The 144,179-nt window shown below is 27.6% G+C and overlaps 32 protein-coding genes across 32 annotated transcripts; 14 read left to right on the top strand and 18 right to left on the bottom strand.

The window, feature by feature from the left end:
* Positions 1–7,135: 7,135 nt before the first annotated feature.
* On the top strand, positions 7,136–7,463 carry OCT59_008291 (uncharacterized protein; the record flags this gene model as incomplete). Its single annotated transcript, XM_066142346.1, has 2 exons — positions 7,136–7,167; positions 7,277–7,463. 2 exons carry the CDS (start codon positions 7,136–7,138, stop codon positions 7,461–7,463), a joined length of 219 nt encoding a protein of 72 aa, XP_065999236.1.
* Positions 7,464–8,706: 1,243 nt separating this feature from the next.
* On the bottom strand, positions 8,707–10,416 carry OCT59_008290 (uncharacterized protein; the record flags this gene model as incomplete). Its single annotated transcript, XM_025329358.1, has 1 exon — positions 8,707–10,416. One exon carries the CDS (start codon positions 10,414–10,416, stop codon positions 8,707–8,709), a length of 1,710 nt encoding a protein of 569 aa, XP_025171758.1.
* A 12,710-nt stretch (positions 10,417–23,126) lies between these two features.
* On the bottom strand, positions 23,127–24,993 carry OCT59_008289 (uncharacterized protein; the record flags this gene model as incomplete). Its single annotated transcript, XM_025320251.2, has 6 exons — positions 23,127–23,231; positions 23,317–23,406; positions 23,479–24,193; positions 24,291–24,404; positions 24,502–24,699; positions 24,782–24,993. The coding sequence occupies 6 exons, from the start codon at positions 24,991–24,993 to the stop codon at positions 23,127–23,129; spliced, it is 1,434 nt and encodes a 477-aa protein (XP_025171761.1).
* A 2,591-nt stretch (positions 24,994–27,584) lies between these two features.
* Positions 27,585–31,711, bottom strand: OCT59_008288 (uncharacterized protein; the record flags this gene model as incomplete). The annotated part of the gene is made up of 13 exons (XM_066142345.1): positions 27,585–27,803; positions 27,941–28,132; positions 28,219–28,400; positions 28,487–28,853; positions 28,953–29,245; positions 29,322–29,498; positions 29,586–30,202; positions 30,274–30,344; positions 30,416–30,588; positions 30,654–30,978; positions 31,049–31,231; positions 31,303–31,536; positions 31,612–31,711. The coding sequence occupies 13 exons, from the start codon at positions 31,709–31,711 to the stop codon at positions 27,589–27,591; spliced, it is 3,129 nt and encodes a 1,042-aa protein (XP_065999235.1). The 3' UTR covers positions 27,585–27,588.
* A 2,193-nt stretch (positions 31,712–33,904) lies between these two features.
* On the top strand, positions 33,905–34,984 carry OCT59_008287 (uncharacterized protein; the record flags this gene model as incomplete). Its single annotated transcript, XM_066142344.1, has 6 exons — positions 33,905–33,993; positions 34,076–34,173; positions 34,339–34,365; positions 34,451–34,654; positions 34,727–34,736; positions 34,816–34,984. The coding sequence occupies 6 exons, from the start codon at positions 33,905–33,907 to the stop codon at positions 34,982–34,984; spliced, it is 597 nt and encodes a 198-aa protein (XP_065999234.1).
* Positions 34,985–36,619: 1,635 nt separating this feature from the next.
* Positions 36,620–37,333, top strand: OCT59_008286 (uncharacterized protein; the record flags this gene model as incomplete). Its single annotated transcript, XM_025320254.2, has 3 exons — positions 36,620–37,019; positions 37,101–37,228; positions 37,301–37,333. 3 exons carry the CDS (start codon positions 36,620–36,622, stop codon positions 37,331–37,333), a joined length of 561 nt encoding a protein of 186 aa, XP_025171764.1.
* Positions 37,334–40,327: 2,994 nt separating this feature from the next.
* On the top strand, positions 40,328–41,887 carry OCT59_008285 (uncharacterized protein). Its single transcript, XM_025320256.2, has 2 exons — positions 40,328–40,432; positions 40,539–41,887. The coding sequence occupies exon 2, from the start codon at positions 40,640–40,642 to the stop codon at positions 41,807–41,809; it is 1,170 nt and encodes a 389-aa protein (XP_025171766.2). The 5' UTR covers positions 40,328–40,432; positions 40,539–40,639; the 3' UTR covers positions 41,810–41,887.
* A 2,652-nt stretch (positions 41,888–44,539) lies between these two features.
* On the bottom strand, positions 44,540–45,949 carry OCT59_008284 (uncharacterized protein; the record flags this gene model as incomplete). The annotated part of the gene is made up of 3 exons (XM_025327350.2): positions 44,540–44,700; positions 44,983–45,267; positions 45,913–45,949. 3 exons carry the CDS (start codon positions 45,947–45,949, stop codon positions 44,540–44,542), a joined length of 483 nt encoding a protein of 160 aa, XP_025171768.2.
* Positions 45,950–59,002: 13,053 nt separating this feature from the next.
* Positions 59,003–62,649, top strand: OCT59_008283 (uncharacterized protein; the record flags this gene model as incomplete). The annotated part of the gene is made up of 10 exons (XM_066142343.1): positions 59,003–59,074; positions 59,151–59,314; positions 59,380–59,448; positions 59,525–59,692; positions 59,764–61,549; positions 61,628–61,700; positions 61,765–61,964; positions 62,037–62,105; positions 62,173–62,453; positions 62,544–62,649. 10 exons carry the CDS (start codon positions 59,003–59,005, stop codon positions 62,647–62,649), a joined length of 2,988 nt encoding a protein of 995 aa, XP_065999233.1.
* A 4,128-nt stretch (positions 62,650–66,777) lies between these two features.
* On the bottom strand, positions 66,778–67,108 carry OCT59_008282 (uncharacterized protein; the record flags this gene model as incomplete). Its single annotated transcript, XM_066142342.1, has 2 exons — positions 66,778–66,970; positions 67,026–67,108. 2 exons carry the CDS (start codon positions 67,106–67,108, stop codon positions 66,778–66,780), a joined length of 276 nt encoding a protein of 91 aa, XP_065999232.1.
* Positions 67,109–67,775: 667 nt separating this feature from the next.
* OCT59_008281 (uncharacterized protein) lies at positions 67,776–68,978 on the bottom strand (the record flags this gene model as incomplete). Its single annotated transcript, XM_025330645.2, has 1 exon — positions 67,776–68,978. The coding sequence occupies one exon, from the start codon at positions 68,976–68,978 to the stop codon at positions 67,776–67,778; it is 1,203 nt and encodes a 400-aa protein (XP_025171771.1).
* A 1,014-nt stretch (positions 68,979–69,992) lies between these two features.
* OCT59_008280 (uncharacterized protein) lies at positions 69,993–71,635 on the bottom strand. Its single transcript, XM_025311415.2, has one exon. It carries the CDS (start codon positions 71,585–71,587, stop codon positions 70,229–70,231), a length of 1,359 nt encoding a protein of 452 aa, XP_025171772.1. The 5' UTR covers positions 71,588–71,635; the 3' UTR covers positions 69,993–70,228.
* Positions 71,636–74,337: 2,702 nt separating this feature from the next.
* Positions 74,338–76,221, top strand: OCT59_008279 (uncharacterized protein; the record flags this gene model as incomplete). The annotated part of the gene is made up of 8 exons (XM_066142341.1): positions 74,338–74,485; positions 74,569–74,754; positions 74,885–74,934; positions 75,037–75,153; positions 75,219–75,269; positions 75,569–75,620; positions 75,694–75,740; positions 75,934–76,221. The coding sequence occupies 8 exons, from the start codon at positions 74,338–74,340 to the stop codon at positions 76,219–76,221; spliced, it is 939 nt and encodes a 312-aa protein (XP_065999231.1).
* A 4,067-nt stretch (positions 76,222–80,288) lies between these two features.
* OCT59_008278 (uncharacterized protein) lies at positions 80,289–80,947 on the bottom strand (the record flags this gene model as incomplete). Its single annotated transcript, XM_025320258.2, has 4 exons — positions 80,289–80,406; positions 80,472–80,590; positions 80,656–80,795; positions 80,869–80,947. The coding sequence occupies 4 exons, from the start codon at positions 80,945–80,947 to the stop codon at positions 80,289–80,291; spliced, it is 456 nt and encodes a 151-aa protein (XP_025171775.1).
* Positions 80,948–83,488: 2,541 nt separating this feature from the next.
* Positions 83,489–83,779, top strand: OCT59_008277 (uncharacterized protein; the record flags this gene model as incomplete). Its single annotated transcript, XM_025327353.2, has 1 exon — positions 83,489–83,779. The coding sequence occupies one exon, from the start codon at positions 83,489–83,491 to the stop codon at positions 83,777–83,779; it is 291 nt and encodes a 96-aa protein (XP_025171776.2).
* Positions 83,780–90,539: 6,760 nt separating this feature from the next.
* Positions 90,540–91,969, bottom strand: OCT59_008276 (uncharacterized protein; the record flags this gene model as incomplete). The annotated part of the gene is made up of 1 exon (XM_066142340.1): positions 90,540–91,969. Exon 1 carries the CDS (start codon positions 91,908–91,910, stop codon positions 90,540–90,542), a length of 1,371 nt encoding a protein of 456 aa, XP_065999230.1. The 5' UTR covers positions 91,911–91,969.
* Positions 91,970–94,587: 2,618 nt separating this feature from the next.
* On the top strand, positions 94,588–95,613 carry OCT59_008275 (uncharacterized protein; the record flags this gene model as incomplete). The annotated part of the gene is made up of 4 exons (XM_066142339.1): positions 94,588–94,625; positions 94,891–95,125; positions 95,486–95,535; positions 95,598–95,613. The coding sequence occupies 4 exons, from the start codon at positions 94,588–94,590 to the stop codon at positions 95,611–95,613; spliced, it is 339 nt and encodes a 112-aa protein (XP_065999229.1).
* Positions 95,614–98,998: 3,385 nt separating this feature from the next.
* OCT59_008274 (uncharacterized protein) lies at positions 98,999–99,763 on the bottom strand (the record flags this gene model as incomplete). Its single annotated transcript, XM_066142338.1, has 3 exons — positions 98,999–99,002; positions 99,154–99,249; positions 99,489–99,763. 3 exons carry the CDS (start codon positions 99,761–99,763, stop codon positions 98,999–99,001), a joined length of 375 nt encoding a protein of 124 aa, XP_065999228.1.
* A 1,006-nt stretch (positions 99,764–100,769) lies between these two features.
* On the top strand, positions 100,770–102,921 carry OCT59_008273 (uncharacterized protein; the record flags this gene model as incomplete). The annotated part of the gene is made up of 4 exons (XM_025311416.2): positions 100,770–100,883; positions 100,960–101,333; positions 101,433–101,628; positions 101,715–102,921. 4 exons carry the CDS (start codon positions 100,770–100,772, stop codon positions 102,711–102,713), a joined length of 1,683 nt encoding a protein of 560 aa, XP_025171779.1. The 3' UTR covers positions 102,714–102,921.
* On the bottom strand, positions 102,879–104,819 carry OCT59_008272 (uncharacterized protein). Its single transcript, XM_025311417.2, has 2 exons — positions 103,442–104,819; positions 102,879–103,350 (listed from the first exon to the last, which is right to left on the bottom strand). The coding sequence occupies exons 1-2, from the start codon at positions 104,686–104,688 to the stop codon at positions 103,185–103,187; spliced, it is 1,413 nt and encodes a 470-aa protein (XP_025171780.2). The 5' UTR covers positions 104,689–104,819; the 3' UTR covers positions 102,879–103,184.
* Positions 104,820–106,827: 2,008 nt separating this feature from the next.
* On the bottom strand, positions 106,828–107,680 carry OCT59_008271 (uncharacterized protein; the record flags this gene model as incomplete). Its single annotated transcript, XM_025320260.2, has 4 exons — positions 106,828–107,254; positions 107,319–107,346; positions 107,417–107,483; positions 107,570–107,680. The coding sequence occupies 4 exons, from the start codon at positions 107,678–107,680 to the stop codon at positions 106,828–106,830; spliced, it is 633 nt and encodes a 210-aa protein (XP_025171781.1).
* A 1,166-nt stretch (positions 107,681–108,846) lies between these two features.
* OCT59_008270 (uncharacterized protein) lies at positions 108,847–110,694 on the top strand. Its single transcript, XM_066142337.1, has 3 exons — positions 108,847–108,969; positions 109,064–109,105; positions 109,506–110,694. Exon 3 carries the CDS (start codon positions 109,542–109,544, stop codon positions 110,436–110,438), a length of 897 nt encoding a protein of 298 aa, XP_065999227.1. The 5' UTR covers positions 108,847–108,969; positions 109,064–109,105; positions 109,506–109,541; the 3' UTR covers positions 110,439–110,694.
* OCT59_008269 (uncharacterized protein) lies at positions 110,434–111,719 on the bottom strand. Its single transcript, XM_066142336.1, has 3 exons — positions 111,485–111,719; positions 111,028–111,354; positions 110,434–110,938 (listed from the first exon to the last, which is right to left on the bottom strand). The coding sequence occupies exons 1-3, from the start codon at positions 111,606–111,608 to the stop codon at positions 110,739–110,741; spliced, it is 651 nt and encodes a 216-aa protein (XP_065999226.1). The 5' UTR covers positions 111,609–111,719; the 3' UTR covers positions 110,434–110,738.
* A 1,407-nt stretch (positions 111,720–113,126) lies between these two features.
* OCT59_008268 (uncharacterized protein) lies at positions 113,127–116,542 on the bottom strand (the record flags this gene model as incomplete). The annotated part of the gene is made up of 2 exons (XM_025320261.2): positions 113,127–115,872; positions 115,970–116,542. 2 exons carry the CDS (start codon positions 116,540–116,542, stop codon positions 114,721–114,723), a joined length of 1,725 nt encoding a protein of 574 aa, XP_025171784.1. The 3' UTR covers positions 113,127–114,720.
* A 2,808-nt stretch (positions 116,543–119,350) lies between these two features.
* Positions 119,351–120,719, bottom strand: OCT59_008267 (uncharacterized protein). Its single transcript, XM_025320262.2, has one exon. It carries the CDS (start codon positions 120,512–120,514, stop codon positions 119,666–119,668), a length of 849 nt encoding a protein of 282 aa, XP_025171785.1. The 5' UTR covers positions 120,515–120,719; the 3' UTR covers positions 119,351–119,665.
* Positions 120,720–123,296: 2,577 nt separating this feature from the next.
* OCT59_008266 (uncharacterized protein) lies at positions 123,297–127,670 on the bottom strand. The gene is made up of 10 exons (XM_025311419.2): positions 126,937–127,670; positions 126,726–126,863; positions 126,266–126,519; positions 125,980–126,182; positions 125,814–125,886; positions 125,537–125,735; positions 125,257–125,451; positions 124,811–125,185; positions 124,556–124,714; positions 123,297–124,475 (listed from the first exon to the last, which is right to left on the bottom strand). Exons 1-10 carry the CDS (start codon positions 127,030–127,032, stop codon positions 123,831–123,833), a joined length of 2,337 nt encoding a protein of 778 aa, XP_025171786.2. The 5' UTR covers positions 127,033–127,670; the 3' UTR covers positions 123,297–123,830.
* A 1,059-nt stretch (positions 127,671–128,729) lies between these two features.
* On the top strand, positions 128,730–130,454 carry OCT59_008265 (uncharacterized protein). The gene is made up of 2 exons (XM_025331193.2): positions 128,730–128,886; positions 128,966–130,454. The coding sequence occupies exons 1-2, from the start codon at positions 128,840–128,842 to the stop codon at positions 130,248–130,250; spliced, it is 1,332 nt and encodes a 443-aa protein (XP_025171787.1). The 5' UTR covers positions 128,730–128,839; the 3' UTR covers positions 130,251–130,454.
* A 54-nt stretch (positions 130,455–130,508) lies between these two features.
* Positions 130,509–132,018, bottom strand: OCT59_008264 (uncharacterized protein; the record flags this gene model as incomplete). The annotated part of the gene is made up of 8 exons (XM_066142335.1): positions 131,884–132,018; positions 131,663–131,815; positions 131,514–131,587; positions 131,184–131,428; positions 130,857–131,104; positions 130,739–130,770; positions 130,623–130,636; positions 130,509–130,538 (listed from the first exon to the last, which is right to left on the bottom strand). The coding sequence occupies exons 1-8, from the start codon at positions 132,003–132,005 to the stop codon at positions 130,509–130,511; spliced, it is 918 nt and encodes a 305-aa protein (XP_065999225.1). The 5' UTR covers positions 132,006–132,018.
* Positions 132,019–132,188: 170 nt separating this feature from the next.
* Positions 132,189–133,756, top strand: OCT59_008263 (mitochondrial 54S ribosomal protein uL1m; the record flags this gene model as incomplete). The annotated part of the gene is made up of 8 exons (XM_025327354.2): positions 132,189–132,299; positions 132,389–132,496; positions 132,560–132,700; positions 132,824–132,892; positions 132,958–133,174; positions 133,237–133,275; positions 133,343–133,408; positions 133,475–133,756. The coding sequence occupies 8 exons, from the start codon at positions 132,189–132,191 to the stop codon at positions 133,576–133,578; spliced, it is 855 nt and encodes a 284-aa protein (XP_025171789.1). The 3' UTR covers positions 133,579–133,756.
* On the bottom strand, positions 133,256–135,208 carry OCT59_008262 (uncharacterized protein). Its single transcript, XM_025323599.2, has 2 exons — positions 135,009–135,208; positions 133,256–134,932 (listed from the first exon to the last, which is right to left on the bottom strand). Exons 1-2 carry the CDS (start codon positions 135,196–135,198, stop codon positions 133,818–133,820), a joined length of 1,305 nt encoding a protein of 434 aa, XP_025171790.1. The 5' UTR covers positions 135,199–135,208; the 3' UTR covers positions 133,256–133,817.
* Positions 135,209–135,365: 157 nt separating this feature from the next.
* Positions 135,366–137,541, top strand: OCT59_008261 (Actin-2). Its single transcript, XM_025320264.2, has 9 exons — positions 135,366–135,549; positions 135,623–135,687; positions 135,767–135,965; positions 136,037–136,161; positions 136,257–136,379; positions 136,461–136,650; positions 136,724–136,898; positions 136,969–137,108; positions 137,181–137,541. The coding sequence occupies exons 1-9, from the start codon at positions 135,502–135,504 to the stop codon at positions 137,241–137,243; spliced, it is 1,128 nt and encodes a 375-aa protein (XP_025171791.1). The 5' UTR covers positions 135,366–135,501; the 3' UTR covers positions 137,244–137,541.
* A 142-nt stretch (positions 137,542–137,683) lies between these two features.
* OCT59_008260 (uncharacterized protein) lies at positions 137,684–139,393 on the top strand. Its single transcript, XM_025320265.2, has 3 exons — positions 137,684–138,672; positions 138,754–138,839; positions 138,915–139,393. The coding sequence occupies exons 1-3, from the start codon at positions 137,725–137,727 to the stop codon at positions 139,063–139,065; spliced, it is 1,185 nt and encodes a 394-aa protein (XP_025171792.1). The 5' UTR covers positions 137,684–137,724; the 3' UTR covers positions 139,066–139,393.
* Positions 139,394–144,179: the final 4,786 nt, after the last annotated feature.

The following is a 144,179-nucleotide window of genomic DNA, read 5'->3' as shown; positions in this document are numbered from 1 at the left end:
TGGGTATGTGTTACTTCTTTATTTCTGTCATTTGATCTTTTTTGATCTTTTTCTTTTCTTTTTAACTCCTCAACCTTTTTTCTCTCTGTCCCCTCAAACTGCATGTGCTCAGCATAACTAGCATCAACCTTCCTTCCAAAAATTAATCACGGCGCCAAAGTTCACAAAGGGCTTCTCCTGAATAGCGAAAATTTTGAATGGCTAATTCTGCATCTATTACTTTGCCTTGTGAATCCAAATGTGTGCCAAAATGATCAATTGGCAACGTAATACCAGCAAGTTTACCGGACAATGTTGCCATGCCTCTTTCAACTGGATTGTATTTTGATTGATCTGGAGCATGGGTTCGTATACTTAAAAAATCTAAATCAAATTTCTTAAAAAGTTGACAATAGATTTTTATATTTTTTAAGTGTCTAGGGTTCTCATCTGGCCCTCCATCTACTAATAAAATCCATATTGGCCGTATTGTTTCATCGGTTTTTAGCACATAATCATATTGAGAATTTGATAAAAGGCTTTCCAGATCTTGCATATGTGACTATGTGTAAATGATGATGTACCAAGAGACTATTGGGGACGTACAAAAATTGCCAATCTTCCTGTTTGTAATTCATCATTGGATTCACTTGGGGTTATCATTAAATACACTGATGGGATTAATTTTGTCTGAATCCCATAGGAAAATCATGGTCTGCTATGGTTGTAGGTTCGTTAACAGATTGTAATGTGCGGAATGTGCGACCTACTGCAGGCACCCAAGTCCTATCTTTGCATTGTCATCTTGGGAGATAATAACTGACACATTTGCAAAAGTGCTAGCAAATTGCTTCGCACATTTTACTGATGCAAGGCAATAATGGCTATCAAGATGTTCACGCATTTCAGTACGCGAAACTCCAGCAACTGCAACCCATGCTGAATGATGATGTGCCTTTGCTGCAAGTGAATTTGATTGATGAGGTAAAAAGTAACTTTTTAATGTAGTTCTTGCCATGTAAATTTCATATCTTTCTCCAAGATTTTTACGCAGATTTTCTATTGTTCGGACTTTGATAGCCTCTTTTCGTCATTTTGCATCAGCTGATCCAAATTCAACACAGTCATGTATACAAAATATATAATAATAGAATTAAATAATATTATTAAATAATTTTTTAAATAAAAATATTTAGTTAGTTTAAATTATATATAAATATTATATAAATATGCTATAATAAAATTAAATAAATAACCTTACAAGCTACATTATTAAATAATTTTTTAAATAAAAATTTAGTTAGTAAAAATATATAATAATAGAATTAAATAAATAACCTTACTAGCTACATTATTAAATAATTTTTTAAATAAAAATTTAGTTAGTAAAAATATATAATAATAGAATTAAATAAATAACCTTACTAGCTACATTATTAAATAATTTTTTAATAAAAATTTAGTTAGTAAAAATATATAATAATAGAATTAAATAAATAACCTTACCAACTACATTATTAAATAATTTTTAAATAAAAATTTAGTTAGTTTAAATTGTATATAAATATTATAAAAATATATAATAATAGAATTAAATAAATAACTTACAACTATATTATTAATAAATAGTTAGTTTAAATTATATATAAATATTATACAATTATTTAATAATAAATTAAATAAATAACTTACTCCCTATATTATTAATAAATAATTAGTTTAAATTATATATAAATAATAAATTAGAAATTAATATATTATAGAAATATGCAATAATAGAATATTACCAGCTACATTATTAAATAATTTTTTAAATAGTTAGTTTAAATTATATATAAATATGTAACAATAAAATTAAATAAATAACTTACTTCCTATATTATTAAATAATTTATTAAATAAAGAAATTAGTTAGTTTAAATTATTATATAGATATGTAATAATAATAAAATTAAATAAATAATTTATAACTTGCCAGCTAAATAAATTACCAAATAATTTTTAAATAAGGAATTTAATTAGTTTAAATAATTTATAAATATTGTATAAATATGTAATAATAGAAATATAATAAAATTAAATAAATAACTTACTTTTTACTATATTGATTTATTTGATTTTTAAATAATTTTTAAAAAAGAGAATTTAGTTATGTATAAATATTATATAATTATAATAATAAATTAAATAAATAACATACAAACTATATTGTTAAATAATTTTTTAGTAAAGAATTTAATTAGTTTAAATTAATATATATATATTATTAAACATGTAATAAATAAATGATTTATAACCTATCAGCTAAATAGATTGCCAAATAATTTAGAATTTAGTTAGTTTAAATTATATAAGGTTACGACGATAATTTCCGTTTTTTCCTCATTAATTTTTATAATAAATATTATATAAATACGTAATATAGAATTAAATAAATAATATAACTTACGAGCTATTTTATTAAATAATTTTAAAATAAAGAATTTAGTTAGCTTAAATTTTATATAAATATTATATAAATAAAATAATAATAGACTTACTCCCTATAATATTTTAAATAAAGAATTTGGTTAGTTTAAATTATATATTATATAAGCATTTAATAATAGAATTAAATAAATAACTTACTTTCTATATTATTAAATAATAATTTTTTAAATAAAAGAATTTGGTTAATTTAAATTATATATAAATATTATATAAATATGTAATAATAAGAATTAAATAAATAACTTACTTCCTATATTTAAATAATTTTTAAATAAAGTTTAAAATTTACGTAAATATTATATAATATATAATATAATAGGATTAAATTAAATAACTTACGAACTATATTATTAAACAATCTTTTAAGTAAGAAATTATCTTAGATATAAAAATTCATAGGCATCATAGCCCTGCAATGGATGTAATCCTAAGTACATACGTAATACATGAATTATATAAGTTTACATATTTAACACAAATTTATGTAAATTTACATCCTATTGCAGGTTTATACTTAAAACAATTCCCTTGATGTATTATATAATATGCAATAATAAAATCAAATAAATAACTTACTTTCTATAATTTTTTAAGTAATAAATTTAGTTAGTTTAAATTATATGCAAATATATATAAATACATAATAATAGAATTAAATAAATAACTTACTTTCTATATTATTAAATAATTTTGCTTTTTAAATAAAGAATTTAATTAGTTTAAATTATATAAATACAGACATAATAATAAAATAACTTATAACTTACCAACTAAAAGAAATTGCCAAATAATTTTTAAATAAATAAATTATGTATAAAATATTATATTAATGTGTAATAGTAATAAATTAAATAGATAACTTACAAGCTATATTATTAAATAATTTTAGTATGTAAATATTATATAAATATATAATAATGGAATTAAATTAATAACTTACTCTCTAAATTTTTTAAATAAAGAATTTAATTAATTTAGTTAAATTAAATTATATATATAAATGAATTTTTTCATCACTCATAGCGATGCACTGCCTTCAGACAAAATTACATAATACACGTGGCATTTAAAGAGAAGTGTGAAAAATAGTTTTTACAGCAAAAAATTTCTGTTCCCAGAATACATGAAAAATGAAAAAGAGAGAGCAGGGTGTGACATGTGTGACATGTGTGACATGCAATGACATCGCACATGTGATGAATAAATTATACATAATAGAATTAAATAAACTACTTACGAACTACATTATTAAATAATTTTTTTAAACAAAGAATTTAGTTAGTTTAAATTAAATGTAAATAATACCTAAATACATAAAAATAGAATTAAATAAATTACTTACAAGCTATATTATTAAATGATTTTTTAAATAAAGAATTTAATTAGTTTAAATTATATAAATAATAGAAATCTTAATAACAAATAACTTACACCCTGTAGTATTATTAATCATTAATTAGTTAGATATAAATATAATACAAAAGTATATACTATAATTAAATATATATGTCACTTACAATCTAATCATTTAAATAAAGAATGTATAATTAGTTGAGTTATATAAAATATAAAACATTAAAATATTTAGTTATATGCATGGAATATAACAAAAATAAGTAATTCCATTATTATTTAATTATAAGGTAACTATTACTTACGAGCTAAATAATCTAATATAATTAATAAATAAGAACATAGTTTTAATTAATGTGAATATTACATTATTATATAAAATGCTATAAATTATTTACAAATAATTGTTATTTTATAGTTAAATTAAATTTAATAAATTAACTTATATATTTTATTTACCTTCAGATTCCTTGAAACTTATTGCAATTTGATTAAAATTTTAGAATAATTCTAATTTGTATTAAATATTCATGAACTCTTTACCTTTATCATTATTGTAAGCCATTACTATCAAAGTTCTCCCTAACTGAAAAAAAAAGATGAATTTTTCTTTAAATTAAACGTCTTTATTAATTTTTTTTTTTTTACATTAGTTTGAGGTAACAATATTTATGCAAAAAAAAATATGTTGATCAATCACCGCATGAATGACAAATTTGCACGTCCGAATGCATTTCAGCTGATCAAGCTGCACAGATGATTTGGCAGACTTTAGATAACATTTTTTATAAAAAAAGAACAGAAATGTTCAGAACCTATTAAAAAAAGTGGTCTTTAATGTTTCTCTTTTTTTTTATAGGTTCAAGTGTATTCAGCTTGGGAACTAACTTTGAAATGAAATAGTAGGTTTTGCAACATTTTATTAAGTTCAATTTTTTTTTTGTTTTTTTTTAATAGAAACGTCTTCTAATGTTTCTTTAAAAATTTTAGGTTCTGTTTCCAATGTTTGACTTGGAATTTGGTAAGTTTCACAACATTTTCCTTGCAAAACTTAAATTTATTTTTTTTATCAAATTTTTTAGATACCAGTTCTGGTGTTCAAATTGGGATTTGGTAAGTTTCACACATTTTCATTGCAAAATTTAAATTTACTGATTTATTTAAGGAAATGTTTGTTAACTTTTCCTTTATTCTTTTTTTGTTTGAAGGTCCAGTTCAAAGTTATAGGCAAAGAAGTATCAGGCTGAGTCAATTTCACAATCAAGAAAGCCATTGATGTTTAATAGCCATAACTGAGAGTAAGAAAAGAACTTGGAGATTAATAAAATTAAATTGTATTTGGATGCGTGGGAATTTAGTGGGAAAAAAATTTTTCTTTTGCTTATTTTAACGAGATGCTTATTAACATTTCATTTTTTTTCTTTTTAGACAGATCTATAATATTGATGAAGTCTATATGAGGATTAAAAGTACCTTTCTAAGGCGGAATTGGATTATGTTACGACAATGTTTAGGAATATTGGATAGTACCAACCCAAGAAGGTCATTATTCAGAGTTTGACAAACTCTCCAAAGGTGAAAGTCCTGAAGAAGAAGGCGAGTTCAGGAATTTGGTTAAGTTTCACAACAAATTTACAATTTTTATTTTTTTACATTAGGGAAACATTTTCTAATGGTTTCCTTTTCTTTTATTTGTAGGATTCGGGATTTGAGTCTTTGGAGATTTAGATTTTTAAAAGATGGTAAGTTTTATAAAACTTATGTCTTTTTTATTTCTTTTACTTTTTAATATTAGGGACGTTGCTAATATCCCTTTCTTTGTTTTATAGGCGTATAGAAATGGTAGGCTGGGCGAGACTACCATATATTTTTTTTTATTAGAAACGCTAGGGAACATTAGTTATAAGGGATCAAATAGGATTTTGATAGGAACCAATTTTTTTAAAATTTATTGATTTTAACAAAATGTTTATTAATGTTCAATATTTTCTTTTTTTTAGATGGGTAAGATTTCATTAGGGATGATTGATATTGATGAAAAAGTTAAGGATTTTTAAAACGGTAAGTTTCATTGTGAGACTTGCCATTTTTATTTTTTTATTTTGCTTTTTTTTCAGAAAAAAATTATGGATATTTATTTCTTTATTAATAACGTTTACTAATTTTTTTAATTTTATTTATTAGTAGGCTCTTTGAATCTATTATTTACATGTCAATATTTACAATTAAAACAGAACTTTTTATTTTTTATTATTCTAGAAAATATTTAATTCATGAAAAAGATAAATAAATAACATAAATAGTTAATAAAATTATTTTAATAATTAATAAGAAAAGATAAATATATAAATTCATTAATAAATAAATATCCCTAGAGTTTTTGGGATTATATCGTGAAAACAAAACTCTATTATATAAATATAGTGAACCTTTGTATAAAACATATAAGGTAGTTATTTACTTACCTATTACGTTTCTGTTATAAACATCGCTTGGTTATATATCCGTTGTATCAGAACGCACAATAAGCTATGTTTAATTCTGATTTAGTAAACAAGAATTATTATAGTTTTGGTTCACAGCCTGTTTCTGATTTAATTTTTATTGTTTCAAATATAATGAAACTATTTACAGTCTAACCTCGATATACCGATAGTTTATATACCGATAATTGACATATACCGATGAATTTCCTTTGTCCCGTTTCGCAACTAATAAAAAACCTCATTATACCGATATTTTGGTTACACTGATACTTAATTTTGCCCAGCACCGTAAATTTGGCTGAGTTAACGATCATATGAGTTTTGAAATTATTATTGGTTGGCCAAAATGTTAACCATAATGCTGGCAAGAACTAGATTTTGGGCGCATTATAATTCTGCTGACAAATTACATGTACCGATATTTTGATATACCGATATTTTTTTCCAAAAAAGCTGCATCGGTATGACTGTAGTCATAATATTATTTTCTATAGTAAAGTGTAACGTGATTTTCTGTGAATGACGTAATAAGCTAGTTATATTTATCATGCTTTTAAATAATAGTGAACTTAGAGGCACCACAGTTAGAGATATTATTTTCATTTCACTCTAAAGTATAGTACATGCGAGAAATTATATTTGCACACAATTAAGCCTGGATCATTGGAATCTAACCTTTCTTTATTTCTCCAGTCATCATTCAGTGTCATCTTTTCAGAGAACCTATTCTCAAATTTTTTTGATCAGTGTTAGAAACTATTTTCTCTTAATTCGAAATTCGTTTTGGATTTGTAGGGCTATGCATCGCAAAAATAATGATTTATATCATGTCACAATTTCTTGAAAGCAGATTTAGAAGGTAATTTCCGTAATAGTGAATTATGGTTAGACACTGAAAGAAAACTAAAAATAACTATAACTAATAATAGACTGATAATAAAATGGCAGAACATAATCTAACATAATAGCAAAAAATGTGATACCGGTGGTATCAAAGAAGAAAGAGAAGAAGAAACTGTTATAATTGGTGATGTTGTAAACCAAATCAAACCATGTACCAATTGTACCATCGGGCATCGGCCTGAATTAGGAGAACATCGTTGGTACAGTCTTAAGGCATTATTAGATTGGGCCGATGATTTAGGCCGATGGTAAGGTTTGGGACATGGTTAAGTTTGATCTACAACAGTAATATCATGACAATATATAATTTCTCTTATTTTATCATTCATTTAGTTTTAATATTTGCTACTATATAGTTTTCTCTTCAGAAATATTATTATTATTCTTTTATTGTTAGTATTCTTATTTTTTTTTTTAGTAATTATAATAAATTTGCTGATTTAATTAATATTATTTAAATGTTTATTTTTTTGTCAAAAGTTTTATCTTTTATCTTAATTATAGTTAATGTTCGTAGTTTTTCTGTATATTCTAATTTTAAATAATAAATATTTTAACATTACATATCTCTTTATCATATAAATCCTATTTGTTATACCTTTCAGTAAGAAATTTCATTCCTTAACAAGAGAATCAGACAATGAAAGAAATACTGAAGAAGAGGAAAAAAAATACTGATGATGTGCGTTCGTCAGATAAGTAAGTTCTTCCTTGGTATTATTAAACAGAATTTATAAAGTAAGAGTCAGGATGGATATCTCGAGCAAGAATACAGTTATATCGAAACAGATCATATGTTGGGTGTTACAAAATAATGTAAATAATGTACTAGTAGCGTACTCATATAGTCATATGTTTATTTTTTTTTCTTCGTGGTTTCACCAATACCACCGATACTACTATTACCTTTAACCAGTTCAACAAGGGCTTGAAGAATATTAATAAAATTGTACCAACAGGGGAAATATACCTACTCAATCTGCAACAAAAACTTAGGCTCAGACAAGACATTATCTAGACATATCACCGAACAACATACAAATATTCGTTATCGTTATAACCAATTCAAATGAATGCAAATGGTTGGATAACTTAAACTCGCATAAAGTGCGAAAACATAACAATAGTTAGTCGTACAAAATTTTTTAGCAAAAAAATTGTGAACTATTTTATAACATTATTATGTTTACGAAGTGCAATATATGATACTAATAGTACCCAGTGTTCATGCTCAAGACGGCATTTACAAAAAATAGTACGATATCCAAAGTACGCTTTACATAGAAGCTATCGTATGCTTTGTACAGAAACTTTGGAACAAAAGTTCTCTAGATACTGTATAAACTAGTATCATACCAGCAAATATTTAATAGACAACAAATGTTACTTCTATCAGATAACAGATTTAGTATTGTATGAAATAATAGACACAACCGAATAAAGTTAGCAAGTTTTTCGCAATAATTAAAATTAATTTAAGAATAATAATACTTTATTATTGAATTTCTTTTTTTAATTTTTGTGGCACTATATGCCCATCTTCCACTTTAATATCAAATTCAACCTTTTGAAGGATTTTTTCTTGCATTGTCAAACTCTTTAAACAAGCATCATCTACATAATGTTCACCAATTAAGGTTTGATAAAGTAGTCTCTGTGGTATACAGATGAATTCAGCAAGTGTCCAGTTGATGTGTATATTATTTGACCAATTTTTTAAAGAATAAAGACATATACATGAGTAGATTAATGGTGGAAATATGATAACAATAGCATAGAGTAAGACAGCTGAAAGTGGAACAACAGTTTGTTCTATATCCACTTCAAGCACATAATTATATCCTCTTCCATTTTCTTCATTTTCTTGTACTGCGCCGGTAAATGAAGCAATAGTTGCTAAAGCCCATTGTTGTGCAAATGCATTAACAAATAATGTACTATTTCCTTTGTACACTATATTTGCAATATCATGACATGCTCGCTGATTCATACGAGTTGATGCACCTGCAAGGGCTAGAAGCTGTGCGTTGGTTAAAGTTCCAAATGTGGTTGCTTTTATTGTTCCAAGAGTGATCACATATTCAATTAATGAAGCATGTATTTGGCAATGCATTAGGATTGAAAGGTCACCATGCATTTCTCTTACAAATTCAGAATCATAATCTTCAAATCCCCCTCTGGGATATCGTGCAGAAATAATCGCATGTATTGGATTATGTGATATATAAATACTTGGTGCTTGTTTAAAAATCAGTGTTGTAAGGTTCACATACGCATCATTTATACCATGTTCTTGTGTGTTCCCTGAAGCAGACCATAATGTCTCAGGGCAGGTGTATCTTGTCAGGGGACCAGAATATTTTTCTAAATTGCATATCTTACTGATAGGTTCACAAGAGGGTTGTAAGAAAATACCTGACCCAGAGTATGAATAGGCTTGTACTGGGGGCGATGATTGTAAAAGGTAAACTCCACCATCAGCGCGCCAAACTTGTAAGGTCTTGCTTGTGTTTTGGTAAGTCTCCAATGCTCTGGCAAGATCATTTATCCCACCATTGGAAGCTGATTCCCATTGTCCACATGTACTAAAGACAGGGAAATCTTCAGTACAGTTGGTTGCCAAGTTTATTGCCCTCGCGCTTGAAATTATTTGGCCAGGTAATTGTTGGACATTTCCAGTGGCAGTGATATGGACGTATAAATCAACTGCTGATGTTATATATTGCCACACCAATACTGAGACAATAACTATAGTGAGTTTATAAATTCGACCAGAGTTAAAACAAGAAGTTAAGGTACTCCATAATCCACGAGTCATGGATGCATCCATTAATTTAATGATTGTTGCACCTGACACCTTTAGAACTGGTATTTGAATGAAGGAGAGTATTCCCGCTAAAATAGCTGGCAACATGAACCCTACAACAACAGACATTATCCTTGTGATTACTGTTACTATAGATAAAAAGATACCAACACGCAAGTTCCATATGACATTGAAGTTTATCATATGACTTAGTGTGCCCACAAAAATAGCTAACATCACTATCAAAATGGAAGCAATCCAACCAAGAATGATACCTTGAAATATTGGCGAACGAAGATATGTGTCTACTATGGGTTTGGGTACTATGTCGAGATCATTTTTTCCGTCCTTGTGGAAAAGGGATGGACTTTCTAACGAATAGTTATTATGCGATTCCATAACTCCTTTAAGATGAAACTTGAAAATATTAATTAACGAAGTTAATGTGTTCGAAGTCCGAACAACATTCTTAGGAGGTGTAGTGGGTATTTAAAAATTTTTCGTTCATAAATCGTCATACGTTTTACATATGCGTAAATAATCTATAATTGGGATTACAAAAAGACGGAATTTACCGATTCCATTGTTACAGTTCTTAATTTAAATAAAAACTTTATGTATATAATTTTTTTTGCGTTACATGATCAACTATCAACTTATGCCAATTATGCCAATTAGCGTGCCGAAAAGTCTGTGTAATATATCTTACCTTAATTGCAGTTACCGTATTAATTAATTTGACGATCATATGGCTAACCATGAAATTTAATCTATGGTTAGTTTTGATGTCATATAACTTTTCTTGCATTCTTATAACATTAAGCTTACGCTTATTTTTAAGTTTCGAATATTCTTTAAGCTTCAAAGTTCAAGCTTCGTGCACTGGATCCGCAGTAAGCTTCTCTATGATGATAGGGTAATATATATTAAGAAAAAAACGATATCTGATATGGTGAAAATTATGAACATGATACGAAACATAAATAATTTTTATGACTACAGTAACTACAGTAATCAGTGTTGTCAAATGACATTGAAATGACATCAAATGATATTAAATGACATTGATTTTACTATGAAAGAGTATGAGAAATGACAAATGTCATTTGAAAAATGGGCAAATGACATGGCAATTTAACAACACTGCAGTACCGTTTACTATGAAAATTATAAAACAATAAAAAATAATGATTGTTATAAAATGCCAATAATATTGTAATATTGTGTAATAATTACCGTTTTATTTTATTTTATTTTGTTTTGTTTTATTTATTTTTTTTTTAAAAAAAAGAAATAATATCATAGGATTTTGATTTTTTTCTTTAAAAGACATCTGAATTAATCAATTATTTTGAAAATAATACAATCTTTAATAATCTTTAGATAATTGTCCGAAGCGTAGCGAAGGACTCTACAGTACATTCCATATCATGCAAGGTTTGTCATTTAGATATAAACAGCCTACTGCGTTACACTATAATTGCACTCTCCATAATTGCACCCATTATGTATACCCTCTCTAAATGCACCCTCTAGTTCGGTCCCAAGCTTATATGATCTCTAATTATTTTACCTCTATAAATGCACACCTCTCTAAATGCACTATTTTGAAAATTATGCATATGGTCCCAAGGGGTGGGCAATTATGGAGGTCTGACTGTACTATGTTACTATTTTAAGATGTTACGTATTTTCAGTAATACCTGGCTATACTGATTTTCGCCCCAGGTTCGATGTGAAATTAGCTCGGATTCAATGTAATGACGGCAGAAGACATGGGTCGATGATTACTAATGATTACAAATCAAAAAATTCCAGGTGTTGATCAATCGGACCCGGCTCACCAGATGGGAGGGGGCGAAAATTAATTAATACTTAGGGTAGATAATACATTTCTTTCGTGTGATACTGTACACCAACGCTTCGGACGCTCCAACGGTTAGTATTTTAAAATTTTTTTCCTAAAATAATGAATCTGGAGCTTTTTACCATTATTTACCTTTATGTAAAGCAAAGATTTGAATATCTCAGGATATAGTAATCATCATCATGTGATTACACGAGCTAAATATTAAATTTTTTTAATAATATAAATAATAATATATAAAAAAGGTTTATCGCACCTGTGATGTGTCGCCGAATCTACGATCAACCAAAAATATGCATAGTTGATGAGGCCTCATGACAATTTTAAGGAAATCTAGGAAATCTTTGTTAATGTCACGTGATCAAAGTATTCGACATAATTACTATACAAATTACCAAAAAAGGGGGGTGTGACATAATTTTACATTTTCGTCTTCAGATAGTCCTGGGAAATCCTTAGATTCTATTGTACTGGCAAATTTCTTAGTAACAATCAATAGATTTGGACAATCCGCAGGAATCCAAACTTTTCCTAAAAGGGAATTACATCCTTTAGGAAAACAAACCCTAAGGGGATCCTTTGGACAATTATATTTTTTCGCATCTATCTCATGCAAAATGTCCTTCCACAAAAATCACCTTTTTGAATAATGTCCACATTCGTATTATTCCCCCTCTTGAACCCCCGAAATATTATTATGTTTCTTTACAAATTGTGGGTCACAATGCATGACCTTCAGTTGTGACTTAGTGATGCAGTTGGAAAGTTGAAACTGTGCCGATGAATTGGCCGGCATATAGCGGATTGTGGTCACAGTTCGGCAAAACCCGTGTGAAACCCAATGTGCCGTTAATGTTATTAATGCTGTAACTTTTACTGTGGCCAATGATGCCGTAGAGTATAAATAGTTTAAATAGATAGCATAAAATAGTTTAATAATATATATAGCTTAACAGTATAAATTATAAATCTTAAATCTCTCCAAATTTGTTATCAAAATTTAAAGTTTTCATACTGATTTTAAATTAATTAGAATGATATAAAAATATGATATTTACACCCTGTATTTCATATTTTATAATATATGTTTTTAAGACAAATTTAAAATTTAATAAATATTACATATCCGATATACAAAAGTTATGGTGCCTATTTACGGTCGGTACATATACCAGTTACGGCACATATACCAATTACGACGCATTTACCAGTTGAGACAGCAATAATTTTATCAAAAGAGGCGCTGTTATGAGAAAAGAAGATTAATAATGAACCTACAAGTGATACCGTATATCGCGGGCCATAGTACCCGGGTATGATACAAATTTCGGGGGTTGACCTTGTACTACCACGTCTATAACTCAAATTTTTATTATAACAGCATTATTTCAAAGCTTGTATAATAATCAGAAAATTATTTACATATAATTTCTGGGCAAGATTTGATTCTCTAAATAATAAAATCGATAGAAAAAGTAATTTTTCACGTAAAAAAAGGGAAATACTATGGGGGTACAATGGCCCGCGATATACGGTACTTTTTTTCCAAAAAATCCTTCAGTTCCAAAATAGATTCCAGATTTTACGAATTCATAAACTTTCAATTTATTTATCGTACGCGTTAAAATACTTTTTATTGTAGAACTTACGTTAAAAATCATTAATGAAGAATAGTTATACTGTTATTTTGCATATATTTAATATTATTCAAATGATCACAACATCTGATTTGGAAGAAAATGCTGAAAATGCTAAATATAAATATATTACAAAACAAATAACTGTTAAAACTATATCGTAATTCGCAAAATATGAACTTAACGTTTGCAGATGCAAATATTCAATCAATATATGAATAATAAAAATTATTTTTTTATATTTTTTTTTTAATTTATTATTTTTTTCTTTTTTTAAGATTCAATAACCTATGGGTAAATCTGACAACTTGTAGTTATCTTTGCGATGTTATTGTAGATAAAAAAAATAGAACGTGTTATGGACTTAAAATATGTGAATTTGCAAGTCCAGAACTAAGCACAAGTCTGTAGATCCTGATTCTGATTTATGTTTAAAAGTTAATGAAAAGTTATCAAATAATATAGAAAATAATACTTTTGCGTAAATATATTTCATTATTAATCAACTACAATACGTAATTTGCATCAGGCTAAATTTTTTTATTTAATATACATTTATCAGCAATCAAAACTGAATGTCACTATAAGGAGAATGACATAAAATGCCTGTATTAAAATATTAAAACGTCATAAAAATTATCATAATTTGTATATTTCCTGCTTACTAAAACTTGATTTAAAATAAATAGTAGTTTCACAGTATTAAATAATAGCTCAAAAAAAAAAAAAGTTTTCTTGTAAGTTTAGCAGAACAAAATGCAATAATGAGAGAATATACGACGCTAAATGACAAATTTGAACAAAGATTGAAAGATGAAAACAGATATCAGGACAAGAGAGAAGTTGGAGACAAGAGGCTGATCTTTGATTCACCAAAGAAAAGCAAATCAAGTGAATCGGAATCGGAAGAAGAGGCAGAAGAAATCAAGCCTTACGTTATCAAATCAGAAAAGGAAGAGAGCTCGACGAAGGCCAAAAAGAAAATGACGCAAAAGAAGAAAAAGAAAAGGAATTATAGAAAATAAGTAACATATAATATATCCAATCGAAATCACATGAACTTACTTTCACGTATAAAATTTTTCCCGATACCAAAATTTTAGATAGATTATTTGTTTTATTAGAATTAAATTTTTTTTTTCTTTTATGTCAAATTTTTCGCAGGATTAGAAACATAATTTGGGATATAGTAGAGATTAGATTAAACTTAGTTTTACTAGACCCAGAGAGTTGGTGTAGTCATAATCTTAGATTAACATTATCCATCATGAATTTGACTAATTTAGTGTATTTGGATAGATGATAATAGGTGGTAGGGACATCATGGTCCTCCAATAATGCACGGACAATAATGTCCTCCATGGTGAGGACCACCATAGTCCTCCAATAATGTGCGGCGAGTACTCTGTTATAGGGTTAACACGTGATTTGCACGGTCGGCTCTAAGTATCATTTGTTGTGGATTATGTAACTTATTTCTAATACATCCAAATAAAGATGCGTTACAGTTTTAAAAAAAAAAAAAAGTTTTCTCGTAAGTTTAAAAGCTTATTCTTAAATTATTTAATTAAATTTATTATTAATTCTTTATATAATTTTATTATTTAATAGCTAGCATATCCTCTCCATATAGGAAGTGTTATTAAGCGAGAATCAATTATTCAAAATCTTGTTTTTCCATTTGATTTAGAAGAATGTCCATACATGATTATTATATTCCAAGGTATTCATTCTCATTTACTGCTACCGCTGAGTGTCGGTTTCTATTCGTACTCGTTTGCAAGAATTAATTCATCAAACAGACGCTGATCCTGTAGATAATATGCCAACTTGCAAAATAACAGGCTGTCAGTGTTGGTCACTGGTCATTTTGCCTGGCTTGGCCGTTACCTGTTTGCCAAAAAATCTTTGACCGTGACCAACACTAATAACAGGTAATTATTGCAATATATTAATATATTTTTAATTTACAACAATTAAAGAATTTTTAACTTCATCTCAGGGAAACTTAATTAGGGCTTATTTCGGAATTGAATATCTTGCCAATGCAATTTCTGTTTTATGTAGGTAAATTTCCACCCACAAGGACTTGGACTTTTAGGAGCTGTATACAATTATTCACACAATATTGACAATTTTTGTGAATATGTAAAGCGTTAGGTATATAACTAATTACAGTATAATTTATATTCTTTAAATTAAGTTAATTATTATTATATATACTAATATCTTTTTATTAAAATTTTTAAAGGTTAATCATAATTGTCCGGAGCGTAGCGAAGGACTATTTATTGTACGGAAACTAGATAAATTTGTAGTACCAGTTTAACCCATGTATTTTTCCTTCCCTCCGCTTACATCACTATAATTTAGCCCCTGCTTATTTCCTTTTATGTTTTGTATCACATTTTTTGTAACCATTTTATATATATAATATTATATATGTAAATTATTGTTACTATTAAGCGTATTAAGCAACGGACCCTCAACGGTTTCCGTTTTCCTAGTGATATTTCATACAATACTAGTACACTTTTCAAATAGATCTTTCTTTAAGCGCGTGGCAGATGAAATTAATGAATTAGAGGTTAATTATTACAAATTTACAATATTCAACCTAATTATCTGAGTATGTTAATTTGATTTTTTTATTATTATAAAGTTTATATTAAATATTTTAGTTCTTGTGTATTTATCAATTTTAATTATGCGTAAGCACAATGTCTTGACAATACAAAGGATTGGGAAGAAACATTTTGGTTTCATATTTTTAAATCTTGCAAAGTGAATTTATAAAAGGTAAGAAAAAGACTAACTTTATAATAATATAAATTAAATAAATTTTCATTTTTATATGTTTAATAAATTTATTGTATAGAAAAATTAAAAGAAAAACATTCCGTCAGTGATATATATGCTGTTAAAAAATAATGTGCATGCACTTTTTATAGCTTGAATCAGAAGAATAAAAGGTTAATCAATTATTTAATAATATTCAAACGTGTTGCTAATTAATAAACTTCTTTAATTACTTAATAAAAAGTTTATTATCACTTAAACAATTTTTTTTTTTTATTGGGGGTTCATTTATCAAATTCAGTGTTGGGCATTTGTTTAATTGAACATTTTGGACATCCAATTGGACATATATATATCCAATTATTCAATTATTTTTATATTATTGGATTTGGACAATATGGACATTATCCAATTGGTTTGGACATGTGTCTTGGATATCCAATGTTCAATTAAATCAATTGAACATTGTCTAAATCCAACACAGAATTATCATCAACAGTGTGCTTTACCGGTTCTTTAAAAACTGAGAAAGAAAAAAAGAAATTCCGAATAAATTTGAGTCCCGTTCGAAAAAAAAATGTAAATGATGAGCCGATTGTTGTGCCCGGTTTATTGCATAAATCCATGTCAAAAATTGACGACATTTGGTTAACATTAGAAGCCACCCATGTCTTAAGAAACCATCATGTAAAAAAATAACAGCCATTTTACAGTATGTATATACTATTATGGCCATCCTTCAAAATATAATTAGTTGTGCTATATATAATATGTACAATAAATTAAATATACAAAAATATATTTTTTAAAAATTTAATTTTTTTTTTATTATACCTATATATTATAATTTATGTTTGTTTTATGAAAAAATCCTGAAACTCAAAATCCAAAATCCAAAATCCTGACAAAACTGATTTTAATCCTAATCAAGACTAACTAAAAACTAACAAAAATTCTTGCTAAAATTTCCGATATTTTCAGGGTTTTGACACATCAGGATTTTGACTCGTCAGATTTTGTACTTATTGGGATTTTGAGTTTTAGGATTTGGGACGGCATTCATTATAAGCGACTATATTTGGAATTTCGGATCTACTATACATTACATTTTTCTGTAAGATATCATTATTGATACTTTTTTGTACACTGAAAGTATATACATAATGGTTTTGATATTAGCAATTTAATATATTTTAAATTTTTTCGTTTAAATGAGTATTTTTTTGATTTAAATGACAAATGATAAAAAGTAAATGAATCACTTTTGTATATTGGTTTTTTTTTTGTCATATAACAATATATCAAAAAAAAAGTGTTGTTTTATTAAAAAAAAGTCACAAAATTATGATTTTATTACAATTTATTAAAGAAAAGCGTAATTTTGTTAGTATTAATCTATTTATAGTTACTATATATGCGGCTTAAATTATTCAATCAAAATTGGGTTCACATGTTAGCACGTAAATGATGATCATCTTCCAAACTGTTGTTCGTTCAATTTTACTAATTGATATTGACATATTGAAATTGAATTTGAATTTGAATTTAATTTAATTGAAATTTTATTAAAAAACGACCCTTGTTTTGCTTACATGTTGCTAACCAAATTAAGGCCTATTTCCTTCCTTTTTTAGAATATAACATAATATCACCAATCACAAAGAACCAACATTTAAGATAAATATTGATAATCAATATAATCTAGGAATTGTATAACGTGTGATATGGGCTGCGTTCATTCTGTTTCATATTTTTATTTATTGAAAATAATAATTCGAGTAATTTTTAAGAATGCCGATTATTTCTATTATTACCGAAAAATTAAAAAAAGTTTCATTCATTGTATATCATTATTCCCTAAATACCGTATAATTTGGTTAGATTGATGTACCTGAAATCAGGTTTAAACTTATCACAGCTGATTGGAAAGTCCTTACTAATACTAATAAGTAATAGTAATTTTTTTTTTTTATCTAGGTTGAAATTTTTGGCATCTTCAATTGGTCAATCAATTATCATCGTTTTCAGAAATATGTGTAATCCGAGCCACCCACTAAAAAAAAACCGAATTTCGATTTTTCCCGTAGAAAAAGGTCCATATGTAATTAAAGAAATTGAAGTAAAAAATCTAAATAATTAAGTGAGTTTCCTATTTTAAAAAAATCTAATTTTACATAAACGTTTTAAGCTTTACTTATAAGGAAACTATTCACTTAAAAGTATTTTTTTCTACATACTACTAATTCAGAAATAATCGCAAATATTTGAAAATCTGATTTTTTATTGAGGTGGCTTGGATCCACACATATTTCTGAAAAAGGCGATAAATCATGCGATGATTTAACTTTTAGCTAATTGTTTTCGACGTTTTTGGTCGGAAAAAAATTTGATCAGCATAATATTTACAAAATTCATATATAAAAGTAAATTCATTTACAGTGTTTTTTTTAAAAAAAAAAATGCCCAAATCTAACAACCCTCTTCTTAATCATTCATTTTAATTAAAATTAATTTTATGAACTATGTCTACAAAGTTACGAAGCATTAATTTGTATAAATTTGTATTATAATTAATATAATTTATATAATTGATAATTTTGTTATATTTATTATTTATTTATTTATTTATATAAAGAAGTACAACCTTGTCGTCTTTTTTTTTTAAATGTAAATTAAATTTTTTTTATTTTTTTCCCAGAAAAAATATATATAAAAAACCAATGCAATTTATTTTAAATTTTATAATTTTTATTATTTTATATATATATACATCCAATACATATATACAATATTGTTATATAAAAAACTATTTCTCGTCTTTTCGTCTTTTCAAATTTTCAAATACAATTCATATAAAAAGTATAATTTATAGAGGTAAGTTCCAATTTTACTTTATTATATCTTTTTAAATTTTTTTTTTCGTTTCATTTATTCACTTAAGGAATTTTTAAACAAATATATATATATATACAAGCCATATTACTGTATTATCTAGCCTACCATGTTTATTCATTCTTCAGGTACATTATGGGATCTTTATGTATATATAATCGCAGAAGTGGATTTTTATGTTTATTTAATCAAAGAATTTACGGCTTTAATTATTATTATATCTATTTATGCTACAAGTTGGTATATTCAAGAATATGGTGTAACAGGTTTATCAACTTTCATAGAACATTTATGAGAAAGATGAGGAACGAAAAGATGATGAAAAGAAGGATGGAAGTTGAAAGGGGAATGAAAATAATGATGGAGGATGAAAGAATGAATGAAAATAACGGTAAAGAACCAAAGGATAATAAAAAGAATGATGAAGGATTACATTGAAAAAAAAAGAAAATATATATATTTATATAGTGTTCAAACCTGAATTATTAAATTTTTTTTTTCATGAAATGTATTTTTTTTTACGAGATAATTTATTTTTATTTTTTATGTGAATAGAGTTATTACATATACAACTTATATGATAAATTTCTAAATAAGGAATAAAAATTAATATTTATTTTCAGATATGTTTTGACGATAACAGACAATAGTTCATTACTTATATATTTTTACACTAGTATATCTTAAATTTATATTTAATTTATTATAGAGGACGCAAATTAGGTAAAGATTTAATGCAATTCGTGTTCATTCAAAAATACAACATTTACCTACTCGGGCGGGAACAGAAATCCTATTGCCCATAATATTCTGTTTAATAACCGTCAATATAACTTTGCTGTAGTTTATATTAGGGATATTTCGAACGATTAAGAATATTTCCATCATTTTTATTTTTATTATTTACGTTTATTGAATTAATATCACTGGGGAGTGATGATCATGATGATCACCGGTGACTGAAATTATGATGATCGACTAGCATTAAAAAATATAGTGCCAGTAAAATTTGATAATTCTGGCCAACGGTGATGATCACACCCGGTGATTTGATGTAAAAATCACGTTTTTTATAATTCAAGTATTTTATTTATTTATACAGCTAATGCACAAGTGAAATGTGTCTACTAATAAGAAAAGTCTAAAAAAAATTGAGTTGCTAATAAAAAATTAATTATAACTTTATTACTAAAGTTTTAAATTTTCATTATTATTGCGTAGAACTTTGACGCTATTGTATTAAGGATTTTGATACGTAATTATATTTATATACTAGAATCAGGAAAGTAAAAATTACTTGTTACGCTTTTTATTTATTTCTTTAAATCTCCCGTCATGATCAGGTTATTGATGCAACCATAATGAATGACATGTTTTATATGACAGAAATACGGTTAATTTTGGAAACTCTGGAAATTTCATCAGATAATTTGAGCATACAGTAATTATGAAAAGTTGGCAACAACTAAAGTCAGATAAAGATACACATGTTTAAGCATATGGCATCTACTTTACCAGAAAAATTATTACATGAAATATCATCTATGCCCATTCTATGCGTGCAACTTTATTATTAATCATAGTAATTGTAACAGTTACTAATAGTTTTATCTGCTATGTTGTAAGAGCTAGTATCAAAATTTATTTAACTATCTGGTCAATAAACATGAATTCAATAGTTTTTTCAATTACAGATTTTGAAATAACAGAAGAAATAATATTTCAAAAAATAATGAAAGTTGCCAAAAAAAATTGTTATTATTATGATAATTATCTCTTATAAAGAAAGTGTCAGTATATTATATTAACAGTTTAAAATCTCTATTTGTAACCTTTCATTCAAAATATATATCTTTAATACTGTTAACAAAGAAGCTGATTATTACTTGAACAATGAAATCACTACTAAGAATGATGCCTAAAGTTATTAGTCCGGAGCGAAGCGAAGGACTATATACTATTCGTGTCGGCTTCACAAATGTCCCGTTGTCAACCCGCTCACTGTATGAGTCGATGGCCATCCATTCGTATTGATTCTTTCGGTTACATGTGATAAAAATAGAACAAAAATTGTTTATTTGATATTTTTTTTAATATATGATCGGTCTTTTTTCTTTTTTTTTTGCAAATAAAAAAATTTTTTTAGCTTTAAATTTAATATAAAAATCATTTATCATATGAAAACCGGTATGAGGACTGGTCTATATTTTTTTTATTCGAATTACCTGTGTTTAATTAAGGTTAACAATTTCGCTTTTCGCTCCGGATTCCCAACGGTTACCGTTCCCTAGTGTAATAATTATTACATTGAAATATTTATAATATTATGTGATCACTTTTTACCTCCATGACGACCCTATCACGTAACGTAATATATTGTACACAAACTACATATTTTAAATATAACAATTCAAATAAATATGCTTGTAAAGCCTAATATGATGCAAGTTCTAACTATTGATAAGTTGTAACTTTATTCAAATAAGGCAATATAATTTTATCTTTCTGATAACAGTATACATATTAAAAAATCAAGCATGTGAGAAAACTTTATTTGAAACTCTATTGTCAAATAATAGGTACTGGGATCAGAGTGCTCTTGCTTTAAAATTTTAACTACCTCAAAGAGCAAATTTTCGAAAATTTTTATAATCAAAATGTCTGTAAAGAAACGTTTATTTAAAATGTTTTTCGTGATTCTTTTTTATTTTATAAATTATTTTTTAGTAAAATAAGCTGAATAAATTATTTTAATAGGATCGCGTAATCACTTTATTGAGAAATTATTTCGTTGATATAACAATACCCACCCGGTCTATAAGATATGACCGATGAAATATAATATTTAATAAAAAATCGTAATAAAAAGAAAATTTTTATCTGTACTAAATAAAAAGCCTTTTAAAATCTGATGTTTCACCTTTATACTACTAAGTTTGTATTAAATACATTTTTATTTTCAAACAAAGTAAAATACAATAAAAATAGAATAGACTAATATTGATTTCAAATATTGGATGTCTATAAAAAATAACGATCATATATATATATATAATATATATATTAAAATACCAGAATATTCCTTAGTTGACTGAACAATAATGCGATTTTAAAAAACATAGTAACCTTCAGAGTAACACTAATTCCAAGCACTCAATATATAGATCTTTTACTTTGTCATCATAATTTAATACTGCATAAAAATAATTTTTTTTTTTTGAATTAATAAAATATATTTTTCCATGAATATACCAATTACCAAACAATAGATTCTTTTTTTCTTTCAATTCTTAAATATAATGTGATTTTTCATAATGGGCGTCCTTAACGTACAGTGGGGTGTATGATATTAACGTACAAACTGGCCCGAATTTAGGAGTTATGCATTTGCAGTTTTGCACGTGATAACGTTGGCATTAATGATTAACCGGACGTACAAATTTGAAAATTTGAAATATTGAATGTAATGATCAATTTAATTGCATCTAAGAATTTTTTTTTTAACCAAATTGTATGCCGGATGACGTTTATTCATCGCGAATTTTAAAGCGAACCAGAATAGTGTGGGCCAGAAACAAATAATCCCGATCAGAATTACAGATCACATGACATAAAAGCTAATTTTTTTAGTGGCTTTTCACAAGGATAAAGAAAAATTTTTGTACAGGCTAATTTAATCATTTTACAAAAACGTGACAGTAACAATTATTTTTAAATCGCTTTTTAGAAGTATGTCAAACATATATTAAGAATATTTATATATATTTATATATATATATAAAATAATAGTTATACAACATTTTAATGTATTAATTTTTTACACATTAAATACATAAATTAAATATGTCTATATTAATAATAAAGTTATGCTTTTTAAAAATATTTTATTTTACAGATTTTAAATTAAAAATTATCTACATTCTACGATTTAAAAAGGTAGAATTACGTACAAGTCGATACTCTCTTAAATCCTTTGTTTGATCAGTCATTGGAGATCCCCATCCAGGTAATCTAACCACCTAAAAAAAAAAATTAAAATTATTTAGATTAAACATAATTAACATAATTATAAATGAAAAAAACTTTAACATTATTATATCTTACCATAGCTGTTATATTATCATCAGATCCAAGTTCTTCAGCTAGATCAACTAGTTTTGATGCTCCTAAAGTTGGATCATTATAATTTTTTATCTAAAAAAAAAATAGTAGATAAGAATTATTAATAAAAATATATTTATATTAATATTATTTTAATTTACTCACACAATCAACGATTTCTTGATTACTTAATACGGAAGTAACGCCATCAGAAACCAAAACCATGAAAGCAAAATCTTTTCCCCTTAATTTAAGAGTAGAAATTTCAGGTTCAGCAGAAACGCCAAATCTTTTTAATTTAAAATCACCGAAAGATCTTGAATTAGCTAATCTACCTAAATACATTTCAGAACCAAAAGAATCTGTTATAATAAAACCACCAGATTTTCTTAATCTATCTGTTTCTACGATAGAACTTGGATGATGATCATAAGTTAATGGTACAGAATTTCCTTTTTCTACTTCACAAAGTAAAATTTTCGTATCACCAACATGTGCTATTGAAATTTCAAGACTATTACTTGTCCAAAATGGAAGTTTGTCTAAAGATTTTATTAATGCTACTGATGCAGTTGATCCCACCGATTTATCTTCCATTAATTCACTATCAGTTTTTAAAAATGCTAACAATAATCTTTGTTCCATTGTAAGTGTTTTCGGTGGTGGTGATGGTGATGCTAATGCGGTAGGTGATAATGAGGGTAATAATGCTTGAGTTGAAGGTTGTTGTAACGTGGAAGGTGATAAAAGTTGTGATGTCGGTGTAGAAGAAAATTTTCTTAAACTTGATTTTTGATTACTTGGTCTCTTTTTAGATATATCTGCTACTTCAGGACTTAATAACGATTCCAATGATGCTGGTTTGTATCTTACAAAATATCTATCGTTATAAAGAAAATTTTTTTTTAAATATGTTTTTATCTCAAATATTTTCTTTTTTTTAAAAAAAAGAATTTTTTTCCTTTTTTCAATCTTACCCTCCAACACTTCTTAATGATGTGATAATATTATCTGCATCAGATGCTTTGACATCTTCAATATTTTTATGTAGAGTAGCAGTTAAATAATCAGCGCAATGAGGGCCTCCATGACTATTAAGATACGATTCCCGAAGAAAGTAGAAATCAATTGATATATTTTTTTCTTTTAAATAAAAGATTATAATTTTTTAAAAAAAAATTGACTTACCCATCAAATACAGCAAAATAACATGATTGATTTGATTGAGCTTCTTCTCCATTAATTTTTGGATTTTCTATATTTTTAACATCTAAAATTGGTTGATTAACAATAATATCATCTTTTAGATTTTTTCTATCATCAGAAAGTTTTAAAACCATAGCTTGATATCTATCTTCATTTAATTCTCTAATCCCTCTCGTTGACCTTTTTTTTTTTAAAAAAAAAGAAATTATTACAGTTCTCGAAAGAATAATTTTTTTTTTATTCATAAATATATCATACATACCTTATTCCCACTAAATGCCTTGATTTAGATAAATGTAAACGATAATTTTCTCCATGATGAGATTTTACTAAATAATATTCTTGTGATCGTAATATTGAAGAATGATTAAAATTTCTCATTATTTGTAATAATGATGAAGAATGTCTAGAATTAAATTTTTTTGTTATAAATGTAAATGGTATAATTATATTAAAATTTGCCATGATATTCATATCTTCTTTTTTAAAAAAAAATAAAAAAAAAAATATGAAAAGAATGAAGAGAAAAAAATAATATTAAAATTTTATATTTATATGGAATAAAAAATAGGATTGTTTCCTTCATTTTTACGTAATGACGATGACTTAAACAATTTAGGTAGCTTATGTAATATTGACATACAAAGAAATTAAAAACATTATACCTAAAAAGTTCATCAAAATAGAATAATTGAAAAATGGATGCATAATATAAAATGGTTACTATTTTAATCAAATCAAGTTTAAATAAAGTTCATTATGTCTCTACTAGTAACTTTTCTGTAACCGTACTTGAATAATATTGCGTAATTTCTTTGTAACTTATTCTAATTGTAAAATTTCCATATTTGATTATTCATACATGAAATAAGGGGAATTACAAATTATAAAAAAATAAAAAAAAAAATATTGTTCTTTGTTATATCGATTTTTTTTTTTAAGTCGTTATTGAAATAACGTAAGCTTTATGATAAGAAAATCAAAGAAACCTGAAAGGAAAAAAATCGGATATAATTGGATCCGGGGAATCGGGTACACAAATTCTATTGATCATATGAATTTAAAAAATTAACATATGTAGAATGTGATTTAATCGGGGTTTGATTCTCGATTACTCAAACTTAATCTTCTAATTTTTTTATGATTTGAAGTAAAAAAAGGAATAAACTCTGATCCTAATATCAGTTATACTTGTAGTTCATGAATATTGACAGTTATCTGATATATCACAAAATACAAAATGTGTGCTAAAAATAATATTCATTTGTCGACTGGTATCATACGATGTACAAAATATCAGATCATCAGGACAAATAAACCGGACATCAACCGGATGTGTATCAACTTATTGTTTTATGATTTTTTACTGCGGACGCGTATTTTAGTATAGCGTTAATTTCTATTCACTAAAATTGAATAATGGTTTATTATGACTTATATATTAATATAATTAAAAAATGCAGTTATGAAAAAAAATATCCTAAATTCTGCATCATGTTTTTTCTATTTTCTAAATAAAAAAAAAGGTACAGACATTATAGACTCATCCTTTCTTTGTAAAACAGTAAAAGTGTTTGCTTTTGCTATAACATCATGTATTATTTGGACTGCGAGAACGTCATCATTAATCCCACATATCATGTCTGAATCATTTGAAAATTTTTCAAAAAAGCATGTTTATCTGCAAAGCATCCGATTTTTTAAATTCGAACCAGTATTCTTTTAGGGATTATCATATTTAAATGATAATTTAAGCGAAGAATTTGATCATCTCTACACATATACTGTATCTAATTCTAAATGTTTCATTGGATTCTAGTAAATGTACATTCGGCTGATCAGAAAAGCCTCCCACACTAATGATAATAAGTAACCCATCAGTTATATAATGAACTCATCAACTGAGCTTAAATATTAATTGGCTTGATTTTTCCAATCAGCCGATATGATAGGAACAAATTTGATTATCGGGCCGATATATTCGAACAGAAAAAATAAAACTGAATCAGAGTTATCAGATGTTAGTCAATGAAGTGTTATTAAATTACTATTGGATACGTACATAATTTTAATATGTATTAATTTCTTCTTTACAATTGGACAGAAAATCCAAATCCAGTTCATGATAGGAAAAAAATTTTTTTTTTTATCAATTACGTGGTGTTAGTTTAATTATTATTAATTTTGAGAACGTACGCTTTTTACAACTACTGAATATGTTATTAAATTTTTCCACCAATAAAAGATTAGACTTTATGTAATCCTTAGCTCATTATGTCCTTACGTTAGTTTTGGTGCTGGTCTTCAAGAATGTCCTTGAACATGAGTGCATGCCTTCCCTTGAATACTATTTGATTCTAATTTGGGGATATATGTCATACAATCAAGACTAATGTATACCCAGTATGTGACCATGTATTAGATGTTCCCCCCGCGCACGTTGTAGTATTAAAGTTAATGATAATAAAAATGATAAAATAGATTGTAACTCATCAATCAATCTCCAAGTTCATCTGCAAGTCATTTCGTTTTAAAAAAAATTTATATAGTAATGAATGGTTTAATACGGGTCTTCAAAGATAAATTCAATAACACAGTTTACGATTGTTAAATTTTTTTAATAAATCAATGAATGAAATCTCACCGGTTGTTTTCAAATTTTTTTAATAAATAATCACGTGTAAAGAAAGAATTGGACATGATTTTTTAATCAATCCATTTTACTACTAATTTTTTAATTCAATCGAAAATTTATTTTTTCGGAAAAATTTAGAATAAATAAATCAAGTGCAACGTAAACGTAAATAAATTATTTAAATTAGATCAAAAACTTTTATTTAAATTAAAGATCTTTATTATTACAATTCATTATGATTACTTTAGCTAATATCTTCGAAGTATCCAACGATGATTTTATGCTGTATTCATTCGATCATTACAGGAATACTTAATAGATCAACTTTCTTATTTATTTTTTTTTTGACAATTCCTGATTTCAACAATACTAAATTAAATGCCTCTTATCCTGTTTCTTAAAATCATTATACAATCCCGAGAAACATTACTTGATTAATCCACTTTCCCAAATAATTCTCCTTGAGAAGTAATATCCAAATCACTAATTCCTATTCGAGCATGATACCTAGTTAATTCATCTTTGTCTATTTCTTCTATATATTGTAAAGTACGATAAGTCCTTTGCAATAAGTCTGATGGAATTAAATATATACTTTGTGAATGTGAAGCTAAACCACGAAATAAAGATATTAGTAGTACAATTGATGCTGTAACAAAAACAGAATAAAATATACAAAGATCATATCCATGAAAATATCGATTTAGTGTCATAGGAAAGAAATTTGAGGTTAAAGCTGCTTGATATAAAAAATTGAATGAACCAAATAAAACATTTGAACCGCACCTCTTCTAACTTCAACTTCCTTTTGAACATCCAAAATATTTAAAACCCAATCCACAACATCTCTAAAAAATGTGGTTAGAGCTAACGGAGAAGTTTCACAAGCGCATCCAATTATACTCAAAGCAGATACACGTAGATTTACATTTTGATCTTTGTTGAGAACATGCAAGAGTGGCGGAAGAATGGTTGTAACTACAATTCATAAATAAAAAAATTTTTAATATATAATTTTTTTTTAAAATTTTTTTTTTTTTTTTTTCTAATTTATTTCAACATACTATATTTTCCAAGCGCTTCTCCGCATCTTTGAATAGTTTGCAATATTGCTTCACCAATACGTAGTCGATTATCAATCTTTTGATTATTGTTTGAGTAAATTGTCATTAGTTTTCGCATGATTTTTTCTCCATGAATATCCGTTAATGAAGATAATCCTTTGACGGCATTCAAATAAATAAAACTATTAAGATTATTATAATAAGAGTTGCAATATTAATAATGATCTACATAAAATAAATAAATAAATAAATAAATAAATAAAAGTACCTTTCTTCATCTTGAATCATTTGTATGAAGATATCCAATACCCTATTCAAATTAACATCTTCATTCATTAATGGATCTTTTTCAAGCACCATTTCTTTAAGTATTACAATCCCACGAGCTTTTATAGGTAATATCTCATCTTGTAATGCATCCATAGCTTCTTGATATTTTTTTAGTGATTCTTGTCGTTGTATAGATTCTTCCGAATTAAGTAATGATGATCTAGATGCACTGCGTGCTGAAATTGTCAGACGAAGATTACGTGCTAATGATTGAATTGATGATGAAGAATGATTTTGGAGAGGTTCCAGATTATCAAATACAAGGTTCAAAATATGCAAATCCTGAATTGAAAGATTTTTATGTTCTAAAAAAAATCATTTAATTTTGAATAATTAATAGGATCTTGAATAATTAATTAGATTGCAAATAATTCCAACATTTGATTAACTTAAAAGATCACTACCTTGCAACAACGATGATAAAAGCATCAAAGCTAAAGATAATAACTCTTCATCATCATCGTCACTCTCAACAGAGACTTCACCATCAACATCTTCATCATTTACAATGTTACCTAATTCACCTAATATACCAGAATTATTTATACCTTTTTTTTCTTTCTCCGTATTGGCACCTTTTTGATGATAACTTTCCAATACATTATTAACAAATGAAATCATTTGCCCAGGTTTCTGTAAAATAGATGAACCAAGACCATCAATCATTGCTAAAACAAGATGAAGCAATGTAAAGATACTATAATAAATAATGATACAGTAAATATCTGAATAATTTGATGATAAAATAACAAAATGATAACTTGTACACATACCGTCTTGAATCTATTTTATGTGAATAATTTTGTTGTTGAGCTAATGAAGAAGTATATTCCGAGAGTAAATACATAAAAAAATCTCCAGATAATTCTTTATTCGCGATTGCTTTCAGGAAATCTATAAAAACATCAACGTCAATTGAGGTGGTCATATCGGATAAATCTAACGAATTTCTACAATATAAAGAAATAAGAAATATCAGCCTATTATTTGAAATAACCTCAACTTATTTATCTCGAATTAACTTATTTAAGACTTACAATCGTAATCTCATTACCACCCCGCCAGAAGATCCAGGAGCAAAATACACTTCCCCAATTTCTCCTATAGTAGGAGCTTTCCATTTTTTATTCTTCCTAAATACAATTTGTTTCAATGCTGTAATACCTTCACTCACTGATACAATTTTAAAATATGATAATAAAATATCAAAAATAGTATCTTTCAAATGAGATTTTGAAGAACAAGTAAAATCATATAAATGATATAAAGGAGCTATCGCATCCTCTAAAAAAATTTGTATCAAGTCAGGAACTGGTTCACTGCCAACTAGAATTCGATGTATTACAGTTATGGTGGTTTGTAATGTTTGTTCATTCATTATCAATGGATCAAGCTCAGATGACGTGACGGTAGAACTGTTTCCGATAATTTTATTATACTCTTCTGAAGTGATACCCCACCATTTCCATAATGAATCAAAAATCTTGGTTATTATGAATTTTTTACTTAATTCTGGGTATTTATTGGTCATTCTTATGATAGTAAAGGAAGCAACACTAGCAATTGCTGGTGTTGCTGATTTAGAACTTCCTGAAGGGTTTAAAATTGATTGAACTAAAGAAAGTAATTGCGGACATACTACTGAAAAATATTGCTAATAAAGAAGAAAGAACGATCTGTTAAATATAAATTATACGTAAAGTTATTTGAGATTTTAAGACTCACTTCTACAGATTTTACTTGACTTGGAACAGACAGTATTAATTTGGAGATTGTTTCCAATTTAGCTAAGTTAACTATAAACAAAAAAAAAAATGATTTAATAATTTCGAAATAAATAATTGATTTAAAGAGATTTGACAATAACCTTCGTTTTCACCTCCAATCATAAATTCCATCACATCTCTTATTCCACTTGGACGTAACAAAATCTGCGATAAAAATCTTCCACAGACACTTTTAAACCATTTGGGTGATGGATGAAGTGGAGAGGATCCCAATAGTACAGTCAAAGCTTCCAGAGATTGGAATGAATCAGCACTAAAACAATTTAATACAGAAGGTTAAATTATAATTATTTATCCTATGATAAAGAATAAGCTTACCTTTGGAAAACTTTGCGAAACATCCCCACACTTTCTTTATGTATCCTCTCTAGTTCATTGTTGTCATCATTATGAGGAGTAACCGCCACGGTTTGCTTTATTGGTAAAGGGCCATAAGCCAACTGTAATAATGCCCCGTAAATATCTGCGAGGTATTTTGAGAATAAAATAGATGATACGGAAGTATATATCCTTGATTTACTTGAATTAGAAAGCATAATATTTGTTAAGGATCTCATAAACTTATATAATTGACTGTACAGTGAATACGATGATGCCATGTTATTAGATTTATTTTCTTCAGTAGTTAAATCTTGCAAAAGTTCTGAAAAATTTAAATTTAGCAAATAAGTATCATCTATAAATTCATAAACATACACTACTAAAGTCAATACCATTCTGAATATAACTCGATTTAGTCCTTCTCGAGAGTGGAACACCAACACCCGGTAATAGACACGGATAAACACCCCAAGTTATAACTATCTCCAACATTGTATGAACAAGTCTTAGATCTCTAATACCTAAGAATTCAGGGTCAGTCTCTAACGGTTTGGTACTTTCGATTTGTCTATGTTCTACGAAAATTAACAAAATAATTAATATAAAGAAGCCAAAAAAATAAATAAATCAATTTAACCTATAATACCTTCAATATCATTAATATCCATAAGAGTATATTGTAAGGATTCTAAAGTTTCCAGACATTTTGCTACAAAATTCCCTCTTATATTATTTTCGTCATGAAAACAAACTTCTGGTTTGTGAATTTGTGTTTCCAATGGATTTTCCGCTGCAATTTCAGAACCATTTTCTTGGGTTTCACATATACAAGATTCAAATTGACTCAATCTAATACTTAGTTTCTCATGAATTGAAGAGTCTATAATAAATATAAGTAAAAGAAAAGTTCTTTTTTTTATTTTGGAAAAGCAAAAAAACCTAAATTATTGAATACCTTTGCTCTCTTCCTGCGTGGTTCCTACTAAAATATGAGCTCTATGTAATAAGTCAAGAAGTTTATTATCAAGAGTTTTCAAATCGTTCTTCATTGCCATTATTACAATTAGAAAGATTTCTAAGCCGATCAGATGTAAATTAACCAGAAAATTTTCGGTAACGTGACTTTTATACTAATGTGTCACATGGTTGATTTATGTAGCGATCTTAGTTAAAAATCATGTGACTGCATGAAATGTACCATCTTAATCCTAGTATGAGAATGTGTTTGTTTCCGATGAATGAAAATACCACTGGTAATTTAAATGTATTATCGAAATATGTAATTTGCGAATGGTTCTTGCAGATCTTTTTATATGCAATATCATCTATTATTTATTATACTTGAGAAAAAGATTCGTCCAATATGTGTAATGCCTAATTATAAGCGATTTCTACTATTATAATATGTGCGCACTAAAAAAATTGTTAATAATAAATATATGCTATATAGGGGGCTAGTGTAATTTTGATTTAAAAGTCATTATAAAAATTTTTGTATAAATTTATTTGTCATACGATACAGCTGTTTAACATTAGTTTTATGTAACAATTCATAAGTTTAACCATTAATAGCACTAAATTGGCGAATTGATGGTATTAAATGGTAACACCGACTGTGTAATTTAGGTAAATTTAAGTTTTATGGAGAGAATTTTGACATTAGTTTAATAAATAATCACTCCATGTAATAATTAATTTCTGTTAAAAAAAAAAATAAAAAATTAATATTATTTTTATTGAAATATTTGTAATTAACTTGACTTGCCTCAAATTCAAGATGATCAGATTCAGTATATTTGTGTCAGTGGCTCCATATACATATCAATCCATAAAAAATAAAGGTTGCATAGATTCTTATTAAGTTTTTTATCCAATATTAGTTCATCCAAGACAAGCAGCATAATTTTCATTAAATAACGATATTCAGATGTGGTTAATCGATTAAGTCTTTCAAATCCATTTTTAAAAATTTTAAAGTTTGGATAACGAGGAATTTGTGAAAGACGCTTTTCAAGGATTTTTATTGGACCGCTTCCATATTTTAAATCTAATAATTCAATCGTGGATCGTAATTGGTATTGAAAATTTGATCAATTTCCAAATGATAAAGACCAAGATCTGCATGATGCATGCGATCTGTGGCACACGTATAAATGTCAAAAAATCTGTTGTAAAAATAAATAAATACATGCATAAATTTTATTATCCAAAGTTTAAACCAAAGTTAATTTCAAAATTGAGTTACTCACGGTTGTTTCCATAAAGCACTTCTTATATTATATACTGAGATTTGCTTACCATTACCATGGCGCAAAGCATCTTTAGTATCATTTTCATTACGAATTTTAATGTTTTCTTCGTTAATATACATCATTCATTGCATTATGGTCTACGAGGCAAAAATGACATGGATGTAAAGAATTTGATGTCCCATAGACATTACACATTGTACAAGCTTCAGGTCAATCTGAAATTATAAGTGCTAGTAATGGATAAAACCATCTGATACTATCATTGACATACAGATGAATACCAGTATTGCTTATAATTTTCAAAGGTTTTAATAAAGTTGCAAGAGCATGATGAAAAAGTTTGCGTATTGCTATACGAAACTTGGTTGATTGTTTTTCAGATACATTGTAAGATTCAAGATTTGGTATATAACCAAGTAAAATTTTAGCATCAATTTTGTTGTGACGTGCTAAGGGAATATTTCCAAGAGTCATGAAAATTGGATGCCGTGATGTTTTTCTCAAATGGTCACAAAGAGTAGAATTAATACAGTAATCCATCTTAAAAGGTATGAAACATAATTAATAATATAATTAATTAAATTAATTAAATTATATTCTAAAGATATAGTAATCCATCTTTAAAGGTATTAAACATAATTACTTAAATTATATTGTAAAGAAACTAGAAACTAAGGAAATATTATAAAGGTGATGAAGAAAGTTTATGTTCGCCGCCTAATAAGAACCTAAGCTCAGAGAAAAAACACCTGATTATTTTGATCAGCACCCGCATGTGACATTGTGAGATTTTCTATTGAAAATTTTTTTTCAGATCCTTGAACATCGCTGACTCACAGCTCGTAATAATTATTCAACAACCATTTATGAAAATATATATAATATATATATACATGACATATAAACAAAATATCAAGCTACTCTTCGCGATCTCGAATACTTTCGCCGTTCAGGGTACAAACTAGATTCGAGGAAAATTCCCTACCTAATAGATATATGGCCGAAATTACGTTATTTTGCTACGTTCTAGGCACACCTGTTTATAGTGCAATTCCGGTTGACATCGGCAATATAATGGTCTTGATGTCAGCCTTAAAAAGTTAAATTTTGGGCATATTAAAAAACTGATAGGCCCAACAACAACAAAGCCAATGAACTGAAACTAAGGAAGTTTGTAACTCCTCTTGATGAAGATAATCAGGCATTGAAGGAACTTAACAAGAAACTTTATGAAAACATTGAACTTAGTGATGAGTTGAAATCAAGTACAAAGTTTTTAAAGGAATTTCCAGTCGGATATGAGTTTCTGGATGAAATCATCCACATAGTCGTGCAACCTCCTCTAGTGTCTCCCAACGTTTTACCTCTCGAACAAGAACGCGTTATCTCATCGTATTTGATCTGACGTCATTTTTTCTCTCGCGTTAAAGCAGGTCCTTCGCGAGGCATTACGCAAGGTACTGTATTTCTCGTTAAATAACTTCGAGTATCTATTGGAACGATGTCAAAAAACTTTCTAACAAAGCTTTATTCCATCAAAAGTATTTGAAAACAAAGATGAAGTATTAACAAATGCGGAGTCTCACTGGACAAAATTGAAGGACAAACTGATCAAAAAAATCGAACTGGAAGAATTTAGAGTTTCAAACCACATATATAAAGATAGTATTAATGCATCTGGAATTCCTGTGATTAATAAAAGACCTTCTTTCATTTTGCATTCATTACCGGACTCTGACAATGAAAGTTACATCCATGAAGATATGATTTCTACACTACTTAAAAAGGTTATGGAACAAAATTAGCTCTTTTTAATAGGCACTTCCGGGTAAGAATAAGAATCATTGTGGCTTAATGGGCGAAGGCAAATGAATGACTTCCTTCTTTTTCCCTTTTTTTTGTTCTAGATCTGGAAAAACCCGTTCCTTATATGAATTACTTTGTAGAGCATATGGAATTTACTTCTCGTTGAACACCGAAAATAATTTGGGCTCTCGGGACATGGATACAGCTATTGCCGATTTGAGCTTTAACTTAGTTCTAGCAAAAGCAAATCTCAAGAAAATAATAATATAGCACTTAGATACACTCGTGCCATGCTTCTTGGCCGATTATTCATTTTAACCAAGCTTTTAGAGTTCCATAGACACAATAACTTTACAAATTTTACATCAAAGCAATGGCTTCTAATGCAACTCTTACCATCGCAAATTAATGATGGTAACGACTTCTGGGTTTCCATTGCAAATGTTTTTCGCAGATCCATTATGTCATAATGAACTTGTCACTATATTTATCAAGAAATTTGCAAGTTTTGTCCCTGAACAAGAGCAATTACCAATTGCAATTGATGAATCATAATCGGCCATCAGGAAGTACGAGAAAATGTTTCCCCCATCAAATCCTGATGATGAGTTACGATCATTCTTTGTTTTCTTGCTTCGGACAGTACTCCAATCACCACAAAGAAGTTATGTCTTATACTATCCGGAACGGGAATGAGTTTTGACGACATTAAAAATTATACCTCCTCTTCTATTGCTAAACGTAATGGTCCCACATTTAAGGATTTTTTCAGCATACACGATGGGTTTTACGAAATTTTTGTGATGAGCGAGTATATTAAGCGTTTTTTACCACTAGATGATGAATCAATGGAAAGCACCTTCAATATTTTTCGGGGTCGCCGACGATTTGTAGTTCAGTTTGGAATCTTTATTAGATAATTCCTCAATGTCCCGCGAAGTGAATAAAAGTGTGGAGGTGTGGCAATGTAATGCGAAGAATTTCATAATTTTGACCTTTAAGGGTACTAGTTTCCCTAAATTACGTAGTACACAGTGAAATTCGATATAACGGAACTATCCGTTCCAGTAAAAATATCCGGTATATCGAGACTTCCGATATACCAAAAAATTTCGATATACCGGATTTTATATATAAATCACACGAAATTCCGTTATATCAAGTTTTTATTTGTGCGATATATGCGACGAACATTGAAAATTTAGATTATTTTTATTTATAACATTATTTGATAAATTTTATACACTGTAATTAACTAAAACTTAAAAAGAATCATTTATTCTACCCTGTTTTTGCTTTTTCTTACTTCACTATTAGACATATTTTCAAGTGATTAAAGTGTAAAAAAAAGATTTCGCTTTCGTGTACTTATTTTTAGGGTTTCACATATATTAATATTTCCAAATAAACAACTTATTAAGGAAATTCTATTTATATTACATCCTTATAAAGTGATGGAATTTTTCTGAATATATTGACTAGGAATGTTGAAAATATTGAAGAATCTTTATCTGGATCTTCAATATTGGTTTAAAATCATGAATCTTCACGTGTTCCGGTAAATCGAATCATTTTTATTATAACTGATTTGTTATTTGTTCCATTATAGCCATTATCGAGATTTTACTAATAAATTCCGTTATATCAAATTTATTTTAATATATGTGATTTGGTTCCAAAAAAAGTTCCGGTATAAGGCTAGTTCCGTTATATCGAATTTCACTGTGTAATAAAGAAGTATGGAATATAGTAATAGATATCGTGACTCTTAGCATGTTTTCTACTTGTTCAATGAAATTGAAAGGAGAAGGAGTTATCGAAATGGTTCAATATGGATTTGCTTAGCTTTGTGATTTTAAAGGCCTAGCATCTGATCGAGACATTTTTCAAAAGGATATTATTGAAATGCAAATAGCAGAAACGATTCCCTTTTTGGCATTTAGAGAATATATTGAGAAAGATTGTCGTGATCGTAATGAACTTGAGAAAAAGCTTTTGCAAGATCTATGTTCAGTACATTATAATGCATTATCTGCGGGGTTTCTTTTTGAGCCTTACTTGACTATTACACTTGAGAAATTGTTCAATGGGAAGATTTGCGCGGAGCATTCTCTCTTTAATGACATTAAGAATATTGATAAGCTAGAATTACTCTCTTATAAAGCGACTATTCGGAACCTTCATGACTCAACCATACTTTGCTCAAGGGGTAATATGAAGAAATTTAATCTACACGATTTTCTCGATTATCCATCTACAGCATTCTTTATGCCAGAGAAAGAGGCAACTGCTGATAACCTAAAAGGTATTTACTTTTTATATTTGTTTCCTATAATTATACCTGCTTGTCAATTTTAATCTCTTTGGTCTTCATCAATTTGTCTAGCGAATGAACTGTTAATCATAATCGATCATTCTAATTCTGAACATTTCTTTTCAAATCTTGAGCTTAATGTATTGAATGCAGCGAAACGTGTAAATAAACGTGTAAATAATAAAGAAATCGATATAGATGTATGATTATAAAAGTTCATATATTAATTGTGATCTTGCCTTACTCATAATTAACATTTGTTCTCGTTTTAGCGACAAAGAAAGAAGATTAAAACTGCCGATTAAAGTTTTTTATTGTTTTTTATTTATAACTTTGAGCGGATCCATTTTAGAAAATATATGGGTGAGTTTATTTCGGATGCCTGGCAAAAAGATTAGTATGGAATAGCAAAAAGGAACTCTCATTTTATGGGTTAGGGCCTGATATTGAATTCCATCTATTATATGGTCAGGATGACGTAGCTTCACACGTCTATATAGGCTCCGTCAAACTCTATTTCAGTTAAAGGTCTTCAGGCTTCGCCAAACTCTATTTCAGTTAAAGGTAAAGACTTGTGAACTAAAAGAAAACAAAAGAAGCAGTTTCTGGTAATAATAGTCTTCACTTAACGCCGTCTATATAGGCTTAGTGATTCTTTGATTCTTTGATAAATGGAGAAAGACTTCAATTGTTTTAAACAATTATCGACATTGACAGACATCAGCGTTGATCATTTTTATATAGATTGTGAACTCGCTCTAGTCTATACTGAGCCAAAACTCCTGGAAAGCTATCCAGGGTTGACTTTATTTTATCTACAAGGCATATTTCGTAATTGTTGTTGTTTCAAATTGTTATAATTAATGTAATTGTTTCCTTAAATGTATTAATATTATCGAAATAAATTGGAAAGTAATCAGAATATTTATCAATAAAGGTTTCAGTAATATAATTATAAGTTTTTTGATTTTCACATAACACTTTACAATCTTTTAAAATGAGTGTGAAAATTTAAATAAAATAATTTCACTTTGGAATTTATATTTACGCAATGTTATAATGAACTGGTGATTATGTTGATGTGATACGACATGGCTATGACATTTTTACTGTCATAGTGGAGTGGCGCACCAGTTTGACACTGCCACTAATCTAATCATTCAGATTTATAGCCTCCTCTAATAAGTATAAATACGCTCTTGATTCCGCACGATTTGAAAAATAAAATAGAAAAATTTTCTTCTCTAAAAAAAAGAGTAAAAATCAACAGAAAAAAAAAATGAAATTCAACCTATTTTTGCTTCTTCTAACTACCCTTGCTGCTGCTGTTGCTTCGATATCGCAACCAATTTGTTGCGATCATGTTGATTGCCCTCCAGGTTATACCTGTGAACATGATGATTCTCCCTGTTCCCCTCGTGGTTATTGCAGTGCATAATTAGAGCTCCAGAATAATGATAAATCTAAATAAAATAAGAAGCGTGTTAGTGTGTTATTTGGCTAATGTAATTATGTAAAATGTTAGTAATAAATAAATACTTGTTTAAATACAAATAAATACATATAAATTATTAATATTCAATGAATAGGACTCCGAATAATACTAATATAACTCACAAGTAAACTTTAAGTACCGAAGTGAAAATACATTTTATGATATAACTCTGTCAATATTGAAGCTAGGAATTCGATTTAAATTTGCATCGAAATTTAGGAAATATATTATTGTAGTATAGAATATCTTACTAATGTCAAGTAATAAAAACATACGCGGTAAATGATGATGCTGCTGCTAACCTTAAAGATATTAAATCTCACTGCTTATTTATTTTTATTGTGCACAAAATCTGAATATTCCGAATTTTGATATTTAGATCGTGGATGATTTTGGGATGGTCTTCTGTTAGTGCAGTGCTTTAATTCAATTATAGATGCTTGAAAAAATTCCTTTCTCCGAGTGATTTTGTGTAGCCGTTCATTGAAAAAGTCTATTAATTATTTTTTTTAATATGATCGTTACATTAAAAAGTGCATTTACACTTTATCACGTGTACATGTATAAATAAATGTCGATCCTATTCTATATGCGCCAACACGTGATCGGTTTACAATTGTGTTACATTAGAAAGTGTACGCAAATTGTTTGAATGCTTAAAAAGTCTAGAAGCTTCAGCAAAAATAGTGACAATTGTGATACATATGGGCTGGGATCAGTGGCATCAGTGGCACAACTAAGCCACGATTTTTTGTTTATGTTTATACATAAACTTTTTTTCACGGGTTGATTTACCCGTAAGTTGAGTAAGTTGAGTAAAATATTTTTGTTAAATGTATTGTACTGTTATACTATATGTAAAATAAAAAGAAATTCAGTATATTTTTTATACATAAAACAAAGGATTTTTTTTTTTGTTTTGTTTCCAGAGATAAATATTACACAATGATAAAAATAGTAACAACTGCGCCACCGATGTGGCTTCCTACATACACCTTGCAAAGCAACGTGTAGCTAAGGATAAAGCCTCAATGAACGGTCAACGTGGCATATCTTATAACTTTGTGAGTAATGACTATGAATTATCTTGAAAATTATATTATTTAAGTGAACATAATGATTTATGCGTTATTTTTTTTGGTCGTCCATTGCCCTTTTTATGGGAAACATATCCAGTTTCTTTGATATTAATTGTTAATTGTTAAGAGTGAAATACCAGAATTCCTTTTGGAGAAATGTATTTCTTCATTCTAAAAATACATACTGTCAAGTCTTGATATATATACCTGGTCAGTCTATTAGGATCATGCTGATTTTGACGGACTTTTTTTTTATCTGTTAAATATAACTACAAATTAATCCTTTAATGCGTGACTGACGCAATAATTATTATCTATAGGTATATATGTGTCACGTGACAAGAATATTAATTTTGGTCAGAATTAAGATATACTGTAAATTATGGGAAATTCCAACCACATGCTCACAGTTCGGTATATCAAGAATTTTTTTACAAACGGTAAATCAATAAAAGTTCGGTATACATTATATCAAGTTTTATATAAAATTCGGTATATTGAGATTTTTTTAAATAACATGAACCCGGTTTTTTAAAAAAAAGTTCGGATAAGTCAAGAGTTCGTTATATCGTGGCTTCGTTACATCAAGATCAAACTGTAATAGTTTGAAGTTAAGGCTCTGTTTCTTTAGACGTGGAAGTCTTCTGTAGATTAAAATAAATGGTAACCTTATGACCATACTGCAAATTTAAACAAAAAATTCATGTGGCACTGTTCGGCTGTTTGTTTCATTGTAGCCTCATCTACTCTGTCTACGAAATAATAGGCTTATTTGACTCAAAGGAAATATTGCAAAAATTGTAAAAAATTTCCTTATAAAAAGACCTTAAGTAAGATGAGAAAATTCTTAACAAATTGAATTGATTTGAATCATGCAACCAAAATTATTATTATTGATTTTTATTCTTCTCACCTTTACTATTTCTGTGACTCCAGAGACTCCAGATTATGTCGATAGTCGCTGCATAGTAAAAGACAAACCTCTCGGGCCTTTCAATGGTACTCGTCATTCTAAAGTTGTTGATGTTCTGAAGAAAATGATTGACAGAAATAACTGGACAGCCGATTTTGAAAAGGCGGTCGCTGACGCACATAGTACAGGCATCTCAGAAATGCTCTATATAAAAAATTTATCCGACTACTACAATTTTCTCAATGATTTTGTGTATTGGGTGCCCAAAGAAGATGAAACAGGATCTTTTGTTTACCGTATGATTTGCACGATGTATTTTGTCCTCGATCAGAAATCTGTCATAGATTATCAGTCACGCATTGAGCCTGGGTGTTCCCAAAAGGGGCTATCGGAGCTATCCCAATGGATGGTTGATTTTGCCAACGAAATGGGAAGATTTCTCGATACGCCTCAATCACTTACTGAAGAAACTCTGCGGAGTTTTTATACTGCACAGAACTACAACTTGGATGCCTACGAGATTCCCAAAGGAGGCTGGCTAGGGCATTCTTTCAACGAATTCTTCGCGCGAAATTTCACGAAGGGAACCCGACCCATCGATGGTCCTAACAATCCAGCCGTTATCGTGAGTGGTGCAGACTCAACCTTCGATGGCTGTTGGAATATCAGAAATGATTCAACCGTCATTTTAAAAAAAATCCGCTGGAGCATTAAAGAATTACTTGATGATAGTATATACGGAGATCAATTTGCTGACGGGAAATTTATGCACGCATTTCTCGGACCATCTGACTATCACCGTCAGCACGCTCCTGTCGATGGCACAGTGCTCGAAGCCAAAGTCATTCCAGGCCACGTCTATCTCGAAGTTGTTGTAAAAAAAGACCCTAACGGCGAACTGGTACTCGCACCTATTCGAAATATCGACAACGAAACACTCAGCGAAACATCCAATGTTCCGATTCGTCCGGAAGCTCCGGACAATCCGGGGTATCAATTCTGCCAGTCTCGCGGTCTGGTTATAATCAAATCACAATTTGGGTTAGTGGCTGTTTTACCAGTCGGTATGGCTCAGGTGTCTTCTGTGGTCCTCAACGATAAAATTATACCAAGTCGTGAGAATCCAAATCCTAAAGTGAAGAAAGGGGATGAGATATCTCATTTCCAGTTTGGTGGATCTGACATCGTTCTCGTGTTCCAAAAGGATAGCAATGTTGATGTACTTGCTAATTTAGGTAGACATTATAGAGTGGGCGAACAGATTGCAATTGCACACAACATTACAAATACATAAATTTACACTAATGTATAATTTTATAATAATTTAAATTTATCAAAAAATACTTTACAATAAAAATTATAATTATCTCAAATATCACGTACTATATCACATTATTAACGTTTGTCGATAAAAAGAATCTTTAGTAGAATTTGAATATTTATTTTATAATTTTTATTTTATAGTTAAATATCAATTGGAGATAGCTGTCTGATATATAAAATACAAACAGGTAATAGTTGACAACATGTTTTTCCATTATCTGCAATAGATTTAGTTAATAACGCACATTTTATTCATGATTGCAATAATAGTAGTACGACTTACTGAATACTAACTATATGAGAAATATGTACTACTTTAATGCTATCTAACTTTACAGTCGTTAAAAATGATCCCTGTGGTTTTTTGATAGACTTGGTACACCTGAATTTACTCTGAGAAGACTCACCTTAATCCTATATTCAATTAAATAAAACACTTACACGGTAAGTTTTTTTATATTCTTTCTTTATATGAATATATACTGTTATTATTTATGAAAATTTTTACTATCTTTTTACTATCTTTTTCTCTACACCAAGTACTAATGAAATTTATTTATTCATTTAAAAATACACACATATGATTATCACAACTAAATCCTAACTCTAATAGAATAAAACCTTCTCACCTAACTGCGTTATACGGGATGACGTGATGTCTTCCAACTGTTGTGGTTGTGTTAAGTACCAATGGGATATTTTTGATACAATCAGACCCCTTTGGGTGGAAGGAAAATATGGTATGTGCCCAGACTGTTCAAAATTCAGCGGGTGGTTTCATTGTAGGATTTGTTAGTATTTTTTTAATTAAATTAGTTTTTGATGACATATTATTTTTATTTTTATTATAACGACAAAACTGCATTTTTATATATAAAAACATAGTAAATATTATTAATATGTCTTTATTAAATCATTAATATATTGTTAATATACCATCAATATATTATTCAGTTTAAGATATATAATATATCTAATATGTGTAATATGACATGTTTGATATGTCAAATATGTTAAACTTTCGTAACATCGATCAATTCCGAACTGGCACATGATGATCACATGACAGTATCATACATATAGTACTTAAGTTTTTCCTAAACGCACGGAAGAGGTATATTTATACAGTTTTTGTATTATCGGAATTGGAAATCTGATATGTATAATAATGACAATAACAACAATACGACTCAGTACGTACTAGTCAAAATTTATTAATCATAATGAAAAGTTATTCTTGCGCATAACATACTAAATTTGTTAATTTAATATAACGAAAAGTTATTATTTTACATGTCTAAATTCGTTAATCATAACGAAAAGTTATTATTTTACATGTATAAATTAGATTGATCATAACGAAAAGTTACATTACATGACACACTAAATTCGTTAATCATAAAGTTAATTGCGCATGACACAGTACTTATTGCACTAATAAAGTCATACGCCTAATTTTTTTAAAATTGCAAACTTACTATAAATAATAATTACAATTAGAAAAAGAAATTACTCAACAAATTTATATTTATTTATTTTGAAAACATTTTTAGCATGAGAATCAAGCATCAATCAAAAGCTGCAGATTATCAAGGAGTGACGAACAACAACGCACTCCTGAAACTGCGGGTAAGCAGGAATAACAGGCGCAGTTTTGATGGCTTCAAACTACGATCGAGAGTTCTATTATTATCAAATAATTTTATAAAAGGACTTTAGGGATATGTACTTTCTTCTTTCATTTTATGCTTCCAATACTTTAAATGCTTCAACACGAAATGTTTTTTTATTTAACAATTTAAACACGAAATTTCAAAATCAAATAGATGACGACGCTAAAATTTACTGGATCGATGATAAACGGCTCACTACTAACTACTTTATTATCTTCTGAAGTTAATGGTAGTCCGACAAAAGAAATTGATATTGTTAAGAATGAAAGAGATACCAAAAAAAAAAAGTTCTTAGTTTCAATCAAATTAATTATTAGCAATAATTTTTATTTATTTTGTAATGTAAATTCCAAACTTTTTAATGATATAAAAACCACAAAATTTTTTAATGAATAAAGTGATGATGACAATTACATCCAGGGTAATCTATCCAGGGTAAATCCTGGATTTTTGATCAGTACGGCGGAAATATTGATAATTGATAATAAAATATAATAATCATTATGTTCATGTTTTTTAATAGACATGTAAAGCTATGGAAATTAAAGAATTTATTGGTTTTCTTTCAAGCGAAGAAAGAGAAATTTTCAGATCCATATATGAAAAAGATAAAAAGAATTACTCTAGGAGCGCTGATTGATTACTTTATATGCAAGTGGAATAAAAAAGTAGAAAATCTTAAATTCATGTATTTGGTTTCTAACTTACTTCCATATCTCGTCAAAAAGTCCTATAAGATTCAGATGGACGAACTTATCCCAAAGCTCAACTACGTTGAGATCCCAGAAGTTGAATTTAAATCTCGTAAATTTTCTCCAGCTAATTCAACTCATAAACTCTCTTCAACTATTTTAACTCATAATAAATTTTCATCAACTCGGGAAATCTTTGGGGTTATGAATTTCCTACTCTCAATTACAAACATTCCATGCACCCTGTATACTTGGCATTGAGAAATGCACGTAATCTAGTCTTCTTTCACACCTGAGTGTTTCCCTAAGCTCTAACAAAAAAGTCAACTTTCCGCTTTAATAAGGATCATAAATAATAAACAACTTTCTTCCCAAAAAACCAGATTTCACTACTTGAAAGATATCTCTTTCGTGTATAGGAAGCATCAGCGAACCTTGATGTGGGTGTAATGGCCCTTCTGTTGTTATAATATGATCCTCATGTTTTCTTTTATCAGCTAATCAAAACAAAAAACAATGTATACGTCAGACATAAACAATAATGAGACAACAGATATCGAAAAATCAAGCCAGATCACGTTAACTTGCGTTTGACTAAAATTATTATGACTCACCAGAAACGGGTTGCTCTACGATAACGCGAATGTGTTTTTTGGGTGGGTTTGACGATAAGAAGCAGCACAAGTTTAAGTATTCAGTATTATTGGCGATATGACAGTGAAGATGAAAAAAAAATACGTTATATCACGTTGACTAAATTTTTGACCTGTGTGACACACTGGCGAGATCAGGCGTTTCTATAATAACGTGTATGAGATCTTTGGGAGGCGTTTGATTTTCAGGCCAGTAAGTAACAATTTTTTGCATATCTTTCATTAAAGTTACATTGTCATCCTCTTCCTCGTCAACTTGAAGTGTGAAATTTCGAATATCGAAAATATGCCCGTCATTAACGGGTTTCTTAAGCTTTAACAGCTTAAGTTCATCAAAAGAAAACTGATCAAAACGTGGTTGTCTTCTTGCTTTGATAGCTTCCTTGAGCTCGGAAACACGATTATTCCTTCCTATAGTAATGTTGGTAATAGAAGTACTTCCTTGAACCCAACATCAATGTTCCAGAAATCATGACTGTAGATATTTTGGATGTTCTTATTGTTCTTATTTGTATGGCAATGGACAAACAGGGAAGAGATTTTTTTTTGTAAGGCTGTTTCAATTTAATTGTTTGTTTAACGTCCAGGTCTTTTGAAAAAATTGGGGGGCTTAAGTTAAACAAACTAAATAAATAAACAGAGGAAAATTTGAAATTTCAGGCAAAAGAGGGGGTGGGGACGTTAAAAAATCAAGTTGGAACAGCCTAATATAAATTTGGGATATCGATTTATATAAGAAATTGATTATCGCACGGAATGATCTGATGATTAGTTAATCAGTTACGCAACGTGACGCGCATCACAGTCTCAGGATTTCGTAGTTTTTACATATCAGATGATAAGCGAGAAGAATATTCACAGTACTTTTATTAATACATGCAAGTGATAAAAAAATAAATACAAGCGCAAGAGTACACGATAAACTTCTATGCTATAATTGCGAACTTGAGTTTATTGCTTGAAGTGTTGCAGGTAAGACAATATTCCAACTTATCTTGGGAATACATCTTCGCTAATTCAGGTTCATAAGGTAACTGATTCCCATTCTCGTGGTACCATGAGCCATGTAATCCATAATTTCCATGTTTTCCATTGCAAATAGGAATGGTTACGATTAATGCTACGACTATTAACAATACCACAGAAACGATAAGCGATGTGGCAATTTAGACGATAAAAGCCAACAGGAAATTAACTATTTTCAATTACTCATTACCTTCCGATGGACAATTATATTACTAGTTAGGCGTTTACGTGTTGATATAGGAATTTGCCTTATAAATTTAATATCAAACTGCTTCTTCATTTACTGAAATTTTGGAGTATAAGTTTCTGAATTTGTTCCTGAATTTTGATGTTCAGGAACATTTCACTAATGATCATGTATCCTGGTATCTAAATATACTCTCATATTTTCAATCGGTCTCAATTTTCATGGTATGGATTGGTGCATTTGTATTTTATGTGCACTCTCCAAAAAATTTGGACTTTTTATCATAGGTAAGCGTCTCAATTCTCAATAATATAAACTCTATCTAAAATTTTGATAAATTTATTTAGAATTTATTCATTATATAGTTATTTCGAATATTTGCAAAAAAGTTCTTCGAATACTCTCTCTTTTATTCTCAATTATATTTATGGTTACCTACGCAACTTCTTTTTTTTACAATGGAGTCAAATCTAGTGACGGTAAAAAATTTAGCTATAAATCTTGACAAATTACTCCAAATTGTCTGGTTAGCATCTTTAAGTAGTAACTATGATTATTCGGAACCATGGGACAAAAATAATTTTGTAAGACTTTGTATATTTATTTTCTCAATATTTACAACCATCATAGTTGTGAATCTTTTAAGTATGTATCTGTAAATATCCTTTGTTGCTCTTAAGTGCCTTCTTACGTGCCTTATTACTAATATTCTTTTTCCTTAAAAGTCGCATTCGTAAATGATATATACACGAAAACATCCGAAAATTCTGATATGCACGACACATTGCATTCGTTGAACCCGTATGTATGTTGCCATCAGAACGCAATAACGAGTATGTTCAAACTTCAAATTAACTTTCCCTATGTTATCTGTATTATCGTTTAATTTCACTCGTTCGTGATGAATTATGTATGCTAACACATTATTTTTATTTAAAATTACAGGAATTATTTTCCTCCGACCATTATTTATGAAGCAAATGCTGATGAAGTTGAAAAACATAATCGAAACCGAAAATTCCTAAAAAATCAAACTAAATTTCTTTTATAAAGTTTTCATTATCAAAAATTTTGAATTTAATTCGGGCCAATAATTCCACAGTAGAAATGAAAGAAATGGAACATCTCAAAAACTATCCGACGAATTAGATAAATAATTTACTAATAAAATTTTAATTATAATGAGATTAAAATGAAACTGTTATAGTCCACCCGGACGTGACAGAACTGACAGGTGAGATGATCATACTGTTTATAGTTAATTTATGAATCATTGATTAATTTAACAAAATTTTAAATATCTATAAATAGTGATTTTTTCAAATGTAGAGTGAGATTTTAAAACCCGGTTCAATTGCTTGCTTTATATATAACAGTCAATCGCTTCGCTTTGATATATAATGACTTGATATTTCTGTTGTTACTTGTTACCAATTAAAAAATCATAGTCGATAGCTATTTACAGTTATGCCTAATATGCAGGGTGATATTAAATTGAATCTTTTGACACATTATTGTCAGTTTTAGACGGTGAAAAATATTCAAAAATGGAATTTTTTTTAAAAAAAAAACTTTATAAATCGATTAAGTGATTATAAATATACACTTATTTTTGTTTTTCAGATATTTCAGGTATGTTTATTACTATTATTATTATTTCCATTACATAATAATAAATAAGAAAATGTATTCCGCTAATTCCGAGTTTCCGACGACTTTTTGATAAAAGATAATCGATAGAAAAAAAATTGGTTAAAGAAATTTCCTTGTTGATAAATAAAACTATCCTTAAGTTTCAGATCAATCGTTATCATCACATGAATTGTTTCTTCATGTGGTGTCTCGATCAACATGTAATTTTATTTATATAAATATCTCAAGATACACGTTATACAAAAATAGTTCCATATTCCACAATTTAGTTATTTTTATTAAAAATTTGGCAAAAAGTTTAATTCGAATCGCTTTAATAAATGAAAAAATACGGAATTATATCGATTACCATCATGAAGACACTAAATTATACGTGGGTATTTTTATATGATACACATTTTCTGTACCCGCGTATATCAGGGTATGTTGTGCCTCACGTCAGATTTTCTGGTGTCAATTACTCTTTTTTTACAAAGTGTCATATCTTTACTATAACTAGTTTAACCACGCACTATAAACCTTTTTTCCCTTTCTTTAACCCCTCGCCTCCCTTTCCCCCTTTTTTATTATCATAATAAAATCTTTCTTTTAGATTTTGCTGATTCGTACTGAATTATTAAACAAATTTTGTACTACGTCCTTATGATTATTTATTATTAGATTTGCGAATTATAGAAATTAAAAAATGATTACCTTTTTCTTCCATAGGATAAATAAAAGATTCCAAAATAAAATAAAAAAAATGCATGAACTTTTCATTTTAAAAAAAAATTTGCAATGATTCAAATAATTCATTATATAATAACATTCGTTCAGGTGTTTATACCGTTCTTTTTTTCATTTCATTTAATAGTTCAAAATCGAAGATATAAAGTAAAGTAATGGTTAAAAATGTGGGATTTGTTAAAAAAAAATAATATATATACAGTATATACTGTATAATCTTGTCTGAGTTAAATTGCTTAAAGTTTTGGCCAAAATTAAAAATTCCGATTTACTTATCGTGAAATATTAGTTGAGATCTCATTTATCTCGGTATTTATTTATTTAATGTATAGTTTAATTTTTTGTTACTTCTTAACTAAGTGTGCGATTTCACAAAACTATTCTTCGATCACGTGACAAAATTTGCTCCTCTTATGCGCGGATTTTTGGAAAGTCTTCCCAGGCATAGGTGCGTCAAATCGGCTAATTCAAAAAATGCGCGGATATACCCAGTGCATGTGTTCTTGGAGCACGCGTAAAGTCACGTATTTCGTATCAGAAGATGAATCAATGAATCAGAAATATATACAGTATATAGAGGTCAGGTGGCGTTAAGTAGTACGTAAATTGACACCTGATATTGAAAATCCTGCAAATAAATTTCGGACATTTAAGTTTTTATCATGGCTTGATTGGCTTTACAATAATGTATAATAAAAATATGAAAATTTATAATTAGTAATTCTACGCGCCATTTCTCGATTTGCATTGCTGTCAATGCCAAGTTTTTTTGAATTACCATTATATCTTTCTCCAAATATAAAACAACTCATAAACCACTTAAAATACGCGGGAATGAGGGATATGGGTTTTTCAATAATTTCGACCTCTACAGGGTGAATATTGCCAGAGAAGAAAATGAACTTTGCAGAAACCTTTGATTTGTTACTACGCAGTTAATCGTCAACTATTTAGTATCCAACACGTGACGACATGTATCGTATCATCTCGAAAATTATCCAACGATGTATTAGATATCATTTGACGATAAATTTACTGACATTTAAAGATTTTTTAGCTTTTTTAATTATCTCAAATATCACGTATTATATCACATTATTAACGTTTATCGATAAAAAGAAAAAGAAAATCTTTTTTTTCACGATTACTTGATTAATGTATTTTAGAAAAACATACCAAGAATTTACCGAAAATCTTTCTAAATTATTAATTAATTTATACAGAAAAGAATAAAAATGCGATTCTCATGTTAAAAAAATGCTACAATTATTGTAATAACTGAAAATATAATAGAGATGCTTAATTTCTTGTAATATGTTATTTTAATAAAACAATACTGATACCTCTATATTTTGTAACATGTTATTATATTAATAAAATGGCTAATATTATATAAATAAAATACAATATATAAAATTTATATTAATACAATTTAATTTTTATAAATTGAATTATTTTTTTAAATTAATAAATACCCTAATAAAGAAATAATTTATTTATCGCACTAGCGATGCAAAATTTCATGTTTATCATTGCCATTTTAAGAGGTGCGATGTATAAGCAGGTTGATCGATATAAACAATTTACAAAAAAGGAAAGTGTCGATGCATCGCACAAGCGATGGATAAATTTACTTTACTTTCAAGTTAAAATATAATTTGGTATATTTTTAACAATGACACATTATTTGATCAGAAGTACCTTGGGCCGACATGGAGAAATCTGGGGTAAGTTACCTCATTTTGGAAATGAAAGTATGGGCAAAATGCGCATGTGCATAAATAGTTATTATAATCATTGTAAAAACGCGCACAAATTATTTGATTATATTTCATCATGTGCATGATAAATCGCATTTTGCCCATCTCTAAATATAAACTTAGAATCTTTAGTATAATTTTGAATATTTATTTTATAATTAATATTTTATAATTAAATATCAAATTGGAGATAGCTGTCTGATATATAAAATACAATGTTTTTCCATTATCTGCAATAGATTTAGTTAATAGCGCACATTTTATTCATGATAGTACGACTTACTGAATACTAACTATATGAGAAATATGTACTACTTTAAGGCTATCTAACTTTACGACTATTTAATAGTATGGAAAATTCAGCACGTGATAGACTTGGTACAAGTGTACAACTGCTTAATCCTATATTCAATTAAATAAAACACTTACACGGAAAACTTTTTTTATATTCTTTCTTTATATGAAAATATACTGTTATTATTTAGAAAATTTTACTATCTTTTTATTATCTTTTTCTCTTTTTTTTATTGAAAAATCATATCTGTCACACCGCAGCATTATAGTAAACCAAGTACCCCTACCATCTTTTCTCATCTCTGCAGTCAAATTCCGTGTGATGAAGCAAGTTACTTTTTCTAGTTAGCCAATCCTACACCAAGTATTAATGAAATTTATTTATTCATTTAAAGAGATTATCACAACTAAATCCTAACTCTAATAGAATAAAACCCTCTCACCTAGCTGCGTTATACGTGATGTCTTCCAACTGTTGTGGCTGTGTTAAATGCCAATGGGATATTTTGATACAATCAGGACACAACATGTACGTTCTTCAACTCACAGCCTTCCAAAAAAATATAACTTATAGAAGGCAACAAGTACTTTCCTTTGGTTATCATTAACTTCTCAGTAAACATTTTCTACATTATTAAAAATTATAAACAATTTAGAATAGTGAATCATTCCGTTTCTGACAGTATTTACATGCAACCTCCTTTGGGTGGAAGGAAAAATATGGTGCCCAGACTGTTCAAAATTCAGCGGGTGGTTTCATTGTAGGATTTGTTAGTATTTTTTAATTAGATTAGTTTTACTATGTTTTTATATATAAAAAATGCAGTTTTGTCGTTATAATAAAAATAAAAATAATATGTCATCAAAATATTATTAATATGTCTTTATTATATCATTAATATATTATTAATATACCATCAATATATTATTTATATGTTCTCTATTATATCATTAATATATTGTCATGTAATTATTCTAGTATTTATACAATATTGAAAATAAATTCTTGATGATATCTTTAAGATTCGTATAACGATGTGGTGATAATGAACAATGCCTTATGATATGCTGTTATTTTTACCCTATGGTATCTGTCTCGTGGTACTTCATTATTGGAATATGAACTATTATGGTATTGGTATTTTGTATCAATATCATTTTAAAAACTTCATAGTTTCTGCAAAGTAGTTATCAAAAAGGCATTTACTAAAACCCTTACAACGTTTATTACAAATATAACCCAAATACTTTAATTCAATTGCAAAGAAAATAGTAATTAAAATCATTAATGTTAAGTTGATAAAACCAATTTCAAATGCAAAGTCTCGTACCCAGCCAATTGGATCTAGTGGGATTGTTAGCCAAAAAACCTTCACCTTATTGTTATTACACTCTTGTAGGGGAAGCGCCCATCTAATACTAGTTGTCCACACCAATGCCATTAGAAATGAAACTAACAAAATTGACAGTCCAAATATAAAAAGAACTACTCTATTAGGTTTATAGTTAGAGAAGTTATAAGAGCATAAATTGTTGTTAATAGTAATAGTGACACTAAATAAGTTGTTTCAACTAGAAATATATAATGTAACTGAAGTTATTTGTACGATGTTGGTTTATAGAAGATATTATTAAGGTTAACGTTGTTACCATTTCAAATAATGCAAGTTTTATAACCTTTTGTTATTTTTGATGATTTCCAAGTATCTTGATAAATATTATTTTGGTAGAACCTTAGGGTATTGTTGTATCAGTTCTTTACGCTTAAAAATATTAAGCAATTATTTAATTAGATAGAAGGTTTATGTATATTAAATAGTAAACAATTAAACAGTGTATCAAAATTATCCAATCAGATGTGTAGTATAGCGATGTACGTACGTCGACATATACAAATAAAGATTTTACATAAATAAAATGTACACTTAACAATAATTAAGATGGAAGAAACATATCTACAAAAAATTTATTTATAATAAATTATACATATACTAATAAATTTAACAGATTTAACAAGTTTAAGATATATAATATTATTCTAATATGTGTAATATGACTGACAATGTGTAATATGACTGACATGTTTAACATTTCATGTCAAACATGTTAACATCGATCAATTCCGAACTGGCACATGATGATCACATGACAGTATCATACATATTTGACCTTCAGATGTATTGTTTTAATGGAAAAAAAATGAAAAAAAAGAGTTCCTAAACGCACGGAAGAGGGTATATTTATACAGTTTTTGTATTATCGGAATCTGGAAATCTGACATGTATAATAATGACAATAACAACAATACGACTCAGTACGTACTAGTCAATCATAATGAAAAGTTATTTTTGCATATAACATACTAAGTTCGTTAATTATAACGAAAAGTTATTATTTTACATGTCTAAATTCGTTAATTATAACGATAAGTTATTATTTTACATATCTAAATTCGTTAACTATAACGAAAAGTTATATTACATGACGCTAAATTCGTTATTCATAATGAAAAATTAATTGCGCATGCATGACACAGTACTTATTGCACTAATAAAGGCTACGCCTAATTTTTTTAAAATTACAATTTACTATAAATAATAATTAGAAAAAAAAATTACTCAACAAATTTATATTCATTTATTTTGAAAACATTTTTAGCGTGAAAATTAAGCATCAAGCAACAGCTGCAGATTACCAAGGAGTGACGAACAACAACGCACTCCTGAAACTGCAGGTAAACAGGAATAACAGGCGCAGTTTTGATGGGTAATGAACGGCTTCATACAGGTAAACATTGGTAATCATATTTACGGTCGGGAGTTCTATTATTATCAAATAATTTTAATAAAAGGACTTTGGGGATATGTCTTTCTTCTTTCATTTTATGCTTTCAATACTTTAAATGTTCAAATGCTACAAACAAGAAATTTTTTTTTATTTAACAATTTAAACACGAATTTCAAAATCAAATAGATGACGACGCTAAAATTTACTGGATCGATGATAAACAGCTCACTACTTTATTATCTTCTAAGTCAATTGTAGTCCGACAAAAGAAATTGATATTGTTAAGAATGCAAAAAAAATGATCTTAGTTTCAATAATATTAATTACAATAATTTTTTTTTAAATTTTTTATTTCCACCTTTATTAAATTTTTATTTATTTTGTAATATAAATTCCAAACTTTTTAATGATATAAAAACCACAAAATTTTTTTAATGAATAAAGTGATGAAAGTGATGACAAATACATCCAGGGTAATCTATCCAGGGTAAATCCTGGATTTTTGATCAGTACGTTTAGAACTTACTATGAAGGATGGAAATATTGATAATAAATATAATAATCATTTCTTAATATACACGTGTGCGCACATGATTTTCATACCCTATAAAAACGAAATGTGTTAAATTTGTTTTATATTTGTGCTCATGTGTAATAAATGTCTAAAAAAAGTACCATTTTGTCCAATTTATGTCTTATTACAAAAAAAACAAAAATTAAACAAAATGGTGCTTTTTTAGACATTTATTACACATGAGCACGAATTTAAAATAAATTTAACACATTTCGTTTTTATAGGGGATCAATATTGCTCACATAACTAAAAATAAATTGTTTCCTTTGAATTTTGAACACTGATTGAAACTTTTCATTTTGGAAACTTAATGTAGTATTGGCATATATGTATAAACGCCACTACGTAGTATAGAATTTTATGTACCACAATCTTGCATGCAACCTTACTATTATATAAAGTCCAAAATAACCAACACGTCGACGGTGAATATGGACGAGTACATAAAAGAAGCCATCAATAAATCAATTAAAAAATTAGATATAAACGAATTGCAACAAAATAAAATAGACGCAAAAAGTAGTAATTTTGTAAAGAATCTATTTAAGTTGGTGAAAAATGTACTGGAAAATAATAGCGTTATTATAACGGTTGTTGGAGGAAATGCTATGGAAATTAAAGAATTTATTGGTTTTCTTTCAAGCGAAGAAAGAGAAATTTTCACATCCATATATGAAAAAGATAAAGAGAATTACTCTAGGAGCGATGAAGAGAATGAATACAATGCAATTAAGCTACTGATTGATTACTTTATATGCAAGTGGAATAAAAAAGTAGAAAATCTTAAATTCATGTATTTGGTTTCTAACTTTCTTCCATATCTCGTCGAAAAGTCCTATAAGATTCAGATGGACGAACTTATCCCGAAGCTCGACTACGTTGAGGTTCCAGAAGTTGAATTTAAATCTCGTAAATTTTCTCTAGCTAATTCAACTCATAAACTCTCTTCAACTATTTTAACTCTTAATAAATTTTCATCAACTCGGAAAAACCTTTGGGGCTATGAATTTCCTACCCTCAATTGCAAACATTCCATTTTTGACAGGTTGTATAAGTTTACTACATCTCTTAACATATTGTATAGAATATATGTTAATTAATGATTTATTATAAAAGATTTGAAAAGGAACCCCAACACTATGCCATAATGTGTTATGTACCGCTAATTGGGTTATGTACCTATCCTGAACGTCTTAATAGTTTCAGTAATATCTTGATTGCCCCTGACTTAAGTCCCTTTATCAGAATTGCTTTGGGCATCAAACGCTCAGAGATTACGAACCCTTCCAACGCGATAATAAAATCAATATTTTTTCGTGCAATTGTCAAGTACAAATGGCATGCCTTTGCGCGTTGTCGTCTCTTTGGAATATTTCTTCTTTATTTGACTAACTCTTGTCTTTTTACTGTAATGGTTACGATTAATGCTACGACTATTAACACAGAAACGATAAGCGATGTGGCAATTTCGACGATAAAAGCCAACAGGAAATTAACTATTTTAAGCATAATCTTGGGAATATTTCAATTACTCGTTACCTTCCGATGGACAATTATATTACTAGTTAGGCGTTTACGTGCTGATATAGGAGTTTACCTTATAATTTTAATATCAGTCTGCTCTGCATTTACTGAAATTTTGGAATAAGTTTCTGAATTTGTTGCTGAATTTTGATGTTCAGGAACAATTCACTAATGATCATGTATCCTGGTATCTAAATATACTCTCATATTTTCGATCGGTCTCAGTTTTCATCATATGGATTGGTACATTTGTATTTTTATGTGCACTCTCCAAAAAATTTGGACTTTTTATCATAGGTAAGCGTCTCAATTCTCAATAATATAAACTCTATCTAAATTTTGATAAATTTTTATTTAGAATTTATTCATTATATAGTTGTTACGAATATTTGCAGAAAAATGCTTCGAATACTCTCTCTTTTATTATCAGTTATATTTATGGTTACCTACGCAACTTCTTTTTTTTACAATGGAGTCAAATCTGATGACGGTAAAAATTTAGCTATAAATCTTGACAAATTACTCCAAATTGTCTGGTTAGCATCTTTAAGTAGTAACTATGATTATTCAGAACCATGGGACAAAAATAATTTTGTAAGACTTTGTATATTTATTTTCTCAATATTTACAACAATCATAGTTGTGAATCTTTTAAGTATGTAACTGCAAATATCCTTTGTTGCTCTTAAGTGCTTTCTTACGTGCCTTCTTATTAATATCTTTTTCCTTAAAAGTCGCATTCGTAAATGATATATACACGCAAACATCCGAAAATTCTGATATTGTATTGAATTTTGTACGAGCACGACAAATTGCATTCGTTGAACTCGTATTTATGTTGCCATCAGAACGCAATAACGAGTATGTTCACCTATGTTAACTGTATTATCGTTTAATTTCACTTGTTCGTGATAAATTATGTACGCTAACACATTATTTTTATTTAAAATTACAGGAATTATTTTCCTCCGACCATTATTTATGAAGCAAATGCTGATGAAGCTGAAAAACATAATCGAAAACCGAAAATTCCTGATAAATAAAACTAAATTTCTTTTATAAAGTTCTCATTATCAAAAATTTTGAATTTAATTCAGGCCAATAATTCCACAGTAGAAATTAAGGAATTATGAAAGAAAGAAATGGAATTTTAACCAATTAGCTGTTAGTAAACCTGCGTTAATGGATCGTTTTACATTCAAAAACATGATTAATTTGCATTGGATATTACAATTAACATCGTGAACATTCAGAACTAAGTAAATAAATTATTTAAAAATGAAAAATTCATCCAAAAAACTATCCGACGACTAATTAGATAATAATTTAATAATTTACTAATAAAATTTTAATTATAATGAGATTAGAATGAAACTGTTATAGTCCACCCGGGTTACTGTTTATAGATAATTTGAGTTATGAATCGGCATTGATTAATTTAACATAATTTTAAATATCTATAAATAGTATGATCATCTTACATGAATGTGATCATATTTTTTTCAAATGTAGAGAGTGAGATTTTAAAACCCGGTTCAATTACTTGCTTTATATATAACAGTCAATCGCTCTGATATATAATGACTTGATATTTCGGTTGTTACTTGTTACCAATTATTGCGGTTTTCAGAAATGTTGGCATTGATAGATTTTCAATATATTGTATATTTTGTGTTTTTGTGTTTTTCCGGACATTTTTGATGACAATTTCTGGACATTTTCCAGATATTTTCCGGAAAAAAAAGAACACAAAATACAAAACACAAATACAATATTTTGTCTGTAAAATATCCGGAAAATATCTGGAAAATGTCCAGGCAATGTCCAGAAATTGTCATCGAAAATGTCCGGAAAACACAAAAACACAAAATATACAATATATGGAAAATCTATCAATGCCAACATTTCTGAAAACCGCAATAAAAAATCATAGTCGATAGCTATTTACAGTTAATTATTCAATATGCAGATGATATTACATGTTTCTAAAAAAAAAATTGAATTTTTTTGCCACATTATTTTCAGTTTTAGGTGGTGAAAAATATTCAATTATGGAATGATTTTTTAAAAAAACTTTATAAATCGATTTTAAAAGTGATTATAAAATATACATATATTTTTGTTTTTCAGATATTTCAGGTATGTTTATTACTATTATTATTATTTTCATTACATAATAATAAATAAGAAAATGAACTTCCTGAATGGTATTATTTATACTACTATTCCGCTAATTCCGAGTCTCTGACGACTTTTTGATAAAAGATAATCAATAGAAAAAAAATTGGTTAAAGAAATTTTCTTGTTGATAAATAAAAACCGCATGAATTGTTTCTTCATGTGGTGTCTCGATCAACATGTAATTTTATTTATAAACTTAAAATATATAAATATCTTAAGATTGTGAACAACGTTATACAAAAATAGTTCCATATTCCACAATTTAGTTATTTTTATTAAAATTTGGCAAAAAGTTTAATTCGAAATCGCTTTAATAAATGCAAAAATACGGAATTATATCGATTACCGTCATGAAGTCACGTAAATTATACGTGGGTATTTTTATATGATATTTCCTATTACACATTTTCTGTACCCGCGTATATCAGCATATCAGGTAACAGTATGTTGTGCCCCACGTCAGATTCTCTGGTGTTTACTATAACTAGTTTAACCACGCACTATAAACCTTTTTTCCCTTTCTTTGACCCCTCGCCTCCCTTCCCCTTTTTTATTATCATAATAAAATCTTTCTTTTAGATTTTGCTGATTCGTACCTGAATTATTACTTCCTGATATTCATTAAAGCAATGATTTATATAACATGTAAACAAATTTTGTACTACATGTCATTATGATTATTTAGATTTGCGAATTATAGAAATTAAAAAATGATTACCTTTTTCTTCTATGTGAGTAAATAAAAGATTCCGAAATAAAAAAGAAAAAATGCATGAACTTTTCATTTTTAAAAAAAAAAAATTTGCAATGATTCAAATAATTCATTATATAATACTAACATTCGTTCAGGTGTTTCTACCGTTCTTTTTTTCATTTCATTTAATAGTTCAAAATCGAAGATATAAAGTAAAGTAATGGTTGAAAATGTGGGATTTGTTAAAAAAAAAAAATAATATAAATCTTGTCTGAGTTAAAATTGCTTAAAGTTTTGGCCAAAATTAAAATTCCGATTTACTTATCGTGAAATATTAGTTGAGATCTCATTCATCTCAGTATTTATTTTAGTTTAATTTTTATGGCGATTTCACAAAACTATTCTTCGATCACGTGACAAAATTTGCTGCGGATTTTTTCCCAGCCCAGGTATAGGTGCGTCAAATCGGGCTATGTAATAATAAAAAATTTTTCTTGGCAAAATATCGGCGAACTCGGTTCGCCAAAAATCACGTGATTTATTTTATTTGAATATTTCGATTAGTGTCAAAATTTTATTTGTCACCCCGTGACACAAAAACAAAACTTGGGTGCGATCTAGAAATGAGGTTATTCGACCAATAATATTCCAATTCTTCACGTGATATAATATTAGAACTACATGTACGCGTCTTTTTCGTGAACTTTCCTATTTTTGATAGAGTTTACGATTCCATAGCTATGGAAGGCAAAAGAGAACTAAGGCGTTCACCAAGGCTTAATAAATCACCAAAGCGTCGTCGGAATTCTCTAGTATGCCATTTCCTAAGTTATAACAATCTAACGTTAAAATTACATTTTTGTTTACTATTCTTAAATAAAATATTAGTTACCACCGCCTACTAAAAGTATTTTAAAAAAAAGTGAAGATACTACGAATTTCGATATTCTACAAGACGAAAATACAACCACCACTAATGTTTTAGGTTCATTATGGGAAAGTAATACAACTATATTTACGAGGAACTTTGATGAGTCGGAAATTACAGAGAAGTAAGATTATCGATCAATTATTTAATTTCTTAATTCAATTGAATATAAAATTAATGTTTTATCAGTTATGATGGACAAAAGCGTAGGAAATCTTTAGGTAGAAGGGTCAGTTTTGCTTCAAAAGCTCGTGTTCGGTAATTTCGGTTCAAATTATGATCTATAACTCTATAAATTTCGAAAAATTGATATATTTGGTCATTGTTTTCTCAGTTTATTTGATAAAGATGAAGCTACGGAAAATCAAGAACCAGAACTAGATAAATCAAATTCTTTAAATGGAAATAAAGATGAAGCATCAGAGTTTATGCTTTCAATTCCTACACCATCCCCTAATGATAGCATGATTGAAAACGTCGAGTCATCATCTTCTACTACAAAGTATGTCACTTTTTTGGTTATTATTTTAAAAAATGTAATTATATTATTTGCTAATTATTGTATATTAGTAGTCAGTCTGAAGAAGATGGTAAAGGTAAATATGCAGAATCAACAGAAAAAAAAATTATGATTTCTAACGATAGTCAAAGCACGTCACAAAACATGTCACAAGCTCAAAATTCAAATACGCAGATGATTTGTCAAAATAATACGGTACTCGGACCTGTGAACGACCAGAAGTCATTTAAGGATCATGATGACACGTTTGCATCTAAAGATATGTCACTTGTATCGATGATTGGCCCAACTTCAATTGGACGTCATGATACTACATCTACGTCAGTGTGTCCTTGTGACATGACATTGGTATCGATGGTCAACCAGTCTCCATCTGGTAATCACGAAATTACAAACACATCAGTGGATGCTCAAGACATGACTTTGGCATCAATGGTTGGTCTACCTCCATCTGAGAATTGTCATACGTCAATGAATGTTCAAGACACGACGCGAATATCGATGGCCAACCAGCCTTCATCTGAGAATGGCACATCAATGAATGTTCGAGATATGACTTTGGCATCAATTGTTGGTGTGTCTCCGTCTGAGAATTGTCATACGTCAATGAATGTTCAAGACACGACGCGAATATCGATGGTCAACCAGCCTTCATCTGAGAATTGCACTTCAATGGATGTTCGAGATATGACTTTGGCATCAATGGTTGGTGTGTCTCCGTCTGAGAATTGTCATACGTCAATGAATGTTCAAGACACGACGCGAATATCGATGGTCAACCAGCCTTCATCTGAGAATTGCACTTCAATGGATGTTCGAGATATGACTTTGGCATCAATGGTTGGTGTGTCTCCGTCTGAGAATTGTCATACGTCAATGAATGTTCAAGACACGACGCGAATATCGATGGTCAACCAGCCTCCATCTGAGAATTGCACTTCAATAGGTGTTCGAGATATGACTTTGACATCAATGGTTGGTGTGTCTCCGTCTGAGAATTGTACATCAATGGACCTTCGAGACATGACTATTGCATCAATGGTTGATATGTCACCATCTGGGAATAATACACTAATAAATGTTAAAGAAATGACTTTAGCATCATTAGCCGACCAGTCACCACCTAAATCAATGGGTGATAAAAATATGACTCCAACATCAATGATCAACCGATCTCCATCTGAATCAATGGGAGATAAACTAACACCAATAATCAACCAATCTCCATCTAAATCAATGGAGTTTAAAAATTTAACTCCAACATCAATGGTCAGCCGGTCTCCATCTGATTTTAAAGACATGACTCTAGCATCAATGGTCGACATGTCATCAGCTGAAATTCACAAAATTACATCCACACCAATAGATGTTAACGATATCACTACAGCAGATCATAGTATTATTTCTTCAGAAGATATGTCGTTAGTTTCCGAAGAAAATGTATACTATAATGATAAACGAACAATCTTTCAAGGATTAGATACTAATCTACAACCAAGCGAACGACGAGAAACAACACTCTTTGATGTGACCGATGCTTCATTGATAAATGAGGCGAACGTGAAACTTTGTGATGGAACTACTGCCATGTTGTGTGATGAAAATATTACAGACATCATGATAAATGAAACCATCAATACAGGAGATCTGAACATTAAAGAATATCAAAAATCAGATTTTGCTGACACAGAAGAAATGAAATTCATGAAAGCCATGATTGAGGAACAGAATCAGCAGATAGAATTTTTTGAAGCTGAACTTGAAGGTATTAATAAAGAAACCCAAAGTCTGAGAGAGATGCGTGATTATTTGATAAAGGAAAAAGCAGAAATAGAACAGGTACTTGAAATTTTCTTAAAGGCCTTTATCTTTTGTCACGTTATTAATATTTAAACTTAATATTTCAATTTTATTAAGAAAATTCGCGACGCAAAACGACTTGTAGAAGGAACTCAATGTTATACTGAGAAGGACCTCAATGAGGTACAAGGTAAGCATTAAATGAGTATTTAAATTCTATTACAACTTTTTATAAATTAGAAATATTCTTAAAGAACAATATAGGATTCTCATTGATAAACATAAATGGTTCCCTAAAAAGTTATCTGAAGAACTTGTGCATTTAGTATATGATGAAACTGTGCAGGTTAAAATTGATACAAGAGATCCGTGTAAACGTGACGACACAAATATACCCTTTGTTGAAGTATCACTCGATTTAAATGACGATATGAAGTACGATGAAAAATTATACGTAAGAATTTATTTTCATATTTATCTATATGTGTTCTTTTGAACCTTAACATTGCGTTGATTTATTTACTAGTACCAAGCTATTTTTGGTGGAATTCAAAAATTTGCTTTGAATTATAAAGGAACAATAGAAATCGCGGCAGTAAGTAAAACAAAACGGTACCTAAAAATTTTATGACTTTATTAACAGTGATTCAATAATTAATTAGTGTTCCAGAATCGTAAAGCCAATAGCCACTTATTGGAGAAATTCGAAACAACTTTATAGGGATTATCGTGTTCTAAGATTTAAATTACCTACAGAAATTATTGATAGTCAAATCATTAATAATGAAAAATCAATAATAATGATGATCAGGGTAAATTTTTTTAATTATAAAGCAAAAACAAATTTTTATATAAAATTTCTTTTTCGATGGGAGGACGTTATTAGTTATCCAAATATTTCAAACCTTTTATGGGAAATTGAAGTTATTTATGGTAAAGTAAAGTAAGTAAATACTAAATAATAATTTTTTTTTTTAATTTATTTAAACGAATTTTACTCGCGATTTATACTTGTTATTTTTTAATTATTTAGCAATCCATTTATAAAAGAAACACTTAACAAACATCTTTCAAGTAATGTCCTCGGATGTATTAGAGATTCTTGTGTTGTTATACAAAAAAATGGATTTGTTTTCTGAACAATTTTTTTTTTCTTCATAATTACTGTCATTCTATTATTTATCGAGTAATTGTCAAAGGAATTGAAAATAAAGTTTAAGGCTAAACAAGTTTGAAACGAAACAGCACGATGAAAGGTATATAGAAGTAACAAATGAAAATACTCTAAATAGTTTGTAGGAATTTGACAAGAGATTTAATGGGATATTTGGGATATTGAGATATTGAGGGAAATTTCCAAGATTTAGGATTTGGAGAATTTGAACTAAGAATTTGTAACAAATTCCATCAGAATTCGAAACTTGAACAATACATAAAAATATTTAATTACACCGCATATATTTAACAAATAAAGAACTTTAATAAAATTAATTGTCTTAAGATTTCAATTCAATATATAGACGTAATACTATTGAAATTGATCTTCCAAGTAAAAAAAAATAACCTTGTATGTCAAGACTCAAGAGCTTGCACCAGATGGAATGTTATGTTCGTCTTTGTACATCTTGCACGAAATTACGCTGCATTTTCAGTAAAATTAGGAGAATCCGATAGTAAAATATTTGGCGAAGAGGATAATCTTATCAACCCATCACAAGAAGTTTTATCCCGATTTAGAACAGTATATCCTTTATGCGAGGTTTGTCGACTTCAAATGAGAAAAAAGCAACGTGTATAATTGAAAATAACACTAAAATATAAAAATAAAGAATAGTACTTTTTTACATTTAAAAAAAATAAAAATCCCCACTTATTTTAAAATTTTTTAATATTATAAAAAAAATTAATATAATAAATACTCCGCCCCTTCAATTTTTACACTCAATAATACTTTAAAAAAAACTGTAATTTTTTTTAGTAAAGATTCTTGTTAAACATAATTGTTTGTTGGAACGGCCTTATTGTTCCAATAACATTTGATGAAAAAGGTCCTTTGAATACACCATCGTCAATACTAAGAAGGCTTCCATCACGTTTCATGTTGCTTGCTTAGCAGGAGCCTTACGGTTCCTTGTCCTTTTTTAGCTATTCTTTTCATTCCCCTATCTTCGACACTCTTACAACTCCTCTCCAATTTTATTACCACCTTGTGGCTCCCTAACTACTACCTTAACTAACTAAAATAATAGAATAAGACCTGAGATGAAAGCTTGAGTTAAGTTTCTTCGTGAGCTCAGGTCTAGTATTCAATCAAATGATATATATGAATTTTGGCCAATAGTTAAAGAAGTTACATTGGGTAATTTAAATTTTTAAGATGGGTATCTATTGGGGACTCGGGTAAAACTTCTTCGAATAAATATCGATTCCACTCAACCTTCAGACGCGCTAATCCATCAACAGCCTGAAAGGTACGATATTCAATATTTAATAGCTAAATATAGAAATTTTATCAAAACATATAGCAGAGAATTAATTAGTTACCAGGTTGTCTGCTACCAGCCAAAAGGAAGGAACGTCGATTAGTGCAATCTGTTAATAAGTAAATAAAATTTTTTTATAACAAATTATTTAAATCATAAACAATATCAAAATTGATTCTTACCGCAAAATATCTATGTACGGAAACAAGAAAAGGCATATCAATGGGAAGAGATAATAAGCAAAATAATTATTATTCAAGGGAACAGCCAGACCAACATAAGGATAAATTTATAATCTCCTATACATTTACAGAAGTTCTTATGAAAATATGCTTTGACTTTGAGTAAATCATCAAGATATAACATGAGCTAATTTCTTTAGGATATCCTTTTTGTTGTCGAGAAAATGATGTGACATAAGACGTTTCTAGTTGATTATGATTATCAAGTTCTTTTAACTTAAGTGATTTCTTCATTGGTACAATTTTTTTCAACTATTGAACGACATTGATCATCAACATTCTCCAACTGAATGGTGTAAAATAATTCAGGTTCAGTGGCGCCTTCTTTCAATTCATAGAAATGAATACATTCGAAATAAATAATTAAAAATAGAAGAAGCTACATACCATTAATTACTTTCGGTCCTATATTGGTTTGGAATTCCGATTACGAAATTGGAGTCAATAATTGTAAATCTTTGCATTTACCTATTATCTGTTATGAGAGAGAAGAAATTATTAATAATGTGCAAATTTTTATTTAATGGTAAAGAAGACATAGCTAATTCCTCCTTTAGAATTAGCAGACTTTACCAATAACAAAGTTAGGATGTCTGCTTGAGTTGATTATCAAGTGAACAAGTAAAACAAGTAAAGAAAAAAATATAAAAAAAAAGAAAAAAAGAAATAAAAAAAAAGAAAAAAGAAAAAGAAATAAAAAGAAATAAAAAGAAATAAGAATAAAAAAGAAATAAGAAATAAAAAAAAAAGCAGCTCCTAAGTCAACCTTGTGAACTCCCCGGCTCAATGAGCAATCCGTTCTAGATTTTCTTAGGAGTTACCCACTAAAAAAATTCACCTCTTCACCAACCCAAGCAAACAAGTCCAAGTATTCTCCTAAGTAAAATTTGTGAACTCCCCGGCTCAAATGAGCTATCCGTTCTAATTTTGCTTAGGAGCTACTCACTTTGCAAAATAAAAAAAACACACCTCTTTTAAAGACTTCTAAGCCACTTTGCTCTCATCTAGAAAACCGGTCAAAGAGCTTTTGTCTGTTTTCTGGTGAAGAATTTTAGAGAGGGTTTTTCTTTACTGTAGTATTTTTTAGAATTTTTTTTTTTTTAGAAAAGGCTGATAGTATATACAGTATACATGTTGAGGGTATATATATATCTGATATTTGTAAAAATCGCAACTCGCGAATCGTGACTAAAAAAATGAATGACTAACAGAGAGTGGGCAGTAAAAAAATCGCGACTCGCGACTCAACATGACTAATATTGATCGTCGCTCATGTGATTCTACTTTAGCTGATCTGCTGATGTGCGGAGATTAGCGCTTATTGTATTAATTATCTGCCTAATCAGGACTTTTTTTAAAAAAATCTCAAAATTTTAAAATTTCTAAATTTAATCTATATTTAGAATGAAATCATGTTAAAGATTGGTAAACTTTTTGATTATTATTGGTTAATCAAATATCCAACTAAATTTTTACACATTATAAAATTAATATTTTAAGGAAACATTTACTAAATGTTCAGGTAAGGTTCGTACACAGTTTTAAAATTAGTGTTTTTTTATAAAGTTTATTCTTTGAATTTTATTTATTTATTTTTTATAATGAATCTTTTAACATATTATTATGGAATATTTACAATAAACCTATTATTTATTTACCATTAAGAACGCCTAATGACATGATCATTGACCCACATTTATATGATTAATGTTTGAAAGAAACGTAATCTTTGGATATCAGGCCACGCAAGTAATAAGGTACCAGAGTCAGGCAAAAGTTTATGATTTCTATAACATCAAATGAAATTGTTTCAATTTCATTTTTAAAGAATATTTAGAAATAAATATTTTGATAGCTAAAAACGATTATTTGAGCTAACAAATAATATAATTAGGGATAAGTTTCACCATATTTAATTTGAATACTATTCAAAATTCGTGGTGTTTGATCATTGACTCAACCGGTTTAATATCTTATATTATCTACAGGGTAATTGTTTTTAATTAAAAAAATGACAATTGAGTATATAAAAAGTGAGTAACGTAGATTGACTAAGTGTAGTTTACAATTAAAAATAAACTTGCGATACTATAATTTGTGTGATACTCATTATTATATATTTTATTAGTTATGACATGAATTTTTTACATACGCCCACGTGATTGTTGGAAAATTTTTCGTTCAAAAAATTTCCTAAGCGGAGCACGAATATGGGAACACCACATTTTTAGCGTTTCATCACTATAACTATAATACAGATTGGTTATTGCATTCGCTACCTCAGGAATTAAACCATATTTGTGGCTAATTTTAACCACTTTTAGGATTGTAAATAGTTTAGTGTTTTAATGATTTATAGCGGATTTAAAGAATTACACTGATTCTTTATCAACTTATATCAACAATTCAAATTTATACAGGTTCAGGACTAAGTTAGACGAAAAACTTTATTATTTTTTTTTCAATCATAATAAATGAAGAAATGAATACCAAAGTTAGTTACTAAAGGTAATGCATTTTCTAGAAGGATAACTTCATTGCTCTATAACATTACCAGGTTCCAAAGGGGCCCACCATCCATACTATTCAATGATTGTTGATTGTCATCATAAGATGGAGGCTGGACAGATGAAGTTGTCGTGTTATTTCCTGGATTTCCTGGATTTCCATCTTCGTTACAAGGTAAAGGTGGAGCCGGAGATAGACGAGATGGTGATTCCGAATGTATACGATTTCTTTGATTGCTTCAGCTCTGACTTCTTCAGCTAGATGATCTAGTCCCAAAGGGACCTCTTTAGCCTAGTACCAACCACCTCAATGAAGGGTGCAGGTGAAACAATTCCTCTATCTCGCCTACGATTAGAAATATTCATATTACGAATCCTATCAAAAGCATCTTCAGGTTTTTCCCAAAAGTGAGCGCGGAACTTCTCAAATATCTAGCACCTGTTCGACTCCTTCTAGCTATTTGACTTCCATTCATATATTCACACATCGCCTAGTCACCAGAGGTAATGTGGAGAGTGAGATTTAGGATTCGCCTGTGCTTAAGTAGTCAATTAACACTTACACTTACATTATAATCCCGAACAAGGTTCTTTAATTTTTCTATGCAATGATGTCCCAGTAAATTAGAACTAAGCTCTCTATTGATTCTAGTCGCAATACTTTTCCCAAGTTATGATAGTCTTCGTTCCTATTTCCACGCTTGTTGATAATGATACGAGTTTGTGCATCGGTTCCAGTCGATCATTTTCCAAATAATCGAGACTATAGAGTGGTAGTCTAAGTGGTATACCACTCATTAAAATTTAAAAATTATTTAATATATTTAATCAATTTTTTAATTAAAAAATAATTATAAAATAAAAATAAATAAAAAAAGATTTACTAATACTTTAATAATTAAAGAATTTTAATGAAATTTAAAATTTTATTAAATAATTACTTTTTAAGAAAATAAATAAATCTAAAGATATCAAATATCAATTAAGTTAGATTGACACAGTTTGATACAGTATATTCTAACTTTCCATATGATTAGGGATAAGGTATTTTATTTATTCTATTAATGATCTCATTAATTTCTTTATATTCTAATCTTGCAATATCTTCAGCAGAAAAACTTTCAATATAATCTATCTTTTCTATACCAATTCCATCAAAAAGCGTATAAACCTTGTTTGCCTTTTTAATTTCATTATGTAAATTATTACCAGGTATATATCTTTCAAGAACAAATTCATGAGGTGTCGTACCTGTACTCTGATAAATCCTTCTCTCTTCAAGGATTTTTCCATATTTATAATAATATAAGATATTTGCTTTATTACAAATTGATTTATCTTCATCATATTCAATTTCTTTATCATTTTTTTTTGTAATCTCATTAATTATTTTAGTTATTGGTTTAATTATAGGACGGGATAAATATGGCGTGTACCAATATTGACCCCTGTCCTCTTTCTTTAATTCCTTCTCTATACCCTCAGTATCATCAAAAGCGAAAAGAACAACACAACCCCAGCCCCTTTTTTTGTTACTAGGTTTATCTTCCAATATAGAAAAAAATCTCATGATCAATAACAAATTGATGTTAAATGCGATCTTAACATAAATTACATTTGAAGGTATTATTACCAAATAAACAATACTTGAAAAACATGAACTAAATATATGTAGTGCAAATATAATATTACCAAAAACTGGAAACTCATCTCTATTAGCATACAAGATATGAGGTAATATTAATACCAATATGAGGAAGGCGAGTATAATTCCAAATACAACCATCGCATTAGGTGCTTTGAATGCAATATTTCTCAATTCTCCAATATTTTCCAAACAAATTACGGGAAGAAAACGAGTACTAGTTTCTAAGGTAGCAAGGTATAAGGTTATTATACAATGTGTCAATGATTTGTATTTGAAATATCGGTTTGTTTTTTTAAACCATATGAAGATAAGATAATGTGAAATGAAAGTAATAGATAAGAAAATACAATAAATACAAGTAAATATAAAGTATTTTTTGGTAAATTGATTGTAAGTTATCTTATTGAACGCATAGAAAAGTGGTATAAGAGGCTCCACAAAAAGGATAACGAGATCTTCGATTTTAGATTTTAATGTTGGGCTTAAAAGTGGTTCGAAAGATGTTGAATAAAGAATTGGTATTATACCATTGAAAAAAATATCAAAGGCAGTAGAAGTTGGAACATCCATCTGATTATAGTTTTCCATTTTAACTTTCTTTTTTGACTATGAAGTGAAAAAAAGGAATAAGAAGAACTGAAGAAGAAAAGAAAATGTTGAAATATTAAAAATTACGCGAACGTAACAAAAAAATATAATAAAAATTTATGCAGATCATGTTAACAAATTTGTGCAATAAAATACAGTCAACAGGCTAAAATTCATATGAGTAATAAAAATTATACTTTTTTTTTAATAAGATTATTTTCCCATTTGGGAATAATTCATTAGCTATTTGTAAACGTCAAAAGAATATTTTTGAAATTAATATCAATGACTAATTAACCATTTTAACTATTTCAATTTCGTTTTTGAAGGAGAAAAAATTTTTCTCCTCTCTTCCAATAATCGATTCATTCATAAAAGAAAAAGGGGCTTAGTTTCATGCAAAAAAAAAATATACAATTAATATGCGTGATTTTAATATTAATAGTTCATGTCAGATCACAGCCTCGATAAAAATATAATTTACAACGACGCATGATTATGCATGATAATTTTTTTAGCTATCAATGAATACCAATTTGGATTTAAATTTCTTTAATTAAATTGATCCGAATATAATCCGAATATGAATAAGATAATTAATATTATTATTTAATTTCCAAGTTTAAATATATGCATCTTATTAAGAGCAGTTAAATAGGTAATGACTATTTTTATTCGCTTTTCCTGAAAGTTAGCCCGCATGTTTGAAGTTGGCATACAAGGGTTATTTATTCGCCGAAACTCCGAAATTACCGAAACTATAAATTATCGCGCTTCGGGCAAAATATTCCGAAATGTTTCAAACAGTGCATTCCCGAAAATGGCTCCAAAATAATTTTCTTTCAAAAATTGGTTTAATAATTTTAAATATTTTCAGTTATAATTATAAAATTATATTATAACATAATTCAATTTCAATAATTAATGAATAAGTATATTATAATCCCAACTAAGAAAGCGTTAGCGAGATAAAGTAATACATATCAAAAGCCTTGGTATCTGGTATTTTCCGTATTTTACACACTTCTCACATAACGTGTCAAATAGAATTTTTTATTATTATCAACTGATATATCGTCACACTATTGATCAAATGACTGAATGGTTGATTTTGTAAGACACTAAATTTCATATCAATTTAACCTGATATCAACATCATTACATAATAAAACGAAAAAAATTTATGTATTTTATGTTTATAAAGAAATATATTTTTTTTAAAAAAATGTACATATATTTTTTAATACGAACTAAGGTTTTACTTTCAAACTTTTAATGATATTATTAATTTCTTCATCTTCTAATCTTGCGATATCAGTAGCTGAAAGACTTTTGACATTATTAATATTTTGGGTGCCAATTCCGTTGAAAAGTTTATAAACTTTGTTCGCTTTTTTGATTTCATTATGTAAAATGATACCGGGTATGTATGCATCTAGAACGAATTCATGATCTTGAGAAGTAGAATTTCCATTTGATGATGTACTTCCAATTCTTTGAGTGGATGAAGCGGATGATGTACTTCCAATACTCTGAGTGGATGACGTACTTCCAATACTCTGAGGGGATGATGTACTTCCAATACTCTGAATGGATGATGCACTTCCAACACTCTGAATGGTATTTTGAAAACGTTTCTTACTCCTTTTCTTTTCAAGAGCTTCTCCATATTTATAATAATATAAAATATTTGCTCTATTACAAATTAATCTATCTTCATAATATTCTTGATCTTTATTTCTTTTTAATATTCTTTTCTTAATCTCATCAATTATTGGTTTGATCATACGATGTGATAAAAATATTTCGTACCAATATTTATCCCTGTTCTCATTTTTTAATTCCTTCTCTATACTCTTAATATCATCGAAAGCGAAAAGGATAATACAGCCTAAACCCCTATTTTTGTTTCTAGGTTTATCATTACATATGGTAAAAAATCTCATTATCAATAATAAATTGATGTTAAATGCGATTTTAACGTAAATTACATTTGAAGGTACTATTACTAAATAAACTATACTAATGTAAAATGAACTAAAAGTATATATTGAATATATGATATTACCAACAATTGGAAAATCTCTTCTATTCTTATACAAGATATGAGGTAATAATAATACGAACGCGAAAAAACCGAATATAATTCCGAGTATAGCTACTCCATTAAGTAACTCTGTAATAAAACCAGTTTTCCTAAGATCTTCTAAACACATCATAGGAACAAAACGAGCACAATATTCTGTGATACCAAAGTATACGAATAAAATACAATGTTTCAATGATTTGTATCCGAAATATCGGTTTGTTTTTTTTATCCATGCGAGAATGATATAATATATAATGGCTGAAACAATTCTAAAGGTACTATAAACACAAATAAATATAATATGTCTCTTGTCAAATTCATTGTAAGTGATTTTGTTGAACGCGTAGAAAAGCGGTATAAGAGGTTCCACAAAAAAAAAAACGAAATCTTCAATTTTAGATTTTAATGTTGTACTTAAAAGTGGTTCGAAATATACCGAATAACCGATTGGTATTATACCACTGAAAAAGATATCAAAGGCAGCAGAAGTTGGATCATCCATTTGATCGTAATTTGCCATTTTTTAACTTTTTTTTTAAAAAAAAAAATTTGAAGTAAAAAAAGAATTGAGAAGAAGAAAAGTAAAAGTTGAAATATTATATACTCGTATAATGTATATTACGTGCGCGCAGCAAAAAATTAGCGCAGGTCATGTTAAACGAATTTGTGCAGTAAAGTAAATTATGTTTTTTTTTAATAATAATAGAAATGAAATTATGTTCCTAATTTAGAATAATTCATTACCTAATTGTTAACGTCAAAAGAAATATTTTTGAGGCCGATTTAATGATTAGGTAATATCTTTGGCATAACGCCATCTTATTTAGCAAATTAAATTTGTGGCTTAGCTTTGAACTTAAACAGTTATTATACTTATTCAATTTAGATGAAAAAATTTCAGCCTTAGTTTCAGATGATTATTTGCATAATGCGTAACTATGTTTTGGAGCTGAATTCAAAAAGTTCTTTTGGTATTCTTTTTAGATAAAATATAATTTTACAATGAAGCAAATCATGTATGACAATTAATGAATGAATACTAATTTGAATATAAACTTCTTTATTAGGTAAATGCATTCTTCTAAGAATTTGTAATCGATATCTTACTTTGCATTCTATTTTTGTAAGTTTGTTTATAAATCTGCTCCGATTAAGACAATTGATATTATTAAGTTTCTATATATGCAGTTTATTATTAGTAATAAATAGATTTTATTCGTTAGTTTTTATGTATTGTTCCTGAAAATCTATTTTGTTCGCCGAAAAACCCTGTTATTATATATTAAAATGGAAATTTACTTGCGTATCACTTTTATTTTATATTACAGAATAGTCCTAGGTACAGGGTAACATTATAGGAATTTTTGCGATTTAGGCATGAAAAGCGTAACGTTAATATATTGGTAGAGAGTAGAAATGAACGCCTGCAGACTGTCCCATACTATATATATTTCATAACACTAATTATTTGTTTACTATTATTGATAATTAAAATTTAAATGCATCACGCTTGATCAAAACATTACGTGGAAACCATATCAATATGTTTTTTAATTCATTTTCTTCTTTGCAACAGGGTGGGTGACCACGGCGGGTTTATCAAAGGTGGTTCATTCGGTGAAAGAAACCAATTATGAAAAATTAAGACAAAGAAAGAATGAACAAAATCTCAACATACCATCATTAACGTTACAGTCCCATCGGACTCAAAATCCTACATTACACGGTGAGTTTGAGATACCTTTGTCGCTTCATTCCAATAATCTTTCCAAGTGATCATCAAACAACACACATTGATCAAACATATGACCGTAGCAGTTATATGATCAAAACCATACTGCTTAATAAATTCCATATAACATATCTACCTTCAAGATTACGGTTAAGACAATTTACAAACGCGTTTATGATTTCTTCTATTTGCGATTATTATTTTACTATCATGAGCAAAATTTTTCGGATTATTGCAACCTTCTCGAGATTCATCCTGCTTTCCATCTTTCGGCCGATGACACATGGTTTTTGGAATATTTGATTTTCTAATTAAACGTTTGGGACCACAACATGTGTCTTCGGCTCTTCTTTTTTGCCAGACAAGGTACCGATTCGACGCAGTTGTCCCAATGACGGCAATGACCGGACTTTTTCGGATAACATTCGAACATTGTTGTAATATCTCGCCATCGACATTGTTGTTAATCCTTGGTTCTCATATATTATGTCTTTTGTTATAGTTTTTGTTTTTATTCCGCTACACATTGATATATATATATATAGCATAGCGGACATCTCACATTATTGTGCCGATCATTTGTCGATTATTTATCCCATTATACTAATAATATACGTTCAAATTTTGCAACTAACTTAACTTTAATTTGTTTTTACTGTATATTAATTTTTATTAGAATCGCACACATATTAAATAACTTTTACTAATAGCAACTTTTTAAATTTAATAAAAATGTTGTTATATAGTCAAATGAAAAATTCTACATAATAATATATGCTTAAATTTTACAAACAACTTTATGTTAGTTTAAATTTACTATGTATTAAATTTTATTAAAATCGCATTATTATTGGAGAATTTTTACTAGTAGTAACTTTTTTTTTTTGCTTATTTATGAAAACATTGACCATAATTGGCACATATAAAACTTTAGTTTCAAGCGAATTGAGGTGGTTTCATTTTACCACATATTCCCAAATAGTAGATGAATGTATGGTAAAATTTTCTGAGTTCGCCCGAACATCTGTGGCTTTGCCCGTCAAATTACCATATGATCTGCAAATGATCGGCATTAATTTTTGGGTTACACCGATTTTCACTATACTATTTTCGAACTATTAAATAAATAGTTCAGTATAAAGTTTATGGATTCGCCTAAGGCTTTAAAATGTGAATTAAATAATATGATAATTAATATAAATATGATCTACAAATGATCGACGTTGTGATATAGCATGTCCGCTATGCTTATATATACGTACATGTTCTAAAACATAAATTTTACTTTTCCATTGATATCGTTAAATTTACTGCGGGCAAACAAACGTACGATATTAGGTTCCATCGTCGTAATTTTGTCTGCTAAGATAATTAGCGTCCTTAGAAAGATATTTTTTCTGATCTTGAAACTTTATTTTCTCGAAAGACTCCATTTTATTACATAGATCGTTCAAAGGGAGGGCTATTGCGTTCCTGGTGGTAATTCGGGATTGGCGAGAAAATCATTTGTATTTTTAAATTTGATTTCGAAGGAAAAAATGAATCAATATGCGAGGAACTTTATTACCGAAGTGTTTTTTTTTCGCTATATTTTCGTTGGAACTGCAGCACAAAAAATGACGAAATGGAATTGTACGAGTTTCAAACCTACTTTTAAGGGATCTTTATCCATCAAAGTGACTGACTGTGGCTAACTCTCTCATCTTTCTGATTTGATATTTTATCGCCGAAGTTCGGTTCGCACTGTTAATTAGTCTTGTACAACTAAGTGTCTCCAACGTTAGATATTGATACAGAGTCAGATGATGCATACTTGCTTTTGGCAACTACAGTTGGTGAATTAGAAACAAAGCATCGTAGACCATTTGGTCGGAACACCGTTAAAATTGCTACAAACATAACGATCATTTCTTGGAATGCATCAAGGATTGTGGACCATGCTAGAGCTTTTGGCAGTTCCCCATGAAACGATTGTGTGGAATTTTACTTCCTCAACATTTAATTTTCGTTTATCCGGAACTAACGAATCAATTTTCTGAATCATCATCTAAATTTTATTCGGAGAGATTAAAGTTTTTTCATTAGATACTCAAATTGAAGAATTTTACTGGCCTAAATGGGATTATAATTTAACGGTGTGTGAACTTAAACAATTAAAAACATTTTCACTCCTAAAAATAGATTGGAGGTAAGATTTATACATTTTAAATAATTTATTAAATATTTAAATTTATTAGAACGTTAAATCAAATGGACGAAAATTTGGACGTCTCAGAATTAAAGATGGCCATATAATAAGTTCCATTTGGATCCAAAGAAAAGCTGATATAGCAAGGAACAATTATTATGTCGCGGTATTCATCTAGTTTTGTATATTTTTATATAAATATTATTGACTAACTTAAATAATATTTAAAAGGTTGATATGTATGAAGATAAAGAATTATTTGGGAAAATTGAATATTTTATTGTACATGAATTTCGTGAAAAACTACACATTCTTGCCTATATTCAATGGACAAGTGAATGTACATATAGATAGTATAAGATCATTGATAATGATGATCTGATGATCTGAGTGGCACTTCGTGCCACATCATACCACGCCAATATAATGTGACCATGCGAAATATTTTACAAATTTATTACTCTTCTTTGCCTTCCTCCCTTTAAATTTTCTTTATTCCACAATAAAATGTCTTCCTCAACAAGTATGTTTAATATATTTGTATGATCGGTATTTTTTTACTGATTTTTTTTTTCTTAAAGGCACAGAAGAAAAATAATGATGATGCTAAAAAAGCCAAAAAAATTAAGAAAGGTATAGTATATTATTATTATGAAGAATTTGTGCCGTTAGTTCATTCTATTAATGTTTTGTTATATTCTACTAGATAATGTTGAACTTGCGGCAACTGTTACCAATAAATTGAATACAAATGTATTCAACTTCATTTGCATTATGGAACGTTTTACAAGGAACTGATGTAAAAACATTTACAATGAACGTTGATATCGGTTTAATACAACTTGTAAAATCAGGCGGTGTGTTACACGTAAGATCAGCAAGTGATCCCAGCATTCTAGAGACGAAAGCAAACAAGATTTCAATTCCGTATAATTTAGTCGAATAGGTTCAGATAACCGAAAGGTTTGGAGATCTTGGAATTAAAGTTGAATACTTTAATAGTGAAAAACTTCCTGAAAATCCCCCAGCACGAGATAATTTGATTTTTAAACATTCTGAAGATTATAGAAATCGTCTTATAGAATACTTAAGTTCTATTAATCATAAGAACGAATTTTCTACCTTTAAGGGTGCTCTTTCAGTACTCCTTCTGGGTTCTGGCACTACAATTATTGATGAGGCAGATGTTACTATAATGATTTTAGACTTTTGGGTGAACAAACATATTCATTAGAGTCTCTTTTATCCGTGAATAAAGAAGAAAGAAATATCAAATTAAAAATTAAAAGAAGCTATAAAAAATTTATAATCACGCGTCTGGTATTCAATCAGTAGTCTGGTAAAAGATACAATTTCCCAAGAAGTTGTTCGTAGACGTCAACTTCGATTCCTTGTCTCTATGGTACGATCATATAGGACGTTAGAACTATTTTGCACTTTAAACTTCGTAAGCAAGATCAGACAATCAAGTCACAGGTTACAAAAAAGATTATAAAGGAGAGCAATGGCCGATTGGACGAAAAGAATTTAACAGAGAGGATTCCGTATTGAAAGGGTATAAATTCCATTGGAATTAAATGGAATATTAGATGCAATTTACTAGTACTATTAATGGTTGTCAAAATTTCGAAATTTGGCTAGAAATAATTTTAAGCAATGAAGTGATCTCGTATAAGGAAGTAGAAATTAAATATAAACAATTTAAGACAACCTTGGCAAATGAAAGAGTCATGTGTATAAAACAAGTGTGTGATAACAATGGGGTTGAGTTTCAACAGCCAAGTGAAAAAGATTTTAATTTTGATTATTAGCATTTTTAACTTTGATTATTAGCAATTGTTAGATAAAGAAAATTCAAATTTTAATATTTTTGCAAGCATTTTATTACAATTTTACATATTTTATTACAGAGTAATAATAAAAGAATAAAAACCAAATAATTTTAAATTTTTAGAATAAATTTTATTGTGTCTATATAATATTCCTAAAATAAATGTCTTCTCTTTTTTTGCATATGACGAGCTCTTTTCATCATGGTGTCAAAAATATTTGTTTGATTTTGTTGAATCTCTTGATTTCTAGAACTACTTTCACCATTATCTTCTTCCGGTTGAATAACGAATCTTATATACATTAAAGAAATTTCGCCATATAGTCTCTCTTCAACATAAACCATTTATTAACAATTTTTCCTATATAAACATGAACACTTCGTATAGATCTTTTGTAATTACATCATACAATTCCTTAAAAGTACCTGTATTTGAGTCACTTTTAACAATTTTTTGATTAATAATATTTTTTTTACCTTCATCAACGCTGACAAAAAAATGTGGAATATTCGAAAATTAGAAATCATTGTGTATTATCGAGGGGTCCAACTTACTTCCTCATATATAGTCAAATTTGATGTAATTTTAACCACTAGACTCAATGAAAAAAAATAATGTTATTGATAATATAAAAAATTGTAATTTTATTTGTAATTAATAAATTTTATAAAGTAACATTAATTTTATAATGTGTAAAAATATTTGATTAACCAATAGTAATCAACGTTCATAAGATAATTTGCAGTATAAATATAACTATCATCGAATCAATTTTTATGTTGACATCATCTTTTTTTTACTTCATATAAAAAGTCAGGCGTATGACGTATCTAGATTAAAAATCAAGATATTATTTAAAATAATCATGTCGGACATAAAATATCATCTAATAAATAATAGTAAAGAATAATAGTAAAGAAATACGTTACTAACAAAAAAAAAAGAATAAAAATTATATAAAATAATTAATTTATTTCTAAAACGACTTCAAATTCTTAAAAAAATTGAAAAAAAATAATAATTAACAATTCTTATGATTACTTATTATAACGATATAAATATATTAAAAGGAACTATTTTATTTATTTTATTTACTTAATTTGAATTTAATAAGGCGACTATATCAGTATCTAATAGTTTACACGTTTGTATTAATAGTATTAATATCGATAATAGATATCGATAGGCGCCCAAAGTAGAATCATGAGCGACGATCAATATTAGTCATGTTGAATCGCGAGTCGCGATTTTTTTTTTACTCGAGTCACGATTTTGATTTTTACAATATATATATACTCTCAACATATATATATACTATCAGCCTTCTCTAAAAAAAAACATTCTAAAAAATACTACAGTAAAAAAAAACCCTCTCTAAAATTCTTCACCGGACAACAGACGAAAGCTCTTTGAATGGAGCATTACCGGTTTTCTAGATGAGAGCAAAGTGGCTTAGAAGTCTTTAAAAGAGGTGTGTTTTTTTTTATTTTGCAAAGTGAGTAGCTCCTAAGCAAAATTAGAACGGATAGCTCATTTGAGCCGGGGAGTTCACAAATTTTACTTAGGAGAATACTTGGATTTGTTTGCTTGGGTTGGTGAAGGGTGAAGGGTGATTTTTTTTAGTGGGTAACTCCTAAGAAAATCTAGAACGGATTGCCATTGAGCCGGGGAGTTCACAAGGTTGACTTAGGAGCCTGCTTTTTTTATTTCTTATTTCTTTTTTATTTCTTATTTCTTTTTTATTTCTTATTTCTTTTTTATTTCTTTTTTTCTTTTTTATTTCTTATTTCTTTTTATTTCTTTTTCTTTTTTCTTTTTTTTATTTCTTTTATTTCTTTTTTTTTATATTTTTTTCTTTACTTGTTTTACTTGTTCACTTGATAACCAACTCAAGCAGACATCCTAACTTTGTTATTGGTAAAGTCTGCTAATTCTAAAGGAGGAATTAGCTATGTCTTCTTTACCATTAAATAATAATTGCACATTATTAATTATTTTTCTCTCTCATAACAGATAATAGGTAAATACAGAATCACTGATTCCAATTTCATAATCGGAATTCCAAACCAATATAGGACTGAAAGAAATGAATGGTATGCAGCTTCTTTTAAAAAAAACTTTATTTTTAATTATTTATTTGAAAAAGACGCTACTGAACCTGAATTACTTTACACCATTCAGTTGAAGAATGTTAGAAAACAACTAGAAAACAACATCGTTCGATAGTTGAAAAAATTATACCAATGATAAAATCACTCAAGTCAAAAGAACTTGATAACCATAATCAACTAGAAAGTCTTATGTCGCATCATTTTCTTGACAACGAAAAGGATATCCTAAAGAAATTAACTATGGTTATATTTTGATGATTTACTCAAAGCCAAAGCATATTTTCATAAGAACTTCGGTAAATATATAAGAGATTATAAATTTATTCCTAATGTTGATCTGGCTGTTCCCTTGATTAATAATTATTTTGCTTTTTCCATTAATATGCCTTTTCTCGTTTCCGTACATGGATATTTTGCAATAAAAGAATCAATTTGATATTGTTTATGATTTAAATAATTGGTTATATTACTTATTAACAGGTTAGCACTAATTGACGTTCCTTTTGGCCAGCAGCGGACAATGAGGATCTGGTAACTAATTAATTCTCTGCTATATGTTTTGATAAAATTTCTATATTTAGTTATTAAATATTGCCTTTCGGGATTAGCGCGTCTGAAGGTTGAGTGGAATCGATATTTATTCGAAGAAGTTTTACCCAAAGCTTGAGTTAAGTTTCTTTGTGAGCTCAGGTCTAATATTCAATCGGATGATATATATGAATTTTGGCCAATAGTTAAAGAAGTTACATCGGGTAGTTTAAATTTTTTTTTTGCAAAGATCTGTTGCAGAATGTTATTGGAAGTCATAGTATTGACGATTGTGTATTCAAAGAACCTTTTTCATCAAATGTTATTGGCCGTTCCAATAAACAATTATGTTTAAAAAGAATATTAAAAAAAAATTACGATTTTTTTTAAGTATTATTGAGTGTAAAAATTGAAGGGTGGAGTATTTATTATATTAATTTTTTTTATAATATTAAAAACTTTTAAAATAGGAGGGGATTTTTTTTAAAAAAAAATTTCTTTACATAGGGCGCTAGCCTGATTTTATCTATACCAACTCTATTTTTTCCTGTATTATATCTGTCCAAGATTTCCTGCTAACTAGATTTTATTCCTGAACTTCATCACGCTCATGATTATCTTTCTTGTAATAATTAAAGCAACCACCTTGATTAAACTCTATGAAATACGTGGACATACACACAAAAAAAATTATATAATAGTATATTTAGACTGCAAAGAAGCAAATAATTTTTTAATCTTGCACTAAAAATACATGTTTCGTGAATAATACATTTATATAGCTATTATTAATTAATTTTTTCTAAAGATGTATAATATAATATATGAATCTAGATATTAAAAACGTAACGACAATTTTCTAGATCTGCAGTACGTTCGGTAACTTTGGTAGCACAATAACAACATCCAACGTCGAGAACATTTAGATTAATTCTATCATGTCTACACCTATATTTGAAAAAGTTAAAAAACATTGCAAATATTTCTAGAAAATAATAAAGCTTAACACCAACCAGTCTGGCAAGCCGTTAAAGCAATCCGTAAGTTGGCGGCCACTTCGGAAAGAGAAAATTATTCTGGAATTAAATTCGTTTACCCCTCCATGTGTTGTAATATAGTTAATTAGCGAACGCTAAATAATTTTGTACATATTAGTTTAAAGTAACAAACAATGAATAGCAAACAATGTAAAAATACTTTAGTCTGATTTCTTCCATTTCGAGGGAAGGGATCCGCCCACTCAATGATCATAATTGGGTCGTCGGTGCACATATTTTCAATAACTTTGACAAGAAGGTCCGCATTTTCTTTTAAGAAGTTAGGAATATCTCTCAAAGCTAAATGGTAATGAAAGGATTACTAAAGATGGCTTTCTCTGAACTTTTCATTTATTGTATCATTAATACTCACCTAGCGAAAATATTTTAGCAAGTTGTTTTACATTATTTTCGCCTTTTTCGCTGTTACTGTTTTTAGTACCCAAGCTCATGAAACTCAATTGTAGAAATATTTATAGAAAATAGTTAACAAGTAAGAGTTTTTGTTTTTATTAAGAGAATAGCGAACCTATGGAATTATTATTAAATCATGTGCGCGCGTAATACACTCGTGGAGAACAATATGAAAGGTTCGAGTAAAAGCTTTTTACGCGTTTTTGAGATCGTGACTGGTGATCATCACTATATACACATATCAGGTGATGTTTAATACGACGATAAAAAAATTAAGCAAAAGGACTAACCCTCTGTACTATTATTTGCATTATCTAAATATTCTACATACTTCATCAATAAATTGTTGTCATTTTTTATCACTTGCCCACGGTTGAATTAATGAATTTTCTAGAGCTTCTACATGACGTTTCAAAGTTTTTGCTTGAATTTCTTTAATATGATGTGAATTATTGTAGTATTGATTATAAGATGAATTTACTTTATATTCTGGTAATTCTTCTATAAATTTCGGAAAATGATATGATCGTTTGAATAAACTGACTGCGATGTGGATTAATATACCAGATAAGGTTACTCTACCCCAGAAGTTGTATGAGCGTCCCCAAACCACCCAAGTTTTTGGATTCTTAAATTAATAATGTGATTATATAACAGTGTTCTGGAGGAAAATGAATATTTGTAACATTACTTATAAATATTAAAGCAGGATTATTGATATCATAATCATCTAATATGTGTAGCCTTTACAAAAATTAATATTTCTGTTTTCTTGTAGAAAGAGCTAACTTAAAAGTTCAGATAAAGTTCAAGGAGTTCAATACTTATTACTGTCATGATTTAACACGAAATTTTATACTCAAAAAGGTACGTGTTTATTTAAAGAATTAACAATGAAAACAAGAACTTGAGCGAAGAAAGAAAAAAAACTTCAACAGGTAACACAGCATTGCATAAAATGATCCGAATATTGATATGCATTAACGATCATGTGAATTTATCGAACTTTTATATTTATATTAATATTTATACTTAAAAACTGAATATTTCGAGGGTGGAGGGGGAATACATTTACTTTGCATTTTTTTAGTATCTATATAAAATGTAAATTTTTGAGGGGGATATTTAATTATTAATAATTAGAGTGGCCTAATTTACTCTACGATAATAATGTTAATTCCTAAATTAATATATACATAACTATAACCGATATAAATTTATTCAGGTAACTAAGAAATAGAATTTATTTTAGTTGTTAATAAAAATGAATAACAAAAAAAAACAAATATAAAAAATCAACACAAAAATACCTGCTTATAACATGGATCAAAGTATACACATCTAATATCTTTTTCTGATATATTTAAAGTATTATAGGTATTATTTTTACAAGTATAACAATCACTTTTTATGTATCGAAGATATTTAATCTTAATTTGATTTGATTTTTGTTTTAAACAGATTGGATGATAATAACTTTCATTTTTGAAAACCAAATTAATATAAATTGAATTAAAATCTAAATTAAATTTTGTAAAATTAATATAAGGTTTTCTTGAAAGTTGTTTTTCAAAAGAAATTGTACCAAAAGTACTACTAGAATTAGGACAACCTGAAACAATAAGTATACAAAAAGTAAAGTTAGGTAAATTGGCACAATATTTATTTTTTGAGCAATAAGAAAATGTGCGTGCTCCAATTTTGTTATCTTTTTGAACATTAAAAAAATGATGACCTATAATAAGAGAATTATTTGAAGAATCTAATTTATTTAATACAGAAATTCCTAAGTAAGATGAAATATTTTTATATAAAAAATTATATTCAAATTCTGTCTTAAATATAGGTTGATTATTTAAAGTAATTGCTTTGAAATGTTTAGATAATTCCCAAAATATTACTGATGATTTTTTAATTGAGGTATGAAATTTTTTTAAAAATCATTTATAATAGAAAAGTTCTTTATAATTTAAATATTATAAAATAATTTTGTTTTATTATTTATATTTTAATAGGTTAAAGGATACTCAATAAATAAAAAAAGTAATATTCTTAAGATATATGGAATATCTCAAAATCCAAATACAAAAGAGTATATTATGGTTCTCCAATATGCAAAGGGAGGCAATTTTAATCATTGGATAAATAAAAATTATAAATCTTTTAATTGGAAAGTTAAATTATTAGTATTACTTAATATTATTAATGGTCTTAAAGAAATTCATCAAAAAAATTTAGTTTATCGTGATTTTCATACAGGAAATATATTATTTTTAAATAAGATAAACGGTTTTGATAGTTTATCAATTTCAGATATGGGATTATGTAGAGAAGTTGGTAATATAAATGAAACTAAAATTTATGGAATTATGCCTTATGTGGCTCCTGAAGTAATGAGAGGAAAGCCTTATACTCAAGCAGCAGATATCTACAGTTTTGGTATGATAATGTATTTTGTAGCAACTAAAAAACAACCTTTTTACAATCGTAAACATGATAAATCACTTGCATTAGATATTTGTAATGGAATTAGACCTGAAATAAATGAACCAGAAGCACCAAAATGTTATATTAATTTAATGAAAAAGTGTTGGGATCCAAATTCTATTAATAGACCAAGTACTATTAAAATAAATGAATTAATTTTATTATTTCATAAGTCATATGAAGAAGAAACTTTTATTGTAAAAAATGAAGAAATTGGAATGCAATTTAAGGAAGCAGAAGAATACAGAAAAGCAAATCTTTCATTTACTGAAAATTATCAAATAGCTACTCATTCACAAGCTATTTACACATCTCGATTACTTAATCCTTTTACAGAAGATTTTCTAAATTATGATAAATCTGATGATATTAAATTAGTTTAAAAAAATATATATAATTATTTATTTAATATATTTGTATTATTGTATATAGCTGTTATTTTAAATTAATTTATAATTTTGTAACTTTTATTTAATTATAAATAAATATATAAGTTTTTTTATTATAAAATAATTCTTTATATAAATTATATATATAAATTTGTTGATATATTAGTAGTATATTTATATTGCTTATTTTATTTATTACAATATTTATTTATAAAATAAAACTTTTTATTTTTTATATCTATTATAAAAGTATTGAATAGAAATAATATATAAAAATTATAAATAACTGGTCTACTGCTGGTATTTAAAAATATTATTTTTATTTAATAGAATTTTAATGTAAATAATAAATTATAAAAATTAATAAATAACTGTCTATCGTTAAGGTATTTAAAAATATTATTATTTTTTCAAAATAGAATAATTTTTATTTAATAGAAAAAGGAATTTTATTTGGAATTTAAATCTTTTAATATAATGCAATATTTTAAAATATTAAAATACTATTTTTATTATATAAAGTCTTATTAATAATTGAAATACAAAATATCAGTATAAATTACAAGTTTGCATTATTATATTAGTAGGATCCCGCTGGCTCGCTTACTTCTAATAAAAATCTCCAGGAAAAATTTCAAATTTACTAGTAATTTTATCTTACTTCAATTTTTAATATAGGCCCTTTTCATTTCTGAATATTATTGTACCTGATATATAAATGTAACCTAATATGGTAAAGTCTTAGACGTTGAAGTCCTCTGATCCTCTTATAAGAGTTATCACGTCAAATCAGGCTTTATGCGTAAAAGTTAATATATTAGTAATACAAAGCACGTGATAAACAAAATAAAATTTAAACATAAAATAAATCATAACTCATTTTATTCAAGGGAATTCCTTCCCTATTTATAAGAATTAAAGTTACACAAATATTCTTTTTAAGAACTATGATGTAATAAATGACATCATATACCCAGTTTATACTCATGTGATAGAAGTTGATTTGCATTACTGTTTATCTATCTAAATATCTGCTATTTATGTTATCTAGATTTCTACTCTATCTACGACTTTTATTTAATTTATTTATGCTTGGTATCTGACAGTTACAGCGTACACAGGTTGAAATGCTAAAAATCGGCAAAAAATGGCGCGAAAAGCAGTGGCTATTTTTGGCTATTTTTGGCTATTTGCGAATTAACCTATACTATTTGTAAATAGTTTATATAAATTTGCGAATAGTTTATGCAATTTTAGCCATTTTTTTTGCCTGTTTTTGGTCATTTGACGTGTGGTAGTAATTTATTTTTAAATTTTTAATTGTCAATAAAATTTCTGATTTTGATCATGGGAAATTTGCTTATTATTTAATAAAACAATAACAAATTAAAATAATAATAATAATTATTAAATTTTGTTAATAAATTGTAATTAAAAAAGAAAAAAATTTTTATTCTTATCAAATTACAGATATGAATATGCAAAAAAAATTTTATTTTTAATAACACTTTTCCTATTCATTATCAACCTTCATTTGAATCAAAAAATATGGATGATTCATTTACTAAGCATTTGCAATACAATGAATTATTAGGACTAAGTAATAATATTGAAAATGAACAACATTGATCAGATTCTGCTGAAACATAAACAATTCAACACTGGTTAGACTCTGAAATTAAAACTTTACTTTCCTATCTCTCTGATAATTTTGATTGCTATTGTACAAATAAAACAAAATTTTATGCTAAAGCAGCAATAAAAATTGGAAATAATAGAATTGGTGCACAAATTAGATCTAAACTTCAAGCATTAATTGCAAGATTTGAAAAAGAAAATTGAGAAAAAACTGGAAAAGAAGGATCAGAGTGGCCATATTTTGATGATATGAATGAAATATTTGGAAATAGAGAAAATGTTTATTCTAATTATTTTATATTTAATATTGATGTTGATAAGGTATTTCATGTAAATTTAATTATTATATAGCTGCATACTACTTATATAGTTATTCAACTAATTTTAAATTTATTTATTACAACCTGTTATCAATACTGGAAATAATAAATATAAAAAGAGAAAATTTTCTGAAATTGATTAATGTTATTTATCAATATTTGGTTCACTTCATGAAATAAAAAAAAGGGCAATTAAAGTTGAATAAGAGCAGTTAAAAATTAAACAGCAAAGGCTTAATAATGAGTATGAAGAAAAGAAATTAGAAAGGAAAAACATAGTGAAAATAAAGCAAGATAAATTAAAGTGAAAAAAAGAAAAATTTGAAAAAAAACAAAAATACAAATTCAAATTAGAATTAAAGAAAGTGAAATAAGAATTTGCTTTGAAAACCAAAGAATGTGAATTAAAATATAAAAAAAATTAATAATTTTATAAGTATAATAATTTGAATGATTATTAATCAATATTTTCAATAAATTACAATACAATATCCATTAAATTTTGCCTTTTAATCTCTCCTACTCTTTTAATTGCCTAAAAATATCTTAAATTATTATTAGCATCATGTTGCATTTGATATATAACCATTTGTCCTGAAGATTCCCATATATCATTACATTGCTGTATTATATTGTGCAAAATTAAAGAAATTTCAATGATATCAGTATCCAACTTAGTATTTTTATTTCTAAGTTTTTATAATATTTGAAACCTATTTTTTAATCTTCCAAATGCTTGTTCTACTATTACACGTCCTTTACTATATTTTTTGTTAAATTCTCTTTACCTAGTTCTATCTGTTATATTTTTAAATGATGTAATAATAGTAGTAGAAATTGGATAAGCTGAATCAGTTAATACATAATCTTGTTCTTCAAATAGTTGATTTCTGTAAAGGTAAAATTTGGAATTTCAAAATACTTTTGCATCATGAGCAGAAGCTGAATAGACAATATCATAAAATATAAATAATCCTTTATAATCAACTACAGTTTGCAGATGAATAGTATAGCGATATTTTCGTGTAAAATATACATTCTTATTAGGTTTACTTGAAGTTTCAAATAAATTTATATGGGATCCATCTAATACTCCAATAACATTTGGAAATTTACATTTTTCTTCAAATTCTCTACGTACTTCTTGATAATAATCATCATGTGGCCAAATAATAACATGAGACTTTAATGATTTTAGAGTTAAAGTAATTCTGAATGTAAACAATTGAACTGTTCCTTCTGTAATTCCAAATTTTAAACAAAGGTCCCATACTATAGATTTTCCATCTAGTCGATATAAACTACAGCTAATTGTTTTTCAATTGGAACTTGTTGTTTTGGTGATTTTGAAAAATTTCATGATTGTGAATCATCATATTAACTATAGTCCAAAAGGTGGATTATTTTACTCTTAATAATTTGTGAAATCATATATCATCATAATTAAATAAGATTGTTTCATACCAATAATATGATTTAATTTGATTATAAATAATATAGGATTTTTAACGTGAATTAATAAAAAAAAGCATCAACTTTTCATAAGAAAAATTGATATTTATACCAGAATTTATACTACTACTTAAATCTAAAGTATCTAAAGCTTGCAAAAATAATTGAAATAAAATATGATTTATAATTTTAAAGTTTTATTTAAAGCAAAAGTAATAAATAAAAATTTTAAATTCTTTATTGTTATGTCGTACTAACATATAAAATTTACACATATAATTTACATGTTTCACAAATCATATGTATACTCAGAAATTTTATTGACAATTAAAAAATTTATTAAAATAATTTACTATGCCTAAACTTTACCATATCAGGCATTCAGGCTACATTTACATATCAGGTACAGTCAAACCTTGATATAACGAACTCGCGGTCTAAGGTAAAAGTTCGTTATATAGTAGAAATTCAGTATGTAAATTTTTTTTGTGTACTGAATTCCATAAATTTTACAGTAGCAGTTCAGTATATAAAGTTATCACGTGATTAAAGAATATTAATTTTGGCCAGAAATTAAGATTTAACAATATAAATTATGTGAAATTTCAACCACATGATCAAGTTTGGTATATAAAGAATTTTTTTATATGCTTTAACAGCTTTATTATAAACGGTAAATCATAAAAGTTCAGTATACGTTATATCAAGTTTATATGAAATTCGGTATATCAAGATTTTTTTAAATAATATAAACCCAGTTTTTTAAAAAAAGTTCGGTAAGTTAAGAGTTCATTATATTATGAGTTCATTATATCGAGATCAGACTGTATTTAGAAGTGAAAAAGTCCATTATTGATTAATTGATTTAAAGGAAAAAAATCATAATAATGCAGTATAACATTTCCTTTTTTAGATATAATTTATCTATTTATAGTAGGATCATCAAAATTTTTTTCTTAGTGATTTTACCTTAGAATTACAGTAACCTTTATTATAAGTAAGCGGGGTAGTAGCGGGGTCCTATATTAGTTAATAAAAATAAATCAACTGAAATATACAGATAAAAAATAGTTAAATTTAAAATAAATAAATAAGTATAATATATATAATCTGTACTTATGATTTAAGTATTTTTTAAAGAAACTTATATAAATGAATTACTTTATTAAATTTATTTTTTTTTTATATTCTAACAGTTTTATTCTAATTCAGAAATTATTGCAATATTTGTTTGATTTGTTTTTTGAAAAAATTTACTATTTAAATTTATAATAATATAAAGATTTTTATTACCTTTATTTATAAATCCTACATAATTAACTTTATATAATGGATGTATTTCAACCTGTCTTGCAAGTTTACTTAAAGTACAAAATGAAGTTTTGAATTCTATTTTTAATTTATTTGACTTTTTACATTTTATTAAAATTTATTTAATATAATTAGCAAAATTTATTTGTTTATAAATAAAGTTAAAAACAGTATTCGAAATCCACTTTTTTTATTAAATAAACTTGAAGAGCCAATTAAAATATGCTTATTTAATAATTTTCAAATTTATATTAATCTTAGTTTAAAAATAATTCATTAATTTAATTAAATCATGTAATTGAATAAGATGTTCCAGATTTTTTTAAATTGGATATTGAGCATACAATCAGTTTATTCTTATAATGTAGTTTCATTTTTTCAAACATTTTCAAATCAAAGGATGAGATCCTCTCTGGAGGGATAATGACCACTGATCTACTACTTAGATTATCAAATTTTGGATAAATGTATTAGACCCTGGTTACTACTCTTTTAGAAATAAAATAAATAAATAAATATTGAGCATATAATATTTCAGTATTAATGGAAAAATCAGAAATACCTTAGAAAAAGATAAATGAATAATTAACCACTATTTCTGACATCCTATGCTAGTAAATTTAAATATATTGATGCATATACTTTTATGATCTGTTAAAATTAGTAATGCAAAATTATCAAGCTCTCGATATATTAATAAGTATTTATTTTTTTTGTGTACCAGGTTTGTGGTGCAGCCAATTGATTATGGTGCAACAAAAAATCATTAAAAGAAATTTTTTTCTAATAATAAATTGCCCTTAAAAGTTACTAGCTAGGTATAAGTTTACTTAGAGCGACAAAGGCGACTTATTTGACAAAATTTTTCTTTCGCTAAATCTATTTTGAAAATGATCGGCAAAGAAGATAAAATCAATCATCTATATGTAAAGTCAAAATTGACATTCAAAATCTTCTTCCGAATCTTAAGTAAACTTGCAGAGCAGGTGAAATTACGCTTACATTGTAAGTTTGAAAGCTTTATGCCAAAGAAAAAACCTTAATGGCCTTTTTTTGAAAATTGCCGCGCCACGAATCAAGAAGCATGCCATAACGTCAGTACTTTTACACTAGTAATAGTATAGAAATGTTAACATTTATTGTTTAGTTTTAGCTAGTTTGTTACAATTGTTAAAAGCTGTAATAGTTTGAAGTTAAAATTAACTTTTGTATACAACACGCATTTGATAACAATACATTCCAAAATTGGTTTCGTTATAGAATAATAACAAAACGTAAAAATGAAAGCCTCTTTGTAATAAATTTATTATTACGAAAGAGTTTACTGTTTGTAGATCTTAGTGATTTAGCAAGTTAAAACAATTTCAACATCGTTTGTTCTTTAATTATAATTTTGCTAAAAGTTAAAACCCATCAGTTGAGTCGGCCCGTAACAGTTTTATGTCTGTAGTAAGAGATTAAACATTACTAAAAATTTGGACTTTTCACTTCTATTAACCGTTTGATGATATGAATCTGTATTAAACAGATCAAATGAAATACGTACTGACAAAAATTTTTAAAGAAACCTTACCATAATTACCATAATTAGAAATATCTAATCATAATAATTATGATAAGTGCTTCAAGTGTTTGCATATTTGTTTTTCGTTAATCGGTGTAGCACTAAGCCATGAAATTATAGCTTCGTATGTAAAAAAATTGAACATTTTGAATTTTAACTTTATTATAATATAATTTGTAACAACTACAACTCATGCATGCTTGTCAGCTTGTGTTTGAAATCTTGGAGGGCGTAAAGTATAGAAAAAGGATTAAACCTTCAATTTTAGTTGAATGCTAATTTAAATTTTAAATTTTTCTATCGCTTTATTTCCAATAAATAGTTAATACCTATTGTCGCAACACTTAAAAAAGAAACGCTTAGAAACGTTTTTTTATATAAATAAAGTGCATCAATTAAAGTAGTGAACAAAATTTTATCAAAAAATTTTAAGAGAAATACACTTTTAAAAATCGTAAATATTTTTTATTTAAAAATTACAGAATCTGACATTTTTAATGATTTCATCAATTTCTTTATATTCTAATCTTTCAATATCATCAACGGAAAATCTTTCTACTTGATAAATCTTTTCTACACCAATTCCATTAAAAAGTTTATAAACCTTATTCGCTTTTTTTATTTCATCATGTAATTTAATACCAGATTTATATGTTTCAAGTAAGAATTCATGAACTTGAATAGTAATAATATTTTCAGATGATGAAGTACTTTCATTATATTTGATAATAGTATTCTCAGTTGATGATGACATATTTTCATTATCTTGAATTACAATAATATTATCAGATGATGATATCATACTTTCATTATCTTGAATAAATTTTTGACAAGGTTTCTTAATCCTTCTTTTTTCAAGAGATTCTCCATATTTATAATAATATAAGATATTCGCTTTATTACAATTTGATTTATCTTCTTCTTCATTATAATAATAATTATCATCATCAATTTTTTTCTTCTTTATAATTTCTTTTATCTTATCAATCATTCGATTAATTCGATTAATCATAGGATGGGATAAAAATGAAGTGTACCAATCTTGATCCCATTCTTCATTTTTTAATTCTCTTTCTATTTTATGAATATCATCAAAAGCGAAAAGAATGACACAAGCCAAACCTCTTTTTTTGTTACTAGGTTTATCTTCAAATATAGTAAAAAATCTCATAACCAATATCAAATTGATGTTAAATGCGATTTTAACATAAATTACATTTGAAGGTATTATAACTAAATAAATTATACTAGTAGAAAATGAACAAAATTTATATGAAGAATATATTAAACTACTAAAAATTGGAAAATTATCTCTATTCTTATATAATATATGAGGTATTATAAATATATATATAAGAAAAGCAAATATAATTCCAAGTATAAATACCGCATTTGGTTCAAAGGTTATTTTTAATAATTCTCTTACATTTTCTAAAAGAATTATAGGAATAAAACGAACGTTAAATTCTATTATAGAAAAGTATAAGAATAACATCCAATGTTTTAATGATTTATATTTGAAATATCGACTATCATTTTTTTTTAACCATATGAGAACGTTATAATATATGATGAATGAAATGATTCTAAAAGAACAATAGATATAAATAAATATTATATGATTTCTGGTGATTTGATTATAAGTGATCTTGTTCAACGCATAGAAAAGTGGTATAAGAGGTTCCACAAAAAAAAGAATAAAATCCTCCACCTTGGATTTTAATGGTGCACTTAAAAGTGGTTCAAAGAATGTTGAGTAACCAATTGGTATAATACCACTGAAAAAAATATCGAAAGCAGCGGAAGTTGGACTATTCATTTGATCGTAACTTGGGTTCATTTTTTTTTTTCTTTTTCGAAAAAAATTTTGGAAATGAAAGAGCAAAATGAGAAAAAAAAAATAAAATACCGATTTATTATATACTTGTACATTAATCGCGCGTAGCCAAGAAAAAAAAAGAAAAATAGGTCATGTTAAACAAATTTGTCATAAAAATAAAAATAAGGTTGTTTTCCCATTGAGAATAATTCATTACCTAATCGTAAAAAAGTTTATCTAATATTTTTGCTTTTTAATTTTTCGGGTTTTGTCCCCCCTCTCATCAATGTTTGTGTGAACCTATCGGTTATTCATGCTAAATTAGTACAAAAAAAATTAATATCAATTTATATACGTGACATCAATAGTTTTTTCTGTCTAATTCCTCCTGTTTCAAACAATCTCATACTGAATTCGTAATTTTAGTTCTCCAAATAAGAACATTTTAATTGAAAGATTATGAATTTTTTGGTATACTTTTAAGATACAAATATGGAAGCAATGGTATAAATGATAATTCGTGTATCATAAATGAATACTAATTTAGTAATTTGGATTTTTAAACTTATCTTTTTTAGGAAAAGTCGGAATTAATTTTGAGTTCCTATCATTGTCTATTTTAGGAAACGCAAATACTCTTAAAGAATTTGAGTCCGGGAGTTTTTAGTAAACATTCTTCATTGTAAACCGCAGCAATCTCAGCAATCTTCCCAATTCGACGAACAAAATGTCCAACTTAAAAAGCATGTTCAATATATTATCCAAAAAAAGATACAAACGGATAACTTGGCAAAAATTAAAAGTATTATATTAAAAGAGAAACTTACAACAGTTATAAATAAATATAAGAAGGAACAAAGATATAAAGAAGGAATATATATAACTTCTCAATAATACCAATAAAAATAATCGGTTCTCTGTTTAAAAAAATAAGCAGAACAAAGAGAGTGAAGTTGGTATCGGAGAAAATTTACATATAGAATCTTTAATCCAAAGAATTATGACTATATTAATTGAAGAAGGGAGATGAATCGATATGCACATCACTCATTATGTTTCAATTATGTTTGTAACATTCAAATAAAATTAAAAAAACATTTTGCAAATCATGAAGATTTAGCCAAATCAAGGGTTATGAATTCATGTGGATGCATAAACGTTACCAAATAATTATTTTTGTTATGTCATTAAATATATAATTAATAAAAATTTTATACAAGGCAACAGTTCTAAGTTCTTTGGTGTCAATTAACCCATAAATAGAATAAAAAAGAGTAATTATGAAAGAAAAAATAGATCTTTTTTTGTAAAACAACAGGGAAGAAAAAATGTAAAATTATTTGATCAATCCCTGCAAGTAAATTAAATCTCACAAATTAATTTGAATTTTGATTATAATTCTATAATATTATATGAGATATATGAGATTTTATTATTAATTCAATAATTATCAATTTCTATTAATAAAAGTTAAATGCTTAATGACGTTAAATTTAACATTATGGCTATAGATATGGCAGTCAATGATATCCTTGATGGACCAAGTAATTTCCATTACTGGTTCAAATTAATTAAAATTGGATTGTTCATTCTACTGCTTTTATTTACAAGGGTCTTTCAAATTTCAACATCATATTTTCGAATATATATAGAAATCATGATGCAATTATTTCATTAACCGAAAAAAATCAAGGTACAATAAAGTTTCTTATTCTTTTTCATCCTATTCACTCTCCCATACTCTTTTTAGTTCACATATTCTTTCAATTTACAATCTATCCTCTACTTTCAGATGAAAATACTTGGATGTAGCATTAAATAACTCTAGGATTAATTACATGATGGATTTTCTGCAGAATCTAATGGTTTGGAATAATAATTTAATGTTTCTATTTTAGATTTAAAAAGTTGCTTTTTCTGGATAGTTAGCCCGAAACTTTCCTTTTGGGCTTTTAAATAAGTTGGGCATACAAAAATGTTAAAAGGCGAATTAAATTTTAAACTACCCGTATTACCTATATAAAATGTAATAATTTTAATAATAATAAAATTAAAATATAGCTCAAAAATACTATGTCGCGTCTATACCACATTCATGAATACAATTATTACTTTTTTTTTTTGTGTTCATAAATTCAAAAAGTTTAATTTGATGATTTTTTAACGAAACTAATATTAAAATTAAATTATTTATAAGTCATCGACTAAAGAAAAGATCAACCAATCATTTTGCTGCGCCGCGGAGAAATTAGATCGAAAAATTTCAATAGTCTAATATGTTTATAATATATTTTATTTTATTTTTTGATGCAGTTTAGTCATTATGAGACTAATAAACTCAATTATAAGATTTCAGTACAATCAATAAATTGCGTAATTCATTTTAAATATATTCAGACAGTAAAATTTTTATCTTATAATTTTTGTACTGATTATTGATTTTCGTGATAAATTAATTGGTTTTCTATATAACTGATAATATTCGCATAAAAAATTAAAAAAAAGTATTTCTCTCGATTTCGTGTTTGCTTAACTCTTTAACTGTTTAACTTTTAAACTCTTATCGAGAGAGAGAACTAACGGAATATTTTTATTTTAACATTTTTATGATTCAAAAGTAAGTAGCACAGGTTTTCAAATTTCAATAACCAACCGGTTTTGTTGTATCACTAACCTGAATTTTCATAAGTTTTAATAAATGGGACAACTTGTGAAAGATTTCTTGAGACCCTTGAGGTAATTTAAATAGACAGATAGTTTTAGAGAGGGAAATTGGTTTTTTAATAAATTTATTCCGCAGTACTCTGCCGACATATGGCCCTTACCCTCCGATTCTTGTAAACACGAGCTGGGACGCTCTTTGCCTACTGTGGAGTTGCTATGTAAAGCTTAGCGACGCTCGAGAAACAAAAGGAATGGTTCACACGGAAACTGAGTGTTTTGAAAGGAAATATCGCCCACGTACAATAAATCTCACACAATACAAAACAACCAAATAAAGAGATTTATGGCCGGAGCCTCAATTGCTTTATACAAGAGAAACCGCTAGTACTGTATTAGCGACATCAATGTTGAGCCAAGAGCAAGAGAAGGTTGCGGAATCGAGGGTGAAAAATATGAAGATATTCCAAGGAGTGAATACTGTCGCAATAGAACAGGTCTCGACGCAATACCCCTTGCCCTTGGGCAATTGCTCCGAATATCTCCCGTGGGAAGCTCTATTAAATGGCAATCATGTAAATTTGTATTCCCACACATTACATTCACGTTAGAAATGATGGAAGTCAAGGACCTATGACTCAAACCCTTAGGGGAGTCGCAACTGTTCACCAATGGTAATCGAAGTGATCGTAAACGAATATGAACGTGATCATTTTGCATCCTACGTTGGCCGTGACAGGCGTGACACTCCAAAGTAACAAATCTTAATTGGATCAGATTTGGAAACTTATGTCGATGTGGTTCAAGAATTTGACTTTAACCATATTATACTTATTGGAGAGCGTGAACACGGAATGATCTTTTTAGATTGCTATGGTCGCGTTTTATGTCAGATATGATGTCTGGCGTTTTTTGGCCACTCGGAGATACTTTAGAAGAGGCAAGAACGAGGTCATGGACTTTATGGGTTGTCGATGAAGAGTAGGTATGTATGCTATTCTTAATTGTTTTTACCATTCATTTATATAACTTTCTTCTCTCTTCCAGATCGCGGTACTGTTGATAGATCAGGAAGATAAAAACCCCCCAGAAAATCGAGAAATTCCATAAGAAAAGCAAAATTAACGAGAAAAAAAACAAAAAGAAGAATAGCATACTTTTTTTGATTTTTTATATCATTTCACCTTTTTATAGTCTAATCACGGTTTTTACGCATTTTTCTTTATTTGCTTTTATAATTCTGTATAAGTACGTTTTACTGCATTTTATGATATATCATACTGTATATAACGCAAAATTACTGCTAAAATAAATAATCTAATAGCTTTATCGTGCATACTTAAATGGAGGATGGATAAAAATTCACGTTTCAGTTCCGCGGATCACTTTTGCCAAGAAAAATTTTTATTAATAGAGAAAAAAAAAATTTAATTACATTAATTACAAGATTAGGACGAAGCACGAACTACTAAACACGATTATTTTTTCGGCATCCCTCTATCCTAACCCTCTTCCTTTCAGGCTCTTCATCCGAACACTCTACCCTATCCTTCAACAATCCCACTATTATATACTCTCGCACTTATGCAATGCATGATACTCCCCCGATTCCTCCTTCAAGGCCTCCTTGGTAAATTCGATCGAGTAAGCGGTATCATTAGCCTTAGATATTTTCCTGGGCTATATAGAAGAAAGTACCAGTTCCGCCTTGTCGTGATAATAATCAAATCATTGCCAGTCCTCTCGCTTCGTTTACACGCGCTCTCAAGCTGAGCGGGAACTTTATGCTGTTTATTCTCTGTGATGCAAATAAAGTTCTCAGCTTTCTAATTCCTAGAAAGAACGGATTGCAATGTAAATGTGGGATTATAAAAAAAAAAATGTCCGGAGTAAAATAAAAATCTTATATAATCGAACCCGTCCTTCACCAACGATGCCATATTGTGGGCTCATGCTATCGTCTCGTCCATGACGATGTGGATAGCAGTACCACGGCATACTCATTACGAATGGTTTCCAAGCTACCTAGTTGTAATGTGCAATAGCAATAGGAGCGCAACCTAAGCAGATCTCTGTCATGCAATGCTTGAAAAGCTTATTGTCGTCACCTCATTCAAGCTAAGGTAAGACGAAAGTGCCCTCAATTTTTCTCCTTGCACTCCTTAGCGAAGTCCCCAGTATTCCAAAACTAAGAAACTCCACAATTCCAAGTCCTTCTTGCGCAAAAAAACTATAAGCTCTTTCGTATCCACCAGCGTAGTTTGGTTCAAGTTAAAAATACCCGCGTAACAGTATATTCAAAATCGTTTAATGGCCGAGAAACGGCCCTAACAATGCTTTATTTAATAAAATAAATCGTTGCCGACTAATACATAAAAAATTGCGAATATATCGCGTTACATGATGTGAATAAAAAAAATAATTATTCATTTTGAGAACGTGAATATGGACCTCTTTCCCCATATCTGATATTGTTCAAAATAAGGGAGAATATTGATACGCAAGTGGGAAATTTTTCTACTAGGGAAACGGCAAGAGAAATATATTTGTAAGATAGACTATCTCTTCATATATTAGTAATTTTTTAATCTAGCATAAGGAAAGTTCTAGATGTTACACATCTGATTTTTACTATAGGTAAATACAGCTATTTGTTTTATTGAAGAAGTTTACTAGGCTGAACTTGAACTATATCTACATGTTAGTACACAAAGTTAGTACATTGGTTTGTAATCTTTAAACTTTCATAAAACGTTTCCGGGTTTCACGTGATCTTTTCCTTGGAATTTTTCGTGAAACTTCTAAGATCGCCATTATGAATCATTTAAATTTCAGCCAATCAGAATCGCCCCGATCAAGCTGATAAATTTTTGGAAAAAAAAAATTATTTTTTTTTCTTATATTTAATTTAATTAAATTATGTTTTGTATTTTTAGTTTATAATGCACAAAATTTTGATATTCTTTAGTTAAATAAGTGATAGTTTTATAGATAATCTACGTTAAAGACATTCTCGCAGCATATTCTTTTTTTTTGATGTACTGCTATTGAAATAAAACTGAAATATACTTTGCATTTTACATACTTTTACTTTTATGTTTTCAAGTGAGGCAAAATTTTCAATTTATTCATTCAAATAAATATTCACATACATTCTCTTAAACTTTGAAATTCATTAGACGGAGAGAAAAATCATCAAGAATCATAGATTTTTGTTTAATCTGGTCCTTTTTCGTCCTTGAGTAGTAGAATGTGCTGTTTTGTTAGAAGGAAGATATTTTTTATTGATGGAACAACAAAGGTGGGAGTACATATTTTTAGCAATAGATGGACAATCAACATCATAGCGTGGTATTTTCAAAAGATCAGAATATTGAAGAATGTGAATGGGATTCATAAAGTATCCATCTCTAGCTTTGGTAGCAGGTTGCAAGAAACCATTATTGTTTTGTAGAAAGTCTATGACCTGTGGTTTCACAGCAGATTGTATTTTGCAGCGTTTGAAATGAATGAAATCAACTGAATAGGCGCATAAATTACAATGATTTTCAATCCAAAACCATGGTACAAAACATTATGAGAAGGTATTTGCGTCTTTTTGAATTTTGTCCCGTCTTATTAATTCTTCTGCCCTTTCTTTATCTGTACCTTTAATCTTTACATTTTCAAATGGATTAGTGAGTGTATCTACATAATGAGCATCAAACTTTCTTTCCAAAAATCTCCAAATATCACACAAGGCTTCTCCTACATATCAAAAATTTTGAGTAGCCAATTCCGGATTTATTACCCTTCCTTGTGTATTCAAATGTGCCATACCTCTTTCTACATTGATTATCTTGTGGCATGTATCAATAATCTAAATCAAATTTCTTGAAGAGATGATACTATGCTTTATATTTTTAAAAAATCTAAGATTTCATATCCAGACTTTTCATACACTACAATCAGCTTATGAACCCATATGAGTAGCAGATCATGATTTTCTTACTGGACATGGGTAAAAGTTAATTTCATCGGTATATTCCCAAGTGATTCAAATGATGAACTTCGAACAGGACAATTTGTACGTCCTCAGTGGTCTTTTGGTACATCTTCAGTTACTCATATGCAAGACCTTAATAGTCTTACATGGATTTCAAATACAATGATGTGTTAAAATAAATGGAAATATTCAATTTGTCATATTGAGAAATAATAACACTCATATCAGCAAATAATGAAGCAAATTGTCTTGCACATTTAACAGATGCAAGACAGCAATGACTATCAGGATGTTCTCGTGTTTCAGTATGTGCCATTCCAGCTACTGCAACCCACGAGGCAATAGATAATTTTAACGTAGTTCGTACCATATATACATCGTATCTTTCCTCACAAATTTTCAACTATATGGATATCCGCACTTTATCTCGCGGATGGAGGATGAACGGATTGTAACACTATGTTTACCTACAATAAATATCAAGAAATTTTCAATGCTTATGTATATAGATAGTATCATGACAAAAACTGCAAACTATACTCCAAACCGTGCTGATGTTTGCCGCAAAGCAGCAAGAAAATTAAAAACAAAGATTCTGCAGAAATTGATAAACAATACCTGGCAGTTCCATTTAACTTAAATGATATACAAACAATGAGACCAAAGCATTCTATATCAAGAGAAGATCCTATTTCACCCCTCCTATCATTCATTCTATAGATCAACACTGGAAATTCCACTTAAATCAGCCCAAAGGAGAGCATCTGATGAGATTAAAATGATTGAAAGAAAGACAGCTGAATTGGAACAAATGTCAATATTACAACCGACTCTCAAATTCGGAATGATATATACATGAAAATTCAAATCTAATAAAGACAAAATCATGAAGTTAAAAAAGAAATGCAAAAATATATTCAAAGATTGTAGAGCTAAAAATTAAAAATGCTTACTGATTAGGAAGTCGTGGACGTGGTCGGCCTCCAATACCCAGATTTGTATGACCAAATTTATAATTCAGTTGAATTTGGATCAACTGATGCGAAACAGTAGTTAAAGGAGCGTCGTCCGCGGATACGAATATATAACCCGAGGATAAAATCCGAGGATCATCCATCGGATATCCGGATTCCGGATCAAAATATAACGTTAGGTGGAATTGATATATTGGTTTATTATTAACGTTTGGCGGCTCATTTTCAATATTCAAAATGAATATTAATGACATTTAAATTTAAAAAAAAATTCAAAATATAAAATAAAGCCAAGTGAGTTAAAAGCTCCATATATTTATTAATATATAAACATAAATTTTAATATCTTGCAAAATTTGGATGAAAAATCAAGAATCCAAAGAAAAAAAAAGTAATAGAAATTGTATTGACAGAAAATTTGTCAATATCGATGTCCCGTGATTGAAGACCCGTATATAACTATATTGTAAAAGGAAACAAATAGGTAAATCAAATAACCATGTGATTAACCATTTTTAAACTACTTATGGCTATCTATATGAGACCGGGAATAAGTAAACGAAAATTCCCGATCATTTATTAACAGTTAATCACTCGCAAGTTATTAAACTATTCTGAGTACAATAGTTGAGAAACACTTGTAGACTCTAAGTGAATTTTATTTTAAGGCATACTAGCATATACACTTACGAAATAATTATAATTACAAGAATTTCACATTTTAAAATTTAATTACTTTATTTATATAATTATACACCAATTAATGTTTATTTATCTATCATTTGGAAAATCAGAATGTTTCAACTTTCATTGTTAAAATAATGTTGGCTTTATTTTTGTTTTAAAGTAAAATCCGAACTGTATTGACTGTATTTATAGAAATCATGCTCAGATCTAATATTTTATGGCATTTAGAAATTAGATTCAAAGTTAAAATAAAAGAATTTTCTTTATCAGGACTTTAAATAAATATTTATAAGTAAAACAATATACGCTTCAATAGTTTTCCCATATCATTGTTATAATTCCGACTCACAATAAAGTATAAACCAATCAGATCTGTTTATCTAAACCCTGTCTAGAACCTGACTCCGATTAACGTGACACCGATAAAGATTTTCGGCGAATCATCAATCAGGTTAAATGCAGATTATTGATTCATTGGGGAGTATCTTTTTTAGGTAGCAATCGTCAATTTTTTTGTATTATAAAATCGGCGAAAAGAAAAAAAAATTTTTATTTTTTAATTAGAATTTTAAAATGACTAGTAATAAATCTTCAACTGCGATAAGTCCATTTGATTTATTACCAGATGAGATCTGGTTAAAAATATTTACAGAATTACCGGTAGCAACGATTTGTCTTTGTCGAGTGGTAAATTTTTTTCTTTTTTCATAAATTTTTTTTTCTCACGAATACTCCAATAACTAAAATAATTTTTTTTATATAGGTTTCTAAAAAATGGTATTATTTGTCATTAGACGAAACGTTATGGCAATATCATAGTTCACATTTATTTAAACCTGGACCCTTACCACCAAGAACTAGCTCAACATTGAACAGTTGGGAAAGTTTTTATAGACTTCAAATAAATTGGCAAAGAGGAAACGCAACAAAAACATTCAATTTCAAAGCCCATAATAATAAAGTCGTGGCACTAAAATTGAGAGGAGATATTTTAGTTACAGGATCAACTGATGATTTTATTGGAGTATGGAACATTAAAACTGGTGAATGCAAAAATAAAATTGAAGTTGGAGCTGATATTATTTGTGTTGATTTTATCGAACATAAGGATGTGATTGCTTGTGGATCATATTATGGGTAATGTCATAACTTTCAAATTAAAAGAATAATGTTTTTTTTCCTGCTTAAAAAAAAAAATATTAACGACCGTTAACTTTATAATTATGGCATATAAAGTGAATTTGGATGTAAATTGATTTCTTTTTCAACGGGAGAGACTCTTGGAAAATTTGCAGAAGAGCAGTGGATAGGAACTCAATGTATGGATATGAATGATGAATACATTGCATTAGGAACTTTTAAAGGGATGATACATGTACTATTATGGAAAGATGGTAGAAAAGTAGCATTATTTCACGTTCATTCAAATAGGGTAAGTTTTATATTGAATTAATGGTTTGTTTTTATTGACAAAGTACGAAACTTTTTTTTTTTTAATAAAATAAAATTTGATAACAGGTTGCAGGTGTTCGCTTACTTGGTAAAAATATTGTTATGTCTGTTTCATCAAATGGGGCTATCGATATATTTGATATCACATCAAGTGGATTACTTTATCAATATGTTCCATCGAGGACATCTATCAATATATGTTCATTTGATAATAATGTAGATGGTCATGATATATTATGTATTGCACCATCTGGAGCGATTTTTCACATTAGATGGGAAGATTTACCTCCTCCTTCTTTCAATGAAGGAGAAAGAGAAGGGGAAGATGAGAGGATAAGAAGGATATATTCAAGAGAACCAATGATGATTTATGAAAATAATAACGTACCATGTAGATTACTTTGTGCAGGAATTGACTCAAAATATAATCACGGTGTAATTGGATCATTAATATCATATCCACCACAAGGTCATTTATTAATTTATCCGAAAGTTAATTCAGAAAGTGTAGATGTAACAAATGGAATCCGTGGATTTAATGAGGTCACATTGCCTCCTTCGATTGATACTACCGTATTTAATATATTAGATATCGATGATGAAAGAGTTGTTGCTGGTTGTACGCGAGGTTGGATTTATTGTTTTGAATTTACTGTTGATCAAGAGAAAGAAAAGAAGGAGGAAAATGTAAAGGGGGAAGAGGAAAATGAAGAAATTAAGAATTCCAGGTTATCATTTAAGACCACTCAAAGTCGTTTGTCCCTGAAAAAATTCTCAAATAGTGTGCCGGTAAAGACTAAATGCAATACTTGGCCAAATGAGAAAGAAGCTAATAATAACAAAGAAAATTCGACTGAAAATTTGATTGAAAATTTGTATGTTAATTGTAGTTTTGAAAAATTTGATTCTGATCAAGAAAGAGGACATGAAGAAATAGAAGAGAAGGAAGGGGAGGAAAAGGAGGAAACTAAACAAGTTCAAAATGGGAACGAAGAATTTACTAATGAAGAAAATTTTATCAAAGATATCAAAGATCTTTATTGTAATAACAAAGTTTTTATTTAAAATATTCTCCATTTTAATTATATAAACAGTAATGTATGGCATTTGTAGATATATACCAATTATAATTAATATACACCCATTTATTTATATTTTATTTTATTTTATTTTTTTTCAAAAAAAAAACAACCAATTTATACGTATTAAAAGGAATAATAAATTATATAAAGTGTATAATAGCATTCATTATACATTAAAAATTCTGTATTGTATATTTGCATTTTATTGAAATACAATGTTTCATAGAAATACACTATAAGCGAAAAAAATAAGAAATATATATTTGAGATTAATAGTACAAACAAAATAATACAACTTAAAGAAAGTAACTTCTTTAAGTAAAAGAAAAAAAATGTTCTTTCAACTCCACACATTATATTAAAATATATATGTCTATATATATATGTATATTGTACGAAAGAAAAAAAATTGTTCAATATATAAAAATAAGAAAAAAAAATAATAATTTTTGAATTAATGTTTGCCATCATAAAGAGCAATAGGAGGTATCGCAAATAAAATGGCAGTAGTTATTATAGCAGCTAAAGTATCCCACATCATAAAAGTCAAAGCACGTTTTCTGTGCGCATATAAAATTGAACGTTCTTTAATCTTATGAAATCGAAATAATTTGTGTTCACTACGTTCAAAAGAATGAAAAAAGTACGTTAAAAAAAAGTGCATAATAAACATAACTAACAGCATATAACTTAGTTTATTACTATCCATACCTTACACCAAATATTATCAAAGGAGGAAGAAAACGAGTAGCAGCAGTTTGTAATAAGATCCAACCTAGCCAGATAGGAAGAAACCCCCAAAGTCTTACTAATCTATTATCTAAACCCATAAAAATATAATATAATTCTAAGGCGAGACCAAATGTTAAAGCCGCTATACCCAAAGGTAAAGCAATTATGGCATGTATATGAGTTAAATTCATATCAATAGCTGCTTGTATGAATTTTGGAAAGTATATCACATTCATAATATGATAAACATAAGATTTTGCCGAAGAAAATACAACAGGATTAAATCTTCCTTGACGTTCAATTAAATCTTGCATTGTTATACGATTTTGCTCCGGTAATATATTCATGTGACCATACTTTTTATAAATAACTAGAGCGGATTTTGCTAAATCTTCTTCGTTAACTCTCTTTACAATTTCAGGTTGTTTGTAATCTGATGATGATCTATCTTCTGAAATTACAGTAATTTCATAATTATTTTTACTATCACTACTGTCATAAAGTGCTCCAGCATATCTATTTGAAGAAGAGTAACGACGATTATTTGATTTAACTACAGGATTTTTTGAATCAATTGATGAAGGTGCAACAGAAGGAGCGACTGTACCATCAGTACTTGAATTACTATCATTATAATCATTGGAAGGTTCCCAATCTTCACCTTCTTCGTCTTCATCATCGCCCTCAACTCCTGTATCTTCTTTATCCTTTCCTCTTCTATTAATAGTATTTTCACTTTGTCTTCTTTCTCTTGACTTTTTTATGTAATCCTGATATTCTCGCCAAGATTCAAATAGGTTTTCATGAGTAACAACATCTAGCCAAAAATTTAAATTTTCTTCTCCATGCCAATCTTGCCTAAGATAAGCATAAAAATTATATTGTGATAATGGTGACCCTGATTTATTCATTAATACTTTATCCAATGAAGGGAAAAATGTTCCATCAAAACCCATTGTTACATTATCTGACATAAAACTTGGAGTTGCATTATTATAATAAAGATCTTTTTCTCCTATTCCTATTCCTGTTCCATTAACACTTTCTTCTGTATTTTCATCTAATATTACTTCTTTTGTAGGTGAAAATTCTTGAGAAGTATTACTACGTTGATTTTGATTTTTTCCGGCACCAAAAGCTATTTTTGGTATTGATAAGGAAGTATTATTATTCGATGAATGTTTTGATAATATAAATGCTTCATTTTTATCATAACCTTCCATCATTTAAATTTTTTTTTTTCTTTTTTTTTGACTAGCAAAAAAAAATGAGTGGAGATAGTGTACGCAGCACTTATTTCGTTATTAAGTTATCGTTAATTTTATTAAAAAAAAAGGTGCTAACGTTTAAGTTAGCCGTTGAAAAAAAATATTATTGAAATATAAAATATAATGCTATATAAATAATATATTAAAATACAAGGTATACTTTTTAGGGTAACAAAAGAGAAAACAAGGATATTATTTGAAAGATAAACGGAAAGGGAAAATATTTAAAAAAAGAAAAAAGAAAAAAAGGGAAAAGGGAAAAGAAAGTAAGATATATCTTTTAAATGTGGAAATGTGGTGTAATGAATATAATTAAGAAGGAACCAAAGACAACTAATTTAACACTGATTTGTACGACAAATCAAAAAAAAAAAAATTTGGAATATCTCGAGAATATAATAATAGTAATTTACCGGATTTAGAGTCTCACGTTTCCGATTTTGTATAATTATTTGATTAAAAAGGAATCGCGATTGAAGTAATTTTGAAATAAATATTAAATATTTAACGAAAATACCGCCAGCTCTACTTCTAATAAAGTTATAAAGTAATACAGGTTCTTTACTCGATTTATCATAAGATCTACCAAAGAATTTATAACGGAAATCGCGATAATTCCTAGTTAAGTAAGTCTAAGTCCAGCAACATTAAGCATAACTTGTATTGAAGCGGGAAATCATAAAAATAGAGATTTGATTGGACAATTGACAATTAGCAAATGGAATAAACAATTTTAAAATAATTGTGCAACGACATGGGTTTTTTGCACATCATTGCCGGGTACCAATAAACTTTTTAGATAATAGAAAAATAAATATTACAAAATGCATAAATATGCAATGTTGTTATTTTTTCTTTATCGGAAAAAAAATTAAACTGGATAAAAAAAAGATCTTTAACTCGAAAAAAAGAATTTTACAAATATTTATGAAATATTATCTTTTATAAATAGGAATTTTTACGATACTTGTTTATGGATAAAATTATATTGAATTAACAAAAAAAAAAGTATGTACCAAATATTTTGACACAAATATGTGATATATTGACTTGTATGGCATCGAAACTTAATTCCTTCAATAAATTAGGAAATTTTCAATTACGATGTTAACGAAACATTTTTCATATTTGTCATCGGATATCTATATATATAACAAAGAATCCGAGTTTTCCTTTAAAAATACGTAAATAGGTAATTAAATGCTAAGAAATTTTCCATAGAACTTCATATGAATTTCGAACATATAAATATGTTTCACGAGTTGGGTGAGAAATAACATATATTTTACAAATGTTTACATAAATTTATGCCGTCTAATTTATGATGGCAACACAGAGCCATACTTTGACTTAACACAAATCTACACTTGACATTTTGATCATTTCACGATTTTTCACGTGCATTTAAAATCAATTAGACAGAACTTTGAAGGGTCCAAATACTGATTCCATTTAATGTCTTACTTTGAGTTTTCGCCGTAAAACTCAACAAAATTTCTAATCAACGAATTCACCCTGCTTTTATAAATTCTATCTAGGTAATTTGGTTTGTTGTAGAGTTCTGCAACTTACCCCGTTATCCAATCGTATCGTCCACTAGTAATTTTAATCAACTTTCGTTTTTTCTTTATATTAGTGATCTTTGATAATATTTTGTACTGTATACCTTAACGTATTATTGAATTTTGTCATAAGAAATTTAATAAACGTATTACTAAATTGAATGAAAAACTCCTTTCCTCCCGCAAAAAGACTTGGAGTATCTCATATTTCAATTCAGTCGATAAATGATTTAATATATTAGTTAAGGAATTTTTCCTACATTTCTTAGCCATAAAGTCTTTATGGAATCACTGTACTAATATTCCATTAGAAACATTATAATAAACATTTCGTTTGTATTATGCATGCAGTATAGTATGGGTTCATCCAATGTTACTATTTTTGGTAAATTGAACAATTATGAAATGTAAAAAAAAAAAAAATTCAATTGACCAATGATACATACGACTTTAAACCATCAATTTATTTGAATTTTTTAGCACAGTAAGTAGTTAATAGGATGTTTAGATAATTTCGTTATAAAAAGTTGTTCATCTAGCATATAAAGAAATTATCATCTTCTCCAAAATCACATTTACTTGCTCCCACCTTATAAAATATCCAAGCAGCACCAATTGGTTCCTGTTTAGGCTGAGCTACAGGGTTAAAGTACGCATTAGGGTGAAGTGTGCGAACGTTTTGGCGTACAGTGTAGAGTTCAGTCATAGTTGAAAAGTGAAATATAAGAAGTGAATTTCCATCTCTGCGGTTATTTTGTTGGAGACTATCGATCGCAAATGCATTCATCACCATTTGATAATTTTGTAATGTATGTTGATTTATCCAATTGTGATTTGGAGAGATTATAAGCACAGGTTCAAAATCTTTCACTTTATCAAGTTGTTTATCATACTTTTTAATATCTTTATTAGAGGCTTCTGGGAAAATAGTTTTAAGAGCTTCTCGAGTAGTTAAAAATGTTCTAAAAGTAATTGTGGAAAAAGTATTAATACAATAGCTTAGTATAAATTACGCATCATACTTACTCATATTCGTCGTCTTCTGAATAAGTTACTATATGGAAAATATTTGAGATTATCGTTATATAAAAGCACGTGAAATCTAATTTGTGATTGATATCCACCTTTCAATAACTGAATAATAACGAATACATCAGCGATAACTAAAGCAAAAAAGACGAATGGTAAAGCCTAAAGAGTGCGACATGTGAACAAGTTAAAGAGGTGACAGAGGTTAAAAAAAAAATTGTTAGAGCGAGAAAACATGTCATACAGACCAGCCAACCTAGAAACGTGCACAAGGGAAGGATCACAGCATAAGTGAACCAAATAAACCACGCAAGAGGTGATAAGAGTGACATTAACAAACTAATTTTTTGTAAAAACATCTTTAATTACTTTTATAGAGCAGTGGTCTCTTAATGTAAAGAAAGATATGACAGATATGAATTATTCATGGGATGAGTACTTATAAAAAAACCAACCCGATTATTAAGCGTGCTCATCAAATTTCATGCATGTGATCTTGAATTCTGTCGTCAAACAAGTGATTACGTAGCACTCGTTGAAAATTATTTCTAAAATATTCGAACTATCTTTAAGATTAGCAAGGCTCGTTCTCGTAATACATAGTGAGATCCGAATTTCGTGGTAACATTGTATTCTCAGCGGACTACAATTCCTAAAAGTTCGCTATAATAACGCAGCACCTCATGTTCTTTTTCACAAGGACGTATCACGATCATTATGCATATTATTTGTTACATGGTTGAAGTACGCGAGTACGTGTCACCTCGCACCTATAATTATTTACCAAGCCATAGATTATCAGGTAGATTTACTGAGTTTAGAAATTAGGGGTGATTTATTGTTGAAAGAAAATATCACGCACGCGCACGACCTTTTCCAAAAGAAACTAATACAAGTGTAAATCATTTTACAGTTTGTACTGCCTCTACATAACATGATAATCAAAGAAAAAAACTTCGACGTTCGATTTTTGAATAAATTGTGACATAACGTAAGGTTTCTCTGGTGCCGGCAAAGAGCGGCTCAAATATGGAACGCCAAAGAAAGTTGTCTAGTATTTACCATAATTCGACTTTGTTTCCTGATTAGTGGCTCTTTAACGCTCCCCAGATGGATGTTTATACACGAAAATTTTCAGTTCATTATAGTATCATGCGAGTTTAGAATCAAAGCAAATCTTTTTATGCCCCTTGTTAAATAAATTAAATTAATCAAATCATATTTATACCCTCAAAAGTCAAACCTCGACTTAAAAACCTAACCTGTGATGCTGTTTAAATAGGCTAAAATTTAAACTCGATATTTAACTAGTATTACGTAATGCGAATTACCAATTATGGTTAATAAACTTTAAAAAAAAAAAGTATATAAATAATAGAGATAGCTTAAAATATTAAACTCTCTCCCTGAATTAGAACGTTCGTAACTTCATAACGTTTTTAAAACTTTTTTTATTTTTTTACTTTATATTATCATTTTTAAAAGTATTTTATTTTTATTTTATTTTATATTATTATTTTTTTTTCATCACAATAATAAACTTGACGCGTCTTAAAAAGAAACAAACCTTTATTTTCTTTTTTTCTCATTCCTTAAAATTCAAAGAGTTTTAATAATTTAAAGTTGTTTTTCATCAAAATTTTTTCTGGTAAACGTATAATTCCTTTTTATAAGTGATATAAGTTATTTAAAAGAACTGTTACTAAAATTAAAAAGTCGCGTCTTTTTTTACTTTGATTTAGAGCATAAGACTTTGTATTTGTCAAAATCTATAGGAAAAGAAGGTAAATATATTGTGTATATATATATTTTTCATACGTGCGTATTTTATTTCTTTTTTTTCTTTGTTTGTTTGTTTTTTATGAATAGATTTCTTAAACAAACGCGTTAATAATATTAAAGTATTTAATCTTTTCGAATATTCAATATACGTTCGCCTTCCCATATAAAAAAATTTGTTAGTATCAAATGGTTTCTTCTGCTAAACTTGAAATAGTTTCACAAGGGTGTAACGAAGTCGAAAGTCCCAAAGAGACTTCTTCGCCTAAAAGTAGTGAATTATCACTGAACTCGAATCAATCTAATGATTCTTCTCTTGATAGTGAAAATATAAATTTTGAAAATGAAACTATAAATTCTTCTTCTCCTACTTTAACTTCACTTCATTCTTGTCCTTCAACACAGCAACAACAATCATTTAGTCGGAATCACGATAATTTTATGAACGTTCAAGATATCGATACTTCTCAAAATATACAACCTACCCAAGGACCAACTCCTGCAGCTACTCCCACACAAAAATTGTCACCCAGACTTTCAATCTCCGAACAAAACATTTCACAATCCAATCCAGAATTAAGATCTTTACTATATTCTCATCAACATTTACCATTGCAACAACAGCAATATCTTGAACATATATTTGCCGAAGATCAATACAGATTACAACAAATGATACAATCACAGGCATCTTTGGGACAAATGGTGCCAACAAGTTATTGTCCTCAACAACATCAACAATATCAAATATTGACTGATTGTGTACAAGTACAAATTGAAGATCCGTCAACAGCTTTTTTACAACCATATCAACCTCAATCTTCGCATTCAGAAAATTCCAATTCAATGTCGCGTCATCAAGATAACGTTCAAAGAAAATCACAATCTATATCTGAAAGTGAACGACAAAGACGTCGACTTGAGCGTAATCGAGTCGCGGCAAGACAATGTCGTGAAAGAAAGAAGGTGTATGTCTCAAGCCTTGAATCAAAAGTGGCACGACTTGAAGAAGAAAATGCAAAACTTCGTAGTGAAGTTTTGAAATTGAGTGCGAAATTACTACAAAGTCCTGTTGATTTTCAAGAAAATGAGAGACTGTATATTTTAACCGAGGAATTAAAAGCTAGATTGTATGCACAAGAACAACAATATCAACAATCAAATCAGCACCCATTACAAGAACAACAAGAGCAAGAGCAGCAAGTACAACAACAACAACAGGTGCAACAACAAAAGCAGGAACAACGACAAAACAAGAAGCAACTAGTTGTTAATAAAGAACATAATAATTCGTTACTATTAGAAGATGCTGTAAAGGATGAAGATAATGGGTTGTAAATGACATTCATTAATGATTGTATGAATAAAATATATTCTTTTATTCGCGATGTAAAATCCAGTTGTAGGGGGGTATTTTTTCGCATAAAGTTTTTTATGCAGATTTTCTTTTTACTATTAATTAGAATTATTTTTTTTCTTTTGTTTGAATTTTAACTTGTACTTTCGTAATTAACTAAAAAAATTAACTTAAAAAAAAAAAAAAAAAAAGTTTCATAAAATAAACACACACGACTTTCTTATTTACTTAAATTAATAATTATTGATGTAAAAATTAAATCATGACACATTTCCTCTTATTTAGAAAGGTGATTTTGCTAAACGAAGGTATGGTTTAACAGTTCTGAAACCAGGGAATAATTTCTCGGCTTCTTCATTAGAAACACCAGGATGAACAATAACTTCATCACCCTTCTTCCAATTAGCAGGAGTAGTGATACGATGTTTATCACCAAGTTGAAGGGAATCAATGACACGAATGACTTCATCAAAATTACGTCCTTCATTAAAAAAAAAAATTGAAATTACTTTTTAAAACAAATTAAAAATACTAAAAGATTTCGAATCCCTTAAACGATCAAAAACATACCAGTTGAAGCAGGATAAGTGATCATCAAACGAATGATCTTTTTAGGATCAATGATGAAAACACTTCTAACAGTGAATGGAATTCCTTTTGTATCAACATTAGTAATATCTTGATGGTCTAACATATCATATAAAGCGGAAACTTTTCTCTCATGATCAGCGATAATTGGGAAATCAACATTAACATTATTAACTTCATTAATATCATCAACCCATTTTTCATGATCAGATAATTCATTTGCAGAAAGTCCAATAACTTTCACACCACGGTCAGCAAAATCTTTAGAACGACGAGCTACTTCTCCAAGTTCTGTTGTACAGACTGGAGCTTTTTTATAAATATGAGGAGAAAGAGAATTTTTTTTTTTTAAAAAAAAAAAGTTATTTACATATTTACATTTCAAAAAAAAAAAAAAAAAGATTGAAAAGGTAAATTAAAATACGAAAAAGAATCTTACTAAAGTCAGCAGGATGAGAGAATAATATAGCCCAAGAACCACCAATGTATTCGTGAAAATCAATATCACCTTTGGTAGTTTGAGCTTTAAAATTTGGTGCAATACTTCCTAAACGTAAAGACATTTTTCAATTAAAAAAAAAAGATTTTTTTTGTAAAAAAAAAAAAAGAACAATTATTTTTCGTTAAAGATTTCGAGTTGGATCTTTTTTTTTTAAAAAAAAAACCTGAATTCTTGTGAACAGGAAAGATGAGATAATTTTATATCAAAAGTTTGATCAAATAAGTTAATACATTTAGAGAATGATAACTCCCCTTTTGTATTAGTAATGTTAAGAAATGTAACATTAATCTTTGATTGATTTGAAATATGATTGGATAAAAATTGCATCATTGATTTATTAGATATCTTGTACTTTTTAAACTTGCGGTATAATGATAAATATCACGCAAGTTACGCAATATATAATTTAAAACGAAGGGATTTACAAAATATTAATAATAACTGCGTCCCCCTCAGCTTTTTTTTTTTCAAACAAAAAAGGATATCTTTTTTAACAAGGAAAAATGAAAAAAAATAATTTTTTTTTATTTATTTTTGAGTAATTAATGAAATTGAAATTTCAAATGAAAATGACGACTTTTTTTTTAAAAAAAAATTTATAAATCACATTATTGAAAATTTTGGCATCTTTTGAATCAATTATTAACATCATACTTTTTAAATCAAATTATTTGACATCTTTTATTACAAATCAGTAAAAATTTGGGGCAACTTTACTGTTTTTAAAATCAAAATTTTTTGACACCTTTTTTACTGTTTTTAAAATCAAATTATTAAAAAAAATTTTGACATTTTTTATATTTTTAAATCAAATCATTAAAAAAAAAATTTTTGACATCTTTTTTTACTGATTGATTTACGATGATTTACAATTAAAAAAAAATTTTTTTTTTTTTACTCCCGTTTCATTGAACGGGTTTTCCTTAAATAAGAATCGGATTAATCTGATTCTGATTGGATATTTTTTTTTTTTGTTTGTTTTTTCTTTTTTTTTTTTATAATTGTATTTTTTTTTTCTTAAAACTAAAAAAAAAAATAATAAAATTTTCTTTGCATGCATTGTGTGAATAGATTATTCATTGTTGGTTGAAAATCATAATAGGCAATCTTTTTTTTTTCTCAATGACATATCAGTATGGCGTAGTTTCAGACTTTCCCAAAAAAAGAATATTCTAAAAAAAATGATTAAATATTTGTAATATTGCCGTAGAATTCATGGAAAAAAAAAGAAAGAATCGGAAATCGGAAATATCGCCACAACTTTTTTTTCAATTGTAATCATATGCCCGGGAATACCCGTACCGTGCCGTACCGTAGTTTTAACCGTATGGCGTGATCATAGGATTGGCTAAATTAAATAATTTACCACGCCATTGGGAAATTTCCGTTTATTTTTTCGTCCCTTTTTTTCCTATTGTATTAAAATGCCAAGATTCCGTCATCTGATTATTAATCGCCAAGATTCACTTAATCGTTAAAAAAAGAAATCACCCCACTTTATTTTAATCGTAAAAAAGTAAAATTCCCCCACTTTACCTAGTCGTTAAAATATTAACCCACTTAAAAACAATCACCTTATTTTTTAGTCCCGTAATGATGTGATTTAGCTTTTTCGTACTTTTTTTACATATATAAAGGATACGAAATTTCCTCAATTCGAATTCAAATAAATTTAAAAAAATATAAAAAAAATAAAAAAAAATAAAAAAGAAAAATAATATATCCTTTTTATAGGATTACTTTCCTTTCGAATTAGAATGGATCGGTCTCGTAACCTTTACCTCTTTACCTATCTCCAATAATACCGCATACCTCTAATACAAACATGGTACCGTTTATCTCCAATAATACCGTATATTTCCAGTAATATCGCAATACTCCTATACCACCTAATAACCTAATACATGCTCCATTAATTACCACTTTTAAAGGAAACTATTTATTTACAAGGACAACGAAAAAAAGAAAACATTATCAGTGAATGACTTTTATTATATCGACATGATTGAACTAACAAAAATTTTATAGAATTCCTGTTCAACATGGCTTTTTTGATATATTTTGTTAAAGGTCCTTGATTATGTTACGAATCATAATCGTTAATCCTTTGCTTTCTAAATAGTTTCTTTCTTCCGGTGACTCGATCCAACCAATCCCGTCAACTTCGTCGCATGAAATTTATTAAGAACATTCAAGGAAAAAAGGGAAAACATAATCATTGAGTGACTTTAATTTATCACCATATTTGAACTAACAAAAAAATTATAAAATCTTTGTTCAAACGTGTTTTTGATACTTTAAAAGGTCCTTTTGATATGTTATGGAACATTTTGTCTTAATAATTTCTTTGAAAATAACTTCTTTTCATAGAATAGAACGGATCTTAATAGATCATCATACTTATCCATCACACTATAAAAAAAATTTATTTTTTGCATTGTAGGGCTAACGAAAAAAAAAAGGAAAACTATCATTGAATGACTTCATTATATTAACATGATTTGGACTATGTAAAAAAAAAAAGATCGTGTCTTTTGATATATTTGATGGTCCTTTGATATGTTTCGAATTATTATCGTTAACCTTTTTTTTTATTTCTATTATTTTAAAAAAAAAGAACCGAGTAGGGTTTCTTAATATTTTTTAATCAAACCATCATTTATTAATGATGTGGACACTTGTTAATCTAATCATCATTTATTAATGATAACTTGGGGGTGGAAAATTATCATTAGTTTATTTTGTCCTTGCATGATTTGCATGATTGTAAAATTTTTTTTTTTAATCACAGTATATAGTATTTCTTTTCAGTTGTATTTTTTTGTTATATTTTTTTGTTATAATTTTTTTTTATTAGTTGTATTTTTATATTTTTTTATTTAGTTGTATTTTTGTTATAATTTTTTTTTATTTTTAGTTTTTTTTTATTATTATTTTTTACTCATGTATATAACCTAATAAAAAATTTTATTAAAAACGAAATTAAAGAAAAAAGAATATACGTAAAAAAAATTTTTTTTTTTCTTGTAAATTATTGAATACACGTGAAATAAAGTAATTTTTTTTTTTATCGATGCAGTTAAATTAAATGTTACAAAAATAACAAAATTAAAAAAAGTTGATTAGAGAAATAAATAAAAATAAATAAATTATCAAAGAACAAAACAAACTCATTATCTTCCCCAAATTCCAACACCACTTCCGACACAAAATACAAGAAACAAGCACAACATCAGAAGAAAAGCCATTAAATAAGCATAAGTTTCAGCAACTACAAATCTAATTAATAAAAATCCAAATATCATATACATTAGTACCAACCATCTTAAACCTTTATTCATTCTCATATTATTTAATGCTCTCCGCCATCTTGAAGTCGGAACAGCGTTTAATTCATTCGAATCTATACTTCTTGCTACAGGAGGTCGCATATTACCAATAACCATAGGATCTAATAAATACGTTTCATGACCTGTTACTATTCTTTCAAGTCGTGCACTTGGAGTTACATTCACATTAGGATTATTATGTGATGAAGTATTTATTGTGAATAATTGTGCGTCCATTGGTTCCAATGCGTTTGCTTTAAAAAAATGTCGTATTACGGAATGCATTAAGAAATCATCATCAGTCGCGTAAAATTTTGCCTTATAATAAATTGTACCATCTTCAACTCCTTCTTCTTCATTTATTGATATTGAATGCGAATCCTTCGTTGGTGATTGTGTTAATGTGATTGGGGAGTCAATTTGTTGTTCTTTTAAATCATTATGTGAAATTGAAACGGAAATTTCATTATTTACTAAAGGTGGTATAATAATTTTACTTGAATGACTATTATTTTCATTATCATCATGATTATTAAAAGTTTGTAATTTAAAATTTGTTAATAATCTTTCAAAATTTTCATCAGCACCAGAAGTTGAAGAATTATGATTGGCAGTAATAGCTTTTGGAAGAGGTTTTAAAGAATCATCAGCAGACCATCTCTTATTATTTGAAGTTGATTCCATTTCAATGGCAAACTTTTCATCATCATCATCATCATTACGTTCAAAATTCCATATTGATGGTGGAGCTGAACGTAATTTATTTGAATTTGACCTTATATCATCAATATTATCAATATTAATTTTTGTAACACCTTTTTCAACTTTATCAAGCGATGAAGTTGCCATTATTGTTGATTCTCCATTAACTCGTAATGTTTTTTTTGATGTAGTCGACATTGAAGATGATTTTGTAAATGTTGGTAATTTCTTTACGCTTGACGCTTTAACGACGTAATAATGTACATCTCCAATTATATTCATATTATTTAATGGCTAAAATGTTTTAAGAGAAAAAAGAATTTGTCAGAAAAAATTCGACTTTTCGACTTGAAAAAAAAAAACAATAAAAATATTTTTTTTTTACACTCACATTTTTAGCTTTCATACGATGTAATAAACCTTGATCAGGTTGAGTTCTGAATAATACTTTATTAATATGATGACCAGAATAATATGAATGATAAGATTTTAATTCATCGGTAGGGTCAACAGTTGTTACTCTTGCAATAATAAAATCTTTATCTTTTTCAGAATGTTGTTGTATAAGAGTATCAAATGATTCAAGAGTAAAAGGATCTTCTGTTGTTGCGTCAAATTCATGAATTAATAAATTATCATTATCATTATTTTGAATTTTTGAATTTTCGGCCACATTATTGTTTTTTTTAGAATGTCCTTTTCCTATAATTTGTATTATCCTTTTAATTGATAAATTATTTTTTTCATCATATATTGATATACTATGTGAAATATTATCCACTTCTGTTGTTGACTTTGTTGTTGTTGTCGTTGTTGTAGTCATTGTCGTTGTTGAAGGTTCATTATTATTATTCTTAATAGAAACGTCCTCCACTACTTTTTTATCCATAGTTTCTTCTTCCTTCGTAGTCATTTCCGTTCTATTTTCTTTAATATTTACATTATTTTCGTTTATTTCTACCATAATTAATATTTTATCATTAAAAATTAAGAAAAAATATATATTATGCCCGAAAATTTCCTCGAAATATATAATAATATATATATATATTTAAATTTATATTATATATATATTTTTATTTTTTTATTTTTTTATTTTTTAGAAAAAGGGGAAAAGAGTAAAAAAATAAGTGCAAACTTTCTTTTTTTTTAAAAAAAGAATTTTTCAAACAATTTTAACTTTCTTGTCTCACAAAAAAAAAAAAAATGTATGTCACACATTTGACAATGGAAACCTGACAAGGAAGAAAATTTTAGAAAATTCAGATAAATTTATATAAAAGAGAAAAAAAAAAAAAAAAAAAAAAAAAAAAAAAAAAAAAAAAAAAAAGAAAAAAAAAAAAAGGCGCTAATTAAAAACAATACTAAAATAAAATAAGTTATTTAAACAAACAAAAAAAAAAAATTTTTTACTATAAAAAAACCATACCATATTTCGTATTATACATTGGATAATCAGAAGATTTTTTTTTTTAAAAAAAGTTATTCAATAATTATATTAAGAACTTTGTATGTCAAAAAATTCACGATCTACGTTGGCAATATGATCATTTCATCATTTGATTAATAATAAAAATCAGGTTATTCTAACGTTATTATAATATTGTCACTCCATTTATAAGTATTAAATAGTGCGCCTCAACAAAAACAATAATCTGGACAGTAAAATTATCGCCAAGAAAATCATTATAGCCAAAATGTGTATAGTCATATAAAGTATGATTAATTCTAATTTTGCAAAAGTTTAACAATTAAATAGATTACACAAACACAGTCACACAGAGCAATTCTTTTTGGATTGGGATTTGGGAAACTCAGAAGCAATTAAAAATAGAATAGTAAATAAAATGAAAAGCTATACTTATTATATCCGACTGTATCCGATGTCACGTGATAAGCAAATTTATTGTTAAATGACAAGATTACAGATAAGATAAAACACTAATAAAACCTAATTGAAACAAATATATTATTATTTATAAAAGTTAGGTTTCATTACTTTCTTGTTTACATATCGTATACACGGTAACTATGCACAATTGGTTGGTAAAATAATATATCCAAATATTATATAAGTATTTTTTATGAGAGATTTCCTATTTTGATCAACATACTTTGATCTTTATACTACAGAATTCAATTCATTTATTGTCACGGGGTATCTTATGTATGTTTCACAACAATAATTCTCATGTATTTAATTTTGTCTGTCTTGAGAAGAGTATTCATTGTGATTTTAATTGATTTTAATTGAAATTGTAGATCGTTTAGAACGTGATAATCTAATATGATTTAGTATGTGATTTCATTCCCAAAAGTTCCCAAAGACTGTGAAAATGATGAATTTTGACGATTTCTCCGACTTTTTTCCTAAATTTTACTTAAACTTTATTTAAACTTTACCTAAACTTTTTCCCAAACTTTTCCCAAACTTTTCCTAAACATTCCTAAACTTTTTTCCAAGTTTCAAGTTTTTATTTATTTATATAAACATGAAAAATTGAGTTTCAAAGTAGTTCCTAATTTAGAATATTTCGTTGTGGAAAAAAAATAAAAAATTCTTGGCATATTTTTAAAAAATTTATTATTTAAAAGGATAAAATTTCTGTTTTGGTTTTATTTTTTTTTTACTACAATCTTGTAAAGGTAAAAAGTTTAATAATAAAAAAAAAATCACTATGATCTATAAATTAAAGAGATTTTCATTCAAAAAAAAAAACAATTTGTAACCAAGGAGTTGTTAATTAATGCCATTTTAAATGAAACATAAAAAGACGTGCCAAATTGAGGCATGGAATTTACCTGTCATATGGTAATTCCCATTTTTCTTAAAAAAGCTGAGATTTTTTATCCTTTTTCCAGATTTGTAAACATCCGAAATTCAACACCGGATTTTAATCTAATTGGAAAATCCTAATTCATGGAATAACTCTGTACATTTATAAAGCGATATTATTATGCCCAATCGGTTTTTTTTTGTCTTTTTTTTTTTATATAGTTAAATCCGATCAAAATCTGGCTTACCAAACCATTACCATGTGGTTTCCTGCGATGAATAATATTGTATGTATGAGATTATTTTGCACCAGTTTGAGATCATATCAATCATCAAACTTGGATCCGGTCCCAATCCAAATCCGACTTGGCCAAGTCAATCCCTAGAGCCAGATTTAGGAAATGCAAATTTTTTAATTTCGGTAAATTTTTTTAATTATTTTAATTAAAAAATTAAAAAAATTAATTCACTCGGTAGTAAGGGACAGTTTGGGTGAAATTACTTGTATTTACCAAAATTATTGGGATTCTTTGGGCACTTTTTCAATATATCTATTTCAAGTTACGATATTACCTATTCAGAGTTTATTAATAGAGGTTATTTAAATATTTTAAATGTTTATCTCTCTTATGACTTATTATAATATTATCAGCATTATAATATATATTTTACCTCTTTAATTTTTAAAGATTTTTCTCATTTTATTCAACTCAACTTACTTTCGTTAAAAAAAGATTGTCATTTTTAACGATCCTCGGTCCTTATAAATTCCATTCCGTTCTCGGACCGACCAAGGGGGCCGATAAAATCGTGTTTTTTGTTAATTATTTCTATAAATAAATTCCAAGTACTAATTTTCAATCTCTTTTTTTTTAGAAAAAATAAATTTGTATGATTTGTTATTTATAAATTTGATCGCCGTGTAATTATTTTTGAAACAAGACACATTTAACGTTTGAGTTTGATGCAAAAGGTTAATCTTTCGTGCTGCTAATTAAAAAAAAAAATTAAATGTAAAAATTTTTATTACAGTACAGTACGTGTTATACAAATTATATTTTTTTAATTATAATTTTATTTATTAATTTTTTTTCTTTTTTTCTAAAAAAAAAAAAAAAGAAAGAAAGAAAGAAAAACCCGAGACGAATTAATAAATAATCGTCAAGAGTAACATTAAATATCTGGTTCCCACTAAAATTTCCCACTAAAATAACCCAAGCAAGAAATATCTAATTTCTCAAACAACCCCAATAGTACCCCCCACAAATAAAAAGAAAAATTAAAATGAAAGACAGGCGTCAAGAATTATTCTTAATTTCTAAAATAACCACGACTATAAAGAGATCTCTTCTTCACTTTATAAGTATCAACTAATCCAATCGATTCATTTTCTGGATTATTTTCACCTTCTCTTAATTGAGTAAATCGAGAATTGAATCCTATAGCATCTCTTAATTTGTTGAATTGTTGAAAGGAAACTGATTGAGGTTCTTTATTAACATACCAAGTAACACCTTCAGTACAAGGTGGGGTAGTTAAACTACCTGAATAAGTAAAAGATTTAGTAATACCATCAACGTCCTTCAACAATTTTTTGAGTTCAACTTTGTCAAGCTTCGTTGAATTACCAGCTTTTTCAGGTAAATTGTTAACAATAGGAGCCATAAAAGCTGAAGCTTTTTCACCAACGTTATAAAGTACAGCAACAACGCTAATTTTTTCACTTTCACTTTTAAATACTAAATGTTGTTCAACTTCAAAATGACGACCTCCAATTCTATGTTCTGAAGGAGTATGAAAATGAAATTGTTGTAATTCATATTTTTCCCCATCAATTGTTATTTCTGCAGGTAAAGGAACTTCTTCTTTTCCTGAAGAGATTTCAACCGTATTACCATTATGTATTGATTCAACGTCACAGGCATCATCAAATTTTGGGGATGGTGGTTCAGCTAAAGTTTTTAAATCATCTGGAGTAATATCGATTGGAGATTGTTTTGTTCCCGTCTCACAAATTGCGCTTTCAGCGCTAAGTTTATGCCAAAAATCTGGTCCTAAACTACCGACATAACCAAATTCTATTTTTTCAGTAGCGTGATTAATATCAGAAAGGAAAAGGGTGACAAATAAAACAACACTGATTAAATATGTTGATTTCATTTTTGATACGAGAATTCAAGGGAAAAAGTAAAATAAGATTAAAGAGATTATAAATTATATGTATATTATATATATATATATATAAGAATAGAGAGCCAGCTAACTATTCTAAAATAAAATTATAAAGGGAGAGAGGAGTGAGAAGGGGAGGATGAATAAATTGACGCCGGTCAATTATAAAAGAAAGTAGAATTTTTTTTTTGATGGGGAAAAAAAAAGGGAATCTTTGGCACATATTTATATGTTTATCCAACAATAATAAGTTCTTGTAAACTATATATATATGTATGTATATATTATAGTACTAATAAATGATATAATGAATGAAAATTTCAATATTATTTATGTAACTTAAGTACGTTTTGAATGTAACTTATTTATGTATTATTATTCCTTTATCCGACCACAAAAAATTATGCAACCACTCAATTTTCTTTGTTTGATCGTGATGTGCTAATCTATAATTGCAAATTTTTTTAAAAATCCTCCGAATAAAACAAGGTAATCTCTCACAATTCTGGTAAATCAAATATTTATAATATAAATTAATATAAATTTACTGCGCAAAACATGTCAATGATAGAAAAATCTAAAAAGAAACTTCAATCTCAATCACATAATATAAAATATATTGTTGTTTGCCCTTTTTTTTATACATGAACTTTATTCTTATACTTGTTCGCTATTTCCGTTTTTTTTTTTAATTTTCCCCTTTTTTGTTTCTGGAATTTCTAGAAATTAAAATATATATTTATTATATGTTATACATATTTTCGGTAACATCCACCGGTTTTATTTTAATATAGGGTTCTGAGTTCTGACGCAGGGATAATTTAGATTAATTGTTAGAAAATTTTTTTATCGTTTTTTTTTTATTTTTGTTAAATTATTGTATGACCCGAAATACTTTATCATCGGTTCGGCAAATTTTCCTTATCTTTACGAAGATATCCTATTAGCTATAATTAGATTAATAGTTGTTAATTAATTTTGTAATTAACGTTTAAATTAATGATAATTATGAAGGTCAAAGGACGTCAATTTATTTTATTTTATTTTATTTTTTTTTCTCGGGATTGTTTTAATTTTGTAATTATTAATGTTCGATTTTTTTGTTAAATAAATTGAAAATCTCTGATCGAATTAGACAATTCAATAAAAAAAAAATTTATAAAAAAAATGCAATTAATAATGAAAAATAATTGATTGTTTAGACCCTTTTTTTAAAAAAAAATATTTTTTTTTTACTTTTCTTTTTCGAAAATCTTTTTTTTTTTTATTTTTAAAATAAAAAGTTAGATCCACTTTTTTTGATTCGTCAATTTTTATGATTATGTAATTCATAAATCATTAATGTTACATCAAAGTTTTTTATATAATAATAATAATGATAACACACTACATGAAAAAAAAAATTTAAAGAAAGAAATTAGGTTAATGTTATCTTGGCTAATAGAAATTTTCATTTATAATTGATGTATTAATTGATGTATAATTTGATGTATAACTTGATGTATAATTCATGTATAATTGATGTATATTTGTGTGTGTGTTTTTTTGTGTTATCTTCTGTTGTTTATACTTTGTAATCTTGTGATACGCGAAATTTCTAATTAGAAATCTAATATTTATTTATTTTATATGTATTTATGCCTATTATGTGTATTATGTGTGTTATGCGTATCAGATATGAGATTCTGCCTTTTTTTTAAAACCAATTATGAAACAAATATTATTTTCTTTTGCCTTCTATAGTAACGACTTAACTATAATTTTTGTTATTTAGAAATCTTTTAACCTGAATAATCGATTTCTTTGAAATACGATTTAGAAAAATTTTCCTTTTTTTAAATTTAAAATTCAAATAATTTTGATATTCTGAAACATCTTTTCTCGATCCCTTGAAAAAAAAAGAAAAAAAAGTATTTTTTTTTTTTTTTTTTTTTTATCACATTCTCAGAATTCATGCTCTTTTGACATAGAAAATGTTTTTTTTTGAAACATAATGTCTTTAAGCCAACAAATGCATTTCATTTCGATCAAAAATATTGTACTTAAAATACTTAAAATAAAAATATATATATATATATATATATAAATAAATGATTTTCCTATAAATGAATTCTTTTCATCTTTATAGGTTAAAGAAGATCAACGAAAACTAATCGTCATTATTTTTATTCAACAATAAAATAATGATCTTAAAATAATATACTTTTATATATTTTTATTAAAAATTGATTATAATAATTAATATGTAATACATAATTGTCATTTATATTTATAATATATGCTATGTATGCTTAAATTAATGTTTTTTTTTGTTACAAATTTTATATATTTTTTCCTTCAATTTTTTTTATTTTTTTTTCATATGTTATGGTTCATATTTTTTAATTGTTTATGATGTTGACGCAATTTACATGTATTAATCATATTAATCATGTAACGTAACATTGACTCGAATTTCTCACAACCAATGTAAATCTCTATGACATATTTGATAAGTAAATTGTGTTTTTTGAAATTTTTTTAAAAAAAATTTAATTCGCATTATAAATAAACTTCTCCACGTGTTAATCTATCCTCCATTATTATCTTAACGTCTTCTAGACCACAATACTGTACACGCGTGAATGGTCTTAATAAATGCGCATGTTATTATGTTAATTAGTAGATTATGGTGTTTTTTTCACAAATGATTTGACGATTTGACGGTGTAGATACAATTCAAACAAATATCACAAAAAAGGCAATTTTTATGATAAATTTCTGAGGTAATTTGATTGGTCAGATCTGCATTTATTTGTGTGACAAAAAAATAACTATTGGTACAAAAACATTTGATCTAAACATTTTCATACGTTAAAAAATAAACATACACAATTTTTAAAATAATAATAGTTTTCGTAAGAAAATAATGTTCAATTTTATAATAAACTCCGTGAATACTTTCTGAAATGGATTCCACCAAAATAATAAAAAGAAAAGTGATATTTTTCAATAAATTTTTTTATCATTTCTCGCTATAAAATAATTTTTTTTTTCGTACCCAAATGTCCAACATAATATTATATATAATATAATAATACTTTTGATTCTCTTTTTTTTTTTGAAAAAAAAAAAATAAATCAAACTAATATATAATAGTAATAATATATAACAAAATTATATTTTAAATTTTTCTTATCAAAATTATTTTTTTTTTTTTTTTTAATAATGTACAACATAATTTAAACTAGAGTGGGGAGTATGAATTATTTGATAAATATTAAGATTGTAAAGAGACTTAAAGACGGTGTTATAATTGAAAATTTCACTGTCCTGTTAGTTCTTCATCAATACGTGCCATTTTTTGATTATTTTCCGTTGTTGTTCCAATTGTATTATTTATTACATTATTAACATCACCAACACTAGAGTTTACGGGAACCTCTAAATTAAATAATAATTCATCTTGTATAGAATTACCTGATGCAGGAGAACCAGTAATATCTCCTACACCATCAGTTATTAAATGTTGCGACGATAAGGAAGAACTTGAATCTACATGACGTATTCCTACTCCTAATTCATTAGGATATGAAGAATAATCCCTAATAATAATATTGTCCGTTGGTATCATGCCCATCTCTGTTCCTTTTTTGAGGTTCCCTCCAGATATAATACTTGGATTTTTAGTTTGAAGTATTCGTGTAGATTGAGTCATAAATTCTCCCTGTTTATCTGATGTAACATTTTCCGAAAGTCTTGATGGTACAATAGGTGGATGTGTAGTGGATTTACTTATGGATGACAATGTTGAAGAAGAAGAAACTGACCCACTTAATGTACCATGTGTAAGACCACTTTGAGGTTCTAATTGTTGTGGGCCGGATTGTAATGTTATAGAAGTAATAGAATCCGAAAGACTATTATGTGATTCTTTACTTTTTTGAAATCGAGATAATTGTTGTAATTGCTGTTCGCATTTTTAAATTAATGAAAAGAATTTTAGATTATTTTATAATATAATCTTATTAAATTAATTAATAATAATACCTTTGACTTATATATAGAACTGGATATGATATCCCCTAGATTTTCCGAGTCATCCGATCCTGTTGGACTTTTGTTAAACATCTTTAACGGCTCTCGGGAATCAACGAAACGGACGAATGCGCTCACGTCATCGTCTGGATCAAGCGAAGCAAAGAAGGACTGAAAATAAATCATACAATATAATAATTTAGTTTCCAACAGTTTCAATTATATGTATAATCAAAAAAAAAAAAATTGAATAAATAAGCGACTAACTGAATTAAAGGATCCACCAGACCCGTCACTCCTGTTCGTTAAAGATCTTTTTCGACTACTAACACTTTCCCTTCCACTTTCTTTCCCATTAGATCTTTCATGTCGATTGCCGAAACTCGAGTAAAATTTCGTCGTTAAACTTCCAGCTGATGAATTCGATTTAACCGAAGATGAAAGTGTAGCACCACCACTTAACGGTCTTGATGATCGTTGCTGTAAAGAAAGTGAAGATGGTGACCTATGTAATGGCGAAGAACGTTCAGAGAATGTTGGAGATGGAAGATTATCTTGAGAAGGTGAAGAAGAAAGGGATGGTGATTTAAAAGGTTGAACCAATGTTACATTTGGACGTGATGATGAAAGATTATCATATCGCTAAAATGATAAAAGACGATATTAATTCAAGAAAAACGCGTAAAAATAAAAATACAACATATAATAAATACCCCACTACGTTGATTCTCAAGAGATCGTCTCGAATCATATGATCTTAAAGGTAGAATTGGCGCAGTAATGTTTGGTGCCTGAATTTTTGGAAAGGAAAGTTCTGTATTTACATCTGGATTTGATTGTGGGGTACCACTTAATAATGGATTGTTATATTGTGGTGAATGTGGAAAAAGGTATCCGGAAGGTGGAGTCTTATGAATATGTAAATAATTCATCAATTAATATTTAATTATAAAATAAAATGTAATAAAATAATTAAAATTTTTAAAGACAAACATTCATCCTTGTTGGTACACTTTTTCGTCTTTCTTCTTTTTGCTTTCTTTGCTCTTGTTCTTGATAATATTTTACTACCGTAGGAGTAAAAAATTGTTCATCGAAATCTACCATAAAATTAGCACTAATCATTTCTTCTTCAGATTCATCGATATAGAATTCACAATTTGTTCGATATTTCGCTTTCAGAGACAGCGATCTATATAATATTAATGATATCAATAATATAATTCCTAATTTATTTTATAAAAAGCGCTAAATAAATTATCAACTTTACCCTAAAGGAGTATCGATTGGACCAAATGTAAATTGAGAAGAAACGTTTGTTTCACCCTCTATTATAGGCACGTCTAAAAAATATAAAATTTATTAAATCAATATAAGCTCTGAAAAGGAAATCAAACTGAAATGTTTAAATCGTAACTTCTTCTAATAAAGATTACCAATTCCGATATCATCTATGTAGTCAGTGTTGGGCAGCACGAATCGATATCCAATTTTTAAATCATGATTTAATTTCGCTTTTATTCTTTTAAATAATCGAAAAGCCGGAAGTAATCGAACATAAGCATATAAAGAACGAAAAAATGCTATTGATTTCTTATAAACAACAGGAAGGTCAGGTGGTGGATCCGTTGATGGATGGCTAATATTATGCATTAAGAAATATATTTAATATAAAACTTCATGAAAAAAAATTTGTGTAATTCAATCAAAAATTTTAATTACCTTAACGTTAATTGCCAACTTTCTAATAAAATATTTTTTGTTTTACCATCTTCATTTGAATCATGAACATCTACTTTACGCCTTCTTATCTCATCAGTTATAACAAGTATTTTATTTTTTGGTAATTCAGATGTGTCCAAAAAGAATTCTATAGTCATTGGATCTGGTGGTAACCCTGTAGATGTTGCAGTATGTCGCCAATATTTTAGATCTTCTTTATAAACATCATCTGAATCCCATATTTCTAAATTAAACTAGGTGAAAAAATGAAAAAAAAGATATAAGTTTTTTTGAATTCTCTATCAAGTAATGATGTAAAGTTCAATTGATTTAATTTCATCATTTTAAATTTAATTGAACCCATTAACATCGATCTTTCGTTTCAACTATTATTTATCCTCTTATAGAACTCAAAAGACGTGAAAATTCCGTTATAAATTTATTTAATTAAAAACCATACCCATTTATTGGGCCTCTTTGACGCTTGTCGTGGATTTAATGTTAAATTGGTATTAAGTGGAATATTTCCGCTGCTTAGACTATCATATTGTATAAGACGCGCCTGAGTAATTATTTGAGCAACTTTGGTATAAAAATTCTACAAATAAAAAATACCAAATTTAAGTTAAAATCATTAATTACATTGTCTTCAAAAAGTACATCAGACAAACCTGTACGATTTGGTCTGCTTTTGATTGCCGCGGGTAATAAGGTGGAGCAGGAGGGAGTGAAGCTTGTGAAGGAGTTCTGCGCATGTCATGCGGCATCAAGTATTCTTTTGGGATATTATACTAAAGAAAAAAAAATATTGAAGAAACGACTGAAGCTAAAAATATATTTTTTCTATCTTACAGCGAGATATCCATTTAGAATTTAGTGAATATCTTAGTTTATTATTATTTTAACAAGATGTTATTCCTAATATAAACAAAAAGAAAAAGTACTGAAAATTTCGTTGAAAGGACGGTTTTTCGACCGTATATTTTAATATATGAAAAAGAACAAACAATGAAATTTGTTTACTTTCCGAGAGAGTTTAGTTAAATACTACACTAATTTCCTTTTTAGCACTTCTGTTACCACTAAAAACTAGTAGTCATCCCCGATGCAAGCTGAAACTCATGCAACCAAAAAAAAAAACCATAAACGGGTGACTAAAAGAAACATATATCTTTTTTACGTTGATTGATCTCTTATCATTTAATCCTAATTATATTCTTTTTTCAGGTCTAATCTTCATTATTTGGTGTACATAATTAAATATTGAAAGAAAACTATTATAAATAATACATACAGGAAATATAATAATTGGGATTGTACTTTGTTTTCTCGTCAATTAACGTATAAATCAAAAGAGAAAGTACAAAAAAAGAATACTATTTTCCAGAGAAAAGGTATTTATATATTTATTGCATGGGTCAGCACGTCACACCATGAAATACCAGAATCAACACGCCATAAGTCTTTAGGGCAAAAAAAAACAAAAAAACATTATTAAATTAGCCAATAGATTCCCTGCGGATTTTCATAAATACTTTTTTACCGCGTATGTATATATGCGCGCAAAAAAACTTTCAGCCATTATCCGGAAATATACCTCCAGCTGCGTTCAATAACCACACTCGCAGTCATAAAATAAAATTTTGGGGATGTTATTACCAAAAAAAAGTTGCTAAGATAATTTTGGCATATGCCTGGGATCAGCTGAATCATTAAAGGTTTCCACGCGAACATCCGAACATCCACGAGATCATACTAAGAAGGAAAGTTTAAGTTGACCTTATTAATCCTAAATTCCCTAATATAGTCTGAAATTTTGTTTATTTGATTGATCGACAATATACTGTACAATTCCAATAGGTAAAACCATACAAAATATTTTAATTCTTACTGAACTACTGAACTTAAGGAATTTATCCAATGTATTATTGCACACAGCTGACATCTTTATATGATATTTGTAGCGCTCATCTTTTAAGGGGTTAATGAGAAAAAAACAAGGAAGGAGTATAAGGCACTCACAGTTAAAAGTGTATTAGTTCAATTGTTCGGCAAAACTGGTTAGTTAATTGATTAATAATCAACTTTGCCATAATACTATTTATATTATTCGGATAAAATAATGGAATTTAGGTAAAGAATTTATCTTTTCTTTTTTTTTCTTTCCTTTCAAAATTAAACGTAATATGTCGTGATTGGTTAATATCTTAGTAGTACTGATAATTCCGCGCGAAAAAACTTGTTTAAATTATATTATTAAATTAAATAGATTAATAATAATAATTTATAGAGAAATGTATGACAACCTATTTTTAGGTCGGAAAATAAACATCCCGATTGTAATAGATAAATTTTGCCGACCCGGTAAATAAAACATTACGTAAATCCGATTGCGCGGATCCAAGTTTTAGTATATAAATAGATTCAAATTTTTCAGCTTTCCTTTTTTATTATTTTTCTCCTAATTATCTTTAATTTAATTTTCATAGAAAAAACTTTTGTATCGAATTGATTATACTTAATATATTAAAAGAATCTACATATTTAATCCCTTTCATACCGTTTTTAATTAAAATGGCTAGTGTATCTTCTGCCTCATCAATTGTTATTCCACCTGCACCGTCAGTATATTTTACCTTCATTTTTCTATTTTATATATATATATATACAAAATACTAACTTTTTTTTTGTTGTAATTAGTTCTCCTTATATTAGGTTCGCATCGCTAAGACATTGGTATTCACGCTCAGAACAAACATCTGAAGCAGCCGAAGCACGTTTATTATCACGTTTAGCATATTTTACATTAGGAGGTAAAACATTAGGTACACCAGCTGATTCAAAAACAACAGCAAAAGTAGGATTGGTCGATTTAGATGGTGATGGAATAAGAAAGATTAATACATTAGTTATAGATCAAAAAGGTAACGACTTTGCAATCGACAATGGATCAATTTCATCCTTACTCTCTTCATCAAAAACTGACTCGCATACAACAAGTGAAGAACAACAACTTGGATTTACTCATGTACCACAAACTGATTTGAAAGTGCAATCAAACACGACTACAGTAAACGAAAGTAAAAATTCTTCGATAAAGAATTTAGTCATGTGTCATGGTTTTGGAGCGGGACTTGGATTTTTTTATAGAAATTATCATGGATTAAGTCAAGTACCGGGATGGAGAATATATAGTATAGATTGGTTGGGTATGGGTAGAAGTTCTCGACCAAAATTCATTATAAAAGAAAAAGAAGTTGATAAATATGTTGAGGAAACCGAAAAATTTTTTGTTGATTCTTTAGAAAAATGGAGAGAAATTCATCAAATTGATAAAATGACCTTATTGGGACATAGTTTAGGTGGTTATTTAGCAGCAGTTTATGCTTTAAAATATCCTAAACATGTAGAAAGACTTATATTGGTTTCACCAGTTGGTATACCAAGAAATCCACAAAATGATCCAGAATTTTATAATTCTGATGGTCGCGGTGTAAGACAAATTCCTGGATGGGTATCACGACTATGGAATGCACATTTCACTCCACAATTAATATTACGTTGTTTAGGTCCATTTGGGCCATCTCTTGTATCAAAATATACAACGAGGAGATTTTCACATCTTGAGGAAGTAGATCAATTAGATTTACATGATTACATTTACCATATTTCCACAGCTACAGGTAGTGGGGAATATTCCGTCACAAGATTACTTGAACCCGGTGCTTACGCTCGTAATCCATTAATTGATAGATTACATGAGATTAAAATGCCTACTACATTTTTATACGGTGAACATGACTGGATGGACTTTCGTGCTGCCGAAAAGGCTAAAAAATTAATGAATGTACCTGTTAGAATTGAAAGAATACCAGATGCTGGACATCATCTTTATCTTGACAATCCTATTGATTTTAATAGAGCTGTTATTGAAGAAATGCTTGAAGTGTCTAATATTAGCAAGCTAAATTATTTATCATTATAGAGATTATAGAGTTTATTAATTCTTTTTTTTTATTTTTTTTGTGTATTTAATAATACGAATGAACAAATGAATAGTCTTTTTTTAATAAAAATAAAATTTTATTTAAAGCTTTTAGCAATTTCTATCATTCTATTTTTTTTTCTTTACATAAAGAAACCACTATTATTAATAATAAACTTACCTACACTATTAACTAAAATAAACAAAATTTTAATCAATGTTTTTTTAAATAAATATTCGTAGTCAATAGACTTACCTCTATTTAAATATTATTTTATTTATTGAATACTAAATAATTTTAAGAAGAATTATTGATAAATTCCTTTTCCATTCACAATTTATCAATGACTGGTAGATTTCATTAAGAATTACCCTCAAATTACACTCTTTTTAATCGATATTCATATCATCAGATTGATTGAATGAAAAAAGTCCTGAAAATGCAGATTGTAATGCTCTTTCATGTAGAAATTTTGGAGAAAATCCACCCGCACGTAACTTGGTATTGGTCTCGGTATATCTTAATTTTAAAAAAGCAAGTTAAGGATAACTCTTTATATTAAATTGAGAATTTCTTTTTTTTTTTGTATTAAAGAAAAAGGATACGGATCATAATATTTGTCTTTAAGCGTATAATAACCAATGTCCAAATATTCAGACGCAATTGCATCAAATTCTTGTGAATCTTCCATAAAACTAGTAGATTCTAAATTACTGCTATACCATGAACTAAGATTGCTGTCTCCTGGTGAAGGATAATGTTGTTGTGGACTTTTATCTTCTTGACTACGTGAACTTTCTCGCATAGCCTTCTTTTCTGCTAAAATTGCAGCTGCAGATCCTTTAGATTTAGCCTACATGTATTTATCACATTAATTTATATATGTAGAATGCAAATATAATGCAAATATATAAAAGTGCTTTAAAATGTACCAGCTCTTCGATTAATTCAGCTTCCTCTCTTTCTTTTCGTTTCTTTTCCTCATCCAACTCTTTTTTATAACTTTCAAATTTCATACGTTTATCTATCTTTACTTTTTCACTAAAATAATTTGCCTTTTTAGCTTCTTCTTCTTGTTTACGCCTATTACGAGCTATAATGTCTCTATTTTCATTAAGATGCTTATTCATCAAAGCTTCTGTTTCTTTTTTGTCCTTATCATTAATAAGATTCCATGCTAAAGTATAGTTCAAAAGCACACTAGTTAAGAAATAACTATACATATTTATTTTTTAAGAAAAAAGAACCCTAGTGAAATATACCTATTTCTTCAACCATTTCCAAATAATCATTATACAAACGTAAACTTTCGAAATCTTCTTGACGTTGATTATACCTATTATATGTAAGTTTTAGTCTAATAATTATACTTGCAACGAATAATACATTTTATAAAAAAATAGTTTCTTACTGTTTTGATAACATTCTCCTAACCTTTACTTCTTTTTCGACACGTAAATCTTCAAATGTAGGTTCAATAAAGCTGACTTTTCTTAAGATTTTTTGACAAATTGGACATGGTCCTGCCCCATTTGCAAATAATCTATCTATGCATGATTCGCACCTATTAAGTAATGTACATTAACTTTCATTTTTTAAGAAAAATTAGTAAAAATATATGATCATACGTACATTTTATGATAACAATCACTAACAAGCAGTTTCATGTTAGGTGTTAGGTACCTATTATTCTTACATATTGGACAAACTTCATCTGCGTCAAATGAATATTTCGCATTTTTTGAAGAAGCCATAATATTTTTATCAACGAAAAAAAATTAGAATAATGGACAGCTATATCGTTTAGTTCATTCTGATCTATCCTTTGATTGGTCATATTTTTAATGCATTTATTATTTATTATGGTAAACTTCTAGTAATAGTGGTACACGAGTTGCGTGATGTTGAATCAACATCGGTGATTATCAACAAAAAAAATGTCTCTACATATTCGTTCTAAACAATTATTTATACAACCAAATTTTATTTATTTAAATAATTCTTTATCAAATCTTAAGTCTTTTCGTTTCATAGAATTTATTAATTTGGTGAGTTCAAAAAAAAAGAATAAATAACTAATTTTCATATTTCTAAGTATAAAAAAAAATTTATCCAAGTCCAAATTCTTTTTATATAGAAACATCCACAAATAAGGGAATATGCTTCAAAATCAAAGAGAAGAAAAAAAGAAAAAATCATGCCTTCAACAGCTCTTCCTTTAGTTGATGCGCTTGATATACTTAAGGTATAATAAGTTTTGTATATTATGTCACGTATACAAGTTATTTTAACTTTTCAATATGAATAGGCATATGAAATAACTTACCCGAATAGAACTTTAGAATTACACGTGAAAACCAGGCTAGAAAAAGGAAATTCGCCAGTCCGTGGTTCCGTGTCTTTACCAAAACCAATATCTAAAAAAGTAGCATGGCTGGTTTTTGCAAAGGTAACATTTTTATTTTATGAAATTTGCCTTTTCCTTATTTTTCTATGGAATTGACCAATACTAATTTCGTAAAGTAATAATAAATTTTTTAATTTATGTAATTTATTTATTTTATTTTAATAGGGGAAGAATGCGGAAGAGGCCAAAGCTGCTGGAGCACATACTGTTGGTGCAGAAGAATTAATCGCAGAGGTATAATATAAGCAAATAATTTTTCTCCAACCATATTTGAAACCTAATATCTGTATTTTAAACAGATAGCAGAAGGAAATTTTAGTGTTGGAAATTTTGATAAATGTTTATCAACAACAGAATTATATCCTTTAGTAACAAAAATTGCAAGAATTTTAGGACCAAAAATGTTAATGCCTATGGTGAAAAGAGGTACTGTTACTGATGATATTGTTGAAACTATAAAGAGAATGGATGATAAACTTGGTTTTAATAGTGATAAACTTGGTTGGATTCATACTGGTAAGTTAAAACTTATCTCATTATAAGAAAGATGTTTTAAATTAATAAATTTTTTTTCATAGGAATTGGGAAAATTTCTTGGACAACTAAGGAAATACAAGGTATTTTTTCCTCTATTTCGTGTTTAATAAAATATAATTTAAATTAAGCTATTTATTATTAATGCAGGTAATATTCAAGCTATCCTGAAAGAGATAAATGAACTTGGCAAAGGTCAAGATTCTAATAAAAAAGGTATGCTATATATGTGTGTGTAGAAATGTTTTTTACGATATATATTTAACTAAACTTTTTTTTAAGCTGCGTTTATTGAAAAAATTGCAATAAATCCGAATATGGGAGAATCAATTCATTTACTTGATTTTAAAAATCTCTTAGATTTCCCATCAGTTACAATTAAGTAATACTGTATAACAATGGACTACTCTAATTATTATACACAGGCTAGTTTATAAATAAATGTATAAACATTCAAATAAGTGGAAATTTTTATTATATAAATTACAATTTTTTTTTTTTTGCATTTAATAAAGAATACCATTAAATACAGTAGTTTTTAGTGTCTTTTGTGGGAAAAACCCCAAATAAAAAGAATAACGATACACAAAGTTCTAAAAAGTTAATTCTTGCTTTTCCTATCATATTAAGAGGTTACTACTTTTGTTTTCTCGAATTCTTCAATGCTTAACTCTTTATCCTTGTCATTATTATTATTTACATTATCGTTGGAAGAAGGTAATAATCCTTTAATATCTTTACCACTTTCAGGATTACCTCCTTTATTAATAATTTCTATAAAATTTGACGGAAACATTCCTTGTTCACCATTTCTCAGTCTTCCTCTCCACCATTGTGAAGGATTTCCCCACAAATCGGTTTTACTTAATACAGCAATAATTTCGCCTTTGGTAAAACTTAATTCAACAGACGATTCGCCTTTAAAATCATAAAGAGCTCTGCAAAATTCGAAATTTTGTGGTGAAGAGTTTGTTTGAACTATCGGAGTAGTATTAATTTCATTATTATTGCCAGCGCTTTCAGGTGGAATACTACCATCTAATTGTCGTTGTTCTTGATGTCTTCTTGAAATAACTTGAATAAACTTGTGCATTAAATATGGGACACCAAATACAGCAAGTATGAAAAATAATATAGGACGACGGGAATATTTTGTATTTTCTTGATATTGTTGGAAATTACCAGGAGTTAATTCATTTGGATTAACTAAAGGTCTTTTTCCTGTAATTTTATACCATAGATGTCGTATCCATCTAATTAAAGCAAATACGCTCAGTACTTGTCCTAAATAATTGCGTAAATTGCCAAATTGCTCTACTACTCCAACCATTGCCATAAATGATGAATGTGTAGCAAAGAAAGTAGATTCTAACATTTGTGAGAATCCACCAAACGCTCCTACTACAGATTCTATCATATGAAAACCTGCTGCTGTACTTGCTTCCATTCTTTGTGTAAGTGACATATCCTCAGGACCTCCCGGAACTCCTGGGCCTCCCGGGCCTCCTCCTGGTCCCATCATTCCTCCATATCCAAACCGATTATATGGTGATCCATATGACCCATGTGAACCATATGAACCATATGAACCATATGAGCCATAGCCATATCGATTATACGGAGAATATGACGAATATGATGAGCCATAACGACTATATGGTGAACCATATCCTCCTCCGTATGAGCTATAATTTGAATATGGACTGTATCCTGAACCATATCCGCTGGCTGTACCATAATCTAAATTTGAATAAGAAATATTTAGTTTAAGCATATAAAGATTCAAAGTTAACAAAAGTTGTCAAAAAAAATTTACTTCTATTTGTGAAGCTTGAAGACATTGTGGAAGGTCTTGCAGGAACGGCAGGAGGTGCATCATTAGTCGACGTACTAGTTAAAGATGTTTGTTGTTGTGTTATATTCGTTAATGGTATTCCATTATTTGGAACTGTCGCAACTCTTGAAGCTGTTCCAGTTCTCTCCCATGGTTTTGGTGGAGAAGGCATTGCAAAAAAAAAAATTCAAGAAAGATGGCGTGAATTATTAATTATTATTTATTATGTAATGAATGCGACCAGTTTACTTTTAGGCTGGGCGGAATTACTGTTTCACGTGATAAGAATTTTAGATGCGCATATTTTAATTCGTGGCCGGAGCATGTGTTATTCACACGGATCGGCCTATTCATAACCATAATTAAGGGGTTTATCAATTAAGAAACATAGGAAACATAGTTCTTGAGTTCCTGTTGCTTAAAGGCCTTCGGTTGTTATTTTTATTTTTAAATTGATAAATCGTAAATAACTGAAATGGAGTATGAGGACGTTTTGACTAATCAGCCCGTTGTTATCGACAATGTATATGTCTATCACTTTTTTTAAGTATATTTTTTGCCATTTTGTATCTGTGTATTCAACTTAATGATTTTAGGGTTCTGGAGTCATTAAAGCTGGATTTGCTGGTGATGATAGCCCAAAATGTTTTTTTCCGTCATAGTAAATATTCCCTATTTTATTGTTTTGTATATTTTTGTCCTCTTTAAAGTTTATCTAATATTTTTGTACGAAAAAATAGTGTTGGACGACCTAAACATGTACGCATTATGGCTGGTGCAGTTGAAGGTGACGTCTTTATCGGCCGTAAAGCTCAAGAATTACGAGGTCTCCTTAAAATAAAATATCCTATTGAACATGGTATTGTATCTGACTGGGATGATATGGAACGTATATGGAAATATATTTATGAAGAAGAATTAAAAACTGCGTCCGAAGAGGTACGTGTTAAGAAACTTTTGATTTTGACATTTAAGATTCATATTCGAAATTAATTCATCTTTTTTAATAGCATCCAGTGCTCTTAACTGAAGCACCACTTAATCCTAGAAATAATAGAGAATTGGCTGCTCAGATGTTTTTTGAGACTTTTAATGTTCCCGCTTTATTCGCATCGATTCAAGCAGTATTGAGTCTGTTAGTAAAAGAATAATGAGTTGATCAATTAATTTGTATTATAAATATTATAGTTAAACTGTATTTAATCATTATTTGTTCATTTTCATTTTTAGTTATTCATCTGGTCGAACTACAGGTATCGTCCTTGATTCAGGTGATGGCGTTACTCACGCTGTACCAGTTTACGAGGGATTTGCCCTTCCTAACGCTATTCGTAGAGTTGATATCGCTGGCCGGTACTCTATTATTTATATTTAAAGCGTGTACATTATATTTAAGTATTTAAAATTATTTTAATAATTGTTTTAAAAAAATAGAGATGTCACCGAATATTTGCAGTTGCTTCTTCGTAAATCAGGTTATAAATTCACAACAACTGCTGAAAAGGAAGTCGTTCGTATTATTAAAGAGAAAACTTGCTATGTGGCAACAAATCCAGCCAAAGAAGAAAAAGATACGAACGGAAAATTCGATGACTTTACTTTACCTGATGGCAACGTTGTTAAGGTAGTTTAAAAAAAGCTTTTATGCTGTATTATTAAACTTTTTTTAAGGGATCTAATATTAATATAAATAATAGTTGGGTACTGAAAGATTTAAAGCTCCAGAAATTCTATTTAATCCTGAATTGATTGGACTTGAATATGCCGGTATTCATCAAGTTGTTGTCGATTCAATTAATCGTGTAGATTTAGATTTAAGAAAATCTTTGTATGCAAATGTTGTCTTGTCTGGTGGATCAACACTTTACAAAGGTAAAAAAATCCATACATCTTTTAATTTGTAAGTTTGAATAATATCTAAATTAACATTTATTTTCTATAGATTTCGGTACAAGGTTGTTGAATGAAGTAAGAAAATTGGCTGTTAAAGATATTAAAATTAAAATTTATGCACCGCCAGAAAGAAAATATAGTACATGGATTGGTGGTTCTATATTAGCAGGCTTGAGTTCATTTAAAAAGGTTTGTAATTTTCTATTTATTTAAAAAGCTTTTTTTTAAATATTAATAATTGAATTTATATTATTTCAATAGATGTGGGTTTCGGCTGAAGATTTCCAAGAAGATCCGGATATTATTCATAAGAAAAGTTTTTAATTTATTTAATATCATATCCATAACATCACATTTATACTCCTTTTTTGACCTTATTCATAAACACTCCACTGTAATATTTCATAGTTTTACATTCCTTTTCTAGTAATGGTTGAAATGATTTTGCGGAACAATCTAGTCAACCAAATAACATTTGGTCAGAATTATAATTATTATTAATTCTTTGGCCGAATTAATAAATAAGTTTTACCATAAATTACCGATTTTGTAAATTAAATAAAAAAAAAATTAAATTTTACTGTTCCGTATATGGCTATATTAGCCATATGCAGTGTTCTTACATAAGCAATATCGACCCGTGTTTTGTAATAAAAGCATGGTTTGTCATACAATCGAATAACTTTCTATTATCTGGGCTGATAGATACTTACTATTTTTGTAACGATTTAAAAAGTATGTTTCTGCTAAAAAAAAAAAAATTGTAAATTCTTTTCAGAAATTTACAATTTAATTTATCAAAGAAATGAGCAGTCAAGGAAATACAACTAGTAATATTACGACAGAGAAAGATCGTCGTCTCGAAAATGCATCTTTTCCAGCAGTTAAACGAGACAGACTACCCACATTACAAGAAGTTCTTTCTCGTAAAACAGCTCCTCCAGTATGTTTATATAATTTTTACCTTTACATGAGAGACAGAGAAAAAGTTTCTGAATACTTGGATTTTTATCTCGATGTATTAGAACATGAGGTTTTATGTAAAGCTTATTTGAAAGACCTCAAAAAACTTGGATTGGATGTAGATGATGAGTATCCTGAATATGAAAGATATAGACCGGGAGGTAGTAAATCTGAGAAGGATAAATTAAGGCCTAGCGCGACCAATGTAGGTGTTCAAAGACATACGAGCTCTGCATCTCGTGGTTCTGATATTACAATCATTGATGATCCTCCTTCTCGCCCAGAATCACCATCAAGTTCACATATAATTGAGATTTCTAATGAAAATAAACAAAGACCTTTAACACATCGAGATTCTGTTCGCTCTAACAGAACCAATACGACAACAGGAAATTTTTCAATTTATAATCGGGAGAGACCATTTACAAGGGAGGACCTTCGTGAATCAGCAGAACGTATTTATTATAAATATATTTATGAAGGATCAGAAAAAGAAATTATATTATCAGACCATATTCGGGAAAAAATTTCTCACGCGATTGAAGAAGAAGGTGATGCTCAACATAAAAGAGCTGATCCTTGGATCTTTCACGAAGCAAAAAAAGAAATTTTTGCCTTTATGGAAAGAGTGCATTTCCCAAGGTTTTTAAAAGCCAGAGCATTTGGAAATATGCATGTTCGACAAATTACAATGAGATTGGCGATAGGTTTATTCTGTTTATTTATTGGTTTTGCTGTTGTGTTAAGTTTAATCTTTTTGGATAGAAAACCAAATACGTTACGGTTATGGGTACGTAATGTCTTAAATGGGTTTTAAATGTTTCATGACATATATTAATATGTCTTTTTTTTTATTATTAAACCCTTTTAGGGTTTTATCCCAATATTTTTTGGAATTAGTAATTTATTTGCTTATGCAACGAAGATTAGCCCTCTTTTCGTTTTATTGAAAATAAGGTAATAATGATAAATTTGATACATGAATTTTCTGTGTTCGGATTTTTTAAATTAATTATATAATTTATATTGTAGTGAAACAAAATTCTTTCATTTCCAACGTGTAAGGGAACCATACATATATACATTACATGTTAAAAAAGCCATTAAATACTTTTTATTAGGTTTATTAGTTTCTATAATTGTAATGGTAATTTTTGCAACTGTTCCGGGACATCGATTATAGACAATATCATAATAATAAATAGATTGAATAGAAATTCATAAAATTGGTATATGAATTTCAAAAGATGACAAAGAAAACAAAAGAATATTTAATTTATTTGGACGGTTGGGGAGATATGGGTTCAAAATCATGTATATTATTTTAGAAATTTTACTAATGATTATCACTGGTATTTTGATATTTGGTATCTGGTATTTTTAGATTTTCATATATTTGGTGGTGATCAACAGCATTTTGTAATAATATTTAAAATTTTGCTAAATAATTAATATTAGGAATAATAAAGGTTGTAACAAATATATGTTACAATAATTTGATGTATTATCAAATAGTTGCAAGTTATTATATAATCTACAAAAAAAAATATCTTCAAAGATGGAAACTTTGTACAAGTGTAGCAGAATGATTTTAATTTTGTTCATTATTAAGCTTCTTATTGAAGTTCATATATACTGTTAAAGATTCTCAACACCTTTTAATTCACTACTTCAAACTTTTGATTTTAGTAAAAAAAACACCAGTAATCTTTTGCAGAAGTAATGAAGATTAAATTTTGTTTCAAAACATAAGTATTTATAGAAAAAATAGTATTAAAAAATAAAAATTAATGAATATTTTTTTCAGAAGAAAATTAGTTAAAGTATTTTTTTATTTAATAAAAAAGTTATATTTAAAACCCAAAAAAAAAAAAGATTTATTTAAGACAATAGTTTATTTAATTTTATTTTAATTAGATAATTTAACAGATTTAAGATCTGTTAAATTATTTAGTTGACATTAAATTTGGCAAAAAATCAATATTTTATACTTAAAAACATTATTAAATTTAATATTTATAATTAAAAAAAATGGTTATTTTATTTAAAAAAAAATTTTTTTTTATTTTAATATATTGATTTAATTTAAAGTAAAATTTAGTTAATTAAATTATATATAATCAAATTAAATAATTTTTTTTTTCAATAAATTATATAAAGAAATGTAAAAACTTCAAAAATATATGAATAGTATGGATTATATTTATAAAAATAACTAAAAAAAGTTATTATAATATAAATTCAAACTATTAAATATATTAAAATTACAAGTATTATTAAAGAAAAAATTTTAAGAGATATTAATAAATACAACTATTATGTAATATAATCTTATATAATTTAAAGTAATATAAGAAATATATATATAGTATTATATAACTATTATATACTATATATTATAGGCTATAGTATTCTAAAGATCTTATAAATTTTAGAAGTTTAACTCTAAAATTTTTATTATTAATAAAGGGTATTTAAAATTTATAATGAAATAATTAGAGTATTATTATATATTATACTTAAAATATTTGTTGAATTATTTAAACAATAAAATTAATAAAAAATGTAACTTCTTTTTGAAGATATTATATAATATAAAGGATATTATAATTCATAATATATGAAATATATGATAATTATATAATTTAAAGTGTAATTTTATATAATTTAATAAAATATTGAAAAAAAAAATTAATATTAATATATAAATTTCAAAAAAAAAATGCTAAAAGAAATTAAATAAATTAGAGATTTTTTTAAAAAAAAATGGAATTTTGAAGAGTTTGAAAGATTTAAATAAAAATTGTTTAATTTAATATTAGCATTAAAAAATAATTCTAATATAAATTAATTCTAATGTAATATTAATAAATTAATATTAATATTAATATTTAGTTTAATATAAAATTAGTATTAATATTAAAAATAACTCATCATAAATATTTACTGTTCAAGTAAAGTATTTTAGAGGTTTATATTTATGATTATATAAAATATTATTACTATAATTAAATATTAATTTCTATAAAAATAAATAAAAAAAAGTATTAATATTAAAAAATTATTGCACTTTTCAAAATTCTGCTACTCTTCATATAAATTACCTAATAAAAAATTTATTAGATTATTAAATTATTAGAGATTATAACCAATAAGCATCTACTAATTTAAGTAATAATCGATAATTTGATTTTTATTACAAAAAATAATAAAATGCTATAATTTAAAAGAATATAATTTATAATAATTTTTAATTTAAAAAATTTTAGTAAAAAAAATTCAAAAAAATATAAATATTTTTCAATTTTACTAAAATTCAAAAAAATTAAATAATCAGTAAAATATTCAATTTAGAAAAATTATTGAATTTTATTATTATTATTACTAATATAAATTTATTATTGCAGTTTTCAAATTCTATATATATTGTGATTACTAAATGATTATTATTTAGAGAAAACTTTACTTTAAAAGATCTAAATATTTTATTAAATACAAAAAATTTTATTTTTAGTTAATATCCTCCTTAATTCTAGTAATTTAAGCTTAATTCTAATTAAAATTACAATGTATCTTCTTCATATAATATCTAGTATTTATAAAGTACTTATAGATATTATTCAATTTTTAAATTAAATAAATTTACAGTATTAGATGGTAATTATATAATAATATTTTTATAAATACATGTACTTTATTTAAGACTAACTATGTATATATATTTAAAAGATATATATTTAAAAAGGCAAGTTCTATTTGTACACGGGGTGTTTAAACACGGGTCATATTAGTAGATTAAAAATGGCATTCAAAACCTCCTTTAATGCCTTAAGTAAACTTGCAGAGCAGGTGAAAATACATATATTTATCTATAATATAATAAGAATAAAAAGTAAAAGAGTATAATGTCAGTAGCATTCAATTTCAAATTAAAAAAAAAAAATTAGTCTATTAAAAATTATATTTATATGATCTGTGTACAAACACCCTGTGTAAATTTAGAAATTTTCATTTAAAAAATAGCTAATAAAAAAATAGATAATTAAAAATTTTATAGAATTTTTAATTTAAAGTTTTTTTTATTTATTTAAATTCAAAATACTTTTATAAATATATTTTAAATAATAGGAACTAATATATTTTATAAACTTTTTAATGCTTAATATAAATTGTTTAATTTAAATAAATTTTTTTAAAAAAAATTAATAGTAATTAAATAACTATTACTAATTAATTAATAGTTATATAAATATATTTATAAAAAATATTCTAATTATATTTAAAATTTATAATTGCTTACATATATAAAATATAAGGTTGCTTGTTTAAATCTTTTCAAAATTTTATGATTAGTTTCTTTTAGATTTTACTATAATTTTATTATAATTTTAGCAAGATTTTGGCAGTTTTAGCATTTATAATAAGTTTTATTAAGGTTTACTTTTCTTTAAAGTTTTAATAACTTTTTAATAAGGCTTTTATATAGTTTTGGTAAAGTTTCGCTATTTCAGCATTTTACTAATTGCCAAAATCTTATAGTTTCTTCAGTAAGTCAATAATTTTAATAAAATATAAAGGAAATATATTTAGTCCTAAATTTCAAATTTATAATTAAAATATAAAGTATATATAAAAAAATATATATATTTATAAAGAAGGCATTTATGAAAATATTATTATATAATTATATATTTATTTGGGTTCTGGTACGAAATCTCAAAAATCACTTGCACGACTAATACAAGACCGACAACAAAATCCCAACAATCCAAAATCTCGACAATCCAAAATCCTGACATTCTAAAATCCTGACAGTCCAAAATCTCAACAGTCCAAAAATCTCAACAGATCATTATTTTATAAATATAATGATGTGTGTTCTATAATATCAAAAATATGACAAATTCGAAGTGTTATATATTAATAATTTGAATTCTATGACATACGAATTAAATAATGTTTGACAAAAAATATTTAATGACATATTTATTTAATAATTTAATAAAACATATGGGCCGATCCTTGGAATCTAATTTTTTTACACAAAAATAATTTTATTAAAGCAAATATAAATTATCATTTATATAAGAATAATAAATTTATACCAGATAATGCAAAAAAAACTAATTAATTATATAATTTTTAATTTTTTTTTAATATAAGATATCATTAAAATTTAAAAGATCAAATATAACTCTCATGACAAAATCATTGATAATTCTTCGTAGAAATAAGCTATACAAATAAATTTACATTCATTTGAAAGAGAAAATCAAGATCTATCTAATGAATCTAAAATCAAGTGAATTGAATCACTAGTTGTTCAGTAATCACGTTCAGTATATTATTGAATTTTATCTAAATTTGATCATTAATTACTTCACATATAGTGATTCAATTTGAATGATCTTTGCTCCCTAAGGTGATGCCAACTTTTATCTTTAAAATAAATTTAAAATAATTCGTTTAATATATGTAGATGTTTAGGAATCATCAATTATATTATTAATATAAAATTTTATAAGTTTGATAAAATCTGATATAAAAAAATTTATTAAATACCTGTAGATGCAAGCTACACGAATGAAATTATATTCATTTGAAAGAGAAAATTGAGGTCTATCTAATAAGCCTAAAATCGAATGAATTGAATCACTGGATTGTGAATAATTACGTCTAATATATTTATTTTTAATTTTTAAATTTGATTTGACTTTGATCGTTAATTACGCCTCATCCAGTGATCCAATTTTCCTGATCTTTGATTCTTACGATAGAGCAAATTCTCAGCTTTCAAATGAATGTAAAATGATGACGTTAGCATATCTCCAGGAATAATAATGCACGATTTTGTCACCTGCATAAAGTCCGATCTGAAAATTTTATTTCTTACCAAAAAATGCTTTCATAAGAGAATCCCAAATTCTTTTACTTTATTTAAAAGATTTTATTTGCCATTTAAGGATTTTAGTAGAATAAATCTAATAAAATAATTTTAAAAGATAAAAAACAAATATATAATTAGTTATTTTGAAAAAAAAGAATATCTTATTATTCATTTTACAACTATTTTACATCATAATTATTTTTTATTTGCATGTATTTTTTACAAAGAAAAAACAATAAATTAAAGCTAAAAATTATGAAAAAAAATGTCTTATCTATGTATATAAAATATTAAGTTTTTTCTTTTACTTACCACTTAAAAATAACTGCTATATTTGCTTATAAACTTTTTTGTCATATTTAATAAAAGTGAATAGAAAAATGATGGAAAAGTAATGGGAGTGATGGGGA

Source organism: Rhizophagus irregularis, chromosome 16 (assembly GCF_026210795.1).
Source record: "Rhizophagus irregularis chromosome 16, complete sequence".
NCBI lineage: Eukaryota > Fungi > Glomeromycota > Glomeromycetes > Glomerales > Glomeraceae > Rhizophagus > Rhizophagus irregularis.
Note: the sequence above shows the minus strand (reverse complement) of the source record. Positions and strands in the feature narration are given on the sequence as shown.

Coding starts and splice junctions, on each gene's coding strand:
- OCT59_008262 (XM_025323599.2), bottom strand. CDS start 135,198: ATGCCTTCTCCACCAAAACCATGGGAGAGAACTGGAACAGCTTCAAGA. Junction 134,933..135,008: donor TTCAAGCTTCACAAATAGAA/GTAAATTTTTTT, acceptor ATTCAAATTTAG/ATTATGGTACAGCCAGCGGA.
- OCT59_008269 (XM_066142336.1), bottom strand. CDS start 111,608: ATGTCTTTACGTTTAGGAAGTATTGCACCAAATTTTAAAGCTCAAACT. Junction 111,355..111,484: donor CTCTCATCCTGCTGACTTTA/GTAAGATTCTTT, acceptor TTTATAAAAAAG/CTCCAGTCTGTACAACAGAA. Junction 110,939..111,027: donor CACTTATCCTGCTTCAACTG/GTATGTTTTTGA, acceptor TTTTTAATGAAG/GACGTAATTTTGATGAAGTC.
- OCT59_008265 (XM_025331193.2), top strand. CDS start 128,840: ATGGCTAGTGTATCTTCTGCCTCATCAATTGTTATTCCACCTGCACC. Junction 128,887..128,965: donor ATTGTTATTCCACCTGCACC/GTCAGTATATTT, acceptor TGTTGTAATTAG/TTCTCCTTATATTAGGTTCG.
- OCT59_008266 (XM_025311419.2), bottom strand. CDS start 127,032: ATGCCGCATGACATGCGCAGAACTCCTTCACAAGCTTCACTCCCTCCT. Junction 125,736..125,813: donor CCAATCGATACTCCTTTAGG/GTAAAGTTGATA, acceptor AATATTATATAG/ATCGCTGTCTCTGAAAGCGA. Junction 125,452..125,536: donor GTGTACCAACAAGGATGAAT/GTTTGTCTTTAA, acceptor CATATTCATAAG/ACTCCACCTTCCGGATACCT.
- OCT59_008270 (XM_066142337.1), top strand. CDS start 109,542: ATGAACGTTCAAGATATCGATACTTCTCAAAATATACAACCTACCCAA.
- OCT59_008267 (XM_025320262.2), bottom strand. CDS start 120,514: ATGAAATCAACATATTTAATCAGTGTTGTTTTATTTGTCACCCTTTTC.
- OCT59_008285 (XM_025320256.2), top strand. CDS start 40,640: ATGATTGACAGAAATAACTGGACAGCCGATTTTGAAAAGGCGGTCGCT.
- OCT59_008261 (XM_025320264.2), top strand. CDS start 135,502: ATGGAGTATGAGGACGTTTTGACTAATCAGCCCGTTGTTATCGACAAT. Junction 135,966..136,036: donor TAAAAACTGCGTCCGAAGAG/GTACGTGTTAAG, acceptor CTTTTTTAATAG/CATCCAGTGCTCTTAACTGA. Junction 136,162..136,256: donor ATTCAAGCAGTATTGAGTCT/GTTAGTAAAAGA, acceptor TTTCATTTTTAG/TTATTCATCTGGTCGAACTA.
- OCT59_008280 (XM_025311415.2), bottom strand. CDS start 71,587: ATGGCAAATTACGATCAAATGGATGATCCAACTTCTGCTGCCTTTGAT.
- OCT59_008272 (XM_025311417.2), bottom strand. CDS start 104,688: ATGATGGAAGGTTATGATAAAAATGAAGCATTTATATTATCAAAACAT. Junction 103,351..103,441: donor TTGATAATATTTGGTGTAAG/GTATGGATAGTA, acceptor TTTTGAACGTAG/TGAACACAAATTATTTCGAT.
- OCT59_008260 (XM_025320265.2), top strand. CDS start 137,725: ATGAGCAGTCAAGGAAATACAACTAGTAATATTACGACAGAGAAAGAT. Junction 138,673..138,753: donor CAAATACGTTACGGTTATGG/GTACGTAATGTC, acceptor AAACCCTTTTAG/GGTTTTATCCCAATATTTTT. Junction 138,840..138,914: donor TTCGTTTTATTGAAAATAAG/GTAATAATGATA, acceptor TTTATATTGTAG/TGAAACAAAATTCTTTCATT.